Source organism: Toxotes jaculatrix, chromosome 21 (assembly GCF_017976425.1).
Source record: "Toxotes jaculatrix isolate fToxJac2 chromosome 21, fToxJac2.pri, whole genome shotgun sequence".
Lineage (NCBI taxonomy): Eukaryota > Metazoa > Chordata > Actinopteri > Toxotidae > Toxotes > Toxotes jaculatrix.
The window spans coordinates 6832311-6961325 of NC_054414.1; the positions used below are offsets into that span (position 1 = coordinate 6832311).

At 35.0% G+C, this 129015-nt stretch overlaps 7 protein-coding genes and 1 non-coding gene across 10 annotated transcripts; 7 read left to right on the top strand and 1 right to left on the bottom strand.

Moving 5' to 3' along the window:
- The first annotated feature begins 594 nt into the window (after window positions 1-594).
- Window positions 595-8672, top strand: csnk1e (casein kinase 1, epsilon). Its single transcript, XM_041066951.1, has 11 exons — window positions 595-739; window positions 2148-2245; window positions 2376-2486; window positions 3434-3582; window positions 5105-5333; window positions 5540-5710; window positions 5815-5963; window positions 6057-6255; window positions 6345-6490; window positions 7701-7766; window positions 8397-8672. The coding sequence occupies exons 2-10, from the start codon at window positions 2170-2172 to the stop codon at window positions 7731-7733; spliced, it is 1263 nt and encodes a 420-aa protein (XP_040922885.1). The 5' UTR covers window positions 595-739; window positions 2148-2169; the 3' UTR covers window positions 7734-7766; window positions 8397-8672.
- A 2170-nt stretch (window positions 8673-10842) lies between these two features.
- Window positions 10843-23994, top strand: tmem184ba (transmembrane protein 184ba). 2 transcript variants are annotated; one of them, XM_041029351.1, is made up of 10 exons: window positions 10843-11167; window positions 11262-11312; window positions 13441-13674; window positions 14591-14756; window positions 18323-18413; window positions 18655-18822; window positions 19184-19353; window positions 19447-19641; window positions 20048-20074; window positions 20804-23994. In XM_041029351.1, the coding sequence occupies exons 3-10, from the start codon at window positions 13441-13443 to the stop codon at window positions 21031-21033; spliced, it is 1281 nt and encodes a 426-aa protein (XP_040885285.1). In that variant the 5' UTR covers window positions 10843-11167; window positions 11262-11312; the 3' UTR covers window positions 21034-23994. The 2 variants fall into 2 exon arrangements, with proteins under 2 accessions (XP_040885285.1, XP_040885286.1); XM_041029352.1 differs by lacking the exon at window positions 20048-20074.
- A 947-nt stretch (window positions 23995-24941) lies between these two features.
- On the bottom strand, window positions 24942-32021 carry maff (v-maf avian musculoaponeurotic fibrosarcoma oncogene homolog F). Its single transcript, XM_041067243.1, is given in 4 exon segments — window positions 24942-28407; window positions 28617-28655; window positions 28657-28708; window positions 31811-32021. Coding segments are annotated over 4 exon segments (624 nt in total). The 5' UTR covers window positions 31900-32021; the 3' UTR covers window positions 24942-27963.
- A 1196-nt stretch (window positions 32022-33217) lies between these two features.
- On the top strand, window positions 33218-35104 carry tomm22 (translocase of outer mitochondrial membrane 22 homolog (yeast)). The gene is made up of 4 exons (XM_041029341.1): window positions 33218-33500; window positions 33983-34101; window positions 34342-34459; window positions 34687-35104. Exons 1-4 carry the CDS (start codon window positions 33411-33413, stop codon window positions 34759-34761), a joined length of 402 nt encoding a protein of 133 aa, XP_040885275.1. The 5' UTR covers window positions 33218-33410; the 3' UTR covers window positions 34762-35104.
- A 1402-nt stretch (window positions 35105-36506) lies between these two features.
- Window positions 36507-40912, top strand: dmc1 (DNA meiotic recombinase 1). Its single transcript, XM_041029340.1, has 13 exons — window positions 36507-36864; window positions 37232-37276; window positions 37370-37516; window positions 37659-37741; window positions 38458-38510; window positions 38602-38643; window positions 38742-38814; window positions 39070-39161; window positions 39311-39384; window positions 39590-39704; window positions 39903-39963; window positions 40089-40205; window positions 40685-40912. The coding sequence occupies exons 1-13, from the start codon at window positions 36808-36810 to the stop codon at window positions 40752-40754; spliced, it is 1029 nt and encodes a 342-aa protein (XP_040885274.1). The 5' UTR covers window positions 36507-36807; the 3' UTR covers window positions 40755-40912.
- A 152-nt stretch (window positions 40913-41064) lies between these two features.
- On the top strand, window positions 41065-50907 carry gspt1 (G1 to S phase transition 1). The gene is made up of 14 exons (XM_041067335.1): window positions 41065-41465; window positions 41767-41811; window positions 43593-43859; window positions 43960-43993; window positions 44408-44485; window positions 44923-45103; window positions 45355-45509; window positions 45675-45815; window positions 46710-46803; window positions 48464-48544; window positions 48746-48919; window positions 49580-49669; window positions 49797-49965; window positions 50183-50907. The coding sequence occupies exons 1-14, from the start codon at window positions 41270-41272 to the stop codon at window positions 50233-50235; spliced, it is 1758 nt and encodes a 585-aa protein (XP_040923269.1). The 5' UTR covers window positions 41065-41269; the 3' UTR covers window positions 50236-50907.
- Window positions 50908-51324: 417 nt separating this feature from the next.
- rsl1d1 (ribosomal L1 domain containing 1) lies at window positions 51325-54560 on the top strand. Of its 2 annotated transcripts, none has more exons than XM_041029622.1 (9): window positions 51325-51407; window positions 51666-51805; window positions 51906-52044; window positions 52285-52433; window positions 52890-52991; window positions 53413-53506; window positions 53806-53931; window positions 54024-54182; window positions 54270-54560. In XM_041029622.1, the coding sequence occupies exons 1-9, from the start codon at window positions 51369-51371 to the stop codon at window positions 54408-54410; spliced, it is 1089 nt and encodes a 362-aa protein (XP_040885556.1). In that variant the 5' UTR covers window positions 51325-51368; the 3' UTR covers window positions 54411-54560. The 2 variants fall into 2 exon arrangements, with proteins under 2 accessions (XP_040885556.1, XP_040885557.1); XM_041029623.1 differs by having other exon boundaries at window positions 54273-54560.
- On the top strand, window positions 53160-53290 carry LOC121175807. The gene has a single exon (XR_005892792.1). It is a non-coding gene; the product is annotated as a small nucleolar RNA SNORA55 (small nucleolar RNA).
- Window positions 54561-129015: the final 74455 nt, after the last annotated feature.

Here is a 129015-nt window from a genome sequence, read left to right on the forward strand (position 1 = left end):
CCTGTCCATGCTATATATATATATATATATATATATATATATATGTGTGTGTGTGTCTGTCTGTCTGTCTGTCTGTCTGTCTGTCTGTCTGTCTGTCTGTGTGTGTGTGTGTGTGTGTGTGTTTATATATATATGTATATTTTTTTCCTGCACTGTGTTGGTGCACCACATGTGTTGGTGTGAACATATGCAGCAGCTTTGAGTTCGGGGTGAGCTTCATTCATGCCTGTACGACAACCAGCAGCGCGCAGCGCGGCGGCTTTAAGACAATCCGGGCATCTCTGCAAGTCTGTGGATGACATCATTGATATTGTCAATGGTGTAAACTGAGAGAGGGCTGGGTGGGAGGGGGTGAGGGGGGAGAGAGAGAGAGAGAGAGAGAGAGAGAGAGAGAGAGAGAGAGAGAGAGAGAGAGAGAGAGAGAGGGAGAGAGAGGAGGGCAGCAAGAGAAGAGAGAGAGAGAGAAAAGAACCTCCGTGTCTGCTTTCGGCGTTTTTCCTCCAAAAAAAAAAAAAAGAAAGAAATCGTGACAGTGAGAATCTTCCAGAGTCGCAGGACTACTCGGGTCCTCTCGGATCTGCTGAATTCCTTTCCTTTTCTTTTTTTTTAAATTTCCGGCAGTGGGAGTCCAGGTCACAGATCTCTGAGGTTATGAGCCGTCCGAAACCGCGTTGGTGCGTCGCTGTCCAGGGTCCTGAGTGAGACAGAGCCCGGCGACCACGGAGCCCGACACAAACCGGTGAGGAGGAGGTGGGGTGGGGAGTGTGTGTTGCCTAGTCAAGGTGTCTGGATTCTTGTGTGTGTGTGTGTGTGTGTGTGTGTGTGTGTGTGTGTGTGTGTGTGTGTGTGTGTGTGTGTGTGTGTGAGAGGCGGCTTGGGTTTAGACAAATAGAGTCCAAATAGAGTCGTGTTGGGGCGGAGGGGGGTGCGCTTGTTCAAAGGTCCTATAAGGAGGGTGCGGTTATGGGGATTTTTACCACATTTGTTGGTCAGTGAGGGATGAACCGTGTGTTTTTGCATTCAGCACCTTCCCCCCTTCTCCTCTCTTGTGGTATCTGGGGCAACTGCATGAAGTATTCTCTCTGAAAATGTCGCGTCTTGCCTGGTTTTGCAGTCCTTTGCAGCAAGAGTGGGTCTCAGTTTTGTAACAGTGACAGTGAAGCAGCTTTGGAGGCTGAGAGAGGAAATGAGCTGGAGAAACCTGAGGTAAAGGGTTTGGTAAAGGGTTATTTTCCCTGCACCACATATGTGGATGGGGTGTATGTAGGTCTACAATGCAGCCAAGACTAAAAAAAAAAAAAAAAAAAAAAAAGAACTTAGTCAGCATTTAGTGCAATGTCAAACTGGCGTGTAAAGCGTCACCCCTGTCGAAAAGCCTTCAGTCATTTCCCACTTTTAAGTCCTTACTTCATGGCTGCTCAGACAGATGGGGGCTCGGACGAGGAAAACATGACTCATTCGAATTTTGTCAGGGGACTCCGGTTAGAAATTGGGAGTTTATGCAAATGGGCTGTATACAGAACCAGACTCCTTTGAAGTGCTTTGGGAAGAGTGTGTGAGATGCTGATCCAGCTCTCCCCCCCTGCAGCTCTGAATAAATCATGTTATACAATTACACGCTCTGTTCTTCTATGCTCTCACCTTTTTCCCCATGCACTTTATAAACACTTCAGTGGCCTACATTGTTGTCCTCTGAGATACCAGAATTTATTATCACGCCCTCTGAAGGTGTAAGGACTCCAGCTCAACAAAACACGGCTGATAGGAGCAAGGTTGTTGCGTTAGATCTTGTGTACTGAAAAATGTTTTGCTTCCAATGTGGGTTCAGTCACATCAAGTCACTTTATGGCAGGGAATGAGCAACATTTTCCTTCCCAGTTCCAGTGATTCAACTCAGGCTGCACTACGTCACTGTTTTGGCTCAGCGATTTGCACTTTTCATTCTTTCTCATCTCTCCGGTTGATTTTTCCCAAAGCTTCCTGTTTCATTTTCTTTCATGATACAGCAGCCCCCAGGGCTCATAGCTTTGAGTCTAAAGTCTGCAGCTTTGCACCACAGTGTCCTTTTACTCTATTGATCACCAGTGATTGATGACAGCTCTGTGTGTGTTTGTATCTGCGTGTGTGTGTGTGTTTCACTCCTTCAGTGAGTTGAAAAGCTCAGGAGCCATGGAGTTGAGGGTGGGAAACAAGTACCGCCTTGGGAGGAAGATAGGGAGTGGATCCTTTGGAGATATTTACCTCGGTGAGAGTTTTTTTTTTTCTTTTCTGTGATTACCGGATCTCATTCTTAAATTTCACCAGTGGAGACCCTGCTTGGTGTGTCAGAACCTGCTGGTATGTTGTAACTGCATCTCTGCTGTTTCTCCCATCAGGTTCTAACATTGCTACAGGAGAGGAAGTAGCTATCAAACTGGAATGTGTGAAGACCAAACATCCACAGCTCCATATCGAGAGCAAGTTCTACAAGATGATGCAGGGAGGAGGTGAGACACACCACAGAGCTTTACAAGGGTGCACTGAGAGACAGTGCAGAGTCCAAGGCTAGTATTCAGGGCCAGTGATGGGTGCATACAGTTGTTGCGGGGTATTAACAAAGATTACAGTTGTTTAGGAGGCATCATGTGTTTCCTTGAAAAGCATTTCAGCACATTTAAGGGCATATGAGGTGCATGCAGGGTCATTTCAGGACACGGAGAGACATCTTTAGCTGGGCATTAAAGCATTGAATGGTCATTCAGTAGCACTGAGGTACGGTCATGGCTGTTGAGAGGTGTTGAGGGGTGTTCAAGTGTTGCATGTTAATGATGGAATTAACAGATATTATATAAGGCAAGACAAGATCAGACTTTATTGTTCTCCAGAGGGAAATTCACAAGTTACATCACAGAGACTAAGAGGTAATAAAACAGAAAAAGTCTCTCTGAATGAAATAAAAGAAAATAATGAATTTTTAGGAAATTGAGATAGATATTAAGAATGGAGATTATATTAAAAATCTATGTACAATACATACATTACAGCATCTTAGAGTAATTGAAATCCAGAAATCTGGTATTGGAAGTCTAGCAGCCATGATGTGTACCATGTATTATATAAATTTAGGTAAAGGATCAATAATAAACACAATAAATATAATAATATATGAAATATATAGTGTTATGTATAATATATGTGCAGTGTATGTAACCTACACACTGTACAGAGTGGAAAGGCACAACTATGCAATATTTTTGTAATAGAAATGGAAATTAAACCTATGATGTAAATATATCTTAATTTAATTTAATGTAATCCTCAAATAAAGCAGAAATTTGCATGTTGGTTAAAACTGGTGAATTATAACCTGAGTCCACTCCTCCCTGTGTTATGATGCACTAATCTGTTTCCTAACTCTCTGCCCCCCCCCCCTCCTTTCCCGTCCTTCCAACAGTGGGAATTCCCTCTATTAAGTGGTGCGGAGCAGAAGGCGACTACAACGTTATGGTAATGGAGCTGCTGGGTCCCAGTCTGGAGGACCTGTTCAACTTCTGCTCCCGCAAGTTCAGCCTGAAAACAGTCCTGCTGCTGGCTGACCAGATGGTGAGACAGACAGACTGACCGCAGTCCACGCTATAAAACATAACCGTTCATCAGGGTTTTTTTCTGAGATCCTGGGCCAATAATCGCAGCTCAGTTCCTCAGTAGTAACTAATTACTTAAAGAGCTTTATAAAGGGGCCTCCCAAGACCCCAAGCCTGGGAAAAAATGGATAAATAGAATTATAGATGATTGAAAGGCATAAATTAAATTTTGCAATTCAAAGCATATTTAAAAGCATATTTAAAAGCATATTGTTTACGCACAGTGCCCTGAGATCCACCTCAGACTGTGAAGTCATACAGATTTCAATAAAAGCATGTCCCTATTTTTAGACTACAACTGAATGGATCATTTGAAATCGGAGAATAATTCTCATTCTCAAAACCTCTGAATCTTGTTTCCTGGCTCAAGACAAAGCTTATACCCTCACTATCTCAACCATTCAGCTCCTCTGTAAAAAGTAAATTCCAATCTAGGACGTGGAGGCTCTGCAACGGCCTAATCCTTGTCACGTAGGTCAGCCTGCAGTGTCTTTTGTGAGCCTTTTTAATCCGTCATATGTCATACTTTAGTCCACAACTGGCACATTTGTTCTTTTCGTCCTATTTTCTCTTGGCCACTTTGGCCTCTTTTCCCAATCTTTGTCTGCTGCTGTTGCAGCACCTCTCCTTGTCCTCTCCTCTCCTCTGCTCTCCTAAAGGGACAATAACTAAGATTTTAAATGTCCCATAACATAAAATGACCCTTATGTACATCTGCAGACAGGCAGAAAGCCTTATTGATCAATACCAGCGACTCTACTATTATTTCACTGAAGTAGTAGTAGAGTCACTTTCAATTTTAGATCAAACAGTCTGTAACTGTGGGAATGTAAAGACTCCCGGGGTCATAACCCCACCAGTCAAGACCAGTAAAGCTAACTATCGTAATTATACATTCTTAGATGCATCATTAATCTGAAAACCTGAAGAAAGATCCTGATTTTTATACTGTCAAACAACAGATCAGTTTTTTTTTCAAGTTGATAACACAATGGGTGTTTTTTTTCAAATGTATTTAAAGGACCATAACCTACAACTGCATAGGCTTTAATTTTAATAATTCATTGAATGTAGTTTGGCGGGAATTGTGGGAATTATAGGATCCAAGGTTTTAGGAGATGAACCCATGCTCAGGTCGAGATATCATGCCCTCTGCTGCTTTGATTCTGATTTCTTTTCTTTTTTTAAATCTATCTATTGTGAGTCCACCATTCTTAGAAACGTACAGCGTTAAATTGCTGGATTACCCCTTTAAGGCAAAGAAAATTACATAATGACTAATTTCATGGCTGAGGCCTGGTTCAAGTCTCTGTAAATCGACTTTCACAGCATACTGACATGAAATGACCCAGGGGCGGCCTGGAAGGACTAAACCTAAAAGGTAGCATGCTCTTATGAACTGTGTTTTCTGTTAATGGGGGGCAACATGCAAGACCACCAACAGTCCCAACTAAAACCTCTCCCCTGTCTCACTGCTGCAGATCAGTAGGATTGAATACATCCACTCCAAGAACTTCATCCACAGAGACGTAAAGCCAGATAACTTTCTGATGGGGCTCGGCAAGAAGGGCAACCTGGTCTACATCATCGACTTTGGACTGGCCAAGAAATACCGTGACGCCCGAACGCACCAGCACATCCCCTACCGTGAGAATAAGAACCTCACCGGCACCGCCCGCTACGCCTCCATCAACACCCATCTGGGCATCGGTAAGACGGCACACACAGAGGCTGGCCTAGATATCTATGTAGGTGTGAATGTGTGGTAGTGTTCACGCTCTTTTTAACCTCTACCTCTTTTTTTTGTCTCCTTCTCTTGCTTTTCTTCTTCTCCCTTTGCAAACTTTTTTTTTGCCATTTCACTCTCTCCTCTCTCTCTCTCTCTCTCTCTCTCTGTCCTTTCCTTTCCTCCACAGAGCAGTCGAGGCGAGACGATCTGGAGTCTCTAGGCTACGTTCTCATGTACTTCAACCTGGGCTCTCTGCCGTGGCAGGGCCTCAAGGCCGCCACCAAGAGGCAGAAGTATGAACGCATCAGCGAGAAAAAAATGTCCACCCCCATTGAGGTGCTCTGCAAGGGATACCCCTGTGAGTAAAGATGGGATTTTTACAGCAGCAGTGTGAGAACAGATAAAATGCAATATTTCTGTCACAGTATTTTCACATTTTATCTCTCTCTTGTCTTTCTCCAGCTGAGTTCTCCACTTACCTGAACTTGTGTCGCTCCCTGCGGTTCGATGACAAGCCAGACTACTCTTATCTGAGGCAGCTCTTCAGGAACCTTTTCCACAGACAGGGCTTCTCCTATGACTACGTCTTTGACTGGAACATGCTGAAGTTTGTGAGTGTCACGCTTTTTGCAAACTAATTCTAGCTCGGAGGTTAAAATCTTTTTGACTATCTTTCACATCTCTGCTGGTCCTCTGTGTTTCAGGGGGCCAGCAGGACAACAGAGGATGGAGAGAGGGAGAGGAGGGAGGGAAAAGACGGGGAGGAGCGAGCAGGAGGAGGCCAAAGAGGAGCTGGAGGTCGAGCTTTGCCGCCCGGTCCAAACCCTTCAGCCGCCAACAGAGTCAGGAATGAGGCGGACGCTGCTCCCTCCAATCCGGCCACACGTGGCGTCCAGCAGTCAGGTCAGTGTGTTGTATGAACGCAACTGTGAGATACAACTGTCACAGCACTAAAGCTTTTATTTTAAGTGTGTCTCTTTGTGTGTGTCCAGGTAACCGCTCTCCTCAGGCAGGGAGAGCAGAGCGAGCCGAGCGTGAGAGAAAGGTGGCCATGAGGCTTCATCGCGGGGCCCCCGCCAACGTCTCCTCCTCTGACCTCACTGCACGCCTCGACCAATCCCGCATCACTGCATCGCAGGTAGGAAGATTGTGACTGGTTCTGCGAGACTTTGTTGTAAAGGGGAGTTGGCACAAATGTTACGTTCGTCACTTGTTTCACATCAAGAAATGTATTCAGGTATTCAGATTTAATGCTGCATATACCTACAGAAGCATTAAGAGATTTGTATGTGTGAGTTTCAACAAATGTCAGATGGACTTTTCATCGAGTGCCCTCATCACCTCAAAATTTAATTTGATTTGACCAACACTTAGGTGAAAAACTTGATGCCATTCCCATCAGCCTCAGCTGTACTTTGTGTTCAGTTCTTCTAAAATTAACACACTAACATACTCAACTAAGATGGTGAACTTGCACTCACACTGCAGCAGAGCTTGCCCTCTTTTATCACATAGCATTAATTGCTTTTTTGAGACTAAAATGGATCAGAAGGATTTTCATTACCTTGGACTACTGACACTGTTTGCCAAATTGCAAATACTGGATCTGGGAAAATATATATCAAACATAATCTGTTCTTCAGTTCAGAGCTGAATTTTGAGGAAGCCTCTTGGATGAGAGGTGAAACATCTTCAACTATCCACAACCACCAAGTCCAGCTGCCCTCGATTCGACTCTTCTTGGACCTGGATCACTGAGAATCTTTACAGACATTATCTACTCACAATTACCACCTGGATATTGCTGTGAAGAGTCTTTGTTACAGTGCATTTTAAGTCTGATATGATATGAAGACAGAATAGACTAATCTGCCAAGGCAGGATCCTTGTGTCCCACAGCCTCTTTATAATTTGTAATTGGACTCTCTCCAGTGCTTCTTCATTTATTCATTTTATTCATGTCTGCATCCTGCAGCGGTGACAGCAGCCGTTGTGAAAGTCCAGACAGACTGTGGTGAGACTTCAGCTCTGTTCAGCAGCCTGACTGCTCCGGTGAATGAGCCTGATCTTCCCGGTCCAAAGCCTTTTTTGTGTGCTTCTGTTTCGTTGTGACTCTTCCTGTCATCTGATTTTTTGCTAGCAGCAACCTTTGTGAGAGGAAAACCTCTGTGAAACTGCAAACCGATCACAAATAACCACATTCAGTCCAAACAGCACAAAGAGCTAAAGTCAGGTTATAAATCAAGGAATCAAGGACTGAGGAAGCTCTGAAATATAGTGTGTTCTTCAGGTTTCTGTCCTCTCCCTTTGTCCTGCTTCAAGCTTCTCATCTTTCCCTCCACGCTCAGGTCAGTGTGCCGTTTGAACATCTGGCAAAGTGAGTTCATCCTGGCTGGCCTGCAGGTCAGTGGCAGGTATGGACATGCATGACACACACACACACACACACACACACACACACACACACACACACACACACACACACACACACACACACACAAAACATGCTTTAACAGCTATCTAAGTCTTTTGTCTTTGATGACCCCTGACCCCTAAACTATCTCACCAGAACTTAATTTAGATCCTCTTTCCTCTGGTAACTGCAGGTAGGGGAACCTCATAATATTCCTGTTCCCTAGGGACAGTTCCTGCGGTGCTGTAATTTATTTTGAGTCGATCCTACATAGACCATCCTGCTGCTGTAAACATTCACCAGTGCATCAAATGTGCTGATGGAATTAGTCCCCAACAAATACACTATTTACTCCTGTTTGGGCAACATTTGCTAAAAACTCCCATACTTTTTAGGACTTTTTAGGAAATGAAAGTTTGTATTCATGAACCATTTTTAAAAAATATTTATTTCTTCACTTGGAACAAATGACAAGGTAGGGAGCTCAGAAAGTACTGAAAGACAGACTAATACATTTCTGGTTTTGTGGGATTTGTTGACAGTGACAAAAATATAAAATATCTCCAGTCTCATCCTTCAATTAACCACAAAACTAATATTTCTTTTCCTTGTTTTGTCTCTTGTGGTTCAGCAGCTGCAGGGTATCAGATACCCCTTATTTTTCAAACGGATGAATGAAAACATGAATGAGTGGAGGAGGAGAAGACGAGCGGGAGGAGGAGGCGTTGCGGGGCCATTAAAAGCGGGGACGAGGGCATCCATGTGTCTGTCAGTGCTGTGTGAGCATGCTCGGTGTTAAAGAAACGCTGAGGTGAAGGAAAACCAGTGAGATGAACAGACTCTTGGCTGTAACTGGTTGGTACAGCTTGTTGGGGGCGCGACTGGAGGAGGACGGGGGTGAAACAACACACAGGTCCCGCCCCTTCTTCACTCATATTCACCTGCCCATCGACTCAGAGGCTCAACTTGCAAAAAAAAAAAAAAAAAACCAAAACATCAAAGTGCACAAAAATGGACTAAATTTCAATTATTCTGTGGTTTACACCTGTGTTTAAATTAAAAAAAAAAATCTGCAAGTCAACTATCAACCTGCTAATGTTTGAGAGCTACATCTGCTGCTTATGGTGTTCTTGATTATAAATGAATATGTAAACAACTATGGAGATGAACACAAAACAAAAGTGTATTTAGGCCTATAATAGATGAGACAGGAGAATGATTAAAAACGGACCAAGGAGGAGATCAGAGGGAGTGGGGGTGACTGAGAGAGTGTGCAGTGAATTTGTGGATAGCGAGGCTGCTTTTTGTCAGTAAACGTCAGTGTCTGTCTGTGTGTTATTGTCTTAAGTATTCGTTTTGCCTTCAGCTTTGCTTTAGAGAGTCTGAGGAAAGGTGGGACACAGAAGAGAAATGTGACTGTTCATATATTATCCACAAATTATAACAGGAGATCTGTCCCTGATGTGATGACCTTTCAATCAAAAGTTTGTCTTACCTTAGGTGAGATTGACAAGGAAAACATCTCTTGCTCATTGGATCTGAAAAGAGAGGGAAGAGGAATAAGACAGCTTTGAGTTGAAGGAAGGATGAAGGGAGAGCCGCCAGGATTGTACGATATGATAAAGCCTTAGTCCAGCTTGTAACTTCCAGGTATGAGAAGACTTGAGAAAGTTTTAAGATCTTGGTGGTGAACAAGTCTGGTGTTACATTTGTATTTTTGTTCTTTGCGTTTGCTTTTTATTTTTGTTTTATAATACATAATGTAAAATGTGTAGATACCTTTTGGCAGAATGTGACAGATTGTTTAAAAGATGTGGCTGGAGAGAAGAGTACTGCTTACCTCCTGAGGGCTCTGGGGCAAATAGTGAACCAGTAACCTTTAGAGTCTGCCAGAGGTGTGAGTTTTATTTTCCACTGTGGCAGGCAATGACAGAAAGGTTCTTGCTGATGATTTGAGGAGTGTTTTGACCCAGACCTGTCAGGATGGACAGATGAAACCAGTGGGAAGGAGCTGACTGATGTCCTGTACATTTCTTTACCATGCTTCAACTTTATTACTATGATATTTGTGTATATTTTCTCAATCAATAAAAATATACACAGCTTACATAGACTTCTGATTGTATGTTTCACTTGATCTGTCCTTTAACCCTGAGCAAAGGTCATGAAATGCAGTTGACTTTGGTCACTTTTAAACAGTTAATTATGTTTTTATTCATTTAACTCTGTGTAACCTAATATTTCTTCTTTTTTTTCCTCCTTTCTTTTTCAGGTAACAATTAATAACTATATTCAATACTGGCCACATTGCATTTAGCTTTACCAGCCCCAAGGCTCTGATGACAAAGAACTGTGGGGCTTTTAAAATGTAAAAACAAAGAGCTCAACACAACACAGTTTATGAAACATGATGCATTCTTACAGAATTAACAACTTAACATTGTATAAAGTATTTTAAACTAGTTCCAACTCAAGCAGATAAAACATTAAAATGATCCTTACATGTTTATGGACCCGTGGCAATAATTCCATAAAATAACACATGATAATAACTTTTTTTTTCTTCCACCACAGCTCCAGTGATTTTCCTGCTATGACAGGTCAAAATGTCTGTTGTGGAAAAAATTGTACAGAGAGGCCTGGAAAGTCCTTGGGGGGAAAAAAGAAAAGAAAAACAAAAGTCAGACAAAACAAAGCTTTGCAAGAAGTTACTTCTTGTACTTAATTAATTAATTAAAAGGAACAATACAACATAAAAGTACCACTTTTTATTATGCAGAATATTCGTTGCCCACGCTCTCTGACTATGCAGCTTGGACAGGAAGTCGAAAATAAGTAATTAATCACTGAGTGTGTAGGAGCGGTGTTCACCTTCCTCTGAACATCTCCCACATTTCCACTGCTGTTGGACCAAGAATAGACTCACGCATGCTCAACGCTGATCGCACAAACCCCGCCCCCTTCGTGTGGTAGTTAGCGTGTGATTGGCTGATCCTTCTCGTCCTCGCGGAATGGGCGGGGTTAGTCTGATCTGCAGTTAATCCGACAGGGATTGGTTTGAAGTCAGCGGAGTGGAGAAATAAGAGCGGAGAGGAATGACGGAGTTTACTGTTTTAACTCCAGAAACACCGACTTTAGACAGCGTTAACGGACAGACAGGACTAATAAATGAGAGTATAGAAGTTGTTTAACATGGGAAACAAACTTTAGGGGTGAGCATTTTTTTTTTCTTACCGGAGACGCAGAGGTTGACGAGGCAGTCCGCCGAAGGCTCAACATGGATGTCCGGGGAGCAACGGTGCGGCTCTGAAGAGGAATTAGGGCCGTTTCTGAGTTATTTCTGGTCGTGAGTTTGTCTGACGGAGCTGAGGAGGATTTTTAAAGCAGTAGCCTATTTACCAGGTGAGTGTAGTCTCTAAAACAGGTGAGAAATACTTTGCCTTTAAACAAACATTCATTGATCAAACTAATTGAAGTGTTCCTTTCTCAATAACAGGCGGACACATCTAGTTCATCAGTGAATTGTTGCAGCTGACTGTTAGCAAAGGTGAGTCTTTTCAAGCTAGTGCTGTTTGTGGTTCACTTGTTTGTGTTTCAGCGTCATTTACAGATTATTCAAACTCGTTAAGTCAGATTTACCCCCAGCCTTAATTCATAGCAGGGCAATAAAATCACTGTTATGGAGGAGATGTAGTAAAGACACAATGTTTTTGTGGCTTTCTGCTGAATCAGTTCCAGCGTTGCTTTTGTTGTTGTTGCTTTAGCTAGTATGTTAATCCAGTCTGGCTGTCACCCATAGCTTTACTTTTTTTTTTTTTTTTTATAAATTATAAACACACCCTGTCTGCCCCCCCCACTTCCCCTTCCCATCTGTTGCTTTGCTTTATTACTGACCCCCTGCCTCTCTGATATATTATTCGCATGTGTGTGTGTGTGTGACCTTTTTTTGACTTTCAAATGAAACACACAGATGTCCCTTTGCTCCAACACAGCATCATTTCACTGTCACCGGTATTGTGTGTGTGTGTGTGTGTGTGTGTGTGTGTGTGTGTGTGTGTGTGTGTGTGTGTGTGTGTGTGTGTGTGGGGCTGCTGATGCCTTCAGTTCTTCTTGTTGATATGTGGATCTGCTGATCCCTGGCAAACCAATACAAATGACCTGCTGTCTCTCACACACACACACACACACACACACACACACACACACTAACACACACGCTCAAACAGAAGAACCATAACTCCTCTCAGCCTCATATATAAATGCATGAAAGCAGCCTTAGTCATTTTATCGAACCACCAAATTCAATCTCTTGACTTTAACGTAATTGGTGTTGTAAAGAACCTAAATAATGGCTTGTGTGCGTGGGAGAGCACTATGTCAGCCTGTCATTGTCTGCGCTGTTTGTTCTCTGTCCTATTTGACTTTCAGTTCCCGTGCCACGCTGTCCGACAAGACATAATAGGTGTCACTGGCTTTCTCAACCAGGAGCCATTTTTAGAGCTAATGCCCACTCTTTTATCATTGAAATCTCTGCTTGTGTCTTGCATTGTGTGTGTGTGCGTGTCTGCATGGGCCCCCAGCTCCTTCCTTCTCAATCACATCAAGCTCTCCATCTCCCCCCAAGCTCAGTCTAACATGACAACTGTCTGTGAGCATGCAAGGACATATGCACCCTGAGAACATGAGTGTGTGATTGTGGAGACACTGACAAGCTGCTGCTTATGTAACGTGTCTTCTGGCCACTTTAAGTCCAGTCATCTTCACGGGCGTTGGATAGTGGATACAGCAGCATATGTGATGCATTTTGTTCATCTCCACCCAAATTTTGTCAGGCTGTAGGCTCTTGTTTCTTGTTTGACTCACTGGTCAGGTATGGAAAGATCTCTGAATATCAGCGGTGGGAGAATACACCCTAAAGCGTGATTTTGACGCAATTGAAAAACAGTTTAGTCTGTTGTTTGATTCTGTTTTTTTCCCCAAGGACAGCTGGTGAATTAGACAATACGACATCATATCCATGTTTTTATTGCACAAAGGGAGTTTGATAGCAGAAAGATCTCAGTGATTGTTGTTAGTCCTGGGAATCAAAGAGTATTTTTTTAAATAGATCTCACCATTTCACCCCAAGGTTTAAGGAGGAATCACTGAAAACTCAAAATACCAGAATGCCTTGCAGCTTACTGACATGTTGCTTTTTCTTAACTTGAAAAACGCAGTATGATATCAAGCTCATGCGTTCCACCTAAGACAGCAGCCGAATAGTAGATGTTGGGGCATGTTAGCTAGCAGTGGTGAAATGGCATCCTGGGAGATGTAGGAACAAGAAAATGTATTTTCTTTTTTCTAGTTTTAGTGCAGCACTAATACTATTGTATAATTGTCGCACATACATTCCTGACTCACAGTGAAATGTTGACCTGCCCTGTGTCTGTTTATCCTCTGTCTTCTTATCTCAGATTACACATTGCACTGATAACATAGAGTGTGTCATCTATACTCCAGGTTGATGATTACTAGTGGAAATGTATGTTCATATTTAATGGATTGTTTCACAGCATTGTCACTGTTTGAACAGAGTTGGGGGGCCCAAAGAGCACTTATGTGTAACCACTGAAACTGACTTTGCTGCTGTGTCAAGAGACAAAAAGGTTTGAGACCCTTTGTGTCTCTTCCAGATGTTGAGGATGTGGAGGCGAGACGTGCCCCTCTCAGAGAGGCTGGGGGAAGACTCTCCTCTGGCCGTGGTGCCCGGCCCTCCGCCCACGGCAGCCCCAACGGGCCCCAACATTTCATGGCTCCCTGAAGCCCCACGGCTGAGCCCAGAACAGCCCATCTTCCTCATGACTCCTGCGGCTCAGGCTGTGTCTGGCTTCTTCGTCTGGACCGCACTCATCCTCACCTGTCACCAGGTAACGACTTTCAAACAGCATGGGCAGAGGGAGGGGTACATCCGGTTTTTAATTTCTACTTAAACTCAGCGATGCTGTTTTATTTACTCGACTGGAGATACAAATGATGAGGTTTGATTGAGCAGATTTTGTTATCTGAGGTGTTCGTAAACTGGATGTGGCAGGCAGGTGTGTGTGCTGTTTAAGGCACAGGTGATGTGATCCTGAAAACACACACATCTGCGCAGGCCGGGAGAAAGGCAGGGGTTGCTTGGCAACATCCCTCAGCAGGTGTTTGTGATACTGAGCATGAATACGCACAAACACACACATATATAAAGCTGAAACTTGATCCAGGTGGATGAAAAGACTGTATGAAATGTGGCTGGAAAAAAACAGAAAAACAAAAAGTTTTTCTCCTCACACATTTCAGTGAGGTTATGTCATGTGATGTATTAATTGCTAGGATCAGAGACAGTGACAGCAAAGAGACATAAATGATGTAGAAATGTTGAAACAAATGGAGATACAAAAGTATGTGCATCTGCATAAAGTTTCATTTTAGCTTCCAAGCTTCCGTTTCATTTTTAAACAACATTGGAACAACAGTTTTAAAAGTCTGTTCCACCTTTACGTATAGACTCTCTGCTGTCTTATCTTCGTACACAAGAGTTTATTCCTTTGATACAGACTAACTGCTTGTCAACCACAGAAAGAACAGGGAAGCTGCTTTTCTTTCCTATTCTTCAAAGCTGTGGAATATTACTTTTAAGCCACCCTGCACCATACACTTTATTTCATTCTAACATAGTGTTGATGTTTTCCACACTTTTTGGTTTCACACTTTTAAATATACTATATACTGTTCTGCTTAAAGAAGCTTTGTTTTCAGTATTTAATCTGCCAGTGTTTAAACTGTCTCTTCTGTCTGTTCCAGATCTACATGCATCTACGTTTTTACAGCTCACCCAGGGAGCAGCGGCACATCGTGAGGATCCTCTTCATCGTTCCTATCTATGCCTTCGACTCCTGGCTCAGCCTCCTCTTCTTCACCAACGACCAGTACTACGTGTACTTCGACACCGTCAGGGACTGCTACGAGGGTAAGGACATGCTTTTGTGACATGCTTCAATGATGATGCAGACAACTAGGGTGGGGGCAAAAAAAAAAATTGAGAAACTGCTTTGACTTTACAGTACACAAGAACAGCTCTTGCCTAAAGCTTGTTGGTTGTGAAGACATCTTGTAAAAATGGCTGTAACACTTCCAGGTTTAGCAGTTTTTATACCCACCCAGGGTCCATCTAGGCTAAAAGTCTTATGTCTCATTAAACACTAGGATGTCTTGAATAAACACACATTTAATGGCGTTCGTTCTGATAGAAGTTGCTGATTAAAATCCACCTCAATTTGGGCAATTTTTCCAGTTGAGTTGCCGAAAAACACTGTGATCAGATGGGATTTTAGATGCAATGCCTGTCCATCCACCCTTAATAAATGATTCCACCCACACGGCGAATGTTTATTTTGCAGAGTGCCCTCTCACCTTGATTAGGTTCCTGCCTTTTCTGTCGTAACCTGTATTATCTGAATTGTCTTGTAGCAGAGAGGAGGAAACACACATTCACACACACATATTTTTTGGCTACATCAAAGTTAATGATCATTTTGTCTCTCTGTCACATGGCAGAATAAAAGTCCATACTTTATATCTTTTATGAGTCATTTTTATAGAGACTGCAGCTCTCTACTCTTTGACTTATAGGCCAAAAGTGAGCCTGGCTGTAACCTTGGAAGCTGTTTTTGATCAGTGGAAGCGAGAATTTAATTTTTAATTGTGAAGTCTTATTATGTAATTCCTCATATTAATTCTTAACCTTTTACTTTACATTTTAAACATCCCAGACAAATTGATTGTTGTACTGCTTATTCAGGGTTTTATGAATGTGTAAACTGATTTCAAAGTGTCCATATGGATCAGTGGTGATTAACTGCTCGCTGCAGCTCAGCTGATTCTGAATATGGACTTTGTTTTAATTGCGTAGGCTCAGAAAAGTTTAGGGAGACGGTGATCTGGCGGCTTTGCTGAGCGGACGGATGACGCAAAAGCAACAAATTCTGTGTGATGCTTTGAATGTCTGACTGTTCCTGAAATCCTGACTGAGCAGAAGGTGGTGAAAGGCAGCTGACTGCCTCCGCTCCTCATTCTCCACGGTCACTTGTGACGCTCGGGATAGAAATAGTCAGCTCAATGTGACACGTAGCTCGGCCGTCACTTCCTGTGTTGGCGAACCGATGATGTCACATGCATTCGGATGTGGAGTGGGTGCGCGCTATGTATGGTTCTGCTTTTGGCAGGAAGCGTTGTCAGCATTCGTGGTTGTCATATCACTCCTTCAGACAGATGGCTCTCCTCTCCCTTCTTTTTCTTCTCCTCCTCTTTTGGCATCATCTTCCCTCCCACCACTCCCTTTTTTTCACACTTCTACATCTTTTTCACTTCTTGTCCTCTTCCTTCTCCTCTTCCCCTCCTTCTGTTTGCCCTCCCCTTTCCCACAATGCCGCCCAGCCCTGCCTAAATCTTTTCCTCAGCAAGGATGACCGACCTGTTGCATGGCAACTGCGCTCGCAAATCTTCCTCATCAACTAGAATGGCTGCATCCGATAATGAGTTTCTCTCAACCGAACTTGCTGCAAAGTTCCCATTCTCATTGTATGTAGGCCTACTGTATCACCGTGGCAACGAACAGTGCTGACGGGTATCCTTGGGGAGAAGTGAAGGAGCATAATGGTAAACAGCTGAGACACAGAGAGCTCTGCTCAGAGCAGATCAACCAGTTCTCATCACTCAGCCTCTGTACGCCAGCTTTTGTGTTTGTCAGACATTGAACTGGCATGTATGGCATCTTATTACCTAAGTATTGTCTGACAGGTGTCTGATGTCAGACAGGAGACCAGTGACGAAGTTCTTGTGTGTGTGTGTGTGTGGGTGTGGGTGGAGTAGAGATAGAGTCACAGGAAGAAACAGAAAATATAATAACTCGGTTGCAAACAGCTGACATAACAAGAATCACTGCCATTAGTAAAGCTGGGATCTGCTTTGAGATGTGTGTGGTGACACAACACTGCAACACACTGAACCACCCGCCCACACACATGCACATACACACACACTCTGTGGCACACGCCCAAGAAATATCACATTTTCTCACTTTCACAGTTAACTGATACACACCCGCCACGCTCATGACACTTTACCTCAGGTGCACAGTCATACGATCACATCCTCCTTGTGAGAGTGTTTGTGTGTGTGTGTGTGTGTGTGTGTGAGAGAGAGAACATGCACGCACAAACACATATAGAAGCATAGGAAGTTCCTTGGGGGCTTAACTGGATTAGCCCGGTTGTGTTTTTTATGAGCTTCTTGGTCGTCATTGGCCTCTCAGTGAAGCAGCACAGAGGGGAGATAATCCACCGGTCACAAGAGACCGTCAGGTGAAAATCAGTCACACGGGGAAAGGTGTGTGTCTGTGTGTGCGGAGGTTTGGCTCTTCTGTCCTTGTGAGAGTCAGTTTTGAGCCAGAAAGTAAAGACTCTATCCAAAGAAGTAAAACTCAAGTTTTAACAGACTTCATGCCTGTATATATAGCTACATCAACAAAACTAAAAGCTGCCCTTTGCAGGGGAAGGCCTCCACCTTGTGACACCTCCCATTCAGTGTGTCTGCCAGTTGCCTTCTTTACATTATTTTCAGAAGGCTTGCATTGAATATGTCTTTTTGTATCTGTCTTTATATTTGTCTTTTTATCTTTTTATAGAGTCTGCAGCTGCAGATTCAGGCGATAGTTCTCTGTAGGTTCATTAGATTTTCTGTGCAGGAAGTGTTTGTTTAGTTGGCCAACCTTTGGAAGATGAGAAACGAAGATCATTTTTGACTCTGATCATCCTAATAATTTAAATTATCTTGAGTAAATAAATGTAAAATGATTCAAGTGTTAGTGTGTAAACTATTTTTAGACTTTGGGGTCATGCATAGGTTCACTTCAGAAACTGTTTGACCTTTTACAGTGAAATACTTAAGAAATGTTGTCATGCCTTACTGTCCTGCTGATGTAGTATAAATCTAACATCTTACGTCTGTATCAGGTGCTGTCAGCTGCTGTTTTTGTCAGCACAGTCTGCGAGAACAGAACACATAAATAACACATGATTCTGCAATATGTTTACTTGCAGATGTCAAAACAAGTGTAACAGGAAGTTATGTGTTTGTGTGACTGCTGAGGGGGGCGGGGGTCTGTGGGTGCTTCTCTCTGCTGTATTTTTAAGTTTGTGGTATTGCAGTTTAAACTGCAGTCTCAGTGTCCTAGTAAAGAACAATGAAAATAACAAATTAAAAAAAAAAAAAGAAAAGATCACAGATCAAACTGCTGGGAAAAAAACAACACTGATTTAAACTTGTGTTATAAATACTTTCCCATGCACACTCCTTTGCTCATTCCATTCCATTACATTAAGTGGGAAGCATTTACAGTAGTATTTACTGTCAGACAAGCCAAATAGTGCCCCATTATATGTCTTGGCTGTCTGTGCAGGGCTACCATGGTCTTTAGAAAGAATGTCTGCTTAGAGATAATAACAACCAACCCTTTTTCTCCTTGTTTATCCCCAGCGTTTGTAATTTACAACTTCCTGAGTCTGTGCTATGAATACCTTGGTGGAGAGAGTGCCATCATGGCTGAGATCCGAGGGAAACCCATCGAGTAAGTCTCACATTTCTCCTGCAGAAGGACTCTATCGTTAAAAACACTGTGGAATTGGTAGCTCAGTATTGGTAGCCAATCATGAAACAAGAGTGATTAGCAGATTTCTTTTTTTGTTGTTGAATACAGTTATTGTGCAGTATTGCTACTACAACACTGTTAATTCTCCTGAGATATCAGAAATGACTTGACGTTGTTTTCATCGCTTCAGTGAGAATAAACCTGAGCTCTGTCCCATCAGGTCCAGCTGTATGTACGGTACCTGCTGTCTGAGGGGGAAGGCCTACTCCATCGGCTTCCTGCGGTTCTGTAAGCAAGCCACTCTGCAGTTCTGTGTGGTCAAACCGCTCATGGCGGTCATCACTGTGATCCTGCAGGCCTACGGCAAATACAAGGATGGAGACTTCAAGTAAGTGCTGCAACCGGTGAGGCAGGAAGGAGGTCTGAACCTGGATTGAGTGTTTTAGATTTGACTGGTGGAATCGGCCCTGAGAACAGACGAGCAGGTACCTACTTGCCACCAAGTTTAGAACAAACCAAAACAAAACGGTGGGCTTGTGGATTTACTCCTTTTAATTTTTAGATTAATTGAATGTCCCAGACTGATCATCACCTCCTCCCTTAATCGTTTCAGTTTAAGACTTTAATCTCTAATGGGAAATTTAGGCTTTTAGTATGACCTATAACAGTAGATGATCAGAACAGAACCACAGTCAAATGACACACAACACCTCTAACATCACTCTGTATGACTTCTTCTCTTTCCACAGTGTTGCCAGCGGTTACTTGTACGTAACCATCATCTACAACATCTCAGTCAGCTTGTCTCTGTATGCCCTTTTCCTCTTCTACTTTGCCACGAGGGAGCTGCTCAGCCCTTACAGCCCCATGCTCAAGTTCTTCATGGTGAAGTCGGTCATCTTCCTCTCCTTCTGGCAGGGTAAGGGAACTGGCATTAACATGAAAATATGTCACGTAGTGCTGGAAGGACAGTTTTCTCTTCATGATGCAGCATCTTGTCGTTTGCGGTCAGGCATGTTGCTGGCCATCCTGGAGAAGTGCGGGGCCATCCCTCAGATTAACTCACTGGAGGTGTCTGTCGGAGAGGGCACGGTCGCTGCTGGTTACCAGAACTTTATCATTTGCATCGAGATGTTTTTTGCGGCGCTGGCTCTGCGACACGCTTTCACCTACAGAGTCTACATGGACAAAAGTCTCGATTCACAAGGTGAGAAGAGGGAGGGGAAAAAAAATACAGTGTTTGGAATTATGACCTGTAACACGCTGCTGGTTTATTGCATGTAGACTCAAATATATGTTGTTTTACAAAAGCATAAATCTGAAATTAAAACATTCTAAAATGGCTGTTCACACACTGTTTTTTTCCCTATTTTGTTTCCAGTGTGAATTTTCTGCTTCATTTCCCTCTTTAAAAAAAAAAAACCCAAAAAAATAATTTCACCCACTCCTTCAGTTACCTTCTCTCTTTTTTTTTTTCTCCTTTGTTTTTCACACCTTACTTTTTGCACCCTCCTCCACACCACTCACATTTTCTTGACACCAAATGGGTCCTTTCCTGTTTATACACATCAATCTTCATTTCTCTCTTTTCTCTTTCTGCTGCACCATTAAAGGGCCTGTTCCTACATACGGAGAGTTTGGTAGGTTAAATACTGATGATGTTTTACTCCTCAGTCTCTTTTGTTCTTATTTTATCAAAGGTTTTGAATGGGATTTGATTTTGTTTACCTGTAACTGTTGGTGTCTTTTCATTTTGTCTCTTTTCTTTTTGCTCCATCAAAACCATTTACTGTTCCTTTCCATCATTCCCACCTGTTTTAGCTCTTTTTTTATTCTGTTCCTTCCTGTCCTTCATCAATCTACATCACTGTGAATCCCTTTCCCTTTTCTTTTCCCTCTTTTTAAATCACAATTCCTCCTTTTCCCCTCATTTCTCTTTCACCCATTCCCTCCCTTTGTCTTGCCGTTGAACACCCTCTAAATCACTGATGCCCCATTCCTCTCTCTCCTTTTCTCTCTCCACTAAATCACTCCTCTTTCCACTCTTCTCTTCTTCTATTCTCTCTTCTCTCCTCATCCTCCCTTCCTCATCCCCCTTCTTTTTTTCTTTCACACATCCCCTCCTTCCTCCCTCCACACCCTTCCTTCCATCTTCATTTTATTCCATCATAAATCCACCCTCCCTTTTTTCTTTTAACCCTCTACTTCCCCCCTTTTCTTTCTTCCAAATCATTCTTATCCTTCTACACTCTTCATTCTCCTCTCCCAGCTACCCTTCTCTACCCTTTCCCTCTCCTTTTAGCCCTATTCACACTTTTTTCTTTTTCTTTCATCTCCTTCGCTGACCTCATGTTGTCTGCCTCCCACAGGCCGCTGTGCCCCTATGAAGAGCATCTCCAGCAGCCTGAAGGAGACCATGAACCCTGGTGACATGGTCCAAGACGCCATCCACAACTTCTCCCCGGCCTACCAGCAGTACACCCAGCAGTCGACGTTGGAGCAGGGCGCACCGCCGCCCGTCTCCCGCACCCACAGTACTGTCAGCGCCCGCGGCGACACAGAGAAAACCCTCCTGCTCAGCTCTGATGACGAATTCTAAAGCAGAAAATGGCACAAACAGGCTCCCGCTGTACCACAGCTGAAGCTTATTCAGACCGATGTTTTAAAAGCGGATGGTACTTAATCCTCCTGTGCAGCTGGTCCTCTTTAATGTGTGATTGATTATAGAGTTGTGTGTTTGTTTTTCCTGTTTTTGAGGCTGCTCATGAATGTGCGTTAAAAAAAAAAAAAAAAAACATTTCTACACCCACACTTCCCCCAAGCGTCCTGTTTTGGTGAGGAAAGCTCTAAGCTGATTTTGTGTTAAAACCACTGGCCAGAAAATAAACAGGGTTGTGTCAGTTTTTGGAAAGTTTGTGAGTCACACCCGTAGATACTGAATCATACCTGACATAAGAACGAAAGTTTTCTGGCTTGGAAAGAAGCTTAATTTCACATTTTAGCTCAGTCATCTTTCCTTTGCTCAAATGTGTTTCTCAGTAGCAACAGACTCATCCTGATGGATGTTAGGCTGTTGTTTTCACATGGCCACTGACTTTCATCACGGTTTCCCCAGTCATATAAATTCTTACAATAGTGATTTTTCTTTTGTCCATGACTGGAAAAGAAAAATGTAATTTAAGTTTTATAAAAGTTTTGAACTTTAAATTTAGTGAACTAATGGAAGTAATTAATTTTGTCTATAAACGGAAGCTATTTTCAGTCTTTTGGTACCAATGTGTTGCAAAGTTGCAGAAAATCTATTTCTAGGTTAACTAAGTGAACCTTGGTGTGTTTGTGGGAGTTTAAGGGACGTCCTTCACTGCAGTGAGGGGATGGATTTAGAGGGAAAACCCAGTCAGAAACATGAGCTGTATGGATCGATGTTGTTATTGATATTGGTGGAACAGATAAGAGCGAGGCAGAGCAGATTATAGATTATACAGTACATCTGCTCCAGCGGGCAGCAACAGAGAAGGGCAGTGGCAGCAGCAGAGCGGGTCAGGATTACACTGGTGTAATTGGGGCGTTATTTGAACGGCTGGGATTAAAGCTCGAGTCGGTTCACTCAGACAGCAGACCTCTGCAGGCCACAATGTAGGTGAACAGGATTGAGGGAAAAACATAAGCAATATAGGTTAAAGCTAACTATAGATGGCTCCTCTCTGTAGAAGAGCTCTGTCTCTTTCCTCTGTTAATTTAGATACATGATTGCAAATGTTAAAGGCAGGCATTATTGACATTTAAAGTCAAACACAAGTCAAAACAACTAGTGATGTATATAACTGATTTCTTAGCAAAAAAAAAATGTATTCTACTTTCAGCTTAACTTTAAATTGGTTTAATTTGAAGGTGGGGTTTTAAAGATCCACCCATCTCACAGCCTGATTGGCTCCAAGGACTCAAGTCTTCATCTTAATTGTATTTTGCACGTTAAACAGTTCTTATCCTGAGACAGGGTATATTTAAAATCTAAAAAACTAAAATCACAAACTGGGCATAAGTGCTGTAATGTGGGAAAATACATTCTGTGCACCATATTTGCATCTTATGCATTTCCAGTCTGTCAGACAGTCCATATTCACTCTGTTAAAAATAGCACGAGTGCGTAAACTTGGCATTGTTTTGTTTCTTTGACTTGGATGCTTTTCTGTTCCAGTCAGTGTGTTTTTCTTTGATTTAATTTCACCGCAGTCCGAGCGGGTTATTTTTTACTCCTAATTGGAGTTCTTGAGTCATCTGGATGAGTCATACCAAGTCTGCCAACGTGTTTACTGTAACTACTTTCACTGCGCCGCTGTAGCTCTGCATGAACACCAGGGGGCCGTGTGGAGGGGACGTGAACACAGTCACACTCTTATCTGCAAGCAGACAGGCGGTTATCACACACCTTAAGCTTGGTTCACATGTAACGGAAAAAATGCTTTGTCTGTGGCCAAACTCTTAGTTTTTCTTTTTTTCTTTTTTTGTCTGATCATCATTGTGTGTGTTTGTGTGCTTTCAGCAGAAAATAGAAGCGAGCCAAGGCCTCAGACGGTCGTCATGGGTCTTTTGTATTTCTACTTCTGCTTGACATAATATTAGTTTTAAATAGGAGGGATGCCACGTCTGTGCGCAGAAGCCGCAGCCTACTTTTAGACACTGCTGACTGCTGTCTGGGTAATTATGTTGGTACATTTTGACATGGACACAAACTGGACTTCTTTGTTTTGTTTTGTTTGGGTTTTTTTTTAACCATGACTGAGCTTCATCTGAATGAAGCAAATGACTTCTGATTCTTTCATAAAAACCCAAGTCACTTCAGCATTATTGTATCACTTACAGTTTTCTGTCTTTAACACTGCACTTTCATGTTGGAATTCATGAATGAACACCTTAGCTTACCTTACCTTAATCAGTGCCGATATTTTGGGGTGGGGGCGTTGAACGTAACAGATACAGATCTCTTGTTTAAATTTGAAATGCCATTTTCCTCTGCACTTTCTTATCAGGGTGGAAATGATAATGAAACCCAAACTGCTGAAAGTTTTTATTTTCCCTGAGGCATTGCAGCTCCTAAAGGCAGGTTTCCTTGCCTGATACTACATTAATTCACTATTTAAAAGCGAAGTAGACAGTATGACACTCTTACCGCACTTTGAATGTTGTAACTCACTTTTCAGCTAAGACACTATCATGCACTCGTCTGTCTCTTTGTCTGCATCTTTGTCTTTTGGTCACGTGAGACGTTCTTATCACGTGTATATGAATATTGCTGAGAAAATGCTGTTGTACATAAAGTTTTAAGTGCTGTCTACAGGAGGAATAGTGGTGATGTAATTTGAAATAGTCCCATATGCTGTAAAGCACAGGAGAAACAAAGACCTAGTTTTGTATTTTTACTTCATGACTGTCTTTTTTTAATTTCAGCGACTGTTTTGGTTACCAGTTCTTTGTATATTTTAAAGCTGCTCATGATGTTACTATTTCATGTTTAATGGATAAATATTGGAAGAAATAATAAATGATATTTAGTCTGGTATTTAAGTTAATCCCTTGTGTTTTTTTTATTTTTTATAATATATATTTTGTGCGTTTCACGTCATGTAAACACACTGACAGGACAATTTTACACATGAAAACTTGTTAAAGCATTTGTATGTTATCCATTGTGTTTCTGCAAGTAAGACTTAAAATGTTAATGAAATGTGAGATAAAGAAATTATTCAGATGCATTGTGGGAAATGTAGGATTCTGTGTTTTTATCTCTTGTAACTGGAGGCTAATTGTCTGGATATTTTTGCCTTTGCTGCATTGTTTTTAACCACTGGTTTCTGATGTTTCTATTGCAGGTTGCCCAACTTTCTGACAGAGGAACACTAAATCACTGGAGAGCTAATTCAAAGTTTTCCACGATGTTTGCCTGAAGCCACAGTGAGTAAACAGTTTGATGTATCCTCAGTTGTCTGCTCTATTTCAAAGGCACCTATTATACAACTCTTTATTTGTTTAAGTTTACATTTAGAGATCCTTCTATATTTACACTGGAGAATTAACCTCTGTTCATAGCAGATGTATTACCAGGACTTGTACCGTACTCAAAATTAAGACCACATTTCCCATAACCCACTTGCTTCCTTTCAGGTGGCAGGATGGCTTCAATACTTTCTTCATCTGCCATTACAAAAGGGTGTAGTGGAGAAACAGTGCTGCATTTAGTGCCATAAACCAATATATTGATACCTTAGTGCTGTAACAGTAAATAATGGCTCTCGACAAAATAAGATGAACACGTTGAAATGTTGCTGAAAGGTTTTTAGAGACCACAAATGTTGTTAATGGTATGCTGCTGTCAAACTGGAAGTAACAGATTAAAACTGTTGCATTGAATTAAACACAGTATTTTATGCATGTATGCTGTGCAAGCACTGAACCATTGCAAAATTAAAAAAAAAAAAGTAAAGAACAAAACAAAAAAAAAAAACATTGCAAAACAAGCACCAGGCCACAGCTGAATCACCCCCGACACCCACAGGAGAACATCAGGGATTTAGCAGAGAAGCTGAAGTAAACATGAGCACTGTGCTCGTCTACCGGAGTCAGCAAATTAGGTAGCAGCCCGTGTATATCAAGACAATAACCTGATAATTTATTTGTCAAAGGAATTGGAGAAATTTGGCCTTTCTCATCATTATTTTCAACATGTTATCAGCTCACTTGTTAAGTCGCCATAACACTTGGCCAAAAACAGCAGCTCACCATTTATACTTTAACCTTGAGTTTATCTTCTGATCTGGAGTCATAACTTGTGCAACACATCCTGTAGATCCACTTCCTTTCTGTACCACATGTGTGCATCTGCTCTTACAATCTAGCTGATAATCACAAAGGCACCATTTTATGTACAATATGTACAACATTTATTATAATTAATATTTAAAATAGACAATGTACTTAAATTTTCACAATAGAAAAAATACAAGTAATAAATACAAAGACCATTTTTGTTTTGCAAGTATTACAAAACATCCAGCACAATTTGACAGATGTGAGACGTTAAAATATTGAGAATAAATGCTTTGCCACACTGATATTTATATAGCTAAATATATGCCTCATATCTTAAGGAGTTATTTGTGAACACAGTCTAATGTGTTACAATGCCTGCTTATAAATGATATTGCTAGCACTATTCAGTGGCCTAGGCTCCATGAAATCCAGGCCTGTTTGAGCTTGTCTTGACTCAAACAGGCCTACGACTGATGGAGGATTTCAAGTGAATAAAACACCACCTCTCTCCCTCTCTCTTTCTCTCCACCTTCTTTCCTAAGTCCGCCTTGCCTACTTTCTGTCTCCATCATCCAACGACTCCCTCAGCCTTCTTGTCTCCTCCTCATCTCCATCTTTCTCTCCACGTTTCCACTCATCTGTTTTCCTTTACCATCTAGGGGTTCTTCCCAGCCCGCCAATTAGAAGTGACCTTAATATTTTTTTTCACACAAATAACAAACAAACCATCGTAGAAAAATAATATCCCTCCAAGAATCCACTATGACAAGCCAGTACAAACATGGCAAAAACACACAAAAATCATCATACAGCAATATGGCCATTGGCTTTGAGCATATTTCTACATAGCTAATAATTAACATTTTGTAAAGTAATCATCGTCGCCACACAACACAATAATTAGACATGAGAATAACCCCAGACTAGTCATAAGTAAGTACTTCTGAAAACAGACAGAACATCACAGCACTCGTTAGCTTGTCTTTTCATAATATCTACCTTTAAATACAAATAAAATATAGAATATATCTCTGATAAATGTCACTCAACATTTTCGTCTCTCAACGACACATACAAACGTTACAAATAGGAACACAAAATGGGAATGTATGCAGAGGATTTGCATCGATTTGAGCGTAATTCCTACCAGACGCGACTCCGCTTTGACACGTTTTTAGCAAGATGACCAACATCTGTTGTTGGAAGTCTACCAGATATGGGGGGAAAAAAAAGGAAGCCACAGCAGACTGTAGCAAAGTTACTGCACAGTAGGGATTGTGAAATGAGTAATGTGGGATTACAGTTCAGAAACTAGGAAAATCAAAAGGAATCATACAGAAAGAAGGAAATATGTGATCATGAACGGGCAAGAAGGAGCGATTACAGTCTGTTTTTAACCTTTTCCCTCTTAGGTTTGCACTCTTCTAACTCCTACATACACTGAAGGCACTGCATTAATGTGGGAAGTGTGTACACACGCAGTATAAAACCACTTTCTCCTCACACAGAGGGGTAGAACAGACGGGGAGCAGTGATTGGCTGAATCCCAAACTTAGGAGAATTTTTCACTGAATGAACAAGGAATTTATGATTTGCGAATGCAGTGTTTCTCCACCTTTTTCTGGACTGTGTGACAATTTTTTTGCTTCCTAAATCCTCAAAGCCCAAGCAGTTAGAGAGCTGTCAAGTGAATCTGAGTATGGCGTACTGCTCTATTTCATTTTCAGGAGAATTAAGGAAGCACCAGATTGATTATATAGAAAGGATCCTTTTCAAACTATTAAACAAAGATCCCCAAAAGATGTCAATATATTAGTCTCAGAAATCTCCTGTGTCCCCTGCCTGGATATCAAGTAACAACAAGGCTGAGAAACTCTGCATTAATGACTAAGTGATTCATACTTTGGGACACTTTCTTGAATGGTAGCCAAAACACATGACCGTGGGCTGGTATGAAAAATGGCTAATAACTTCACACCACAACTGTACCAAGAATGCAGACTTTGTAGAGCAGGAGGAAGCAGCACATACTCCACCCTGGCATTTTGCTGTTGGTCAGGCGCCATAAACTGAAGCGTGGAGAAGCCCTGGTCTTTCTGTAGCACGATCAGAGAGCGCCAGCGTCACGGCTGGATTTGCTGAGCAGTGGAGATGTACAGTAACTCTGGTTGGGTTGGTCTGGCTTCTGTCAAGAGTCCACTTAGTCAATGTCTTCACCCCCCGTGTGGATCGGGGAATGAGTGTGAGGATTTTGTGCATGTGTGTGTGCGTCAGTGCTCGACGTCTCGTTCACATTACACCTGCTGCATTGTCCTGAACATAATTCTGAACTTTGAGAGTTTCTGAACAAACGTACTTTAGTAAATTTCAGTCAACTAAGCTGCAGTGTTACAAAAACAGCATCGAGTAGAGGACACCTCCACCAGTCCTAGATGATTTTTCAGCTGTTCCTGGCAATTCTTGAAGGATAGCTGTTACCTGTTTGGTAACATTACACACACCCTTCTGTCAGTGTGTGCCACACACGATCAAATGACTCTTTCATATCATAATGTGAACGAGGCGTGATGCAAACAAGCACTTTAGTATTTTCCTACTAATATCGTCTTCCTGTTCTCCGGCATGTGTGTATATAGTATGTGTATGTCTGCAGGTGTGTGACTGTGTGTTTGCATTGCAGGTTGTGCGTCCCTCCCCCCGAGTCTGGTTGCAGCAGCTCCTTCTAGGATGGCTCCTGTTCTCTCTGTGGCTGAGGCTGTGGTGGGCTCTTGACGATGGTGATGACTGAGGCGGTGTTGAGGCGTGGGGCTGTAGCCAGCAGGTTGCCCCCTCCTGCTTCCAGACCCCTGGCGAATCTCTGGAGAGCGGCCAGGCGTGCGCCGAGCCCCTCCAGCTCTTTCCTCATGCCGGCGTTCTCGGCCCCGAGCCTCTCCACCTCCCTCTGAAGCTCCATTTTCTGCTTCTCCAGGGCCTCACGCTGGGAGACCCGTTTGACCCGGCAGCTGGCGGCATAGCCCCGGTTCTTCAAGGTGCGACGGCGCTGCTTCAACTTCTGGATCTCCTCGCGGGACATGCCGCGCAGGTGGAGGTTCAACTCCCGGACCGAGAGGGACATGAGCTCACTGTCCGACAGGAAGGGTACGTTCTCGCCACATTCCTGCTTCACCTAAAGGGAAGCGAGAAGGAGATGCAGTTGGATGAATTGGTAAGAAGTAAAAGACATCAACAAATGACATTAAAGAACAGCTGAACTGAGAGGAGAGTAAAACCTCTTTTTAACATTGTCGTTTTCTCGTAAAGATAGCCCAAGGCTGTAAACATGACTCATTCTTCTTGAAATAATAAAACTGAGTTTTATTTCTGGCTGTGTTTTACCTTCAAGGCTTTGCTGTTTCTTTCTGTCGTCATGATCCAAAATGTCTTCAGTGTTTCCCCCCCAAGCACCAGTCAACACAGATACAGGCACTCTGGAAGAAAAGAAACAGGACACGCACAAAAAAGGTATGTTAACACATGTGACTCAGGACATCATGCTGTTTTGGTCCATTTCTGGCCTGACATTTACCATCTGCTCACAAGACAGCCAGTCATGCACGATAAAGAAAAGGAGAACCCACTGATCGTTCATGCTTCTCCAAATGTGCTCTCTCATTAAACTCTGCGGCTTGATATGAAAGGAAGAGGAGGTTTTGAAAGCGACATGCCTTTTTCTGTTAGCTGGAAAAGTGAGGAGGAAGTTATCATGTGTCTGCCCTTTGGTTGCTCAAAGCAGGTGTCCTAACCAATTCCCTCAACACTTCCTCCTGTCAACACAATACCAACGGTTCAAAGCTTTCATTGTGAAAAAGTCTAACTAAGGGCTGGGCAACTATTTTTGTGTGATACCTCAATGTCTCTGTTTAGCTATTAAAGTGGCTGTATAAACGATGTATAAAACAAATGTTAAAATTAACATTATTGAAAAAGTGAAACTAAATCAGACATTTTTAAATGTACCTGGAATATACTAAGAAGAGGATTTAAGCTACACATGAATTGCTGCTACTCTGACTTTATATTAAAAGTTGGGAACAAAACTTAAACATGCTTAACATCCTTAAAATGCTTCTTCCAGTAACAAGCTGTAATGGGAGCAGTAAGAGTGTTTGTTTAAGTCTGCACTGCCTTAACACTACTGTATTTGGAAATTTTCTCCCATTCTTCTCACTCTCTTCTCTTCTTCAACAGTTCAAACAAAATACATGGGGACTTCCTGCACTGCTCTTTAGGTCAGCTCACAAATGTTGTGTGGGCTTAAAGTCCAACCTCTATGTGGGCCAAACTTGAACTGTTTTTTTTCCCCCTTGTCACTTCTTGGTTGATTTGGCCGTGGGCTTCAGATCACTGTTGATAAAATGACTCCGCACTCTAACCTAAGGCTGAGTTTGCTTCATTCATTTCATCTCTCTCCTCAACAGAGTGCACGGCGTGGGCAAAGCCCCCAACACTACGCTGATGCGAAGCTATGTTGTGTTGGCTGCATAGCTAAAATATCTTCTGACATTAATCTTTAATTAAAACCACGAAGTTTAACCTTGACATGATCGAACCACAGGGTGTTTTCCCACAAAGCTTTTGGAGAGTGAATGCGTTTGCTTTCATGTCTGTTGCAACACTGGATTTTCTTTTTAGAGTGAGCGGGCTTTCATTTTGTCACATTATAGCCCTGAATAGTAAAAACGTAAAAAAGAAAATTTAATTAAAAATTAAATGTTAACAAGCAAAACTGAGTGATACCAATACACTTGTGCACGGAGTCACAACATACAGCTCTGTAGCTGCTATTGAGCTTTTGGCAACTTCTCTGGTGAGCTAACTCTTCACACTATCTTTTTTTCTTTGAGAAGCAGACAGATCTAGACATGGTCATGCTGCTTCTAAATTTCACCACTTCTTGATTACAGTCTTTGCTATATTTCCAGGGTATATTTATGATCTCTGCCATCTTTTTTGGCCTCTTATCTCCTGTTAATCTTTCAACAGTAAAATTGAGAAGATGGGGGCATGCTGTTTGTTTTCAAAGGAGTATGTGAGACAAACGTGGGGAAATCCGTTGTTGTTGTCATTTCATGCCTTAAGAAATAAGGTAAGCTGGATTTCTGATTACTTTTGAATGTGGTATTGTAACACATTTATGACCCCTGAATATAAACGGTTATTACACTTCTATAAATAAGTTATTTTCATTTTTGATTTGAAACTCTTTTCTTTTTACCTGAGTTGGCCTACTAGAATCAAAGTCTACTTTAATTACCTTTTGTTTGTGACTTCAGAGGTGTAAAATCTCAAAGATATGACAGCATGTGTAGTCACAGTAACCTACATTACCAGCTGATGGAAAGACAAGATTTGATTTCTTCTGCTGACTCCAGCATTATTTCAGTTAACCATGCAGACAGGAGGAGGAACCACAGGCCCACATGCAAAAGGGAGTCATTTAAGTAACAAAGTCACATTTCCTCTGAAAATGTGTTTTGGTGGGCTCTCAAGTTCAGCTCCAAAAACAAACCCCTATTAAACGGAACTCCATAAGAGTAAAATCAGCCATAACTGTATATTAGACGTGATCCTCATGAGGCAGATATAAAACATTTGTTATAATGGTCTGTAGTTTGCTAACAATATACTCAATTTCCCGAAATGCGTGGGAAGTGGCAGCAACGTTGGTTGTCCAACCAGCCGGCGGACTCCGGCTGTAAACCGATGAGACCGCCGTTTCGTAAAGTCAGGGTGATTCAGCAATAAACCGTTTGCTCAGCTCCGCTAAGACTGCAAGTCAGTCCCAAACCCTGGAAAACCAGATGTGACCACGTCTGTCTGTCCAAACAGCACAGCACATCCACGTTTGTACTTTACTATAAATATCGCTTTAGAGGACATAGTACTTATAAAGTAAAGCTACCAAAGTGGAACGCAACAAGTGAACGCGGCACTGCCAAGCGCAAGCTACAACAGCTTTTATGAAGTTAAACAGTCTCATATCTATTCTATATAATAATATATGACTAAATAACAAATATCTAACACAGCACTCCTGGAAACTGTATTTATTCATCTAACTACCTCCAAAATCCACCCTTGCCCTTATAGGGAGAGGAGCTGCCCAGCTTGGGGTAAAGGCGCCGCTGCTATAGTAAACAGCCATCACGAGTGCACTCGACATCCATTTTAGTAGGACTTTAAATAATCCATTTAAATTGTTTCAAAGCACTCGATTACATAAGAAAGTGAAACCCCCCCCTGACTGTCAAATGCTACGGGTATAGAGGCTTAAATATGAAGAGCGAGGCCAAATTATCCGCATCATCTCAAACATGCTAGTAATGTTAACTGTTAGCACCTAGCATCAACGGCTCCTGGCGAGCTAAAGGAGATTAAAGCAAACAGCTGCCTGCTCACTTGTCCTTGGTTGGTTGGCAAGTCCCCGGCGGATACCAGTCCTCTAGTCTTTGGCTGTTACAAATGAACTCCTGCTTAATATTTCAATGTAAATATAAATATATTTATACATTTAAAAAAGGATAATTTACCTACTGGGTCGAAGCAACTCTGGCGACAAAATGTCAGTCCGCCTTTTCCCGGAATTACTCCGCTGCTCTCTGAGGTTGGATTCTTTCATTCATAAAAAACACAAGCGACAATGACGTCAGGCCTAAAAAATGAGGGCGGAGCCAACCCCGCCCCCGCGGCGTACTCCGGGAGGATGTAAACAAGGATTCCCTACATCCCAGAACTTTTCCATGACCAGCCCCCCTTCACTGTTCCCAGCAACAACAACTTCTCTGGAAAAAGATAAAGCACTGCCAGAGGCTTTAGAGTCACCGTCGACTGACGCTGCTTAGCATTTGGGGCCACGTGATGGTGAAGTTGGAAGATCCGGCAGAATTCAGCAATAATAACAAATAACTAAAGCTGTGAATCTAAAACCCTCACACCACACCCCATACAAACACATACAGAGACACACTCATAGTTTACAGTAGTGTCATGTGTGCTAAAAAGTAAAATTTCACTACCTTACCAGAGACACCAATGAAGAGACTGTCCGTTGTCTGTCTCGTTTTCACAGAAAATAAGAAATTATGTTGAGTTGTAGGAGTTATATATACTGTATAAAGCAGCATAAAGATAAAAGCACAAAAGCAAATGAAAATCCACAGGGGGAAGCGTGTGTCACGAAATTGCAAAGCTTTCACTTTGAACAATACTGTACATATTTTAGGGGAATGCCTGTCATTGGTTTAAGTGACTTTCGCGACATTTAAATGGACTTCACATTGAGCACAAAGGGGGAAATGTTTTTGGGTTGGTAATATTTTTATAGTGTTATATGTCTTGGGTATTACCCAGCTCCATTTGGTGACAAAACACTGGCAAATTTTGTCAAGTACTCCAAAATCGAAAATATAACAAAATATGCCAAAGGCTGTGTTGTTAGGCTGTCATTTTCACTTTTTTTGTGCTTCATTACTTTTATAACATGAAATAGTGTTCCAGTGCTTTATTGCTATATTAGCAATGTTTCCATAAGTGTTGTAACTAGGTATTAGTGACCTAACAATGCTAATTTAGTGTTGTAAGAATACACAGGTCTTTTACCGACGGTTAATTAGTACCAATGACGATGTATGTTCGCACACTGTTGTGGTTAATTTGTGCTCTTTATAAGTCACAGTTTTGAAAGCAGTGTCTCTGGGCTTTACATAAAATCTATGTAAAGATTTTACGGTTCAAATCTACGGTCAGCAAAATGTTAAATTTGTCTTTTATTGAGGACATGGACTCGCTACTTGGTAAAACGTACGTACATTATATTAGTATTTTTAACCAGTTGACAACATACATTTTTTTGACACCACGGTCTGCTATTATACAGTCCAGTAGACAGGGGGCGCTGTTTATTTTTTGGTGAAGTACAAACTGACCCCTGCCCTGACAAGCCTCACGTTTTCTCAGTGTGACCTCAGTCTGTCGTTGTATCGATGCATGCCTCTTAGCATTAGCTTTATTGAAAGCCGGCGGAAAGTAATTAGAAATACACCAAACTGACTGTCGCCCTTTTTCTAGCGACTTGTTCGCCGCTTGCGCAGCTGATTCAAACCGGCAGAGAGGAACGGGCTAGCAGGACACATGGCCGCAATCGAGGAGCTTTCCCCCGCTGCGGGCCCGGTGTCTACCCGGCCCCCCGAGGACGAGATTGATGATGATGAAGATGAGGATGTAAGTATCTAGTCATTCATGAGTACTTGACTAATGCGAATGAGTAACAAAAATAAGCACGTCGAATTGTCTTGTGTCAAGTTTGTCTTTTTTTTAAATGGCTAAACACGGCTAGCTAACACGGGTGCACCAAGGCTCACTAACTAGCTACCTGAGGTGTCTGTTCTGGCTTTGGCAAATCCTGTTTGAGGACGTGGTTTGTTGCAAGCATTCAAAATTGTTAAGCTACTGTAAGAAGTACTTCATACAACTAGCTCTGCCACCATGCATGTTACTGTCTTGAATGTTGTGGCAGTTTCACGAGAATTTTCCACAGTGATAGCACCAGCCAAATCAACCTGTAACAAACCAGGATAGACGCACTTTATTTACCAAGTTGATAAATTAATGTGGATTTATTTGTTCTTATTCACAAGAAACGTTGCTTGATTTCTTACTTATAGTCTTTTTGTAGTTTCATAGTATGTATTTGTCATCCTCAGCTGGATGAGACATTAATGGAGAGGTTGTGGGGCCTGACAGAGATGTTTCCTGACACAGTGCGCTCAGCTGCTGAGGTGTCTGCACAGTGCTCCGTCTCACTGGTTAAGAAGTTTTACAGGTATGTCTTTTAAGCGTTTTTCTCCTTTCTGATCAGTGCAGGAATTTGTGTCGCTTTGGGTAACTCAGGTGATCAAGAGCTTAACTGACAGCACTCAGATTTGATCTCATTAACAGCCATTGGTCTCATCTTTGCATTCTTAAGTCTTGGTCACTAAATGGTTACTCATTGCTATTTACTTCAGATAGTAGTATCCTGTTTTAGAAGTGGAATTTATTGGTGATTGCTGACTTGTTTCAGTTTTTCCCGCTCTGCACTCTGGGTGGGTACTACCTCCTTCATGATCCTGGTGCTGCCTGTGGTGTTTGAGACAGAAAGGCTACAGCTGGAGCAGCAGCAGTTACAGCAGCAGAGACAGGTGAGTGTTTACATACATGTGTGTAAAGCAACAACTGAGAGAAACTTGGGAGGAATTCCAGGTGAACTCCGATGTACTTCATTAGTTGTTTGCACCCTGAGGAAGCAAGTATTGACATGGGCTGAGGAGTGAATGATGTGTGAACAGAAACTGTGAATTATAATGGACAAAGAGTTGTAGATGACAGGTTAATAAACAACCTGAATGGGCAACTCTTTCCCTTCTAGATCCTTTTGGGGCCCAACACTGGAATGTCTGGTGGTATGCCGGGCATGATGCCTCCCGCGCCTGGCAAGATGTGAGGGACAGGAAGGGCCAACATGAGTCTGAGATCTGCTGCTAGCGATACAGCTTGGTCGCTCACAAGGAGAGACAGAGAGACCATGGAGGAGGGCAAAGAACTATAGTAATTTAATAAAACAAAACAAAAACAAAAAAAGTGTACGAACGATGTAACATCAGGCTCTCTCCATGCATTGGGTTGGCTAATGGAATCAGAGGAGGACGATGTGAAGCTTGTCTAACACTTCTCTCTCACTGTCTCTCCTTACTACAACATCATGCAGAGACTGATTTCCAGGAGCACTGCTTCTATTTTCTCCTTCTTTTTAAAAAAAAAATAAACACTTATATCAGCATAAAAAATATGTTGTGTAGAGGAAAGCAGGTTATGGGTGGATAAGCTGAAAGAAAAAATCTGCAGGTTACCCATATTATGTCTCGGTGTTTGCAGTCTGAAGAACATTAATATACTTTTATTGGCAGTTCTGTCCTTGCTGGTTCCACCTGCATGTGGAGAATTATTTTTCTGACAGACAGGTCTGATGAAGGGTGACGAGTGGAGCATACTGTAGACAGCATTAATTGATACGAATGTGGTCTGCAGAATGGGCCTTTTGAAGTTCTACATGCTCTTTTCTATCTGGTGCATTTCTAACTGTACATTTGTCACGATCCACCATTGTACAGTGCGTGTATGTCAAAGAGCAATGCCTCTCACTTCAGACTTGTCACAGTTATTGGTTTTATTATATTTCTCTTGTTTTCAACTATGGATTGTACAATGCAACAAAACCAGATTTCATGCTGTTCAATGATTCAAAGATTGTTGTGTCCTTTTCCATCTGTATTATGTGAAATACAAAATTATTTTTGGTTGCTTAATGACAGGTGACCTGTCATTAGTCTTTGGACACATGTTGTTGTGGTGGTAGATAATGGTTTAATGCAAAATGTCTCATTATTACCCTGAGAGAGAATGTTATGTTTTTTTCTTTGTTGCCATCCATGTGACAGTTTTCAATCTGTTAAACAAACCCATTTCTCTGTTTTGTGTTCAACATAACTCTGGTAATTAAAACACCAAATCAAATGGAAAGCCCTGTGTTTTCAGCATGTTGGTTGAGTATTTGCTCAAATATGAAGTTGTCCAGCTGCTCATAAAGCATTAAGAATTTTTGAACAAAAGAACAGACTGAACAGACAGAAAGTGTTTGTATTTGGAAAAACTTTAAGAAAGAAACTTCAAGAAATCACATTTTAAAATGACTTCTTATATTAAAATGATTGCAGGGGAGTGTAAAATTACAAGTTTTTACAAATAGAAATTAATTTTATGTTGTCTTAAAATAACTGTTAAGCTCATCTGCCATGTACATCCTTTTCACATCAGAAATTTATATAGATCACTGACCCGCAAACGAATATAAATCATTTTCATTTTTAAGTCCGTAAAATAAGGAATATCTCTTGATATATTTTCATGAAAAATGTATTGTCCAATGTTGCCTTCACTGCCCTTTTTCACCTCGTGGTTCTGAGATTTGTAATCGAAACATGTTGCCTTTGGCTCTAAGCAGTGCTAATTGGTATTTTTGAAAATCACTCTATGGAGTTGTTCGTGGTCTTTAAGGGAAGCAAGTGCGACGTGGCTGTTGAAAGCAACAGTTATTAAGGACTGGGTCAGACTTGTTTATATTCGTTTAACTTATAAATGTGTAATTTTCGGCTGTACTTGAACGTGTTTAGCGTCAGAAATTCCCGCCAGTGGCCGATAGGAAGTTGCTTCAAGAACCAAACAACAGCTATCATTTTAATTTAAAACGGTAGGTTTTTCTGCCAGTTACATATATTATTATCATATTTTGCTAGTTCACTTGAAGCTAAGCTAACAAGATAATTTGTAATTTCTAACAGTTATACTTACAGTCTTATTCTTTGTTAGCTGTTCAAATACGAATGCATCAGCGTGCTAGCAACTAATTTAGCTAACTCTAAGCTAATGTCCTTGCTGCTGAGAGAACCAAAACCATTTTTATCTTCAGCCTTTAAGCCATACTACACTGAAAATGAAAGCTACAGAGGATCAGGTTGTTGAAGATGATACTGGTTTCCAGGATGAGGAGGTGAGATATAGCAAGCTAATCTTTTCATTTAACTGAGATTTGCTAACAGTGGTCTTCCATAAGTAGGAAATTCCCCATAGCTATGTAAAGTTTTAATGAGCTGCTGTCTGAGTTGATTATTCGCCTGCCTAAAAACAGTGGAAATCCAATTATTAATTTACACAAAACATACATCAGGGTGTACTATTTCTATTCAAAGCAACAATTTTGGTTCAGACCTTGTATAGGCATTGTGTGACCGCCAAATGTTTTTTACAAATAAGTTAAGCTACAACTGTCTGTTGAGTAAAAGCTGTATTCTGCTCTTCATTAAACATGTTTACTCCTCAGCAGCTTCCTCACGTAGATTTTGTTTTTCTCTGCACAGGAGTCCTTCTTCCAAGACATTGACCTGCTGCTGAAACATGGGATTGTGAGTCAACAGCAGGGCTGAAGCATATTCATCAGACCAAAAGTGTGTTTTCTATATGAGCTTGTCTCTGTCCTTCCCCAACTGTGACTACAGAATATGGCAGACATCAAAAAGCTGAAGTCAGTGGGGATCTGCACTGTGAAAGGGATCCAGATGACTACGCGCAGGGCTCTGTGTAACGTCAAGGGCCTGTCGGAGGCAAAAGTGGAAAAAATCAAGGAAGCTGCAGGGAAAATGCTGGTAAAATGGGATATTCTACTGTGAATTCTTCAGCCTGTACTACTTACTTCTTGTGTACTAGGAGTGAATGAGTTGAAAAATAAGATTAAGAAAGTAATGTACAGAACATTTTCTATGTTACATAATTCTCTCGACACCATAGAATGTTGGTTTCCAGACCGCCTTTGAGTACGGTGTGAAGAGGAAGCAGGTGTTCCACATCACGACCGGGAGCCAAGAGTTCGAGTTAAGATTTTCTCTTAATGTTGAGAACATGTAGACTGTAGGATCTGAACATAGTACAACAGTTCACAGTTACATATGCCATATGTAGCAGATGTGGGATACAGTGATTTTATGCAGGCTCAAGGGTCCGTTCTTGCCCCCCTTCTGTTTTCTACAGGCTGCTTCTTATTCAAAGTCATATAATTTTTATGCTCACTTTTATGACACTCTGGGTGTCCACAGATTCGGTCCCTCGAATTTCATCAGCTCTGTTGGTGCTATCCTTGGCTGTCTGTCAAATAATTTTGAACTGATTTATAAAATTCTAGTGCTAACTTTTTAGGCCTTAAACCATCTCACTCCTAAATACTGCTCTGATTTATTGACCTGTTGTGTGCCCTCCCTGCCTCTTAAGATCTGCAGATGGACTGAACTCAGACACACTACGTCTCTAGCTTCTTTTAAATCTCCTTTTAAAACTACGTTTTTATTTATACTGTACTGTAAACTCTTTGATTGATCGTACCCTTATAATTGTTTGTACTTCCTCTGTGGTCATGTTCTTTGGTCTTATTTTCCTTTGCCTTGTCTGGTTTTGTTTCTTTTTGTAGAGCGCTTTGTAACATTGTTAAGAAAAGTAATGTATAAATAAATTTTTTTATTATCATTATTACTTTAAAATGTTCTTTGGAAGTCACCTGCACACCTGTTATAATATATATGTTTTATCTTTGCAGTAAACTTTTGGGTGGAGGTATAGAGAGCATGGCTATCACAGAAGCATTTGGAGGTGAGTTATGTGTATTGTGCATGTTTAGACTGATTAAATATCTTTCACTTCGCAGCATTTGACTCAGATCTCCCTACATTATCTCATACAGAGTTCCGCACGGGGAAAACCCAGCTGTCTCACACACTTTGCGGTGAGTAATTCGCTTTTTAAAATGTCTGCTCCAAATAAAACAACAATGTCCAAATTAAGTAAACTGCGTAAAACAAACTCTGTGGTGTCTTTGTCCAGTCACTGCTCAGCTGCCAGGTGAGGATGGCTACTCAGGAGGGAAAGTCATCTTCATTGACACAGAGAACACCTTGTATCCTCAGAACAACGGGAAAAATCGTGCCACATTTGACCTACATTGTGGACGATGCTTTAATTGCAAATTTACTTAATCACAGACAAACCATATTGTTATTTGTGACTATTTTTTAAAGTTCTATTGAGAACTAATTAAAAAAAAATAAAATCAGGGTGCAACTGTACTATCACTAATCATATATACAGGAGTGTGTTTTCTACCCGTTACTCTATTTGTCATTAACCTTAACTTGCACCTGTCTGGTTTCAGTCGTCCAGACAGACTGAGAGACATCGCTGACAGGTTTAACGTGGACCATGATGCTGTGCTGGACAACGTGCTTTACGCCCGGGCCTATACCAGTGCGAACATACAGCAGACTTCATTTAGACTACAAAACACTGATCGTGTGCCTTTTTAAATTTCTGGTGTGCAAAACCAGAGCGGTTTGTATTGAAACATATTTTGCTGTATTAAACTTTTGTCAGCTAAGTTTCTGCTCTCGATTCAGGTGAACACCAGATGGAGCTGTTGGACTTTGTTGCAGCCAAATTCCACGAGGAAGGAGGAGTGTTCAAACTGTTGGTGAGCAAAAGAAAAAATCTCCAAAAACATGTTATCACACACTCATCATTTCTTTGGTTTTACTTCCCCCTCCACTTTAGTCATTCTCTAAGTGCAGTGGTTGGAGATTTTTTTGTTTCATTTTCAAGGGAATGTAAAGTAGGATTCTTTCCCAGCTTTCAGCCTTAGAGTCTCCTTCATGTTTCCTCCTCCTCCCTGTTGACAGATCATCGACTCCATCATGGCTTTGTTCAGAGTAGACTTTTCTGGGCGAGGAGAGCTGGCTGAGCGGCAGCAGAAACTAGCCCAGATGCTTTCCAGGCTGCAAAAAATCTCTGAAGGTCTGAACCATGAGAGTCCTGTATATATGTAAAAACCACAAACATCAGCCACATATCTATATATCTATATATAGGTGTATGCATGGTGGCCTCAAATACGAATACAGTATAAAAATAAAGTTCCTTATAAAGACGATTATGTTAGGATTCTGCCCATGTGGTGTATCTTAATGGCTTTTTCTTTTATGTTCACCTTAGAGTACAATGTAGCTGTGTTCGTCACCAACCAAATGACAGCTGATCCTGGAGCAGGAATGACGTAAGACATGGCAAATTCTCTCATTCTGTATAAATAGGACGTTTTTTGCACTAGAATACGCTATCACATTTGAGCAACGTTGTTTGAAGCTTTGATGAAAGCATTTTAATTCTTCCTTGTTTTAGATTTCAAGCTGATCCCAAGAAGCCAATTGGTGGCCACATCCTGGCCCATGCCTCCACCACACGGATCAGCTTGAGGAAAGGACGTGGAGAGATGAGGATTGCCAAGATATTTGACAGGTTTTTACCAGATTCAGTGTAATTTTATGTTAAAATGTTTTATTATCGTTTTGCCTAACTTCAAGGAAGGTTGGGTTGGCATTTATCATACTTTTTGATAGCTGTAATCATAATCATACTATTATCTAATTTAATGACAAATCAGTTTGTGAGCATCAGCTGTAAAAGACAGCTGCAGTTTTATTTCCTGTTACCACATAGTCACTGACATGTGATTTTCACTGGATGTTGTGATATCAGAGCACAGTCTTCTGCCTGTCACGTCATTTTCATTTTATCAAATCGCCCCGTTCATGACCTGAAAGGCTGTTAACATTGTTTTTTGTTTGTCCCAAAGTAATATTCCACACTGCATAACAAACAAGAGACATGACCTCAGACCTGAGTGACCGAGACTTGGACTTTTGAACAATGAAAAAACATTTGGGACTCAAGTTTTGGACACATTTCCTCTGTTTTATCTCTGTGATTTCTTGTAGTCCCGACATGCCAGAGAATGAGGCCACTTTTGCCATCTCCACTGGAGGAGTTACTGATGCCAAAGAGTGACAGAGGAAAGGAAGAGACTCAGCTGTTATCACAGTTCCCTGTTCCAATCAGTTTAAAGTTATTTAATGTATTTATTCATTGAGTTTTAAAACTTGATAGAACTTCTGATAGGCGATTTGTACTATGGTGCTATGGTATTTATTCTATTTATGAGTGTTTGTGTGTCTGTGTTTCAGTGATGGTAACATAAACAAAATAAGACAACGGTTTGTCACGTATTTTTTAGTAAGATGTAAAGTTAGTGGTGAGCAGGTTTGTAACGTTACAGTAAGCAGCGGTCCGGTGCTGGCCTCTAGCGGTGTGTGCAGGACGTGCAGCGGCTGTACACTACTTCTCGTCGGCTACGGGATCCATATGCTTGCCAAAGCAAGGTTTTAACAAAGCAATGGGGACTTCAGCAAACGTGCTGCTAAGAGTCTAAAACACACCAGCAACTAAACGCGTTTCTACTGAACCACAAAAATCAGCTGCCTTTGCCGGTAGTGGAAAGCTTGTCAACTCCGGAGAAAGGAGCGATGGACCCGAGAGACACAGCCCCGGATTCGTGGGAGCTGGAGGAGGATGCCGAGGCCCCGGCTGCAGCGGCGGGGCTCCCGACCGCCTTCGCCGCCCTCAACGTCAACGCCAAGCCGTTTGTCCCCAACATTAACGCCCCGGTGTTTGTGCCGAGCTTCCTTCAAACCAGCGCCGTGGACATGCCGGCTTCAGACGGTAGGTGAATTCCAGACAGCTGGCTGGAAGTTAGCTTAACTTGCTAGCTTGCCTGCTAATCAAGGCTAAGTTAGCCTTCCTGTCTGCAACTAGCTGTGCTCAGTTCAGCCACTGCCACAGTTATTGGATTTCCACTAACTAATCAACAAGTCGGCTTGAGTGTTAGTCATGTGTTATAATAGCGGAACAGCTGATTTATAACGCAGTGGCTGTCACAGCAAAAAGTGAAACATGACCACCCTTGTGTAATAAATGTTTATGAAAGTTTTGACATGCTTTGTTTTCTCTTCTGTTCTCAAAGGTGCCCCTGATCCAGTTGCCAGCATGGAGGTGGCAGAACCAGCCGGTATGAATACACAGTATATCCCAGGCACTGCATGTTCAGGTTATTAAATTACAAATCTGGCTGTCAGGCAGGTTTTTACCACATGACAGTGTGGTTAATAATAAAGGCTCAGGTGTAAATGTAACTGTGGCCAGATTTGAAATCTTAGACTGCACCTCGTGCAAACTAGGAAAGCCTGGACTCTTACTTTTGATTCTCTGCTGCTGGTGTAACTTACTGAACCATATTTAGATTGCTGACATTGGTGAACCCATGTGCATAGGCCTACGTATAATATGATGCAACCTCACTTGTCCATGCTCGAAATAGACATCCCATTGGCACACACTGTGATATGTGTCAAGTGCTGCATGTCCAAGGCCCTGGTCTGCTGTGTGTGAGAGCAGTTTCTGTGTTTGGTTACTCGTCTGGTTACTAGCCATTCAGTGCTGACTAGTTTCAGTCAGGTTCATTCACATTTTTTTGGCCTGCCCTGTGCTGCTGTGTGCTTCTGCAGATAACTGGTGGTCTTTTTGTTTTGAAATAGAGAGGCTGATCACTGGAGCTGTATTACAGTGGGTGACAGAGTGCAACAAAACAAAGTGATCAGATATAGTGTATACAAGAGGCAGACACCGAGTGTGGTCTGGTGAGATCTTTCCTTTTCACGTTTCCTGTAGACATATTCATAGTGGTGTTTGTTGTGTTACTCGCCCTTTCAAATTTCTCTGAACATGTCTGAAAGACAAATTATAATTACAGCATGATGAGGCTGTCGACAAAGTCGGGGCACAAATGGCTTTCTGAGTTGCCAGTAGCAATTTCTCACAGGCTGATTGTGAATGACAAGGCATGAGAAGAAAATAGGCATTGTACATGGCTGCTGGGCTGCATAATTTCTTAGTTACGGAAATGGGAGGCTTATTTGTGTGTTGCCATGGGAAAAAAGCTTCTTCTGCAGGGCTCGGCAGATTTCAGTGTTTTGTTTTGTTTTTTGTTTTTTTGTTTTTTAATTAGTTTGCTCAGCAGAACATTGTGGACAGGTGTACAAGACTAGGAGACAACAGATTTAATCCTTGTAACTCTATCTAGATTTTTTGTTTGGTTAAATTAATTTACCTTTGCTATTATATGACGCACATTACATTTGCAGATTCAAGGCACAGCTGCAGTAGTAGTTTAGCTGGTGCACCTGGAAATCAAATACCACTGACATTATTTTTGCAGCCATGCTGGATCACAATCAACAGTTGACCTTAGGGTTGGGAAGCAAAGAGGGAAGTTACAGTTTATTTCATTTAAACGGTAAAAAATTATGTCATCATGTTATTTCTTCAGCCTAACTTTGCACATGGCAGATTTACAATCATATTAAAAAGTTACCAGTAATAAAACACAAAAACATAATTTCTCAAATGAAGCATGTTAGTGATAATGGTACAGGAAATACAGATGAAAGAGGCGACTTGACTCAGTGCAGTTCTCTGTTTTAAGTTTCTGTAAGTCTCTGTATGTGTTAGAAGTATGTATGAAGGGATCTCATTCCAAATTTTTGTGCAAATGTGGTAAAGCGATTTAAGTGTGGTAAAAAGGAGAAAGAAAACTGGCAGAAATATCACAGCTTGAATGAAGACCAGGACTTAGAATCAGTCAACATTCACTCATGGTCTGTCTGCAAGTTTTCATTCCAGCCAAAAAGTATGTTATGTTCCTCCTCCTTCCAAGCTGTGAGTTGCCTATGGCATCCAGACTTTGCAGAGAAACAACAGGTCTGTAGGTGTGGTAAATATGTCTGGTTCCAGCTCCGGTGGAGAATGGAGGCACGGAGGCAGACATGACCACAGAGGAGGAGACGTGGGAGCAGAAGGAGGAGCCTGGGGGAGGTGGAGGAGGTGGAGGGCAGGAGGACCTGGGGGCAGGAGGAGAATGTGAGGAAGGCGCCGCGAGGAAGGAGGATGAGGAGATGATGGAGGAGGAAGATGAGGAGATGAACATACCCAAAGTGGCCCCGGGACCGCCAGATGCCCCCAAGAAAGAACATGTTAACGTGGTCTTCATCGGTCACGTGGGTGCGTCTCATGTGTATGTGCTTGTATATTATTTTATCTGAGGAAGATTACACAAAGTTTTATTCACCTTAAACGATTTCTTCTCGTGTTTATGTGTCAGATGCCGGCAAATCAACTATTGGAGGACAGATCATGTGAGTAATCCATTCTTTATGTTTGGCTGGCTGATCACAGCGTTTAGAGACTCCTAACGGCCATATGAAGTGCTAAAATTTCTTTTAAGTGTAGTATTATGTTGCATGAAATGCGTTCCCTGAGTAGAAAACTGAAACTACATTCAGACCGAGGAAATTAAAAACAAATATTCAGTGTTTATTTTTGTCAGAAAACCATATTGTATGTATGAGCACGGTGTTGTGTAATCTTATGGTATTCAGAAGAGTAACGCCACTGTGGCTGTCAGCTACAGTACAACAGGTTACCTCTTGCACAACAGTGTTTTTCAGTTTCAGTTTTGCTAATAATGCCCCAGACAAAATAAATATGATGTCACTTGCATGGCTGCCTGTTTTGCCAAGTTTCCCTTTATTGTTTCTTCTCTTTGTTAGGTACTTAACTGGAATGGTGGACAAGCGAACCCTGGAAAAATATGAAAGAGAAGCGAAAGAAAAGAACAGGGAGACATGGTGAGAAAGACTTGGATTGTCTCTGAGATTCAGACGTGTATAACAGCAAAGGAATTGTTCTCCATAACAACTGGTGGCTTGTGTGTTTTCTTTCATGGAGCTGGGTTTCATGATGGCTTTGCTTTCTTTAGTCTAAAACAACATGCCTTTAATTTTTTACATTTTTTACATTTTCTTCCTCCTCATGTTTATCTTTAATACATGTGAATGAATTACAGCACTCTGCTTTATATATGTTGATGAAGCTACCTATTGCATTTTATTATTTTACATTCTTTTTCCAAGTCGTTGAGAAGCTAATCACTGTGAAATTAGATAAAAATCATTTCAAGCAAATATGGAAAAGGCTAGTTGGGATCACCATAGGTTTGTTTGCCACAGTGACTTTAAATCCTCATCTTATAGTTTAATAAAACATAATGTTTTGTTTGCTGCAGGTACCTGTCGTGGGCTCTGGACACAAACCAGGAGGAGAGAGACAAGGGGAAGACAGTGGAGGTTGGGAGAGCTTACTTTGAGACTGAGAAAAAACATTTCACCATCCTTGATGCCCCCGGACACAAGAGCTTTGTCCCCAACATGATTGGCGGAGCGTCACAAGCTGACCTGGCAGTCTTGGTGAGACAGATATAGAGCCAACCACAACGCTAACTAGCCCAAACCTCAGATACACACACATTAAATCCTGTTCTGACACATGAAGTCAAACATTTTTTTTATGTACATTGTGGACGTTTATTTGTAAATGAAAAAATGTATAAACAAACCCAATAAGCTGACAGGATTTATTTAAAGAAGACAGCGCTTCCTCCAGATGTTTGTCACTAAACAGTGGAACTATTTCTGTCTGCCTCTTTGGTTTGTATCAGGTGATTTCTGCCAGAAAGGGGGAGTTTGAGACCGGCTTTGAGAAGGGTGGACAGACACGGGAACACGCCATGCTGGCTAAAACAGCAGGAGTCAAGCATCTCATTGTCCTGATTAACAAGATGGATGACCCCACCGTCAACTGGAGCCTAGAAAGGTGAACAGATTTGTGTTCATGTCGGCCTTAACACTGTGTCAGTGGCAGCTCTGACCAATACCAGTATTAGAATATTGGTATTGGTCAAATCTCACCTGTTGCTTTTAAATGACTTATGTTTTCTGCAACAAATCAGTGATGTTAATGCCATCTAACTTCACACAGGTATGAGGAGTGCAAGGAGAAACTGGTGCCATTTCTGAAGAAGGTGGGCTTCAACCCCAAAAAGGACATCCACTTTATGCCTTGCTCCGGACTCACAGGTGCCAACCTCAAGGACCCTGTACCTGAATGCCCCTGGTACACGTAAGTCAGCTGTGTGAATGCTCTTCAGTGCTAGTACATTAAAGATACAGATTTAGATGCTGTACAGGTATTTACCACTTACTGATTTTTTTTATTTGCCAGATTGCTTAAGCCACTAAGAGTGAAACACATTCCATTTATCTGGGCAGTGATACTTTGTTCAATGTTAACAATGTGTGTAACTGCTGTGTTTGCAGGAGTGTTTTTATGTAGTTTATGTAACATATTTCAACCCAGGACATGATGGACTTCATGTCATAGAGTATGAAGAGGATTTGTTTTCCCAAAAATGAAAAGCATTTGCTCAGAGAACAGAAAAACTACCGCATCTTTTACATAAATATTCATGAAAGACATTTTAGTGATGTTTTTTTTTTACCAATTGTAATTAGGGAGTCGGGGATAAAGCTTGTTGACATGTGCACATTATGGTAAATTCGACTGTCTTTATGTTGTACACATTTAAAACTTTGCTGGTGAACGCAGGTCTGTGGTCTGACGGAAAAGGATTTAAGAGATTTGTTCTCTCTGTCTTCTCTGGTTATATTTTTAAATTATTTATGAGTTGGTTTTTTTTTTGTCTGAGTTGATGCATTTGTTTGTGTGGAGTCGGGAATTTTCCTAATGCTGGCTGCATGCTGCATGCTGGCTGCTATTTTGTGCTCCTTCAGACTTTATCCTCAGACCAGAAATTTAATTAAAACAAAATCTGCCCGAGTACGCTTGAAATAAAAGTCATGCTGTCACAAATCCCCCGTGGTAGACCAGAAGACACAGTTAGGTGCACACATGAAGACATTTTTGACAACAGAAAGGAAATATGAACAAGTGGAATTTTTAAAACTCTGGCGATGGACAGTCTTAATTTATTTTTTATTTTTTTGTCTTTACCAGGGGTTTGCCATTTATTGCCCACCTGGACAGTTTGCCAAATTTCACCAGATCCAGCGATGGACCGGTCAGACTACCTATCGTAGACAAGTACAAGGTGAGCAGCTGCAGGGCTTTGATTCTCAATGTCAAGAGAGGAAAAACAACAATCTGTCAGAACTTGTCTCCTCCGCTGCGCTGTCCTCGACAGATTAGTGGGTGTTAAATTTCTTCTGGTTTTTGTTTGCTTTGCCAAAATCTTCTTTGTTCCCTCTCCAGTTTGTCATTTTCCTTCCTCTTTGGTGATTTTCCATGAGCACACAAACATGCTTAGACACACACAAACGCACATTGCAGTCTCTACACAGTCATTCCTCTTGAAGATAATTCAACTTCTTGGCATTCGTCTCTGTTTAGATGTGGGAAGCAGTTCGACGTGTACTGTAAGTGTTGGTGGAATCGAGTTATTTTGGACATCTCTCAGTTGTCCCTACATTAATCACTGGCTCCTTCCTTTCTTCATATGTCATCTTTACTCTTCATCATCTTGTCTTTGTGTTGTTTAAATACTTGTCTCTCGCTGTGATTGCATAAGAGCCTTATGAAGCTGTTATATGACTAAGTAGTCCCAACTGGTGTTGTCCTGATGTAAGGGGATTATGGTGCAGTTAAATGGGTGCTGCATAATAATGGCTGCCTTGCCAAGACTTCCATATTGTACAGCAAGCTCTCAGCACGGCCACAGAGAATAAAATAATTACCCTGATTATTTTGTTGGAGACTGAAAATCGTGACTGTCAGGCTCATTGAGTTATATTTACACTGCCAGCGGAAGCAAATCATGTTTTGCAATGCATTAGTAGAGACTAATATAATATAGTATGATATAATGTGATATAACAACTCTAAGGCATTTTGAATTAACATAGTTAAAAAGAGAATGATAAGGTGGTAATAACTGAAAATAAAATTAAAATCTTTAATTGAATGATTTCAGAATTAACAGCCAGTGTACATGACTGTGTTGCAAAAGGAAGTGCTGGCTCGCTCCCTCCCTGAGAGTTTGATTAGAAGACTGATACAACTCTAATGTCTGTACACTAAATGTGAAGCCAGCATCTGGTTAGCTTAGCACAAAGAGCAGCTGTCCACAGGTACCAAAATCCACCGACCAGCACCTCTAAAGCTAAATCTAAACCAACACGCTAAATCTCATCTGTTTAATCTTTACAAAAAAAAAAAAAAAAAAAAAAAAAACCAACAACAACACGGTGCAAAAAGAAAAGCTTTGTGTTTTTAAGAGGGTTTATGTGCTGGATGATTTCCTCTAGCCTCTCCTGGTTGCCTGGCAATCTTACAGTTATGACAAAAGCTTACTGTTGTATTGATTTTCTCAGCTAACTGTGAGCTAGAAAGAGAAAAAGGCCACTTCTCAAAATGTTTATTTTTTTTCAGGAGAGGATTGTAGTGGATTCTCTTCCAAGTTTCTGTGTTCTTGCAATTATGTGAGGGAGTTTTCTGAGCCAGGATGTATTCACAGACTTTCAATGATTTTCGGGAGTGCCAAGTGCTAATTTACTCAGTGTCTTTTTTTAACCAATCGAATAGCTGTTGCTGGGTAAATGTAACACAGATCAGTTTAAAAGTCAGAAGACACAAATACACTGAGCAATAGTCTGATGCAGCAACAATGAAAAATTACATTCACGAGTTTATCAGTATACTGGAGGTTACTGGAAATCTAGATGATTTTTGCCAACACGTGTGTGTGTTTGCAGGATATGGGCACAGTTATCCTTGGGAAGCTGGAGTCTGGTTCCATCAGTAAAGCCCAGCAGCTGGTCATGATGCCAAACAGGGTGAGATCTCCTCTGTATGACTTTGCTCTGTATCACATGGGACCTATAGAAATAACTTCGAGGCCTCATTCTTACATTAAATGTGCTGAAACCAAAAGGATTCGGTTTCACTTCCAACATCAGCCATGTATCCTGTTACAGTGCAGCAGTTATGGGTTTATTTAAAACATTTACACATAGCTTTGTGTGTGTGTGTTGCAGCACACAGTGGAGGTCCTGAGCCTGCTGAGTGATGATGTGGAAACAGACGATGCAGGTCCAGGGGAGAATCTCAAGTTGAGGCTGAAGGGCATCGAGGAGGAAGAAATCCTGCCTGGTTTTATCCTCTGTAGCCCTGACAACCTCTGCCACTCCGGGCGCACCTTTGACGCACAGGTAAAAAGCAGATGACCGAAGTCGCTGCGTGCTGGTGTTTTGTTATTCACTGTTGAGTCATAACCAAGCTACAGGCTTAACGAGCTCTCGTTTATTCCATTCGATGCCAACAGATAAACTCAACTAAAAAAAATTCTCCTGTGTTTAATCTTCTACCACCGCTCTGTCTGCCGCTCTCCAAAAATGGTTGCATCTTTTTTTGCAGGTTGGCATAGCAACGGCTACAAATGGTAGGGGTCAGGGTCTGTCCAAGCAGGGTCTCTGTGGGCAGGATGGCTGTGCAGACCGTTCCATTTTAAGGCCAGATGCTTATACACAGCCTCTTCAGTCAGCAGCCTGTTTGATGCAGAGCATTGTTGTGATTTGATTTATTGTCTCGTGTTTAGAGCAAGTGAACAGAAGCCAGCTGGAACAAAGATCGAGAATCAGGCACCTGGCACTTACTAATTGATTTATCAGACAAATTTCACCAGCATGTGGTCATAGGAAAGTTTTAATGTGGGAGCTTGATTTTGAATAGAGAGAATATGCAAATACAGAGTGATTATTAAATTTAGTTCACAAAATATCCTGCACTGTTAGAACACTGTATTTAGAAGTATGTCAAATAAACTGATCGTGACTTCGTCACACGTTTCTCGATTGTTCCTTTCATTTCAGATTGTCATCATTGAGCACAAATCAATCATTTGTCCTGGTTACAATGCAGTGCTTCACATCCACACCTGCATTGAAGAAGTGCAAATCACAGTAAGTGAACTTCTTTACTTTCCAAGCTGTCGCTGAAACATTCTATTTGTTGTTTGAAGTGTAGCCAGAAGTTCTTGAACGCCTCCTGGACTGGACTGTAGTTAAACTCTTTAAATCCTGACCACAGGCCTTAATCTGTCTGGTGGACAAGAAAACGGGAGAGAAAAGCAAAACACGACCACGCTTTGTGAAGCAGGACCAGGTGTGTATCGCCAGGCTCCGGGCAGCAGGAATCATCTGCTTAGAGACCTTCAAAGACTTCCCTCAGATGGGACGATTCACACTGCGAGATGAAGGTAAGGACATCGTGGGTGTGCTTGTGAGACAGTTCGAGTGCGTTTCTCTGAAGTATTTTTGAAGGACCCCCTCAAAGAATTTTCACAGCTGGTTTATAAGGAGACAAAGGACATAAATGTCACTGCAGAGATACTGGAATACATGTGTCTTTCTTAAGGAATAAAGAAATTCACAGACGTCTCATCCCTCTGTTCTCTTCATACGCTACTCCTCCAGGCAAAACTATCGCCATTGGCAAAGTGCTGAAGCTGGTGCCAGAAAAAGACTAAATGCAACAGTGGCAGCATGCATGGAGTTCTTCCACTCGTTACCAGAGGAGAAACGCTGCTAGAGCCGACCCAAACAGCTACTCTCTCTTTACACACAACTATGCTGAAGAGATGAACAACGACAACAAGGAGTGAAGAAGGAGAACAAAATTTCGTCAAATGAAGAAAACAAGACTGAATCAGTTTTTGTGATGAACAATACGAAACGAGAGACCAAGCCCAAGTGTGTCAGCTTTCTCATATTGAGAGCTCAGCTATGCCACTAATGTAGCTACATGTCCCCCTTCTGTGCTCCCACGGCTAACTGCACTGTCAGCTGGCCACGCCATTTGTTTTTAGAATGGAGATGGATGCAGTGTAACTGAGTTTGGGGAAGAGAAACAGAAACTACAGAATGATTTCATATCCTGGAAAAGAGCAGAGTTAGCCTGTAATTATAATTTGCATAGTACATCTCCCTTTTTAAGAGTGGGATTAAAAATCCAATGGACATTTTATTTGGTTTTAAGGATTGCTGTACCAAAATTTTTTAGTTTGGTCTCTCTCCACATGAGATGGTTTAATTGGATTGAGCTCACATACTACTCTGATGAACCAAGGATAAACACAAACACACAGACACACACACCGCTGTTACATAATCTAAACTGAAAATAAATGATCAAGCTGCAATGGAAAGGTGTATTTGTTTTCTTTTCAATAAGTATCAATAAGTATATTACACTCATTAATAAAATTATAGAATCTTTCATTTAGGACCAAAAGTAACTCAAAGTATACCAATAAGTTTTAGTAGTATGTGCCTTAAAGATTCTGGTACATTGCAAATATTACATTTGCTCTCAACATTAAACGTTTGAAATAAGATGAAATAAGAAATATAGATTTGTTGGATATAAGTTGTGTAAAATTTTAAAGTGTTCTTCTTTAATCTCACTTGCAAAACTGAATTCGTTTGGTAACAGCCACTCTCTGTGCTCTGTTGCAGCAACCGGTAGCTCAAATCACTGACCGCTATCTTTTCCTTCTCTGGCAGTGTCCAGATGTTCAGTACAAATAAAGTTTGTTTTGTATTGTGACGTAGCACACCCACAGCGCATGCGTGGCTGTGGTTCACACGTGAAGCAGACAGCATGGCTGACAACACAGAAGTTGTGTTGGACCGGACTCAGGTAAAAAAAAAAAAAAAAAACGTTTTTGTTGCCGTGTAGTTAAACTTTTTATTTTGAAAAAGCACAGCGCTTAATAGACGTTTAAATGACTGTGATAAATTATATCGCTGTGAAGCGACAACAGCCATAAGCTAGTTAGCATTAGCATTAGCCTCGTTTGCTTGGTGACTTGTTTAGCCACAAAGCTAATTCACAGTGACCCAATAAGAATAGACTGACCCGTCTTTTATAACGGTGGAAAATGTTTGTCTCTGTCAGGTGAAAAAGGCTGTCCAGGCTCTGCAGGCTTTCCTAAAAACCAAGTCCACTCGTGACTCTCTGTTACTGGACGACACTCAGCAGATCTGCCTGCTGTTCACCCTGTGGAAGATCCCCAAAGAGGCACAGACCATCCGCATGTGAGTCGCACACTCAGGAGCACCCCTGACATGTTATTACTGTGCAGCCATTATTTTCTCACATCAGCAGTGATCCTGATGGTTTGTTTTCCGCCCTCAGTCCTTTGCCCCATGGCCAGCGGCCCGACACAGACGAGGTCTGCCTCTTCACCAGAGATGAGCCCAACATGACTTCAGAGCAGACCCAGAGGTTTTACAAGAGGCTACTGGAGGAAAAGGGTGTCAAAAACATATCTGAGGTACAGCCAGAGTCCTCTGATTGATTTGATCATTCTTCCATGAATAGCAATAGAGAAACGAACATATATACTGTACATAAATGGATAATGGAGTACAGTCAGTCATATAGTCATCATAGCAAAGTTTGTCAAGTCTTACAAACCACTTCTAGTGTTTTACCAGCTAACAAGCCTTTTGGTTTACATTAAAACCTGTTAACTTCGAACATAATTATGATGTGTGTCTGTATCTTTTGGCAGATCATCCCCTACAAAGTCCTGAAGACAGAGTACAAACCGTATGAAGCCAAGCGCCGTCTGCTCGGGAACTTTGACTTCTTCCTCTCCGACGACCGCGTCCGCCGCCTGCTGCCCTCACACCTCGGAAAACATTTCTACCAGAGGAAAAAGTAAGAACTGTTCTTTGTTTTCATAATACCTGAGTATTGCTGGAGCTGAGCACATACAGAAAATAAGTTACAATTAAACTCTGCTCTGCAACTTAACTCTGCAGTTAATGACTGATAAATAGTGAAAAGGTGATTATAATCACCCCTCAGTTTAAGTAAGATAAGTCGAGCAATAAAAGTCATTTTAAAGCGTGAATTCCTGCTTACCATGCTGCTAGGTTCTATGAAAATTTCTTAAAATCTGTTTTTATATGTCTACTTAAATTGATTATAAATAAATGAAAATAAAAATAAAATAGAAAGTTGAATGAAAGTAAAAATACTTCAATACCCCACCCTCCCCCCCTTTAACAAATTAAACTGTTGTGCAGCGTGGAAGGATGAGTCTGTTAGTGTGTTTGTATTGGGTTGTTTTTGTTGTTGCTTATGTTTTTATCCTGTTTATGTTGGTACCAGAGAGCCGCTGTCTGTGAACCTGCAGAGCAAACACCTGGCCCGAGACATCCAGAGAGTCGTCCAGGGCACCAGCCTGAAGGTTACCAACAAGGGCTGCTGCTGGTGAGACTTTGTCTTTGTGTTCCCAACAAACTAAAACAGTTTTATTCATCTCACTGTGAAACCATGTAGGTGAACATTTAATCTCACTGTTGCTTTGACAAGGAGGCAAACAAGTGTTTGGGTTTTGAAAAATGTTTAATTATAAGTTGTATTGCAGTAGAATCAATAGCACCTCACAACAACCCTGTCGATTCTGTTCAGTGTTTGATACGGGTCACGCTGGTGCCATAGAGACTCAACGTAAATCCAGATGGACCTCCTCTTCCCATGGAGCCCGTCTCTACAACTTTGATACACAATATTTAATGTCAAGCTCATGTCACATATGAATATGATCTAAGTACAAGTTCTGTGCACAGTGTCATTTTAAAACTTCACAATTTAACTCTGTATTATCTTGCGTTGTGGTCCTGTGTTGTAGTATGGCTCGTGTCGCCCACTCCAACATGACTGCGGATGAGGTGACAGACAACATCGAGGCTGCCGTCCAAACAGTGGTGGCCAAATTACGAATGGTGAGTCTGTTCACCCGGAGAGTTGTCTTGTGTTTTCATTAGGGCAGGTTCAGCCAGCTGGACAAATTCAATTCAGGATCAGTAATGAACTGAGCCCTATAGAAATGAAATTCCCTGCACAGCTTCCCCAAATGTCCTTTTATACTTCACTGCATCCTAGAATTGATGTTTCACAGAGTTCCTTAAGAGATGCTGGTTCATTGCATCCAGTCAGGGATCGGCTCTGTCAGATTGTTAAATAGATAATGCTGCATCATATGATCCCCCACAAATGTTTATTCTGTTGTTGCTGTTTGCAGAAAGGACCAGTGATGAAGCTCATCCATTTAAAAAGTCAAACATCAGTGGCCCTGCCCATCTACACCTCAGACCTCAGCAACCTCAGCGTGATGGAGGAGGCAGATGAGCAGACTCCCAAGAAAAAGGTGACAAGTTTGTCCTCAGATCTTCGTCTTGTGTTAGAGCCAGTTTTATTGGAATGAGTAAAATAACCTGCAAGTGTGTTTGTGAATTTCAGGGAGGAGCAGCCACAAAGAAGGGAAAGAAAAAACAGAGTGAGGATGCAAAACAAACAGATACCACTGCAGAGGGGAAGGGAGAGGAGGTGGGGGAAGAGGAGGAAGAAATCCCACAGCTGGTTCCCATGGAAACACCAAACAAAAAGCCCAAACTGGAGGTCAGTACTGCTCACGGCTGCTAGATTTAAAAACCCTGGTTTTTAATGAGGTATACTGCAGACACTCATTTCCTCTGTTTCTCACAGAAGCCGCTGAAAAAGAAGCAGCTGGAGAAAGCACCCAAACCTGCAGCAGTGAAGAAAGGAACAAAATCTCAGAGCAAATTGACAAAGAAAGCTGGAAAGACTGAGTCCAAAGTAAAAAGAAAGGTGCCTAAAGTGAAATGAGTCTCAGCAGTGCAGCTTTTGCACATTACCCTCTCAAACATGGACATTTGACACAGTAACAGGACCAGATTGCTCAGAGAACACTCAATATATTCAGTCTGTTTGTTCTTTTGCCTGGATGATGCAGATTATAAATGTTACCTGAAATTATCTTTGACTGTTGTGTTTTCTAAATGTTTTGTAACAATAGACATTTCTAATATTGCTAATGATGGCTCTGAGGAGCAGAGAGCCATCATTAGCAATGACCTTGTCCTGAAACCAAACAAGTGAAATGGAACGCAGCCCTTTCCTGTGATGTCATATTAAAGGCCTATAAAAGGTCTATATGGTGCTTACCTAATAGTCTTTATGACTCCTATTGTTTTAGTCAGACTTTCCTCAGGAAGAGACATCTTAGTGAGACTAGAAGAAACTTCAAACCTCCAAGCAATGCTCCAGCTCCTCTCAGACGCTCCATGATGGGAGTGATCCACTGTGGAGACACATGATTAATACATTTATTACATGTTAACGACAATGATAATTGAATAATTGTGTAAATCATTTATCACATAGAACTGCAGCTGTTAGTCAAACAGCAGATTAGTTTACAACTATTTTCACAATCGAGTAACTTGAATTTTTCAAGCAAAAATGCAAAAAAAATTCTGTAGTTGTAGATGTCAGCTTTGGTTCAGGGACACTAAGGAGCATTTTTTTTTAAAACTTTTCCCTACTTTTCTGATGTTTCAAATAATCAGCTGAGAAAATAATCTGCAGATAAACTGATAAAAGCTACCAGATAATGTGTTCATGTTTAGCGTTAGTGAAACTTTCCTTTAAATCTGTTTTCCTAACACTAGAATAAGGTCTTTTTCCACCTTTGCTTTAGCTACAGTTATGCTGTATATTTGTGTGTGTTCGTGTTGTGTGGAGTGAACCTACCTCTCAGATGTTTCAGCAGCACAAACGGTGCCTCAGAGGTGAGAAAGTAAACTGAGAAGACCTCAGGCAGGAAGGCAAGACGATTGTATGGGTGGCAAATGTGTTCTAAGGAGACAGAAAAAATATTAGGAAAGGAAAAGTAAAATGAGTGACACAGAACACCTCACTTCATTATGTTCATTATTCTAGCTGGGTGAACAACTGTATGTAGAGGAAGCCAGAGGTAAGCCAGTTGACATTTGTATTAAAATGTTTAACATGAAAAGATTAAGTATCTCAAAAATATTCAAATATACACGTGTAACTTTACTTTCTCATTAACTTAGTTAAGGTGGAATTGAATTACGGTCGAATTACATCCTTGCCTTAAGGTGCAAGGAAAATGTAATGAAGTGACCACAGATACTGGGACATTGAGGAGGATTTTTAAACTTTTTTCTGATGTTTCAAATAATCAGCTAATTGAGAGAATAATCTGCAGATAAACGTTTAACGGTGTTACCTTTAGCTGTCAAAACTTGTAATGAGCCATTTTGATAAATCAATGAAAAATAAATGACTGATAACACTGACACTGAAAACAATTGTAATTCTGCCTTATTTCACCTTGTTTTACAAATACTAAAGATGAACCCTTCATTCACCTTTTGTGTTTGCTCATGGTAGATGCAGCTGTCAGACAGAGACACCTGAATGTTCCCTGCTCTGGACATTCAGTGGCCAGCCAATCAGTGGTGATGAGATTGTTGTCAACAGGTGGGCTGGGTCCGTCTATTCATCCAAACCCTCCCTCTGCTGTGTGGGTGTGGTGGGCCATCTGGAATTACAGTGGGTTCACGGGTTGCTGGGCAGGAGAATAAGAGATGCATCATCCAGACACGCTGGTTGATCATACAGATGATATAGCTCCTTCATGTGACTGTGGGGAGGCGGCTGCATTCAAAAGTGATTTCAGCAGCAAATGGGACACCTCAAGACCGAAGTAAGGGAGGAAGCTGGGGAGCTGTAGATGTTCAGTGACGGGTGTTTCTATTATTAATGTGTTAAAGGTTCTAGGGGGAGAAACAAAGCAGTAACACGAAGTGTTCTGTGAAGGAACCATGGAAGAAAATGGAGAAACTTAATTTTCGAATGACTCTGGGAGTCAAAGCCTGTGTCCTCACTCAGGCCCTGCTGTGGCCCTGAGTTGGGCCTACCTCCACAAGCCCATCATAGTGATGGTGATGGGATCTCTGATGTCTGCTGCATGTGCTCTCCTCTTCCTGCTCCAGTCATCGGGGATGACTGAAGTGTCCTGCTCTGAAGCCTCAAGCTGCCTATCCACAGGGCTGATGTTTATAATAATGGGGCTGCTGTAGATTCCTATTTTGAAGGAGAAGCTGAGACAGAAACGGCTGACATTTTTTCTAACATTTTGAGGCCAAAAAAATTTTTGACTTTTTTTGGCCGATTTTGATGCCTTACTATACTATGAGGTTTTTTATGACATTTTGAGGTCATATTAAAGTATGATTTTTTTTGGCCGATTTTGATGCCTTAGTATACTATGACGTTTTTTATGACATTTTGAGGTCATACTAAAGTATGACTTTTTCTGGCCGATTTTGATGCCTTACTATACTATGACGTTTTTTATGACATTTTGAGGCCCAAAAAAATTTTGACTCTTTTTGGCCGATTTTGATGCCTTACTATACTATGGCGTTTTTTATGACATTTTGAGGTCATACTAAAGTATGACTTTTTTTGGCCGATTTTGATGCCTTACTATACTATGATGTTTTTTATGACATTTTGAGGTCATACTAAAGTATGACTTTTTCTGGCCGATTTTGATGCCTTACTATACTATGACGTTTTTTATGACATTTTGAGGCCCAAAAAAATTTTGACTTTTCTTGGCCGATTTTGATGCCTTACTATACTATGACGTTTTTTTATGACATTTTGAGGTCATACTAAAGTATGACTTTTTTTCGCCGATTTTGATGCCTTACTATACTATGACGTTTTTTATGACATTTTGAGGTCATACTAAAGTATGACCTTTTTTGGCCGATTTTGATGCCTTACTATACTATACTATGACGTTTTTTATGACATTTTGAGGCCAAAAAAAATTTTGACTTCTTTTGGCCGATTTTGATGCCTTACTATACTATGACGTTTTTTATGACATTTTGAGGTCATACTAAAGTATGACTTTTTTTGGCCGAAAAAAACGCCTTACTATACTATGACGTTTTTTATGACATTTTGAGGTCATACTAAAGTATGACTTTTTTTGGCCGATTTTGATGCCTAACTATACTATGACGTTTTTTATGACATTTTGAGGTCATACTAAAGTATGACTTTTTCTGGCCGATTTTGATGCCTTACTGTACTATGACGTTTTTTATGACATTTTGAGGTCATACTAGAGTATGACTTTTTTGGGCCGATTTTGATGCCTTAATATACTATGACGTTTTTTATGACATTTTGAGGCAAAAAAAAATTTTGACTCTTTTTGGCCGATTTTGATGTCTTACTATACTATGATGTTTTTTATGACATTTTGAGGTCATACTAAATTATGACTTCTTTTGGACGATTTTGATGCCTTACTATACTATGACGTTTTTTATGACATTTTGAGGTCAAAAAAAATTTTGACTTCGTTTGGCCGATTTTGATGCCTTACTATACTATGACGTTTTTTATGACATTTTGAGGTCATACTAGAGTATGACTTTTTTTGGCCGATTTTGATGCCTTACTATACTATGACATTTTTTATGACATTTTGAGGTCATACTAAAGTATGACTTTTTGGACGATTTTGATGCCTTACTATACTATGACGTTTTTTATGACATTTTGAGGTCAAAAAATTTTTTGACTTTTTTTGGCCGATTTTGATGCCTTACTATACTATGACGTTTTTTATGACATTTTGAGGCCAAAAACAAATTTGACTTTTTCTGGCCGATTTTGATGCCTTACTGTACTATGACGATTTTTATGACATTTTGAGGTCATACTAGAGTATGACTTTTTTTGGCCGATTTTGATGCCTTACTATACTATGACGTTTTTTATGACATTTTGAGGCCAAAAAAATTTTTGACTCTTTTTGGCCGATTTTGATGCCTTACTATACTATGACGTTTTTTATGACATTTTGAGGCCAAAAAATTTTTTGACTTTTTTTGGCCGATTTTGATGCCTTACTATACTATGACGTTTTTTATGACATTTTGAGGCCAAAAACAAATTTGACTTTTTTTGGCCGATTTTGATGCCTTACTATACTATGACGTTTTTTATGACATTTTGAGGCCAAAAAAATTTTTGACTCTTTTTGGCCGATTTTGATGCCTTACTATACAATGACGTTTTGTATGACATTTTGAGGCCAAAAAAATTTTTGACTTTTTTTGGCCGAAAAAAACGCCTTACTATACTATGACGTTTTTTATGACATTTTGAGGTCAAAAAAATTTTTGACTTTTTTTGGCCGAAAAAAAGGCCTTATTATACTACGACGTTTTTTATGACATTTTGAGGTCATACTAAAGTATGACTTTTTTTGGCCGAAAAAAACGCCTTACTATACTATGACGTTTTTTATGACATTTTGAGGTCAAAAAAAATTTTGACTTTTTTTGGCCGAAAAAAAGGCCTTACTATACTATGACGTTTTTTATGACATTTTGAGGTCATACTAAAGTATGACTTTTTTTGGCCGAAAAAAACGCCTTACTATACTATGACGTTTTTTATGACATTTTGAGGTCATACTAAAGTATGACTTTTTTTGGCCGAAAAAAACGCCTTACTATACTATGACGTTTTTTATGACATTTTGAGGTCATACTAAAGTATGACTTTTTTTGGCCGAAAAAAACGCCTTACTATACTATGATGTTTTTTATGACATTTTGAGGTCAAAAAAAAATTTGACTTTTTTTGGCCGAAAAAAACGCCTTACTATACTATGATGTTTTTTATGACATTTTGAGGTCATACTAAAGTATGACTTTTTTTGGCTGAAAAAAACGCCTTACTATACTATGACGTTTTTTATGACATTTTGAGGTCATACTAAAGTATGACTTTTTTGGCCGAAAAAAACGCCTTACTATACTATGACGTTTTTTATGACATTTTGAGGTCAAAAAAAATTTTGACTTTTTTTGGCCGGAAAAAACGCCTTACTATACTATGACGTTTTTTATGACATTTTGAGGTCATACTAAAGTATGACTTTTTTTGGTCGAAAAAAACGCCTTACTATACTATGACGTTTTTTATGACATTTTGAGGTCATACTAAAGTATGACTTTTTTTGGCCGAAAAAAACGCCTTACTATACTATGACGTTTTTTATGACATTTTGAAGTCAAAAAAAATTTTGACTTTTTTTGGCCGAAAAAAACGCCTTACTATACTATGACGTTTTTTATGACATTTTGAGGTCAAAAAATTTTTTGACTTTTTTTGGCCGAAAAAAACGCCTTACTATACTATGACGTTTTTTATGACATTTTGAGGTCATACTAAAGTATGACTTTTTTTGGCCAAAAAAAACGCCTTACTATACTATGACGTTTTTTATGACATTTTGAGGTCAAAAAAAATTTTGACTTTTTTTGGCCGAAAAAAACGCCTTACTATACTATGACGTTTTTTATGACATTTTGAGGTCAAAAAAAATTTTGACTTTTTTTGCCCGAAAAAAAGGCCTTACTATACTATGATGTTTTTTCTGACATTTTGAGGTCATACTAAAGTATGACTTTTTTTGGCCGAAAAAAACGCCTTACTATACTATGACATTTTTTATGACATTTTGAGGTCATACTAAAGTATGACTTTTTTTGGCCGAAAAAAACGCCTTACTATACTATGACGTTTTTTATGACATTTTGAGGTCATACTAAAGTATGACTTTTTTTGGTCGAAAAAAACGCCTTACTATACTATGACGTTTTTTATGACATTTTGAGGTCATACTAAAGTATGACTTTTTTTGGCCGAAAAAAACGCCTTACTATACTATGACGTTTTTTATGACATTTTGAGGTCATACTAAAGTATGACTTTTTTTGGTCGAAAAAAACGCCTTACTATACTATGACGTTTTTATGACATTTTGAGGTCAAAAAAAAATTTGACTTTTTTTGGTCGAAAAAAAGGCCTTACTATACTATGACGTTTTTTATGACATTTTGAGGTCATACTAAAGTATGACTTTTTTTGGACGAAAAAAACGCCTTACTATACTATGACGTTTTTTATGACATTTTGAGGTCATACTAAAGTATGACTTCTTTTGGCCGATTTTGATGCCTTACTATACTATGACGTTTTTTATGACATTTTGAGGCCAAAAAAATTTTTGACTTTTTTTGGCCGATTTTGATGCCTTACTATACTATGACGTTTTTTATGACATTTTGAGGCCAAAAACAAATTTGACTTTTTTTGGCCGATTTTGATGCCTTACTATACTATGACGTTTTTTATGACATTTTGAGGCCAAAAAATTTTTTGACTCTTTTTGGCCGATTTTGATGCCTTACTATACTATGACGATTTTTATGACATTTTGAGGCCAAAAAAATTTTTGACTTTTTTTTGCCGATTTTGATGCTTTACTATACTATGACGTTTTTTATGACATTTTGAGGCCAAAAAAATTTTTGACTTTTTTTTGCCGATTTTGATGCCTTACTATACTATGACGTTTTTTATGACATTTTGAGGTCAAAAAAAATTTTGACTTTTTTTGGCCGAAAAAAAGGCCTTACTATACTATGACGTTTTTTATGACATTTTGAGGTCAAAAAAAATTTTGACTTTTCTTGGCCGAAAAACAGGCCTTACTATACTATGACGTTTTTTATGACATTTTGAGGTCAAAAAAATTTTTGACTTTTTTTGGCCGAAAAAAACGCCTTACTATACTATGACGTTTTTTATGACATTTTGAGGTCAAAAAAAATTTTGACTTTTTTTGGCCGAAAAAAACGCCTTACTATACTATGATGTTTTTGATTACATTTTGAGGTCATACTAAAGTATGACTTTTTTTGGCTGAAAAAAACACCTTACTATACTATGACGTTTTTTATGACATTTTGAGGTCATACTAAAGTATGACTTTTTTTGGCCGAAAAAAACGCCTTACTATACTATGACGTTTTTTATGACATTTTGAGGTCAAAAAAAATTTTGACTTTTTTTGGCCGGAAAAAACGCCTTACTATACTATGACGTTTTTTATGACATTTTGAGGTCAAAAAATTTTTTGACTTTTTTTGGCCGAAAAAAACGCCTTACTATACTATGACGTTTTTTATGACATTTTGAGGTCAAAAAAAAATTTGACTTTTTTTGGCCGAAAAAAACGCCTTACTATACTATGATGTTTTTTATGACATTTTGAGGTCATACTAAAGTATGACTTTTTTTGGCTGAAAAAAACGCCTTACTATACTATGACGTTTTTTATGACATTTTGAGGTCATACTAAAGTATGACTTTTTTGGCCGAAAAAAACGCCTTACTATAGTATGACGTTTTTTATGACATTTTGAGGTCAAAAAAAATTTTGACTTTTTTTGGCCGGAAAAAACGCCTTACTATACTATGACGTTTTTTATGACATTTTGAGGTCATACTAAAGTATGACTTTTTTTGGTCGAAAAAAACGCCTTACTATACTATGACGTTTTTTATGACATTTTGAGGTCATACTAAAGTATGACTTTTTTTGGCCGAAAAAAACGCCTTACTATACTATGACGTTTTTTATGACATTTTGAAGTCAAAAAAAATTTTGACTTTTTTTGGCCGAAAAAAACGCCTTACTATACTATGACGTTTTTTATGACATTTTGAGGTCAAAAAATTTTTTGACTTTTTTTGGCCGAAAAAAACGCCTTACTATACTATGACGTTTTTTATGACATTTTGAGGTCATACTAAAGTATGACTTTTTTTGGCCAAAAAAAACGCCTTACTATACTATGACGTTTTTTATGACATTTTGAGGTCAAAAAAAATTTTGACTTTTTTTGGCCGAAAAAAACGCCTTACTATACTATGACGTTTTTTATGACATTTTGAGGTCAAAAAAAATTTTGACTTTTTTTGCCCGAAAAAAAGGCCTTACTATACTATGATGTTTTTTCTGACATTTTGAGGTCATACTAAAGTATGACTTTTTTTGGCCGAAAAAAACGCCTTACTATACTATGACATTTTTTATGACATTTTGAAGTCATACTAAAGTATGACTTTTTTTGGCCGAAAAAAACGCCTTACTATACTATGACGTTTTTTATGACATTTTGAGGTCATACTAAAGTATGACTTTTTTTGGTCGAAAAAAACGCCTTACTATACTATGACGTTTTTTATGACATTTTGAGGTCATACTAAAGTATGACTTTTTTTGGCCGAAAAAACGCCTTACTATACTATGACGTTTTTTATGACATTTTGAGGTCATACTAAAGTATGACTTTTTTTGGTCGAAAAAAACGCCTTACTATACTATGACGTTTTTTATGACATTTTGAGGTCATACTAAAGTATGACTTTTTTTGGCCGAAAAAAACGCCTTACTATACTATGACGTTTTTTATGACATTTTGAGGTCAAAAAAAATTTTGGCTTTTTTTGGCTGAAAAAAACGCCTTACTATACTATGACGTTTTTTATGACATTTTGAGGTCAAAAAAAATTTTGACTTTTTTTGGCCGGAAAAAACGCCTTACTATACTATGACGTTTTTTATGACATTTTGAGGTCATACTAAAGTATGACATTTTTTGGCCGAAAAAAACGCCTTACTATACTATGACGTTTTTTATGACATTTTGAGGTCATACTAAAGTATGACTTTTTTTGGCCGATTTTGATGCCTTACGTTACTATGACGTTTTTTATGACATTTTGAGGTCAAAAAAAATTTTGACTTTTTTTGGCCGAAAAAAACGCCTTCCTATACTATGACGTTTTTTATGACATTTTGAGGTCATACTAAAGTAGGACTTTTTTTGGCCAAAAAAAATGCCTTACTATACTATGACGTTTTTTATGACATTTTGAGGTCAAAAAAAATTTTGACTTTTTTTGGCCGAAAAAAACGCCTTACTATACTATGACGTTTTTTATGACATTTTGAGGTCAAAAAAAATTTTGACTTTTTTTGCCCGAAAAAAACGCCTTACTATACTATGACGTTTTTCATGACATTTTGAGGTCAAAAAAAAATTTGACTTTTTTTGCCCGAAAAAAAGGCCTTACTATACTATGATGTTTTTTATGACATTTTGAGGTCATACTAAAGTATGACTTTTTTTGGCCGAAAAAAACGCCTTACTATACTATGACGTTTTTTATGACATTTTGAGGTCATACTAAAGTATGACTTTTTTTGGCCGAAAAAAACGCCTTACTATACTATGACGTTTTTTATGACATTTTGAGGTCATACTAAAGTATGACTTTTTTTGGTCGAAAAAAACGCCTTACTATACTATGACGTTTTTTATGACATTTTGAGGTCATACTAAAGTATGACTTTTTTTGGCCGAAAAAAACGCCTTACTATACTATGACGTTTTTTATGACATTTTGAGGTCATACTAAAGTATGACTTTTTTTGGTCGAAAAAAACGCCTTACTATACTATGACGTTTTTTATGACATTTTGAGGTCATACTAAAGTATGACTTTTTTTGGCCGAAAAAAACGCCTTACTATACTATGACGTTTTTTATGACATTTTGAGGTCAAAAAAAATTTTGGCTTTTTTTGGCTGAAAAAAACGCCTTACTATACTATGACGTTTTTTATGACATTTTGAGGTCAAAAAAAATTTTGACTTTTTTTGGCCGGAAAAAACGCCTTACTATACTATGACGTTTTTTATGACATTTTGAGGTCATACTAAAGTATGACTTTTTTTGGTCGAAAAAAACGCCTTACTATACTATGACGTTTTTTATGACATTTTGAGGTCATACTAAAGTATGACTTTTTTTTGGCCGAAAAAAACGCCTTACTATACTATGACATTTTTTATGACATTTTGAGGTCAAAAAAAATTTTGACTTTTTTTGGCCGAAAAAAACGCCTTGCTATACTATGACCTTTTTTATGACATTTTGAGGTCAAAAAAAATTTTGACTTTTTTTGCCCGAAAAAAACGCCTTACTATACTATGACGTTTTTTATGACATTTTGAGGTAAAAAAATTTTTTGACTTTTTTTGGCCGAAAAAAACGCCTTACTATACTATGACGTTTTTTATGACATTTTGAGGTCATACTAAAGTATGACTTTTTTTGGTCGAAAAAAACGCCTTACTATACTATGACGTTTTTTATGACATTTTGAGGTCATACTAAAGTATGACTTTTTTTGGCCGAAAAAAACGCCTTACTATACTATGACGTTTTTTATGACATTTTGAGGTCATACTAAAGTATGACTTTTTTTGGCCGAAAAAAATGCCTTACTATACTATGACATTTTTTATGACATTTTGAGATCAAAAAAAATTTTGACATTTTTTGGCCGAAAAAAACGCCTTACTATACTATGACGTTTTTTATGACATTTTGAGGTCATACTAAAGTATGACTTTTTTTGGCCGATTTTGATGCCTTACGTTACTATGACGTTTTTTATGACATTTTGAGGTCATACTAAAGTATGACTTTTTTTGGTCGAAAAAAACGCCTTACTATACTATGACGTTTTTTATGACATTTTGAGGTCAAAAAATTTTTTGACTTTTTTCGGCCGAAAAAAACGCCTTACTATACTATGACGTTTTTTATGACATTTTGAGGTCATACTAAAGTATGACTTTTTTTGGCCGAAAAAAACGCCTTACTATACTATGACGTTTTTTATGACATTTTGAGGTCATACTAAAGTATGACTTTTTTTGGCCGAAAAAAACGCCTTACTATACTATGACGTTTTTTATGACATTTTGAGGTCAAAAAAATGTTTGACTTTTTTTGGCCGAAAAAAACGCCTTACTATACTATGACGTTTTTTATGACATTTTGAGGTCATACTAAAGTATGACTTTTTTTGGCCGAAAAAAACGCCTTACTATACTATGACGTTTTTTATGACATTTTGAGGTCATACTAAAGTATGACTTTTTTTGGCCGAAAAAAATGCCTTACTTTACTATGACGTTTTTTATGACATTTTGAGGTCAAAAAAAATTTTGACTTTTTTTGGCCGAAAAAAACGCCTTACTATACTATGACGTTTTTTATGACATTTTGAGGTCAAAAAAATTTTTGACTTTTTTTGGCCGAAAAAAACGCCTTACTATACTATGACGTTTTTTATGACATTTTGAGGTCAAAAAAATTTTTGACTTTTTTTGGCCGAAAAAAAGGCCTTACTATACTATGACGTTTTTTATGACATTTTGAGGTCAAAAAAAATTTTGACTTTTTTTGGCCGAAAAAAAGGCCTTACTATACTATGACGTTTTTTATGACATTTTGAGGTCAAAAAAAAATTTGACTTTTTTTGGCCGAAAAAAACGCCTTACTATACTATGACGTTTTTTATGACATTTTGAGGTCATACTAAAGTATGACTTTTTTTGGCCGAAAAAAACGCCTTACTATACTATGACGTTTTTTATGACATTTTGAGGTCAAAAAAAAATGTGACTTTTTTTGGCCGAAAAAAAGGCCTTACTATACTATGACGTTTTTTATGACATTTTGAGGTCAAAAAAAATTTTGACTTTTTTTGGCCGAAAAAAACGCCTTACTATACTATGATGTTTTTGATTACATTTTGAGGTCATACTAAAGTATGACTTTTTTTGGCTGAAAAAAACACCTTACTATACTATGACGTTTTTTATGACATTTTGAGGTCATACTAAAGTATGACTTTTTTTGGCCGAAAAAAACGCCTTACTATACTATGACGTTTTTTATGACATTTTGAGGTCAAAAAAAATTTTGACTTTTTTTGGCCGGAAAAAACGCCTTACTATACTATGACGTTTTTTATGACATTTTGAGGTCAAAAATTTTTTTGACTTTTTTCGGCCGAAAAAAACGCCTTACTATACTATGACGTTTTTTATTACATTTTGAGGTCATACTAAAGTATGACTTTTTTTGGCCGAAAAAAACGCCTTACTATACTATGACGTTTTTTATGACATTTTGAGGTCATACTAAAGTATGACTTTTTTTGGCCGAAAAAAACGCCTTACTATACTATGACGTTTTTTATGACATTTTGAGGTCAAAAAAATGTTTGACTTTTTTTGGCCGAAAAAAACGCCTTACTATACTATGACGTTTTTTATGACATTTTGAGGTCATACTAAAGTATGACTTTTTTTGGCCGAAAAAAACGCCTTACTATACTATGACGTTTTTTATGACATTTTGAGGTCATACTAAAGTATGACTTTTTTTGGCCGAAAAAAATGCCTTACTTTACTATGACGTTTTTTATGACATTTTGAGGTCAAAAAAAATTTTGACTTTTTTTGGCCGAAAAAAACGCCTTACTATACTATGACGTTTTTTATGACATTTTGAGGTCAAAAAAAATTTTGACTTTTTTTGGCCGAAAAAAACGCCTTACTATACTATGACGTTTTTTATGACATTTTGAGGTCAAAAAAAATTTTGACTTTTTTTGGCCGAAAAAAAGGCCTTACTATACTATGACGTTTTTTATGACATTTTGAGGTCAAAAAAAATTTTGACTTTTCTTGGCCGAAAAAAAGGCCTTACTATACTATGACGTTTTTTATGACATTTTGAGGTCAAAAAAAATTTTGACTTTTTTTGGCCGAAAAAAACGCCTTACTATACTATGACGTTTTTTATGACATTTTGAGGTCAAAAAAAATTTTGACTTTTTTTGGCCGAAAAAAACGCCTTACTATACTATGATGTTTTTGATTACATTTTGAGGTCATACTAAAGTATGACTTTTTTTGGCTGAAAAAAACACCTTACTATACTATGACGTTTTTTATGACATTTTGAGGTCATACTAAAGTATGACTTTTTTTGGCCGAAAAAAACGCCTTACTATACTATGACGTTTTTTATGACATTTTGAGGTCAAAAAAAATTTTGACTTTTTTTGGCCGGAAAAAACGCCTTACTATACTATGACGTTTTTTATGACATTTTGAGGTCAAAAAATTTTTTGACTTTTTTCGGCCGAAAAAAACGCCTTACTATACTATGACGTTTTTTATGACATTTTGAGGTCATACTAAAGTATGACTTTTTTTGGCCGAAAAAAACGCCTTACTATACTATGACGTTTTTTATGACATTTTGAGGTCAAAAAAATGTTTGACTTTTTTTGGCCGAAAAAAACGCCTTACTATACTATGACGTTTTTTATGACATTTTGAGGTCAAAAAAAATTTTGACTTTTTTTGGCCGAAAAAAAGGCCTTACTATACTATGACGTTTTTTATGACATTTTGAGGTCAAAAAAAAATTTGACTTTTTTTGGCCGAAAAAAACGCCTTACTATACTATGACGTTTTTTATGACATTTTGAGGTCATACTAAAGTATGACTTTTTTTGGCCGAAAAAAACGCCTTACTATACTATGACGTTTTTTATGACATTTTGAGGTCAAAAAAAAATGTGACTTTTTTTGGCCGAAAAAAAGGCCTTACTATACTATGACGTTTTTTATGACATTTTGAGGTCAAAAAAAAATTTGACTTTTTTTGGCCGAAAAAAACGCCTTACTATACTATGACGTTTTTTATGACATTTTGAGGTCATACTAAAGTATGACTTTTTTTGGCTGAAAAAAACGCCTTACTATACTATGACGTTTTTTATGACATTTTGAGGTCATACTAAAGTATGACTTTTTTTGGCCGAAAAAAACGCCTTACTATACTATGACGTTTTTTATGACATTTTGAGGTCATACTAAAGTATGACTTTTTTTGGCTGAAAAAAACACCTTACTATACTATGACGTTTTTTATGACATTTTGAGGTCATACTAAAGTATGACTTTTTTTGGCCGAAAAAAACGCCTTACTATACTATGACGTTTTTTATGACATTTTGAGGTCAAAAAAAATTTTGACTTTTTTTGGCCGGAAAAAACGCCTTACTATACTATGACGTTTTTTATGACATTTTGAGGTCAAAAATTTTTTTGACTTTTTTCGGCCGAAAAAAACGCCTTACTATACTATGACGTTTTTTATTACATTTTGAGGTCATACTAAAGTATGACTTTTTTTGGCCGAAAAAAACGCCTTACTATACTATGACGTTTTTTATGACATTTTGAGGTCATACTAAAGTATGACTTTTTTTGGCCGAAAAAAACGCCTTACTATACTATGACGTTTTTTATGACATTTTGAGGTCAAAAAAATGTTTGACTTTTTTTGGCCGAAAAAAACGCCTTACTATACTATGACGTTTTTTATGACATTTTGAGGTCATACTAAAGTATGACTTTTTTTGGCCGAAAAAAACGCCTTACTATACTATGACGTTTTTTATGACATTTTGAGGTCATACTAAAGTATGACTTTTTTTGGCCGAAAAAAATGCCTTACTTTACTATGACGTTTTTTATGACATTTTGAGGTCAAAAAAAATTTTGACTTTTTTTGGCCGAAAAAAACGCCTTACTATACTATGACGTTTTTTATGACATTTTGAGGTCAAAAAAAATTTTGACTTTTTTTGGCCGAAAAAAACGCCTTACTATACTATGACGTTTTTTATGACATTTTGAGGTCAAAAAAAATTTTGACTTTTTTTGGCCGAAAAAAAGGCCTTACTATACTATGACGTTTTTTATGACATTTTGAGGTCAAAAAAAATTTTGACTTTTCTTGGCCGAAAAAAAGGCCTTACTATACTATGACGTTTTTTATGACATTTTGAGGTCAAAAAAAATTTTGACTTTTTTTGGCCGAAAAAAAACGCCTTACTATACTATGACGTTTTTTATGACATTTTGAGGTCAAAAAAAATTTTGACTTTTTTTGGCCGAAAAAAACGCCTTACTATACTATGATGTTTTTGATTACATTTTGAGGTCATACTAAAGTATGACTTTTTTTGGCTGAAAAAAACACCTTACTATACTATGACGTTTTTTATGACATTTTGAGGTCATACTAAAGTATGACTTTTTTTGGCCGAAAAAAACGCCTTACTATACTATGACGTTTTTTATGACATTTTGAGGTCAAAAAAAATTTTGACTTTTTTTGGCCGGAAAAAACGCCTTACTATACTATGACGTTTTTTATGACATTTTGAGGTCAAAAAATTTTTTGACTTTTTTCGGCCGAAAAAAACGCCTTACTATACTATGACGTTTTTTATGACATTTTGAGGTCATACTAAAGTATGACTTTTTTTGGCCGAAAAAAACGCCTTACTATACTATGACGTTTTTTATGACATTTTGAGGTCAAAAAAATGTTTGACTTTTTTTGGCCGAAAAAAAACGCCTTACTATACTATGACGTTTTTTATGACATTTTGAGGTCATACTAAAGTATGACTTTTTTTGGCCGAAAAAAACGCCTTACTATACTATGACGTTTTTTATGACATTTTGAGGTCATACTAAAGTATGACTTTTTTTGGCCGAAAAAAATGCCTTACTTTACTATGACGTTTTTTATGACATTTTGAGGTCAAAAAAATTTTTGACTTTTTTTGGCCGAAAAAAACGCCTTACTATACTATGACGTTTTTTATGACATTTTGAGGTCAAAAAAAATTTTGACTTTTTTTGGCCGAAAAAAACGCCTTACTATACTATGACGTTTTTTATGACATTTTGAGGTCAAAAAAAATTTTGACTTTTTTTGGCCGAAAAAAAGGCCTTACTATACTATGACGTTTTTTATGACATTTTGAGGTCAAAAAAATTTTTGACTTTTTTTGGCCGAAAAAAAGGCCTTACTATACTATGACGTTTTTTATGACATTTTGAGGTCAAAAAAAAATTTGACTTTTTTTGGCCGAAAAAAACGCCTTACTATACTATGACGTTTTTTATGACATTTTGAGGTCATACTAAAGTATGACTTTTTTTGGCCGAAAAAAACGCCTTACTATACTATGACGTTTTTTATGACATTTTGAGGTCAAAAAAAAATGTGACTTTTTTTGGCCGAAAAAAAGGCCTTACTATACTATGACGTTTTTTATGACATTTTGAGGTCAAAAAAAAATTTGACTTTTTTTGGCCGAAAAAAACGCCTTACTATACTATGACGTTTTTTATGACATTTTGAGGTCATACTAAAGTATGACTTTTTTTGGCTGAAAAAAACGCCTTACTATACTATGACGTTTTTTATGACATTTTGAGGTCATACTAAAGTATGACTTTTTTTGGCCGAAAAAAACGCCTTACTATACTATGACGTTTTTTATGACATTTTGAGGTCATACTAAAGTATGACTTTTTTTGGTCGAAAAAAACGCCTTACTATACTATGACGTTTTTTATGACATTTTGAGGTCATACTAAAGTATGACTTTTTTTGGCCGAAAAAAACGCCTTACTATACTATGACGTTTTTTATGACATTTTGAGGTCAAAAAAAATTTTGGCTTTTTTTGGCTGAAAAAAACGCCTTACTATACTATGACGTTTTTTATGACATTTTGAGGTCAAAAAAAATTTTGACTTTTTTTGGCCGGAAAAAACGCCTTACTATACTATGACGTTTTTTATGACATTTTGAGGTCATACTAAAGTATGACTTTTTTTGGTCGAAAAAAACGCCTTACTATACTATGACGTTTTTTATGACATTTTGAGGTCATACTAAAGTATGACTTTTTTTGGCCGAAAAAAACGCCTTACTATACTATGACCTTTTTTATGACATTTTGAGGTCAAAAAAAATTTTGACTTTTTTTGCCCGAAAAAAACGCCTTACTATACTATGACGTTTTTTATGACATTTTGAGGTAAAAAAAATTTTTGACTTTTTTTGGCCGAAAAAAACGCCTTACTATACTATGACGTTTTTTATGACATTTTGAGGTCATACTAAAGTATGACTTTTTTTGGTCGAAAAAAACGCCTTACTATACTATGACGTTTTTTATGACATTTTGAGGTCATACTAAAGTATGACTTTTTTTGGCCGAAAAAAACGCCTTACTATACTATGACGTTTTTTATGACATTTTGAGGTCATACTAAAGTATGACTTTTTTTGGTCGAAAAAAACGCCTTACTATACTATGACGTTTTTTAAGACATTTTGAGGTCAAAAAAAATTTTGGCTTTTTTTGGCTGAAAAAAACGCCTTACGATACTATGACGTTTTTTATGACATTTTGAGGTCATACTAAAGTATGACTTTTTTTGGCCGAAAAAAACGCCTTACTATACTATGATGTTTTTTATGACATTTTGAGGTCAAAAAAATTTTTGACTTTTTTTGGCCGGAAAAAACGCCTTACTATACTATGACGTTTTTTATGACATTTTGAGGTCAAAAAAATTTTTGACTTTTTTTGGCCGAAAAAAACGCCATACTATACTATGACGTTTTTTATGACATTTTGAGGTCAAAAAAAATTTTGACTTTTTTTGGCCGAAAAAAACGCCTTACTATACTATGACGTTTATTATGACATTTTGAGGTCATACTAAAGTATGACTTTTTTTGGCCGAAAAAAACGCCATACTATACTATGACGTTTTTTATGACATTTTGAGGTCAAAAAAAATTTTGACTTTTTTTGGCCGAAAAAAACGCCTTACTATACTATGACGTTTATTATGACATTTTGAGGTCAAAAAAAATTTTGACTTTTTTTGGCCGAAAAAAAGGCCTTACTATACTATGACGTTTTTTATGACATTTTGAGGTCAAAAAAAAATTTGACTTTTTTTGGCCGAAAAAAACGCCTTACTATACTATGACGTTTTTTATGACATTTTGAGGTCATACTAAAGTATGACTTTTTTTGGCCGAAAAAAACGCCTTACTATACTATGACGTTTTTTATGACATTTTGAGGTCAAAAAAAAATGTGACTTTTTTTGGCCGAAAAAAAGGCCTTACTATACTATGACGTTTTTTATGACATTTTGAGGTCAAAAAAAAATTTGACTTTTTTTGGCCGAAAAAAACGCCTTACTATACTATGACGTTTTTTATGACATTTTGAGGTCATACTAAAGTATGACTTTTTTTGGCTGAAAAAAACGCCTTACTATACTATGACGTTTTTTATGACATTTTGAGGTCATACTAAAGTATGACTTTTTTTGGCCGAAAAAAACGCCTTACTATACTATGACGTTTTTTATGACATTTTGAGGTCATACTAAAGTATGACTTTTTTTGGTCGAAAAAAACGCCTTACTATACTATGACGTTTTTTATGACATTTTGAGGTCATACTAAAGTATGACTTTTTTTGGCCGAAAAAAACGCCTTACTATACTATGATGTTTTTTATGACATTTTGAGGTCAAAAAAAATTTTGACTTTTTTTGGCCGGAAAAAACGCCTTACTATACTATGACGTTTTTTATGACATTTTGAGGTCAAAAAAATTTTTGACTTTTTTTGGCCGAAAAAAACGCCTTACTATACTATGACGTTTTTTATGACATTTTGAGGTCAAAAAAAATTTTGACTTTTTTTGGCCGAAAAAAACGCCTTACTATACTATGACGTTTTTTATGACATTTTGAGGTCATACTAAAGTATGACTTTTTTTGGCTGAAAAAAACGCCTTACTATACTATGACGTTTATTATGACATTTTGAGGTCATACTAAAGTATGACTTTTTTTGGCCGAAAAAAACGCCTTACTATACTATGACGTTTTTTATGACATTTTGAGGTAAAAAAAAATTGTGACTTTTTTTGGCCGGAAAAAACGCCTTACTATACTATGACGTTTTTTATGACATTTTGAGGTCATACTAAAGTATGACTTTTTTTGGTCGAAAAAAACGCCTTACTATACTATGACGTTTTTTATGACATTTTGAGGTCATACTAAAGTATGACTTTTTTTGGCCGAAAAAAACGCCTTACTATACTATGACGTTTTTTATGACATTTTGAGGTCAAAAAAAATTTTTGACTTTTTTTGGCCGAAAAAAACGCCTTACTATACTATGACGTTTTTTATGACATTTTGAGGTCAAAAAAAATTTTGACTTTTTTTGCCCGAAAAAAATGCCTTACTATACTATGACGTTTTTTATGACATTTTGAGGTCAAAAAAATTTTTGACTTTTTTTGGCCGAAAAAAACGCCTTACTATACTATGACGTTTTTTATGACATTTTGAGGTCAAAAAAAATTTTGACTTTTTTTGCCCGAAAAAAAGGCCTTACTATACTATGACGTTTTTTATGACATTTTGAGGTCATACTAAAGTATGACTTTTTTTGGTCGAAAAAAACGCCTTACTATACTATGACGTTTTTTATGACATTTTGAGGTCATACTAAAGTATGACTTTTTTTGGCCGAAAAAAACGCCTTACTATACTATGACGTTTTTTATGACATTTTGAGGTCAAAAAAAATTTTGACTTTTTTTGGCCGGAAAAAACGCCTTACTATACTATGACATTTTTTATGACATTTTGAGGTCATACTAAAGTATGACTTTTTTTGGCCGAAAAAAACGCCTTACTATACTATGACATTTTTTATGACATTTTGAGGTCAAAAAAAATTTTTGACTTTTTTTGGCCGAAAAAAAACGCCTTACTATACTATGACGTTTTTTATGACATTTTGAGGTCAAAAAAAATTTTGACTTTTTTTGGCCGAAAAAAATGCCTTACTATACTATGACGTTTTTTATGACATTTTGAGGTCAAAAAAATTTTTGACTTTTTTTGGCCGAAAAAAACGCCTTACTATACTATGACGTTTTTTATGACATTTTGAGGTCAAAAAAAATTTTGACTTTTTTTGGCCGAAAAAAATGCCTTACTATACTATGACGTTTTTTATGACATTTTGAGGTCAAAAAAATTTTTGACTTTTTTTGGCCGAAAAAAAACGCCTTACTATACTATGACGTTTTTTATGACATTTTGAGGTCATACTAAAGTATGACTTTTTTTGGTCGAAAAAAACGCCTTACTATACTATGACGTTTTTTATGACATTTTGAGGTCAAAAAAAATTTTGGCTTTTTTTGGCTGAAAAAAACGCCTTACTATACTATGACGTTTTTTATGACATTTTGAGGTCATACTAAAGTATGACTTTTTTTGGCCGAAAAAAACGCCTTACTATACTATGACGTTTTTTATGACATTTTGAGGTCAAAAAAAATTTTGACTTTTTTTGGCCGGAAAAAACGCCTTACTATACTATGACGTTTTTTATGACATTTTGAGGTCAAAAAAAATTTTGACTTTTTTTGGCCGAAAAAAAGGCCTTACTATACTATGACGTTTTTTATGACATTTTGAGGTCAAAAAAAATTTTGACTTTTTTTGGCCGAAAAAAAGGCCTTACTATACTATGACGTTTTTTATGACATTTTGAGGTCATACTAAAGTATGACTTTTTTTGGCTGAAAAAAACGCCTTACTATACTATGACGTTTTTTATGACATTTTGAGGTCATACTAAAGTATGACTTTTTTTGGCCGAAAAAAACGCCTTACTATACTATGACGTTTTTTATGACATTTTGAGGTCAAAAAAAATTGTGACTTTTTTTGGCCGGAAAAAACGCCTTACTATACTATGACGTTTTTTATGACATTTTGAGGTCAAAAAAAATTTTGACTTTTTTTGGCCGGAAAAAACGCCTTACTATACTATGACGTTTTTTATGACATTTTGAGGTCATACTAAAGTATGACTTTTTTTGGTCGAAAAAAAAACGCCTTACTATACTATGACGTTTTTTATGACATTTTGAGGTCATACTAAAGTATGACTTTTTTTGGCCGAAAAAAACGCCTTACTATACTATGACGTTTTTTATGACATTTTGAGGTCAAAAAAAAATGTGACTTTTTTTGGCCGAAAAAAAGGCCTTACTATACTATGACGTTTTTTATGACATTTTGAGGTCAAAAAAAAATTTGACTTTTTTTGGCCGAAAAAAACGCCTTACTATACTATGACGTTTTTTATGACATTTTGAGGTCATACTAAAGTATGACTTTTTTTGGCTGAAAAAAACGCCTTACTATACTATGACGTTTTTTATGACATTTTGAGGTCATACTAAAGTATGACTTTTTTTGGCCGAAAAAAACGCCTTACTATACTATGACGTTTTTTATGACATTTTGAGGTCATACTAAAGTATGACTTTTTTTGGTCGAAAAAAACGCCTTACTATACTATGACGTTTTTTATGACATTTTGAGGTCATACTAAAGTATGACTTTTTTTGGCCGAAAAAAACGCCTTACTATACTATGACGTTTTTTATGACATTTTGAGGTCAAAAAAAATTTTGGCTTTTTTTGGCTGAAAAAAACGCCTTACTATACTATGACGTTTTTTATGACATTTTGAGGTCAAAAAAAATTTTGACTTTTTTTGGCCGGAAAAAACGCCTTACTATACTATGACGTTTTTTATGACATTTTGAGGTCATACTAAAGTATGACTTTTTTTGGTCGAAAAAAACGCCTTACTATACTATGACGTTTTTTATGACATTTTGAGGTCATACTAAAGTATGACTTTTTTTGGCCGAAAAAAACGCCTTACTATACTATGACCTTTTTTATGACATTTTGAGGTCAAAAAAAATTTTGACTTTTTTTGCCCGAAAAAAACGCCTTACTATACTATGACGTTTTTTATGACATTTTGAGGTAAAAAAAATTTTTGACTTTTTTTGGCCGAAAAAAACGCCTTACTATACTATGACGTTTTTTATGACATTTTGAGGTCATACTAAAGTATGACTTTTTTTGGTCGAAAAAAACGCCTTACTATACTATGACGTTTTTTATGACATTTTGAGGTCATACTAAAGTATGACTTTTTTTGGCCGAAAAAAACGCCTTACTATACTATGACGTTTTTTATGACATTTTGAGGTCATACTAAAGTATGACTTTTTTTGGTCGAAAAAAACGCCTTACTATACTATGACGTTTTTTAAGACATTTTGAGGTCAAAAAAAATTTTGGCTTTTTTTGGCTGAAAAAAACGCCTTACGATACTATGACGTTTTTTATGACATTTTGAGGTCATACTAAAGTATGACTTTTTTTGGCCGAAAAAAACGCCTTACTATACTATGATGTTTTTTATGACATTTTGAGGTCAAAAAAATTTTTGACTTTTTTTGGCCGGAAAAAACGCCTTACTATACTATGACGTTTTTTATGACATTTTGAGGTCAAAAAAATTTTTGACTTTTTTTGGCCGAAAAAAAACGCCATACTATACTATGACGTTTTTTATGACATTTTGAGGTCAAAAAAAATTTTGACTTTTTTTGGCCGAAAAAAACGCCTTACTATACTATGACGTTTATTATGACATTTTGAGGTCATACTAAAGTATGACTTTTTTTGGCCGAAAAAAACGCCATACTATACTATGACGTTTTTTATGACATTTTGAGGTCAAAAAAAATTTTGACTTTTTTTGGCCGAAAAAAACGCCTTACTATACTATGACGTTTATTATGACATTTTGAGGTCAAAAAAAATTTTGACTTTTTTTGGCCGAAAAAAAGGCCTTACTATACTATGACGTTTTTTATGACATTTTGAGGTCAAAAAAAAATTTGACTTTTTTTGGCCGAAAAAAACGCCTTACTATACTATGACGTTTTTTATGACATTTTGAGGTCATACTAAAGTATGACTTTTTTTGGCCGAAAAAAACGCCTTACTATACTATGACGTTTTTTATGACATTTTGAGGTCAAAAAAAAATGTGACTTTTTTTGGCCGAAAAAAAGGCCTTACTATACTATGACGTTTTTTATGACATTTTGAGGTCAAAAAAAAATTTGACTTTTTTTGGCCGAAAAAAACGCCTTACTATACTATGACGTTTTTTATGACATTTTGAGGTCATACTAAAGTATGACTTTTTTTGGCTGAAAAAAACGCCTTACTATACTATGACGTTTTTTATGACATTTTGAGGTCATACTAAAGTATGACTTTTTTTGGCCGAAAAAAACGCCTTACTATACTATGACGTTTTTTATGACATTTTGAGGTCATACTAAAGTATGACTTTTTTTGGTCGAAAAAAACGCCTTACTATACTATGACGTTTTTTATGACATTTTGAGGTCATACTAAAGTATGACTTTTTTTGGCCGAAAAAAACGCCTTACTATACTATGATGTTTTTTATGACATTTTGAGGTCAAAAAAAATTTTGACTTTTTTTGGCCGGAAAAAAACGCCTTACTATACTATGACGTTTTTTATGACATTTTGAGGTCAAAAAAATTTTTGACTTTTTTTGGCCGAAAAAAACGCCTTACTATACTATGACGTTTTTTATGACATTTTGAGGTCAAAAAAAATTTTGACTTTTTTTGGCCGAAAAAAACGCCTTACTATACTATGACGTTTTTTATGACATTTTGAGGTCATACTAAAGTATGACTTTTTTTGGCTGAAAAAAACGCCTTACTATACTATGACGTTTATTATGACATTTTGAGGTCATACTAAAGTATGACTTTTTTTGGCCGAAAAAAACGCCTTACTATACTATGACGTTTTTTATGACATTTTGAGGTAAAAAAAAATTGTGACTTTTTTTGGCCGGAAAAAACGCCTTACTATACTATGACGTTTTTTATGACATTTTGAGGTCATACTAAAGTATGACTTTTTTTGGTCGAAAAAAACGCCTTACTATACTATGACGTTTTTTATGACATTTTGAGGTCATACTAAAGTATGACTTTTTTTGGCCGAAAAAAACGCCTTACTATACTATGACGTTTTTTATGACATTTTGAGGTCAAAAAAAATTTTTGACTTTTTTTGGCCGAAAAAAACGCCTTACTATACTATGACGTTTTTTATGACATTTTGAGGTCAAAAAAAATTTTGACTTTTTTTGCCCGAAAAAAATGCCTTACTATACTATGACGTTTTTTATGACATTTTGAGGTCAAAAAAATTTTTGACTTTTTTTGGCCGAAAAAAACGCCTTACTATACTATGACGTTTTTTATGACATTTTGAGGTCAAAAAAAATTTTGACTTTTTTTGCCCGAAAAAAAGGCCTTACTATACTATGACGTTTTTTATGACATTTTGAGGTCATACTAAAGTATGACTTTTTTTGGTCGAAAAAAACGCCTTACTATACTATGACGTTTTTTATGACATTTTGAGGTCATACTAAAGTATGACTTTTTTTGGCCGAAAAAAACGCCTTACTATACTATGACGTTTTTTATGACATTTTGAGGTCAAAAAAAATTTTGACTTTTTTTGGCCGGAAAAAACGCCTTACTATACTATGACATTTTTTATGACATTTTGAGGTCATACTAAAGTATGACTTTTTTTGGCCGAAAAAAACGCCTTACTATACTATGACATTTTTTATGACATTTTGAGGTCAAAAAAAATTTTTGACTTTTTTTGGCCGAAAAAAACGCCTTACTATACTATGACGTTTTTTATGACATTTTGAGGTCAAAAAAAATTTTGACTTTTTTTGGCCGAAAAAAATGCCTTACTATACTATGACGTTTTTTATGACATTTTGAGGTCAAAAAAATTTTTGACTTTTTTTGGCCGAAAAAAACGCCTTACTATACTATGACGTTTTTTATGACATTTTGAGGTCAAAAAAAATTTTGACTTTTTTTGGCCGAAAAAAATGCCTTACTATACTATGACGTTTTTTATGACATTTTGAGGTCAAAAAAATTTTTGACTTTTTTTGGCCGAAAAAAACGCCTTACTATACTATGACGTTTTTTATGACATTTTGAGGTCATACTAAAGTATGACTTTTTTTGGTCGAAAAAAACGCCTTACTATACTATGACGTTTTTTATGACATTTTGAGGTCAAAAAAAATTTTGGCTTTTTTTGGCTGAAAAAAACGCCTTACTATACTATGACGTTTTTTATGACATTTTGAGGTCATACTAAAGTATGACTTTTTTTGGCCGAAAAAAACGCCTTACTATACTATGACGTTTTTTATGACATTTTGAGGTCAAAAAAAATTTTGACTTTTTTTGGCCGGAAAAAACGCCTTACTATACTATGACGTTTTTTATGACATTTTGAGGTCAAAAAAAATTTTGACTTTTTTTGGCCGAAAAAAAGGCCTTACTATACTATGACGTTTTTTATGACATTTTGAGGTCAAAAAAAATTTTGACTTTTTTTGGCCGAAAAAAAGGCCTTACTATACTATGACGTTTTTTATGACATTTTGAGGTCATACTAAAGTATGACTTTTTTTGGCTGAAAAAAACGCCTTACTATACTATGACGTTTTTTATGACATTTTGAGGTCATACTAAAGTATGACTTTTTTTGGCCGAAAAAAACGCCTTACTATACTATGACGTTTTTTATGACATTTTGAGGTCAAAAAAAATTGTGACTTTTTTTGGCCGGAAAAAACGCCTTACTATACTATGACGTTTTTTATGACATTTTGAGGTCAAAAAAAATTTTGACTTTTTTTGGCCGGAAAAAACGCCTTACTATACTATGACGTTTTTTATGACATTTTGAGGTCATACTAAAGTATGACTTTTTTTGGTCGAAAAAAAAAACGCCTTACTATACTATGACGTTTTTTATGACATTTTGAGGTCATACTAAAGTATGACTTTTTTTGGCCGAAAAAAACGCCTTACTATACTATGACGTTTTTTATGACATTTTGAGGTCAAAAAAAATTTTGACTTTTTTTGGCCGAAAAAAACGCCTTACTATACTATGACGTTTTTTATGACATTTTGAGGTCAAAAAAAATTTTGACTTTTTTTGGCCGGAAAAAACGCCTTACTATACTATGACGTTTTTTATGACATTTTGAGGTCAAAAAAATTTTTGACTTTTTTTGGCCGAAAAAAACGCCTTACTATACTATGACGTTTTTTATGACATTTTGAGGTCAAAAAAAATTTTGACTTTTTTTGGCCGAAAAAAACGCCTTACTATACTATGACGTTTTTTATGACATTTTGAGGTCATACTAAAGTATGACTTTTTTTGGCTGAAAAAAACGCCTTACTATACTATGACGTTTTTTATGACATTTTGAGGTCATACTAAAGTATGACTTTTTTTGGCCGAAAAAAACGCCTTACTATACTATGACGTTTTTTATGACATTTTGAGGTCAAAAAAAATTGTGACTTTTTTTGGCCGGAAAAAACGCCTTACTATACTATGACGTTTTTTATGACATTTTGAGATCAAAAAAAATTTTGACTTTTTTTGGCCGGAAAAAACGCCTTACTATACTATGACGTTTTTTATGACATTTTGAGGTCATACTAAAGTATGACTTTTTTTGGTCGAAAAAAACGCCTTACTATACTATGACGTTTTTAATGACATTTTGAGGTCATACTAAAGTATGACTTTTTTTGGCCGAAAAAAATGCCTTACTATACTATGACGTTTTTTATGACATTTTGAGGTCAAAAAAAATTTTGACTTTTTTTGGCCGAAAAAAACGCCTTACTATACTATGACGTTTTTTTATGACATTTTGAGGTCAAAAAAAATTTTGACTTTTTTTGGCCGGAAAAAAACGCCTTACTATACTATGACGTTTTTTATGACATTTTGAGGTCAAAAAAATTTTTGACTTTTTTTGGCCGAAAAAAAACGCCTTACTATACTATGACGTTTTTTATGACATTTTGAGGTCATACTAAAGTATGACTTTTTTTGGCCGAAAAAAACGCCTTACTATACTATGATGTTTTTTATGACATTTTGAGGTCATACTAAAGTATGACTTTTTTTGGCTGAAAAAAACGCCTTACTATACTATGACGTTTTTTATGACATTTTGAGGTCATACTAAAGTATGACTTTTTTTGGCCGAAAAAAACGCCTTACTATACTATGACGTTTTTTATGACATTTTGAGGTCATACTAAAGTATGACTTTTTTTGGCCAAAAAAAACGCCTTACTATACTATGACGTTTTTTATGACATTTTGAGGTCAAAAAAAATTTTGACTTTTTTTGGCCGAAAAAAACGCCTTACTATACTATGACGTTTTTTATGACATTTTGAGGTCAAAAAAAATTTTGACTTTTTTTGCCCGAAAAAAACGCCTTACTATACTATGATGTTTTTTATGACATTTTGAGGTCATACTAAAGTATGACTTTTTTTGGCCGAAAAAAACGCCTTACTATACTATGACGTTTTTTATGACATTTTGAGGTCAAAAAATTTTTTGACTTTTTTTGGCCGAAAAAAACGCCTTACTATACTATGACGTTTTTTATGACATTTTGAGGTCAAAAAAATTTTTGACTTTTTTTGGCCGGAAAAAACGCCTTACTATACTATGACGTTTTTTATGACATTTTGAGGTCATACTAAAGTATGACTTTTTTTGGCCGAAAAAAACGCCTTACTATACTATGACGTTTTTTATGACATTTTGAGGTCATACTAAAGTATGACTTTTTTTGGCCGAAAAAAACGCCTTACTATACTATGACGTTTTTTATGACATTTTGAGGTCATACTAAAGTATGACTTTTTTTGGCCGAAAAAAACGCCTTACTATACTATGACGTTTTTTATGACATTTTGAGGTCAAAAAAAATTTTGACTTTTTTTGCCCGAAAAAAAGGCCTTACTATACTATGATGTTTTTTATGACATTTTGAGGTCATACTAAAGTATGACTTTTTTTGGCCGAAAAAAACGCCTTACTATACTATGATGTTTTTTATGACATTTTGAGGTCAAAAAAAATTTTGACTTTTTTTGGCCGGAAAAAACGCCTTACTATACTATGACGTTTTTTATGACATTTTGAGGTCATACTAAAGTATGACTTTTTTTGGTCGAAAAAAACGCCTTACTATACTATGACGTTTTTTATGACATTTTGAGGTCATACTAAAGTATGACTTTTTTTGGCCGAAAAAAACGCCTTACTATACTATGACATTTTTTATGACATTTTGAGGTCAAAAAAAATTTTGACTTTTTTTGGCCGAAAAAAACGCCTTACTATACTATGACCTTTTTTATGACATTTTGAGGTCAAAAAAAATTTTGACTTTTTTTGCCCGAAAAAAACGCCTTACTATACTATGACGTTTTTTATGACATTTTGAGGTAAAAAAATTTTTTGACTTTTTTTGGCCGAAAAAAACGCCTTACTATACTATGACGTTTTTTATGACATTTTGAGGTCATACTAAAGTATGACTTTTTTTGGTCGAAAAAAACGCCTTACTATACTATGACGTTTTTTATGACATTTTGAGGTCATACTAAAGTATGACTTTTTTTGGCCGAAAAAAACGCCTTACTATACTATGACGTTTTTTATGACATTTTGAGGTCATACTAAAGTATGACTTTTTTTGGTCGAAAAAAACGCCTTACTATACTATGACGTTTTTTAAGACATTTTGAGGTCAAAAAAAATTTTGGCTTTTTTTGGCTGAAAAAAACGCCTTACGATACTATGACGTTTTTTATGACATTTTGAGGTCATACTAAAGTATGACTTTTTTTGGCCGAAAAAAACGCCTTACTATACTATGATGTTTTTTATGACATTTTGAGGTCAAAAAAAATTTTGACTTTTTTTGGCCGGAAAAAACGCCTTACTATACTATGACGTTTTTTATGACATTTTGAGGTCAAAAAAATTTTTGACTTTTTTTGGCCGAAAAAAACGCCTTACTATACTATGACGTTTTTTATGACATTTTGAGGTCAAAAAAAATTTTGACTTTTTTTGGCCGAAAAAAACGCCTTACTATACTATGACGTTTTTTATGACATTTTGAGGTCATACTAAAGTATGACTTTTTTTGGCCGAAAAAAACGCCTTACTATACTATGACGTTTATTATGACATTTTGAGGTCATACTAAAGTATGACTTTTTTTGGCCGAAAAAAACGCCTTACTATACTATGACGTTTTTTATGACATTTTGAGGTCAAAAAAAATTGTGACTTTTTTTGGCCGGAAAAAACGCCTTACTATACTATGACGTTTTTTATGACATTTTGAGGTCATACTAAAGTATGACTTTTTTTGGTCGAAAAAAACGCCTTACTATACTATGACGTTTTTTATGACATTTTGAGGTCATACTAAAGTATGACTTTTTTTGGCCGAAAAAAACGCCTTACTATACTATGACGTTTTTTATGACATTTTGAGGTCATACTAAAGTATGACTTTTTTTGGCCGAAAAAAACGCCTTACTATACTATGACGTTTTTTATGACATTTTGAGGTCAAAAAAATGTTTGACTTTTTTTGGCCGAAAAAAACGCCTTACTATACTATGACGTTTTTTATGACATTTTGAGGTCATACTAAAGTATGACTTTTTTTGGCCGAAAAAAACGCCTTACTATACTATGACGTTTTTTATGACATTTTGAGGTCATACTAAAGTATGACTTTTTTTGGCCGAAAAAAATGCCTTACTATACTATGACGTTTTTTATGACATTTTGAGGTCAAAAAAAATTTTGACTTTTTTTGGCCGAAAAAAACGCCTTACTATACTATGACGTTTTTTATGACATTTTGAGGTCAAAAAAAATTTTGACTTTTTTTGGCCGAAAAAAACGCCTTACTATACTATGACGTTTTTTATGACATTTTGAGGTCATACTAAAGTATGACTTTTTTTGGCCGAAAAAAACGCCTTACTATACTATGACGTTTTTTATGACATTTTGAGGTCAAAAAAAAATGTGATTTTTTTTGGCCGAAAAAAAGGCCTTACTATACTATGACGTTTTTTATGACATTTTGAGGTCAAAAAAAAATTTGACTTTTTTTGGCCGAAAAAAACGCCTTACTATACTATGACGTTTTTTATGACATTTTGAGGTCATACTAAAGTATGACTTTTTTTGGCTGAAAAAAACGCCTTACTATACTATGACGTTTTTTATGACATTTTGAGGTCAAAAAAATTTTTGACTTTTTTTGCCCGAAAAAAAGGCCTTACTATACTATGACGTTTTTTATGACATTTTGAGGTCAAAAAAAATTTTGACTTTTTTTGGCCGAAAAAAACGCCTTACTATACTATGACGTTTTTTATGACATTTTGAGGTCAAAAAAAATTTTGACTTTTTTTGCCCGAAAAAAATGCCTTACTATACTATGACGTTTTTTATGACATTTTGAGGTCAAAAAAATTTTTGACTTTTTTTGGCCGAAAAAAACGCCTTACTATACTATGACGTTTTTTATGACATTTTGAGGTCAAAAAAAATTTTGACTTTTTTTGCCCGAAAAAAAGGCCTTACTATACTATGACGTTTTTTATGACATTTTGAGGTCATACTAAAGTATGACTTTTTTTGGTCGAAAAAAACGCCTTACTATACTATGACGTTTTTTATGACATTTTGAGGTCATACTAAAGTATGACTTTTTTTGGCCGAAAAAAACGCCTTACTATACTATGACGTTTTTTATGAGATTTTGAGGTCAAAAAAAATTTTGGCTTTTTTTGGCTGAAAAAAACGCCTTACTATACTATGACGTTTTTTATGACATTTTGAGGTCAAAAAAAATTTTGACTTTTTTTGGCCGGAAAAAACGCCTTACTATACTATGACATTTTTTATGACATTTTGAGGTCATACTAAAGTATGACTTTTTTTGGTCGAAAAAAACGCCTTACTATACTATGACGTTTTTTATGACATTTTGAGGTCATACTAAAGTATGACTTTTTTTGGCCGAAAAAAACGCCTTACTATACTATGACATTTTTTATGACATTTTGAGGTCAAAAAAAATTTTTGACTTTTTTTGGCCGAAAAAAACGCCTTACTATACTATGACGTTTTTTATGACATTTTGAGGTCAAAAAAAATTTTGACTTTTTTTGCCCGAAAAAAATGCCTTACTATACTATGACGTTTTTTATGACATTTTGAGGTCAAAAAAATTTTTGACTTTTTTTGGCCGAAAAAAACGCCTTACTATACTATGACGTTTTTTATGACATTTTGAGGTCAAAAAAAATTTTGACTTTTTTTGGCCGAAAAAAACGCCTTACTATACTATGACGTTTTTTATGACATTTTGAGGTCAAAAAAATTTTTGACTTTTTTTGGCCGAAAAAAACGCCTTACTATACTATGACGTTTTTTATGACATTTTGAGGTCATACTAAAGTATGACTTTTTTTGGCCGAAAAAAACGCCTTACTATACTATGACGTTTTTTATGACATTTTGAGGTCATACTAAAGTATGACTTTTTTTGGCCAAAAAAAACGCCTTACTATACTATGACGTTTTTTATGACATTTTGAGGTCAAAAAAAATTTTGACTTTTTTTGGCCGAAAAAAACGCCTTACTATACTATGACGTTTTTTATGACATTTTGAGGTCAAAAAAAATTTTGACTTTTTTTGCCCGAAAAAAACGCCTTACTATACTATGATGTTTTTTATGACATTTTGAGGTCATACTAAAGTATGACTTTTTTTGGCCGAAAAAAACGCCTTACTATACTATGACGTTTTTTATGACATTTTGAGGTCAAAAAATTTTTTGACTTTTTTTGGCCGAAAAAAACGCCTTACTATACTATGACGTTTTTTATGACATTTTGAGGTCAAAAAAATTTTTGACTTTTTTTGGCCGGAAAAAACGCCTTACTATACTATGACGTTTTTTATGACATTTTGAGGTCATACTAAAGTATGACTTTTTTTGGCCGAAAAAAACGCCTTACTATACTATGACGTTTTTTATGACATTTTGAGGTCATACTAAAGTATGACTTTTTTTGGCCGAAAAAAACGCCTTACTATACTATGACGTTTTTTATGACATTTTGAGGTCATACTAAAGTATGACTTTTTTTGGCCGAAAAAAACGCCTTACTATACTATGACGTTTTTTATGACATTTTGAGGTCAAAAAAAATTTTGACTTTTTTTGCCCGAAAAAAAGGCCTTACTATACTATGATGTTTTTTATGACATTTTGAGGTCATACTAAAGTATGACTTTTTTTGGCCGAAAAAAACGCCTTACTATACTATGATGTTTTTTATGACATTTTGAGGTCAAAAAAAATTTTGACTTTTTTTGGCCGGAAAAAACGCCTTACTATACTATGACGTTTTTTATGACATTTTGAGGTCATACTAAAGTATGACTTTTTTTGGTCGAAAAAAACGCCTTACTATACTATGACGTTTTTTATGACATTTTGAGGTCATACTAAAGTATGACTTTTTTTGGCCGAAAAAAACGCCTTACTATACTATGACATTTTTTATGACATTTTGAGGTCAAAAAAAATTTTGACTTTTTTTGGCCGAAAAAAACGCCTTACTATACTATGACCTTTTTTATGACATTTTGAGGTCAAAAAAAATTTTGACTTTTTTTGCCCGAAAAAAACGCCTTACTATACTATGACGTTTTTTATGACATTTTGAGGTAAAAAAATTTTTTGACTTTTTTTGGCCGAAAAAAACGCCTTACTATACTATGACGTTTTTTATGACATTTTGAGGTCATACTAAAGTATGACTTTTTTTGGTCGAAAAAAACGCCTTACTATACTATGACGTTTTTTATGACATTTTGAGGTCATACTAAAGTATGACTTTTTTTGGCCGAAAAAAACGCCTTACTATACTATGACGTTTTTTATGACATTTTGAGGTCATACTAAAGTATGACTTTTTTTGGTCGAAAAAAACGCCTTACTATACTATGACGTTTTTTAAGACATTTTGAGGTCAAAAAAAATTTTGGCTTTTTTTGGCTGAAAAAAACGCCTTACGATACTATGACGTTTTTTATGACATTTTGAGGTCATACTAAAGTATGACTTTTTTTGGCCGAAAAAAACGCCTTACTATACTATGATGTTTTTTATGACATTTTGAGGTCAAAAAAAATTTTGACTTTTTTTGGCCGGAAAAAACGCCTTACTATACTATGACGTTTTTTATGACATTTTGAGGTCAAAAAAATTTTTGACTTTTTTTGGCCGAAAAAAACGCCTTACTATACTATGACGTTTTTTATGACATTTTGAGGTCAAAAAAAATTTTGACTTTTTTTGGCCGAAAAAAACGCCTTACTATACTATGACGTTTTTTATGACATTTTGAGGTCATACTAAAGTATGACTTTTTTTGGCCGAAAAAAACGCCTTACTATACTATGACGTTTATTATGACATTTTGAGGTCATACTAAAGTATGACTTTTTTTGGCCGAAAAAAACGCCTTACTATACTATGACGTTTTTTATGACATTTTGAGGTCAAAAAAAATTGTGACTTTTTTTGGCCGGAAAAAACGCCTTACTATACTATGACGTTTTTTATGACATTTTGAGGTCATACTAAAGTATGACTTTTTTTGGTCGAAAAAAACGCCTTACTATACTATGACGTTTTTTATGACATTTTGAGGTCATACTAAAGTATGACTTTTTTTGGCCGAAAAAAACGCCTTACTATACTATGACGTTTTTTATGACATTTTGAGGTCATACTAAAGTATGACTTTTTTTGGCCGAAAAAAACGCCTTACTATACTATGACGTTTTTTATGACATTTTGAGGTCAAAAAAATGTTTGACTTTTTTTGGCCGAAAAAAACGCCTTACTATACTATGACGTTTTTTATGACATTTTGAGGTCATACTAAAGTATGACTTTTTTTGGCCGAAAAAAACGCCTTACTATACTATGACGTTTTTTATGACATTTTGAGGTCATACTAAAGTATGACTTTTTTTGGCCGAAAAAAATGCCTTACTATACTATGACGTTTTTTATGACATTTTGAGGTCAAAAAAAATTTTGACTTTTTTTGGCCGAAAAAAACGCCTTACTATACTATGACGTTTTTTATGACATTTTGAGGTCAAAAAAAATTTTGACTTTTTTTGGCCGAAAAAAACGCCTTACTATACTATGACGTTTTTTATGACATTTTGAGGTCATACTAAAGTATGACTTTTTTTGGCCGAAAAAAACGCCTTACTATACTATGACGTTTTTTATGACATTTTGAGGTCAAAAAAAAATGTGATTTTTTTTGGCCGAAAAAAAGGCCTTACTATACTATGACGTTTTTTATGACATTTTGAGGTCAAAAAAAAATTTGACTTTTTTTGGCCGAAAAAAACGCCTTACTATACTATGACGTTTTTTATGACATTTTGAGGTCATACTAAAGTATGACTTTTTTTGGCTGAAAAAAACGCCTTACTATACTATGACGTTTTTTATGACATTTTGAGGTCAAAAAAATTTTTGACTTTTTTTGCCCGAAAAAAAGGCCTTACTATACTATGACGTTTTTTATGACATTTTGAGGTCAAAAAAAATTTTGACTTTTTTTGGCCGAAAAAAACGCCTTACTATACTATGACGTTTTTTATGACATTTTGAGGTCAAAAAAAATTTTGACTTTTTTTGCCCGAAAAAAATGCCTTACTATACTATGACGTTTTTTATGACATTTTGAGGTCAAAAAAATTTTTGACTTTTTTTGGCCGAAAAAAACGCCTTACTATACTATGACGTTTTTTATGACATTTTGAGGTCAAAAAAAATTTTGACTTTTTTTGCCCGAAAAAAAGGCCTTACTATACTATGACGTTTTTTATGACATTTTGAGGTCATACTAAAGTATGACTTTTTTTGGTCGAAAAAAACGCCTTACTATACTATGACGTTTTTTATGACATTTTGAGGTCATACTAAAGTATGACTTTTTTTGGCCGAAAAAAACGCCTTACTATACTATGACGTTTTTTATGAGATTTTGAGGTCAAAAAAAATTTTGGCTTTTTTTGGCTGAAAAAAACGCCTTACTATACTATGACGTTTTTTATGACATTTTGAGGTCAAAAAAAATTTTGACTTTTTTTGGCCGGAAAAAACGCCTTACTATACTATGACATTTTTTATGACATTTTGAGGTCATACTAAAGTATGACTTTTTTTGGTCGAAAAAAACGCCTTACTATACTATGACGTTTTTTATGACATTTTGAGGTCATACTAAAGTATGACTTTTTTTGGCCGAAAAAAACGCCTTACTATACTATGACATTTTTTATGACATTTTGAGGTCAAAAAAAATTTTTGACTTTTTTTGGCCGAAAAAAAACGCCTTACTATACTATGACGTTTTTTATGACATTTTGAGGTCAAAAAAAATTTTGACTTTTTTTGCCCGAAAAAAATGCCTTACTATACTATGACGTTTTTTATGACATTTTGAGGTCAAAAAAATTTTTGACTTTTTTTGGCCGAAAAAAACGCCTTACTATACTATGACGTTTTTTATGACATTTTGAGGTCAAAAAAAATTTTGACTTTTTTTGGCCGAAAAAAACGCCTTACTATACTATGACGTTTTTTATGACATTTTGAGGTCAAAAAAATTTTTGACTTTTTTTGGCCGAAAAAAACGCCTTACTATACTATGACGTTTTTTATGACATTTTGAGGTCATACTAAAGTATGACTTTTTTTGGCCGAAAAAAACGCCTTACTATACTATGACGTTTTTTATGACATTTTGAGGTCATACTAAAGTATGACTTTTTTTGGCCAAAAAAAACGCCTTACTATACTATGACGTTTTTTATGACATTTTGAGGTCAAAAAAAATTTTGACTTTTTTTGGCCGAAAAAAACGCCTTACTATACTATGACGTTTTTTATGACATTTTGAGGTCAAAAAAAATTTTGACTTTTTTTGCCCGAAAAAAACGCCTTACTATACTATGATGTTTTTTATGACATTTTGAGGTCATACTAAAGTATGACTTTTTTTGGCCGAAAAAAACGCCTTACTATACTATGACGTTTTTTATGACATTTTGAGGTCAAAAAATTTTTTGACTTTTTTTGGCCGAAAAAAACGCCTTACTATACTATGACGTTTTTTATGACATTTTGAGGTCAAAAAAATTTTTGACTTTTTTTGGCCGGAAAAAACGCCTTACTATACTATGACGTTTTTTATGACATTTTGAGGTCATACTAAAGTATGACTTTTTTTGGCCGAAAAAAACGCCTTACTATACTATGACGTTTTTTATGACATTTTGAGGTCATACTAAAGTATGACTTTTTTTGGCCGAAAAAAACGCCTTACTATACTATGACGTTTTTTATGACATTTTGAGGTCATACTAAAGTATGACTTTTTTTGGCCGAAAAAAAACGCCTTACTATACTATGACGTTTTTTATGACATTTTGAGGTCAAAAAAAATTTTGACTTTTTTTGCCCGAAAAAAAGGCCTTACTATACTATGATGTTTTTTATGACATTTTGAGGTCATACTAAAGTATGACTTTTTTTGGCCGAAAAAAACGCCTTACTATACTATGATGTTTTTTATGACATTTTGAGGTCAAAAAAATTTTTGACTTTTTTTGGCCGGAAAAAACGCCTTACTATACTATGACGTTTTTTATGACATTTTGAGGTCATACTAAAGTATGACTTTTTTTGGTCGAAAAAAACGCCTTACTATACTATGACGTTTTTTATGACATTTTGAGGTCATACTAAAGTATGACTTTTTTTGGCCGAAAAAAACGCCTTACTATACTATGACATTTTTTATGACATTTTGAGGTCAAAAAAAATTTTGACTTTTTTTGGCCGAAAAAAACGCCTTACTATACTATGACCTTTTTTATGACATTTTGAGGTCAAAAAAAATTTTGACTTTTTTTGCCCGAAAAAAACGCCTTACTATACTATGACGTTTTTTATGACATTTTGAGGTAAAAAAATTTTTTGACTTTTTTTGGCCGAAAAAAACGCCTTACTATACTATGACGTTTTTTATGACATTTTGAGGTCATACTAAAGTATGACTTTTTTTGGTCGAAAAAAACGCCTTACTATACTATGACGTTTTTTATGACATTTTGAGGTCATACTAAAGTATGACTTTTTTTGGCCGAAAAAAACGCCTTACTATACTATGACGTTTTTTATGACATTTTGAGGTCATACTAAAGTATGACTTTTTTTGGTCGAAAAAAACGCCTTACTATACTATGACGTTTTTTAAGACATTTTGAGGTCAAAAAAAATTTTGGCTTTTTTTGGCTGAAAAAAACGCCTTACGATACTATGACGTTTTTTATGACATTTTGAGGTCATACTAAAGTATGACTTTTTTTGGCCGAAAAAAACGCCTTACTATACTATGATGTTTTTTATGACATTTTGAGGTCAAAAAAAATTTTGACTTTTTTTGGCCGGAAAAAACGCCTTACTATACTATGACGTTTTTTATGACATTTTGAGGTCAAAAAAATTTTTGACTTTTTTTGGCCGAAAAAAACGCCTTACTATACTATGACGTTTTTTATGACATTTTGAGGTCAAAAAAAATTTTGACTTTTTTTGGCCGAAAAAAACGCCTTACTATACTATGACGTTTTTTATGACATTTTGAGGTCATACTAAAGTATGACTTTTTTTGGCTGAAAAAAACGCCTTACTATACTATGACGTTTATTATGACATTTTGAGGTCATACTAAAGTATGACTTTTTTTGGCCGAAAAAAACGCCTTACTATACTATGACGTTTTTTATGACATTTTGAGGTCAAAAAAAATTGTGACTTTTTTTGGCCGGAAAAAACGCCTTACTATACTATGACGTTTTTTATGACATTTTGAGGTCATACTAAAGTATGACTTTTTTTGGTCGAAAAAAACGCCTTACTATACTATGACGTTTTTTATGACATTTTGAGGTCATACTAAAGTATGACTTTTTTTGGCCGAAAAAAACGCCTTACTATACTATGACGTTTTTTATGACATTTTGAGGTCATACTAAAGTATGACTTTTTTTGGCCGAAAAAAACGCCTTACTATACTATGACGTTTTTTATGACATTTTGAGGTCAAAAAAATGTTTGACTTTTTTTGGCCGAAAAAAACGCCTTACTATACTATGACGTTTTTTATGACATTTTGAGGTCATACTAAAGTATGACTTTTTTTGGCCGAAAAAAACGCCTTACTATACTATGACGTTTTTTATGACATTTTGAGGTCATACTAAAGTATGACTTTTTTTGGCCGAAAAAAATGCCTTACTATACTATGACGTTTTTTATGACATTTTGAGGTCAAAAAAAATTTTGACTTTTTTTGGCCGAAAAAAAACGCCTTACTATACTATGACGTTTTTTATGACATTTTGAGGTCAAAAAAAATTTTGACTTTTTTTGGCCGAAAAAAACGCCTTACTATACTATGACGTTTTTTATGACATTTTGAGGTCATACTAAAGTATGACTTTTTTTGGCCGAAAAAAACGCCTTACTATACTATGACGTTTTTTATGACATTTTGAGGTCAAAAAAAAATGTGATTTTTTTTGGCCGAAAAAAAGGCCTTACTATACTATGACGTTTTTTATGACATTTTGAGGTCAAAAAAAAATTTGACTTTTTTTGGCCGAAAAAAACGCCTTACTATACTATGACGTTTTTTATGACATTTTGAGGTCATACTAAAGTATGACTTTTTTTGGCTGAAAAAAACGCCTTACTATACTATGACGTTTTTTATGACATTTTGAGGTCAAAAAAATTTTTGACTTTTTTTGCCCGAAAAAAACGCCTTACTATACTATGACGTTTTTTATGACATTTTGAGGTCAAAAAAAATTTTGACTTTTTTTGGCCGAAAAAAACGCCTTACTATACTATGACGTTTTTTATGACATTTTGAGGTCAAAAAAAATTTTGACTTTTTTTGCCCGAAAAAAATGCCTTACTATACTATGACGTTTTTTATGACATTTTGAGGTCAAAAAAATTTTTGACTTTTTTTGGCCGAAAAAAACGCCTTACTATACTATGACGTTTTTTATGACATTTTGAGGTCAAAAAAAATTTTGACTTTTTTTGCCCGAAAAAAAGGCCTTACTATACTATGACGTTTTTTATGACATTTTGAGGTCATACTAAAGTATGACTTTTTTTGGTCGAAAAAAACGCCTTACTATACTATGACGTTTTTTATGACATTTTGAGGTCATACTAAAGTATGACTTTTTTTGGCCGAAAAAAACGCCTTACTATACTATGACGTTTTTTATGACATTTTGAGGTCAAAAAAAATTTTGACTTTTTTTGGCCGGAAAAAACGCCTTACTATACTATGACATTTTTTATGACATTTTGAGGTCATACTAAAGTATGACTTTTTTTGGTCGAAAAAAACGCCTTACTATACTATGACGTTTTTTATGACATTTTGAGGTCAAAAAAAATTTTGACTTTTTTTGCCCGAAAAAAATGCCTTACTATACTATGACGTTTTTTATGACATTTTGAGGTCAAAAAAATTTTTGACTTTTTTTGGCCGAAAAAAACGCCTTACTATACTATGACGTTTTTTATGACATTTTGAGGTCAAAAAAAATTTTGACTTTTTTTGGCCGAAAAAAATGCCTTACTATACTATGACGTTTTTTATGACATTTTGAGGTCAAAAAAATTTTTGACTTTTTTTGGCCGAAAAAAACGCCTTACTATACTATGACGTTTTTTATGACATTTTGAGGTCATACTAAAGTATGACTTTTTTTGGCCAAAAAAAATGCCTTACTATACTATGACGTTTTTTATGACATTTTGAGGTCAAAAAAAATTTTGACTTTTTTTGGCCGAAAAAAACGCCTTACTATACTATGACGTTTTTTATGACATTTTGAGGTCATACTAAAGTATGACTTTTTTTGGCTGAAAAAAACGCCTTACTATACTATGACGTTTATTATGACATTTTGAGGTCATACTAAAGTATGACTTTTTTTGGCCGAAAAAAACGCCTTACTATACTATGACGTTTTTTATGACATTTTGAGGTCAAAAAAAATTGTGACTTTTTTTGGCCGGAAAAAACGCCTTACTATACTATGACGTTTTTTATGACATTTTGAGGTCATACTAAAGTATGACTTTTTTTGGCCGAAAAAAACGCCTTACTATACTATGACGTTTTTTATGACATTTTGAGGTCAAAAAAATGTTTGACTTTTTTTGCCCGAAAAAAACGCCTTACTATACTATGACGTTTTTTATGACATTTTGAGGTCAAAAAAAATTTTGACTTTTTTTGGCCGAAAAAAACGCCTTACTATACTATGATGTTTTTTATGACATTTTGAGGTCAAAAAAAATTTTGACTTTTTTTGGCCGGAAAAAACGCCTTACTATACTATGACGTTTTTTATGACATTTTGAGGTCAAAAAATTTTTTGACTTTTTTTGGCCGAAAAAAACGCCTTACTATACTATGACGTTTTTTATGACATTTTGAGGTCAAAAAAAATTTTGACTTTTTTTACCCGAAAAAAACGCCTTACTATACTATGACGTTTTTTATGACATTTTGAGGTCAAAAAAAATTTTGACTTTTTTTGCCCGAAAAAAACGCCTTACTATACTATGACGTTTTTCATGATATTTTGAGGTCAAAAAAAATTTTGACTTTTTTTGCCCGAAAAAAAGGCCTTACTATACTATGATGTTTTTTATGACATTTTGAGGTCATACTGAAGTATGACTTTTTTTGGCCGAAAAAAACGCCTTACTATACTATGACGTTTTTTATGACATTTTGAGGTCATACTAAAGTATGACTTTTTTTGGTCGAAAAAAACGCCTTACTATACTATGACGTTTTTTATGACATTTTGAGGTCATACTAAAGTATGACTTTTTTTGGCCGAAAAAAACGCCTTACTATACTATGACGTTTTTTATGACATTTTGAGGTCATACTAAAGTATGACTTTTTTTGGCCGAAAAAAACGCCTTACTATACTATGACGTTTTTTATGACATTTTGAGGTCAAAAAAAATTTTGGCTTTTTTTGGCTGAAAAAAACGCCTTACTATACTATGACGTTTTTTATGACATTTTGAGGTCAAAAAAAATTTTGACTTTTTTTGGCCGGAAAAAACGCCTTACTATACTATGACGTTTTTTATGACATTTTGAGGTCATACTAAAGTATGACTTTTTTTGGTCGAAAAAAACGCCTTACTATACTATGACGTTTTTTATGACATTTTGAGGTCATACTAAAGTATGACTTTTTTTGGCCGAAAAAAACGCCTTACTATACTATGACATTTTTTATGACATTTTGAGGTCAAAAAAAATTTTTGACTTTTTTTGGCCGAAAAAAACGCCTTACTATACTATGACGTTTTTTATGACATTTTGAGGTCAAAAAAAATTTTGACTTTTTTTGCCCGAAAAAAATGCCTTACTATACTATGACGTTTTTTATGACATTTTGAGGTCAAAAAAATTTTTGACTTTTTTTGGCCGAAAAAAACGCCTTACTATACTATGACGTTTTTTATGACATTTTGAGGTCAAAAAAAATTTTGACTTTTTTTGCCCGAAAAAAAGGCCTTACTATACTATGACGTTTTTTATGACATTTTGAGGTCATACTAAAGTATGACTTTTTTTGGTCGAAAAAAACGCCTTACTATACTATGACGTTTTTTATGACATTTTGAGGTCATACTAAAGTATGACTTTTTTTGGCTGAAAAAAACGCCTTACTATACTATGACGTTTTTTATGACATTTTGAGGTCAAAAAAAATTTTGGCTTTTTTTGGCTGAAAAAAACGCCTTACTATACTATGACGTTTTTTATGACATTTTGAGGTCATACTAAAGTATGACTTTTTTTGGCCGAAAAAAACGCCTTACTATACTATGACGTTTTTTATGACATTTTGAGGTCATACTAAAGTATGACTTTTTTTGGCCGATTTTGATGCCTTACGTTACTATGACGTTTTTTATGACATTTTGAGGTCAAAAAAAATTTGGACTTTTTTTGGTCGAAAAAAATGCCTTACTATACTATGACGTTTTTTATGACATTTTGAGGTCAAAAAAAATTTTGACTTTTTTTGCCCGAAAAAAAACGCCTTACTATACTATGATGTTTTTTATGACATTTTGAGGTCATACTAAAGTATGACTTTTTTTGGCCGAAAAAAACGCCTTACTATACTATGACGTTTTTTATGACATTTTGAGGTCATACTAAAGTATGACTTTTTTTGGCCGAAAAAAATGCCTTACTATACTATGACGTTTTTTTATGACATTTTGAGGTCAAAAAAAATTTTGACTTTTTTTGGCCGAAAAAAACGCCTTACTATACTATGACGTTTTTTATGACATTTTGAGGTCAAAAAAAATTTTGACTTTTTTTGGCCGAAAAAAAGGCCTAACTATACTATGACGTTTTTTATGACATTTTGAGGTCAAAAAAATTTTTGACTTTTTTTGGCCGAAAAAAACGCCTTACTATACTATGACGTTTTTTATGACATTTTGAGGTCAAAAAAAATTTTGACTTTTTTTGCCCGAAAAAAAACGCCTTACTATACTATGACGTTTTTTATGACATTTTGAGGTCATACTAAAGTATGACTTTTTTTGGCCGAAAAAAACGCCTTACTATACTATGACGTTTTTTATGACATTTTGAGGTCATACTAAAGTATGACTTTTTTTGGTCGAAAAAAACGCCTTACTATACTATGACGTTTTTTATGACATTTTGAGGTCAAAAAAAATTTTGGCTTTTTTTGGCTGAAAAAAACGCCTTACTATACTATGACGTTTTTTATGACATTTTGAGGTCATACTAAAGTATGACTTTTTTTGGCCGAAAAAAACGCCTTACTATACTATGACGTTTTTTATGACATTTTGAGGTCAAAAAAAATTTTGACTTTTTTTGGCCGGAAAAAACGCCTTACTATACTATGACGTTTTTTATGACATTTTGAGGTCAAAAAAAATTTTGACTTTTTTTGGCCGAAAAAAAGGCCTTACTATACTATGACGTTTTTTATGACATTTTGAGGTCAAAAAAAATTTTGACTTTTTTTGGCCGAAAAAAACGCCTTACTATACTATGACGTTTTTTATGACATTTTGAGGTCATACTAAAGTATGACTTTTTTTGGCTGAAAAAAACGCCTTACTATACTATGACGTTTTTTATGACATTTTGAGGTCATACTAAAGTATGACTTTTTTTGGCCGAAAAAAACGCCTTACTATACTATGACGTTTTTTATGACATTTTGAGGTCAAAAAAAATTGTGACTTTTTTTGGCCGGAAAAAACGCCTTACTATACTATGACGTTTTTTATGACATTTTGAGGTCAAAAAAAATTTTGACTTTTTTTGGCCGGAAAAAACGCCTTACTATACTATGACGTTTTTTATGACATTTTGAGGTCATACTAAAGTATGACTTTTTTTGGTCGAAAAAAAAACGCCTTACTATACTATGACGTTTTTTATGACATTTTGAGGTCATACTAAAGTATGACTTTTTTTGGCCGAAAAAAACGCCTTACTATACTATGACGTTTTTTATGACATTTTGAGGTCAAAAAAAATTTTGACTTTTTTTGGCCGAAAAAACGCCTTACTATACTATGACGTTTTTTATGACATTTTGAGGTCAAAAAAAATTTTGACTTTTTTTGGCCGGAAAAAACGCCTTACTATACTATGACGTTTTTTATGACATTTTGAGGTCAAAAAAATTTTTGACTTTTTTTGGCCGAAAAAAAACGCCTTACTATACTATGACGTTTTTTATGACATTTTGAGGTCAAAAAAAATTTTGACTTTTTTTGGCCGAAAAAAACGCCTTACTATACTATGACGTTTTTTATGACATTTTGAGGTCATACTAAAGTATGACTTTTTTTGGCTGAAAAAAACGCCTTACTATACTATGACGTTTTTTATGACATTTTGAGGTCATACTAAAGTATGACTTTTTTTGGCCGAAAAAAACGCCTTACTATACTATGACGTTTTTTATGACATTTTGAGGTCAAAAAAAATTGTGACTTTTTTTGGCCGGAAAAAACGCCTTACTATACTATGACGTTTTTTATGACATTTTGAGGTCAAAAAAAATTTTGACTTTTTTTGGCCGGAAAAAACGCCTTACTATACTATGACGTTTTTTATGACATTTTGAGGTCATACTAAAGTATGACTTTTTTTGGTCGAAAAAAACGCCTTACTATACTATGACGTTTTTAATGACATTTTGAGGTCATACTAAAGTATGACTTTTTTTGGCCGAAAAAAATGCCTTACTATACTATGACGTTTTTTATGACATTTTGAGGTCAAAAAAAATTTTGACTTTTTTTGGCCGAAAAAAACGCCTTACTATACTATGACGTTTTTTATGACATTTTGAGGTCAAAAAAAATTTTGACTTTTTTTGGCCGAAAAAAATGCCTTACTATACTATGACGTTTTTTATGACATTTTGAGGTCAAAAAAATTTTTGACTTTTTTTGGCCGAAAAAAACGCCTTACTATACTATGACGTTTTTTATGACATTTTGAGGTCATACTAAAGTATGACTTTTTTTGGCCGAAAAAAACGCCTTACTATACTATGATGTTTTTTATGACATTTTGAGGTCATACTAAAGTATGACTTTTTTTGGCTGAAAAAAACGCCTTACTATACTATGACGTTTTTTATGACATTTTGAGGTCATACTAAAGTATGACTTTTTTTGGCCGAAAAAAACGCCTTACTATACTATGACGTTTTTTATGACATTTTGAGGTCATACTAAAGTATGACTTTTTTTGGCCAAAAAAAATGCCTTACTATACTATGACGTTTTTTATGACATTTTGAGGTCAAAAAAAATTTTGACTTTTTTTGGCCGAAAAAAACGCCTTACTATACTATGACGTTTTTTATGACATTTTGAGGTCAAAAAAAATTTTGACTTTTTTTGCCCGAAAAAAACGCCTTACTATACTATGATGTTTTTTATGACATTTTGAGGTCATACTAAAGTATGACTTTTTTTGGCTGAAAAAAACGCCTTACTATACTATGATGTTTTTTATGACATTTTGAGGTCATACTAAAGTATGACTTTTTTTGGCCGAAAAAAACGCCTTACTATACTATGACGTTTTTTATGACATTTTGAGGTCAAAAAATTTTTTGACTTTTTTTGGCCGAAAAAAACGCCTTACTATACTATGACGTTTTTTATGACATTTTGAGGTCAAAAAAATTTTTGACTTTTTTTGGCCGGAAAAAACGCCTTACTATACTATGACGTTTTTTATGACATTTTGAGGTCATACTAAAGTATGACTTTTTTTGGTCGAAAAAAACGCCTTACTATATTATGACGTTTTTTATGACATTTTGAGGTCATACTAAAGTATGACTTTTTTTGGCCGAAAAAAACGCCTTACTATACTATGACGTTTTTTATGACATTTTGAGGTCATACTAAAGTATGACTTTTTTTGGCCGAAAAAAACGCCTTACTATACTATGACGTTTTTTATGACATTTTGAGGTCAAAAAAATGTTTGACTTTTTTTGGCCGAAAAAAACGCCTTACTATACTATGACGTTTTTTATGACATTTTGAGGTCATACTAAAGTATGACTTTTTTTGGCCGAAAAAAAACGCCTTACTATACTATGACGTTTTTTTATGACATCTTGAGGTCAAAAAAAATTTTGACTTTTTTTGGCCGAAAAAAACGCCTTACTATACTATGACGTTTTTTATGACATTTTGAGGTCAAAAAAAATTTTGACTTTTTTTGGCCGAAAAAAATGCCTTACTATACTATGACGTTTTTTATGACATTTTGAGGTCAAAAAATTTTTTGACTTTTTTTGGCCGAAAAAAACGCCTTACTATACTATGACGTTTTTTATGACATTTTGAGGTCATACTAAAGTATGACTTTTTTTGGCCGAAAAAAACGCCTTACTATACTATGATGTTTTTTATGACATTTTGAGGTCATACTAAAGTATGACTTTTTTTGGCTGAAAAAAACGCCTTACTATACTATGACGTTTTTTATGACATTTTGAGGTCATACTAAAGTATGACTTTTTTTGGCCGAAAAAAACGCCTTACTATACTATGACGTTTTTTATGACATTTTGAGGTCATACTAAAGTATGACTTTTTTTGGCCAAAAAAAATGCCTTACTATACTATGACGTTTTTTATGACATTTTGAGGTCAAAAAAAATTTTGACTTTTTTTGGCCGAAAAAAACGCCTTACTATACTATGACGTTTTTTATGACATTTTGAGGTCAAAAAAAATTTTGACTTTTTTTGCCCGAAAAAAACGCCTTACTATACTATGATGTTTTTTATGACATTTTGAGGTCATACTAAAGTATGACTTTTTTTGGCTGAAAAAAACGCCTTACTATACTATGACGTTTTTTATGACATTTTGAGGTCATACTAAAGTATGACTTTTTTTGGCCGAAAAAAACGCCTTACTATACTATGACGTTTTTTATGACATTTTGAGGTCATACTAAAGTATGACTTTTTTTGGTCGAAAAAAACGCCTTACTATACTATGACGTTTTTTATGACATTTTGAGGTCATACTAAAGTATGACTTTTTTTGGCCGATTTTGATGCCTTACGTTACTATGACGTTTTTTATGACATTTTGAGGTCAAAAAAAATTTGGACTTTTTTTGGTCGAAAAAAATACCTTACTATACTATGACGTTTTTTATGACATTTTGAGGTCAAAAAAAATTTTGACTTTTTTTGCCCGAAAAAAAGGCCTTACTATACTATGACGTTTTTTATGACATTTTGAGGTCATACTAAAGTATGACTTTTTTTGGTCGAAAAAAACGCCTTACTATACTATGACGTTTTTTATGACATTTTGAGGTCATACTAAAGTATGACTTTTTTTGGCTGAAAAAAACGCCTTACTATACTATGACGTTTTTTATGACATTTTGAGGTCAAAAAAAATTTTGGCTTTTTTTGGCTGAAAAAAACGCCTTACTATACTATGACGTTTTTTATGACATTTTGAGGTCATACTAAAGTATGACTTTTTTTGGCCGAAAAAAACGCCTTACTATACTATGACGTTTTTTATGACATTTTGAGGTCAAAAAAAATTTTGGCTTTTTTTGGCTGAAAAAAACGCCTTACTATACTATGACGTTTTTTATGACATTTTGAGGTCAAAAAAAATTTTGACTTTTTTTGGCCGGAAAAAACGCCTTACTATACTATGACATTTTTTATGACATTTTGAGGTCATACTAAAGTATGACTTTTTTTGGTCGAAAAAAACGCCTTACTATACTATGATGTTTTTTATGACATTTTGAGGTCATACTAAAGTATGACTTTTTTTGGCCGAAAAAAACGCCTTACTATACTATGACATTTTTTATGACATTTTGAGGTCAAAAAAAATTTTTGACTTTTTTTGGCCGAAAAAAACGCCTTACTATACTATGACGTTTTTTATGACATTTTGAGGTCAAAAAAAATTTTGACTTTTTTTGCCCGAAAAAAACGCCTTACTATACTATGACGTTTTTTATGACATTTTGAGGTCAAAAAAATTTTTGACTTTTTTTGGCCGAAAAAAACGCCTTACTATACTATGACGTTTTTTATGACATTTTGAGGTCAAAAAAAATTTTGACTTTTTTTGGCCGAAAAAAATGCCTTACTATACTATGACGTTTTTTATGACATTTTGAGGTCAAAAAAATTTTTGACTTTTTTTGGCCGAAAAAAACGCCTTACTATACTATGACGTTTTTTATGACATTTTGAGGTCATACTAAAGTATGACTTTTTTTGGCCAAAAAAAATGCCTTACTATACTATGACGTTTTTTATGACATTTTGAGGTCAAAAAAAATTTTGACTTTTTTTGGCCGAAAAAAACGCCTTACTATACTATGACGTTTTTTATGACATTTTGAGGTCAAAAAAAATTTTGACTTTTTTTGCCCGAAAAAAACGCCTTACTATACTATGATGTTTTTTATGACATTTTGAGGTCATACTAAAGTATGACTTTTTTTGGCTGAAAAAAACGCCTTACTATACTATGATGTTTTTTATGACATTTTGAGGTCATACTAAAGTATGACTTTTTTTGGCCGAAAAAAACGCCTTACTATACTATGACGTTTTTTATGACATTTTGAGGTCAAAAATTTTTTTGACTTTTTTTGGCCGAAAAAAACGCCTTACTATACTATGACGTTTTTTATGACATTTTGAGGTCAAAAAATTTTTTGACTTTTTTTGGCCGGAAAAAACGCCTTACTATACTATGACGTTTTTTATGACATTTTGAGGTCATACTAAAGTATGACTTTTTTTGGCCGAAAAAAACGCCTTACTATACTATGACGTTTTTTATGACATTTTGAGGTCATACTAAAGTATGACTTTTTTTGGCCGAAAAAAACGCCTTACTATACTATGACGTTTTTTATGACATTTTGAGGTCATACTAAAGTATGACTTTTTTTGGTCGAAAAAAACGCCTTACTATACTATGACGTTTTTTATGACATTTTGAGGTCATACTAAAGTATGACTTTTTTTGGCCGATTTTGATGCCTTACGTTACTATGACGTTTTTTATGACATTTTGAGGTCAAAAAAAATTTGGACTTTTTTTGGTCGAAAAAAATGCCTTACTATACTATGACGTTTTTTATGACATTTTGAGGTCAAAAAAAATTTTGACTTTTTTTGCCGGAAAAAAAACGCCTTACTATACTATGATGTTTTTTATGACATTTTGAGGTCATACTAAAGTATGACTTTTTTTGGCCGAAAAAAACGCCTTACTATACTATGACGTTTTTTATGACATTTTGAGGTCATACTAAAGTATGACTTTTTTTGGCCGAAAAAAATGCCTTACTATACTATGACGTTTTTTTATGACATTTTGAGGTCAAAAAAAATTTTGACTTTTTTTGGCCGAAAAAAACGCCTTACTATACTATGACGTTTTTTATGACATTTTGAGGTCAAAAAAAATTTTGACTTTTTTTGGCCGAAAAAAAGGCCTAACTATACTATGACGTTTTTTATGACATTTTGAGGTCAAAAAAATTTTTGACTTTTTTTGGCCGAAAAAAACGCCTTACTATACTATGACGTTTTTTATGACATTTTGAGGTCAAAAAAAATTTTGACTTTTTTTGCCCGAAAAAAAACGCCTTACTATACTATGACGTTTTTTATGACATTTTGAGGTCATACTAAAGTATGACTTTTTTTGGCCGAAAAAAACGCCTTACTATACTATGACGTTTTTTATGACATTTTGAGGTCATACTAAAGTATGACTTTTTTTGGTCGAAAAAAACGCCTTACTATACTATGACGTTTTTTATGACATTTTGAGGTCAAAAAAAATTTTGGCTTTTTTTGGCTGAAAAAAACGCCTTACTATACTATGACGTTTTTTATGACATTTTGAGGTCATACTAAAGTATGACTTTTTTTGGCCGAAAAAAACGCCTTACTATACTATGACGTTTTTTATGACATTTTGAGGTCAAAAAAAATTTTGACTTTTTTTGGCCGGAAAAAACGCCTTACTATACTATGACGTTTTTTATGACATTTTGAGGTCAAAAAAAATTTTGACTTTTTTTGGCCGAAAAAAAGGCCTTACTATACTATGACGTTTTTTATGACATTTTGAGGTCAAAAAAAATTTTGACTTTTTTTGGCCGAAAAAAACGCCTTACTATACTATGACGTTTTTTATGACATTTTGAGGTCATACTAAAGTATGACTTTTTTTGGCTGAAAAAAACGCCTTACTATACTATGACGTTTTTTATGACATTTTGAGGTCATACTAAAGTATGACTTTTTTTGGCCGAAAAAAACGCCTTACTATACTATGACGTTTTTTATGACATTTTGAGGTCAAAAAAAATTGTGACTTTTTTTGGCCGGAAAAAACGCCTTACTATACTATGACGTTTTTTATGACATTTTGAGGTCAAAAAAAATTTTGACTTTTTTTGGCCGGAAAAAACGCCTTACTATACTATGACGTTTTTTATGACATTTTGAGGTCATACTAAAGTATGACTTTTTTTGGTCGAAAAAAAAAACGCCTTACTATACTATGACGTTTTTTATGACATTTTGAGGTCATACTAAAGTATGACTTTTTTTGGCCGAAAAAAACGCCTTACTATACTATGACGTTTTTTATGACATTTTGAGGTCAAAAAAAATTTTGACTTTTTTTGGCCGAAAAAACGCCTTACTATACTATGACGTTTTTTATGACATTTTGAGGTCAAAAAAAATTTTGACTTTTTTTGGCCGGAAAAAACGCCTTACTATACTATGACGTTTTTTATGACATTTTGAGGTCAAAAAAATTTTTGACTTTTTTTGGCCGAAAAAAAACGCCTTACTATACTATGACGTTTTTTATGACATTTTGAGGTCAAAAAAAATTTTGACTTTTTTTGGCCGAAAAAAACGCCTTACTATACTATGACGTTTTTTATGACATTTTGAGGTCATACTAAAGTATGACTTTTTTTGGCTGAAAAAAACGCCTTACTATACTATGACGTTTTTTATGACATTTTGAGGTCATACTAAAGTATGACTTTTTTTGGCCGAAAAAAACGCCTTACTATACTATGACGTTTTTTATGACATTTTGAGGTCAAAAAAAATTGTGACTTTTTTTGGCCGGAAAAAACGCCTTACTATACTATGACGTTTTTTATGACATTTTGAGGTCAAAAAAAATTTTGACTTTTTTTGGCCGGAAAAAACGCCTTACTATACTATGACGTTTTTTATGACATTTTGAGGTCATACTAAAGTATGACTTTTTTTGGTCGAAAAAAACGCCTTACTATACTATGACGTTTTTAATGACATTTTGAGGTCATACTAAAGTATGACTTTTTTTGGCCGAAAAAAATGCCTTACTATACTATGACGTTTTTTATGACATTTTGAGGTCAAAAAAAATTTTGACTTTTTTTGGCCGAAAAAAACGCCTTACTATACTATGACGTTTTTTATGACATTTTGAGGTCAAAAAAAATTTTGACTTTTTTTGGCCGAAAAAAATGCCTTACTATACTATGACGTTTTTTATGACATTTTGAGGTCAAAAAAATTTTTGACTTTTTTTGGCCGAAAAAAACGCCTTACTATACTATGACGTTTTTTATGACATTTTGAGGTCATACTAAAGTATGACTTTTTTTGGCCGAAAAAAACGCCTTACTATACTATGATGTTTTTTATGACATTTTGAGGTCATACTAAAGTATGACTTTTTTTGGCTGAAAAAAACGCCTTACTATACTATGACGTTTTTTATGACATTTTGAGGTCATACTAAAGTATGACTTTTTTTGGCCGAAAAAAACGCCTTACTATACTATGACGTTTTTTATGACATTTTGAGGTCATACTAAAGTATGACTTTTTTTGGCCAAAAAAAATGCCTTACTATACTATGACGTTTTTTATGACATTTTGAGGTCAAAAAAAATTTTGACTTTTTTTGGCCGAAAAAAACGCCTTACTATACTATGACGTTTTTTATGACATTTTGAGGTCAAAAAAAATTTTGACTTTTTTTGCCCGAAAAAAACGCCTTACTATACTATGATGTTTTTTATGACATTTTGAGGTCATACTAAAGTATGACTTTTTTTGGCTGAAAAAAACGCCTTACTATACTATGATGTTTTTTATGACATTTTGAGGTCATACTAAAGTATGACTTTTTTTGGCCGAAAAAAACGCCTTACTATACTATGACGTTTTTTATGACATTTTGAGGTCAAAAAATTTTTTGACTTTTTTTGGCCGAAAAAAACGCCTTACTATACTATGACGTTTTTTATGACATTTTGAGGTCAAAAAATTTTTTGACTTTTTTTGGCCGGAAAAAACGCCTTACTATACTATGACGTTTTTTATGACATTTTGAGGTCATACTAAAGTATGACTTTTTTTGGTCGAAAAAAACGCCTTACTATATTATGACGTTTTTTATGACATTTTGAGGTCATACTAAAGTATGACTTTTTTTGGCCGAAAAAAACGCCTTACTATACTATGATGTTTTTTATGACATTTTGAGGTCATACTAAAGTATGACTTTTTTTGGCTGAAAAAAACGCCTTACTATACTATGACGTTTTTTATGACATTTTGAGGTCATACTAAAGTATGACTTTTTTTGGCCGAAAAAAACGCCTTACTATACTATGACGTTTTTTATGACATTTTGAGGTCATACTAAAGTATGACTTTTTTTGGTCGAAAAAAACGCCTTACTATACTATGACGTTTTTTATGACATTTTGAGGTCATACTAAAGTATGACTTTTTTTGGCCGATTTTGATGCCTTACGTTACTATGACGTTTTTTATGACATTTTGAGGTCAAAAAAAATTTGGACTTTTTTTGGTCGAAAAAAATGCCTTACTATACTATGACGTTTTTTATGACATTTTGAGGTCAAAAAAAATTTTGACTTTTTTTGCCCGAAAAAAAACGCCTTACTATACTATGATGTTTTTTATGACATTTTGAGGTCATACTAAAGTATGACTTTTTTTGGCCGAAAAAAACGCCTTACTATACTATGACGTTTTTTATGACATTTTGAGGTCATACTAAAGTATGACTTTTTTTGGCCGAAAAAAATGCCTTACTATACTATGACGTTTTTTTATGACATTTTGAGGTCAAAAAAAATTTTGACTTTTTTTGGCCGAAAAAAACGCCTTACTATACTATGACGTTTTTTATGACATTTTGAGGTCAAAAAAAATTTTGACTTTTTTTGGCCGAAAAAAAGGCCTTACTATACTATGACGTTTTTTATGACATTTTGAGGTCAAAAAAATTTTTGACTTTTTTTGGCCGAAAAAAACGCCTTACTATACTATGACGTTTTTTATGACATTTTGAGGTCAAAAAAAATTTTGACTTTTTTTGCCCGAAAAAAAACGCCTTACTATACTATGACGTTTTTTATGACATTTTGAGGTCATACTAAAGTATGACTTTTTTTGGCCGAAAAAAACGCCTTACTATACTATGACGTTTTTTATGACATTTTGAGGTCATACTAAAGTATGACTTTTTTTGGTCGAAAAAAACGCCTTACTATACTATGACGTTTTTTATGACATTTTGAGGTCAAAAAAAATTTTGGCTTTTTTTGGCTGAAAAAAACGCCTTACTATACTATGACGTTTTTTATGACATTTTGAGGTCATACTAAAGTATGACTTTTTTTGGCCGAAAAAAACGCCTTACTATACTATGACGTTTTTTATGACATTTTGAGGTCAAAAAAAATTTTGACTTTTTTTGGCCGGAAAAAACGCCTTACTATACTATGACGTTTTTTATGACATTTTGAGGTCAAAAAAAATTTTGACTTTTTTTGGCCGAAAAAAAGGCCTTACTATACTATGACGTTTTTTATGACATTTTGAGGTCAAAAAAAATTTTGACTTTTTTTGGCCGAAAAAAACGCCTTACTATACTATGACGTTTTTTATGACATTTTGAGGTCATACTAAAGTATGACTTTTTTTGGCTGAAAAAAACGCCTTACTATACTATGACGTTTTTTATGACATTTTGAGGTCATACTAAAGTATGACTTTTTTTGGCCGAAAAAAACGCCTTACTATACTATGACGTTTTTTATGACATTTTGAGGTCAAAAAAAATTGTGACTTTTTTTGGCCGGAAAAAACGCCTTACTATACTATGACGTTTTTTATGACATTTTGAGGTCAAAAAAAATTTTGACTTTTTTTGGCCGGAAAAAACGCCTTACTATACTATGACGTTTTTTATGACATTTTGAGGTCATACTAAAGTATGACTTTTTTTGGTCGAAAAAAAAACGCCTTACTATACTATGACGTTTTTTATGACATTTTGAGGTCATACTAAAGTATGACTTTTTTTGGCCGAAAAAAACGCCTTACTATACTATGACGTTTTTTATGACATTTTGAGGTCAAAAAAAATTTTGACTTTTTTTGGCCGAAAAAACGCCTTACTATACTATGACGTTTTTTATGACATTTTGAGGTCAAAAAAAATTTTGACTTTTTTTGGCCGGAAAAAACGCCTTACTATACTATGACGTTTTTTATGACATTTTGAGGTCAAAAAAATTTTTGACTTTTTTTGGCCGAAAAAAACGCCTTACTATACTATGACGTTTTTTATGACATTTTGAGGTCAAAAAAAATTTTGACTTTTTTTGGCCGAAAAAAACGCCTTACTATACTATGACGTTTTTTATGACATTTTGAGGTCATACTAAAGTATGACTTTTTTTGGCTGAAAAAAACGCCTTACTATACTATGACGTTTTTTATGACATTTTGAGGTCATACTAAAGTATGACTTTTTTTGGCCGAAAAAAACGCCTTACTATACTATGACGTTTTTTATGACATTTTGAGGTAAAAAAAAATTGTGACTTTTTTTGGCCGGAAAAAACGCCTTACTATACTATGACGTTTTTTATGACATTTTGAGGTCAAAAAAAATTTTGACTTTTTTTGGCCGGAAAAAACGCCTTACTATACTATGACGTTTTTTATGACATTTTGAGGTCATACTAAAGTATGACTTTTTTTGGTCGAAAAAAACGCCTTACTATACTATGACGTTTTTAATGACATTTTGAGGTCATACTAAAGTATGACTTTTTTTGGCCGAAAAAAATGCCTTACTATACTATGACGTTTTTTATGACATTTTGAGGTCAAAAAAAATTTTGACTTTTTTTGGCCGAAAAAAACGCCTTACTATACTATGACGTTTTTTATGACATTTTGAGGTCAAAAAAAATTTTGACTTTTTTTGGCCGAAAAAAACGCCTTACTATACTATGACGTTTTTTATGACATTTTGAGGTCAAAAAAATTTTTGACTTTTTTTGGCCGAAAAAAACGCCTTACTATACTATGACGTTTTTTATGACATTTTGAGGTCATACTAAAGTATGACTTTTTTTGGCCGAAAAAAACGCCTTACTATACTATGATGTTTTTTATGACATTTTGAGGTCATACTAAAGTATGACTTTTTTTGGCTGAAAAAAACGCCTTACTATACTATGACGTTTTTTATGACATTTTGAGGTCATACTAAAGTATGACTTTTTTTGGCCGAAAAAAACGCCTTACTATACTATGACGTTTTTTATGACATTTTGAGGTCATACTAAAGTATGACTTTTTTTGGCCAAAAAAAATGCCTTACTATACTATGACGTTTTTTATGACATTTTGAGGTCAAAAAAAATTTTGACTTTTTTTGGCCGAAAAAAACGCCTTACTATACTATGACGTTTTTTATGACATTTTGAGGTCAAAAAAAATTTTGACTTTTTTTGCCCGAAAAAAACGCCTTACTATACTATGATGTTTTTTATGACATTTTGAGGTCATACTAAAGTATGACTTTTTTTGGCTGAAAAAAACGCCTTACTATACTATGATGTTTTTTATGACATTTTGAGGTCATACTAAAGTATGACTTTTTTTGGCCGAAAAAAACGCCTTACTATACTATGACGTTTTTTATGACATTTTGAGGTCAAAAAATTTTTTGACTTTTTTTGGCCGAAAAAAACGCCTTACTATACTATGACGTTTTTTATGACATTTTGAGGTCAAAAAAATTTTTGACTTTTTTTGGCCGGAAAAAACGCCTTACTATACTATGACGTTTTTTATGACATTTTGAGGTCATACTAAAGTATGACTTTTTTTGGTCGAAAAAAACGCCTTACTATATTATGACGTTTTTTATGACATTTTGAGGTCATACTAAAGTATGACTTTTTTTGGCCGAAAAAAACGCCTTACTATACTATGACGTTTTTTATGACATTTTGAGGTCATACTAAAGTATGACTTTTTTTGGCCGAAAAAAACGCCTTACTATACTATGACGTTTTTTATGACATTTTGAGGTCAAAAAAATGTTTGACTTTTTTTGGCCGAAAAAAACGCCTTACTATACTATGACGTTTTTTATGACATTTTGAGGTCATACTAAAGTATGACTTTTTTTGGCCGAAAAAAACGCCTTACTATACTATGACGTTTTTTTATGACATCTTGAGGTCAAAAAAAATTTTGACTTTTTTTGGCCGAAAAAAACGCCTTACTATACTATGACGTTTTTTATGACATTTTGAGGTCAAAAAAAATTTTGACTTTTTTTGGCCGAAAAAAAGGCCTTACTATACTATGACGTTTTTTATGACATTTTGAGGTCAAAAAAAATTTTGACTTTTTTTGGCCGAAAAAAACGCCTTACTATACTATGACGTTTTTTATGACATTTTGAGGTCAAAAAAAATTTTGACTTTTTTTGCCCGAAAAAAAACGCCTTACTATACTATGACGTTTTTTATGACATTTTGAGGTCATACTAAAGTATGACTTTTTTTGGCCGAAAAAAACGCCTTACTATACTATGACGTTTTTTATGACATTTTGAGGTCATACTAAAGTATGACTTTTTTTGGTCGAAAAAAACGCCTTACTATACTATGACGTTTTTTATGACATTTTGAGGTCAAAAAAAATTTTGGCTTTTTTTGGCTGAAAAAAACGCCTTACTATACTATGACGTTTTTTATGACATTTTGAGGTCATACTAAAGTATGACTTTTTTTGGCCGAAAAAAACGCCTTACTATACTATGACGTTTTTTATGACATTTTGAGGTCAAAAAAAATTTTGACTTTTTTTGGCCGGAAAAAACGCCTTACTATACTATGACGTTTTTTATGACATTTTGAGGTCAAAAAAAATTTTGACTTTTTTTGGCCGAAAAAAATGCCTTACTATACTATGACGTTTTTTATGACATTTTGAGGTCAAAAAATTTTTTGACTTTTTTTGGCCGAAAAAAACGCCTTACTATACTATGACGTTTTTTATGACATTTTGAGGTCATACTAAAGTATGACTTTTTTTGGCCGAAAAAAACGCCTTACTATACTATGATGTTTTTTATGACATTTTGAGGTCATACTAAAGTATGACTTTTTTTGGCTGAAAAAAACGCCTTACTATACTATGACGTTTTTTATGACATTTTGAGGTCATACTAAAGTATGACTTTTTTTGGCCGAAAAAAACGCCTTACTATACTATGACGTTTTTTATGACATTTTGAGGTCATACTAAAGTATGACTTTTTTTGGCCAAAAAAAATGCCTTACTATACTATGACGTTTTTTATGACATTTTGAGGTCAAAAAAAATTTTGACTTTTTTTGGCCGAAAAAACGCCTTACTATACTATGACGTTTTTTATGACATTTTGAGGTCAAAAAAAATTTTGACTTTTTTTGCCCGAAAAAAACGCCTTACTATACTATGATGTTTTTTATGACATTTTGAGGTCATACTAAAGTATGACTTTTTTTGGCTGAAAAAAACGCCTTACTATACTATGACGTTTTTTATGACATTTTGAGGTCATACTAAAGTATGACTTTTTTTGGCCGAAAAAAACGCCTTACTATACTATGACGTTTTTTATGACATTTTGAGGTCAAAAAAAATTGTGACTTTTTTTGGCCGGAAAAAACGCCTTACTATACTATGACGTTTTTTATGACATTTTGAGGTCAAAAAAAATTTTGACTTTTTTTGGCCGGAAAAAACGCCTTACTATACTATGACGTTTTTTATGACATTTTGAGGTCATACTAAAGTATGACTTTTTTTGGTCGAAAAAAAAAACGCCTTACTATACTATGACGTTTTTTATGACATTTTGAGGTCATACTAAAGTATGACTTTTTTTGGCCGAAAAAAACGCCTTACTATACTATGACGTTTTTTATGACATTTTGAGGTCAAAAAAAATTTTGACTTTTTTTGGCCGAAAAAACGCCTTACTATACTATGACGTTTTTTATGACATTTTGAGGTCAAAAAAAATTTTGACTTTTTTTGGCCGGAAAAAACGCCTTACTATACTATGACGTTTTTTATGACATTTTGAGGTCAAAAAAATTTTTGACTTTTTTTGGCCGAAAAAAACGCCTTACTATACTATGACGTTTTTTATGACATTTTGAGGTCAAAAAAAATTTTGACTTTTTTTGGCCGAAAAAAACGCCTTACTATACTATGACGTTTTTTATGACATTTTGAGGTCATACTAAAGTATGACTTTTTTTGGCTGAAAAAAACGCCTTACTATACTATGACGTTTTTTATGACATTTTGAGGTCATACTAAAGTATGACTTTTTTTGGCCGAAAAAAACGCCTTACTATACTATGACGTTTTTTATGACATTTTGAGGTAAAAAAAAATTGTGACTTTTTTTGGCCGGAAAAAACGCCTTACTATACTATGACGTTTTTTATGACATTTTGAGGTCAAAAAAAATTTTGACTTTTTTTGGCCGGAAAAAACGCCTTACTATACTATGACGTTTTTTATGACATTTTGAGGTCATACTAAAGTATGACTTTTTTTGGTCGAAAAAAACGCCTTACTATACTATGACGTTTTTAATGACATTTTGAGGTCATACTAAAGTATGACTTTTTTTGGCCGAAAAAAATGCCTTACTATACTATGACGTTTTTTATGACATTTTGAGGTCAAAAAAAATTTTGACTTTTTTTGGCCGAAAAAAACGCCTTACTATACTATGACGTTTTTTATGACATTTTGAGGTCAAAAAAAATTTTGACTTTTTTTGGCCGAAAAAAACGCCTTACTATACTATGACGTTTTTTATGACATTTTGAGGTCAAAAAAATTTTTGACTTTTTTTGGCCGAAAAAAACGCCTTACTATACTATGACGTTTTTTATGACATTTTGAGGTCATACTAAAGTATGACTTTTTTTGGCCGAAAAAAACGCCTTACTATACTATGATGTTTTTTATGACATTTTGAGGTCATACTAAAGTATGACTTTTTTTGGCTGAAAAAAACGCCTTACTATACTATGACGTTTTTTATGACATTTTGAGGTCATACTAAAGTATGACTTTTTTTGGCCGAAAAAAACGCCTTACTATACTATGACGTTTTTTATGACATTTTGAGGTCATACTAAAGTATGACTTTTTTTGGCCAAAAAAAATGCCTTACTATACTATGACGTTTTTTATGACATTTTGAGGTCAAAAAAAATTTTGACTTTTTTTGGCCGAAAAAAACGCCTTACTATACTATGACGTTTTTTATGACATTTTGAGGTCAAAAAAAATTTTGACTTTTTTTGCCCGAAAAAAACGCCTTACTATACTATGATGTTTTTTATGACATTTTGAGGTCATACTAAAGTATGACTTTTTTTGGCTGAAAAAAACGCCTTACTATACTATGATGTTTTTTATGACATTTTGAGGTCATACTAAAGTATGACTTTTTTTGGCCGAAAAAAACGCCTTACTATACTATGACGTTTTTTATGACATTTTGAGGTCAAAAAATTTTTTGACTTTTTTTGGCCGAAAAAAACGCCTTACTATACTATGACGTTTTTTATGACATTTTGAGGTCAAAAAAATTTTTGACTTTTTTTGGCCGGAAAAAACGCCTTACTATACTATGACGTTTTTTATGACATTTTGAGGTCATACTAAAGTATGACTTTTTTTGGTCGAAAAAAACGCCTTACTATATTATGACGTTTTTTATGACATTTTGAGGTCATACTAAAGTATGACTTTTTTTGGCCGAAAAAAACGCCTTACTATACTATGACGTTTTTTATGACATTTTGAGGTCATACTAAAGTATGACTTTTTTTGGCCGAAAAAAACGCCTTACTATACTATGACGTTTTTTATGACATTTTGAGGTCAAAAAAATGTTTGACTTTTTTTGGCCGAAAAAAACGCCTTACTATACTATGACGTTTTTTATGACATTTTGAGGTCATACTAAAGTATGACTTTTTTTGGCCGAAAAAAAACGCCTTACTATACTATGACGTTTTTTTATGACATCTTGAGGTCAAAAAAAATTTTGACTTTTTTTGGCCGAAAAAAACGCCTTACTATACTATGACGTTTTTTATGACATTTTGAGGTCAAAAAAAATTTTGACTTTTTTTGGCCGAAAAAAAGGCCTTACTATACTATGACGTTTTTTATGACATTTTGAGGTCAAAAAAAATTTTGACTTTTTTTGGCCGAAAAAAACGCCTTACTATACTATGACGTTTTTTATGACATTTTGAGGTCAAAAAAAATTTTGACTTTTTTTGCCCGAAAAAAAACGCCTTACTATACTATGACGTTTTTTATGACATTTTGAGGTCATACTAAAGTATGACTTTTTTTGGCCGAAAAAAACGCCTTACTATACTATGACGTTTTTTATGACATTTTGAGGTCATACTAAAGTATGACTTTTTTTGGTCGAAAAAAACGCCTTACTATACTATGACGTTTTTTATGACATTTTGAGGTCAAAAAAAATTTTGGCTTTTTTTGGCTGAAAAAAACGCCTTACTATACTATGACGTTTTTTATGACATTTTGAGGTCATACTAAAGTATGACTTTTTTTGGCCGAAAAAAACGCCTTACTATACTATGACGTTTTTTATGACATTTTGAGGTCAAAAAAAATTTTGACTTTTTTTGGCCGGAAAAAACGCCTTACTATACTATGACGTTTTTTATGACATTTTGAGGTCAAAAAAAATTTTGACTTTTTTTGGCCGAAAAAAATGCCTTACTATACTATGACGTTTTTTATGACATTTTGAGGTCAAAAAATTTTTTGACTTTTTTTGGCCGAAAAAAACGCCTTACTATACTATGACGTTTTTTATGACATTTTGAGGTCATACTAAAGTATGACTTTTTTTGGCCGAAAAAAACGCCTTACTATACTATGATGTTTTTTATGACATTTTGAGGTCATACTAAAGTATGACTTTTTTTGGCTGAAAAAAACGCCTTACTATACTATGACGTTTTTTATGACATTTTGAGGTCATACTAAAGTATGACTTTTTTTGGCCGAAAAAAACGCCTTACTATACTATGACGTTTTTTATGACATTTTGAGGTCATACTAAAGTATGACTTTTTTTGGCCAAAAAAAATGCCTTACTATACTATGACGTTTTTTATGACATTTTGAGGTCAAAAAAAATTTTGACTTTTTTTGGCCGAAAAAAACGCCTTACTATACTATGACGTTTTTTATGACATTTTGAGGTCAAAAAAAATTTTGACTTTTTTTGCCCGAAAAAAACGCCTTACTATACTATGATGTTTTTTATGACATTTTGAGGTCATACTAAAGTATGACTTTTTTTGGCTGAAAAAAACGCCTTACTATACTATGACGTTTTTTATGACATTTTGAGGTCATACTAAAGTATGACTTTTTTTGGCCGAAAAAAACGCCTTACTATACTATGACGTTTTTTATGACATTTTGAGGTCAAAAAATTTTTTGACTTTTTTTGGCCGAAAAAAAACGCCTTACTATACTATGACGTTTTTTATGACATTTTGAGGTCAAAAAAATTTTTGACTTTTTTTGGCCGGAAAAAACGCCTTACTATACTATGACGTTTTTTATGACATTTTGAGGTCATACTAAAGTATGACTTTTTTTGGCCGAAAAAAACGCCTTACTATACTATGACGTTTTTTATGACATTTTGAGGTCATACTAAAGTATGACTTTTTTTGGCCGAAAAAAACGCCTTACTATACTATGACGTTTTTTATGACATTTTGAGGTCAAAAAAATGTTTGACTTTTTTTGGCCGAAAAAAACGCCTTACTATACTATGACGTTTTTTATGACATTTTGAGGTCATACTAAAGTATGACTTTTTTTGGCCGAAAAAAATGCCTTACTATACTATGACGTTTTTTATGACATTTTGAGGTCAAAAAAAATTTTGACTTTTTTTGGCAGAAAAAAACGCCTTACTATACTATGACGTTTTTTATGACATTTTGAGGTCAAAAAAAATTTTGACTTTTTTTGGCCGAAAAAAAGGCCTTACTATACTATGACGTTTTTTATGACATTTTGAGGTCAAAAAAAATTTTGACTTTTTTTGGCCGAAAAAAACGCCTTACTATACTATGACGTTTTTTATGACATTTTGAGGTCAAAAAAAATTTTGACTTTTTTTGCCCGAAAAAAAACGCCTTACTATACTATGACGTTTTTTATGACATTTTGAGGTCAAAAAATTTTTTGACTTTTTTTGGCCGGAAAAAACGCCTTACTATACTATGACGTTTTTTATGACATTTTGAGGTCAAAAAAATGTTTGACTTTTTTTGGCCGAAAAAAACGCCTTACTATAATATGACGTTTTTTATGACATTTTGAGGTCAAAAAAAATTTTGACTTTTTTTGGCCGAAAAAAAGGCCTTACTATACTATGACGTTTTTTATGACATTTTGAGGTCAAAAAAAAATTTGACTTTTTTTGGCCGAAAAAAACGCCTTACTATACTATGACGTTTTTTATGACATTTTGAGGTCATACTAAAGTATGACTTTTTTTGGCCAAAAAAAACGCCTTACTATACTATGACGTTTTTTATGACATTTTGAGGTCAAAAAAAATTTTGACTTTTTTTGGCCGGAAAAAACGCCTTACTATACTATGATGTTTTTTATGACATTTTGAGGTCATACTAAAGTATGACTTTTTTTGGCTGAAAAAAACGCCTTACTATACTATGACGTTTTTTATGACATTTTGAGGTCATACTAAAGTATGACTTTTTTTGGCCGAAAAAAACGCCTTACTATACTATGACGTTTTTTATGACATTTTGAGGTCATACTAAAGTATGACTTTTTTTGGCCGAAAAAAACGCCTTACTATACTATGACGTTTTTTATGACATTTTGAGGTCAAAAAAAATTTTGGCTTTTTTTGGCCGAAAAAAACGCCTTACTATACTATGACGTTTTTTATGACATTTTGAGGTCATACTAAAGTATGACTTTTTTTGGCCAAAAAAAACGCCTTACTATACTATGACGTTTTTTATGACATTTTGAGGTCATACTAAAGTATGACTTTTTTTGGCCGAAAAAAACGCCTTACTATACTATGACGTTTTTTATGACATTTTGAGGTCATACTAAAGTATGACTTTTTTTGGTCGAAAAAAACGCCTTACTATACTATGACGTTTTTTATGACATTTTGAGGTCAAAAAAAATTTTGGCTTTTTTTGGCTGAAAAAAACGCCTTACTATACTATGACGTTTTTTATGACATTTTGAGGTCATACTAAAGTATGACTTTTTTTGGCGGAAAAAAACGCCTTACTATACTATGACGTTTTTTATGACATTTTGAGGTCAAAAAAAATTTTGACTTTTTTTGGCCGGAAAAAAACGCCTTACTATACTATGACGTTTTTTATGACATTTTGAGGTCAAAAAAAATTTTGACTTTTTTTGGCCGAAAAAAAGGCCTTACTATACTATGACGTTTTTTATGACATTTTGAGGTCATACTAAAGTATGACTTTTTTTGGCTGAAAAAAACGCCTTACTATACTATGACGTTTTTTATGACATTTTGAGGTCATACTAAAGTATGACTTTTTTTGGCCGAAAAAAACGCCTTACTATACTATGACGTTTTTTATGACATTTTGAGGTAAAAAAAAATTGTGACTTTTTTTGGCCGGAAAAAACGCCTTACTATACTATGACGTTTTTTATGACATTTTGAGGTCAAAAAAAATTTTGACTTTTTTTGGCCGGAAAAAAACGCCTTAATATACTATGACGTTTTTTATGACATTTTGAGGTCATACTAAAGTATGACTTTTTTTGGCCGAAAAAAATGCCTTACTATACTATGACGTTTTTTATGACATTTTGAGGTTAAAAAAAATTTTGACTTTTTTTGGCCGAAAAAAACGCCTTACTATACTATGACGTTTTTTATGACATTTTGAGGTCAAAAAAAATTTTGACTTTTTTTGGCCGAAAAAAACGCCTTACTATACTATGACGTTTTTTATGACATTTTGAGGTAAAAAAATTTTTTGACTTTTTTTGGCCGAAAAAAACGCCTTACTATACTATGACGTTTTTTATGACATTTTGAGGTAAAAAAAAATTTTGACTTTTTTTGGCCGAAAAAAAGGCCTTACTATACTATGACGTTTTTTATGACATTTTGAGGTCATACTAAAGTATGACTTTTTTTGGCCGAAAAAAACGCCTTACTATACTATGACGTTTTTTATGACATTTTGAGGTCATACTAAAGTATGACTTTTTTTGGCCGAAAAAAACGCCTTACTATACTATGACGTTTTTTATGACATTTTGAGGTCAAAAAAAATTTTGACTTTTTTTGGCCGAAAAAAAGGCCTTACTATACAATGACGTTTTTTATGACATTTTGAGGTCAAAAAAATTTTGACTTTTTTTGGCCGGAAAAAACGCCTTACTATACTATGACGTTTTTTATGACATTTTGAGGTCATACTAAAGTATGAATTTTTTTGGCCGATTTTGATGCCTTACGTTACTATGACGTTTTTTTATGACATTTTGAGGTCAAAAAAAATTTGGACTTTTTTTGGTCGAAAAAAATGCCTTACTATACTATGACGTTTTTTATGACATTTTGAGGTCAAAAAAAATTTTGACTTTTTTTGCCCGAAAAAAAAACGCCTTACTATACTATGATGTTTTTTATGACATTTTGAGGTCATACTAAAGTATGACTTTTTTTGGCCGAAAAAAACGCCTTACTATACTATGACGTTTTTTATGACATTTTGAGGTCATACTAAAGTATGACTTTTTTTGGCCGAAAAAAACGCCTTACTATACTATGACGTTTTTTATGACATTTTGAGGTAAAAAAAAATTTTGACTTTTTTTGGCCGAAAAAAAGGCCTTACTATACTATGACGTTTTTTATGACATTTTGAGGTCATACTAAAGTATGACTTTTTTTGGCCGAAAAAAAGGCCTTACTATACTATGACGTTTTTTATGACATTTTGAGGTCAAAAAAAATTTTGACTTTTTTTGCCCGAAAAAAAAACGCCTTACTATACTATGACGTTTTTTATGACATTTTGAGGTCATACTAAAGTATGACTTTTTTTGGCCGAAAAAAACGCCTTACTATACTATGAAGTTTTTTATGACATTTTGAGGTCATACTAAAGTATGACTTTTTTTGGTCGAAAAAAACGCCTTACTATACTATGACGTTTTTTATGACATTTTGAGGTCATACTAAAGTATGACTTTTTTTGGCCGAAAAAAACGCCTTACTATACTATGATGTTTTTTATGACATTTTGAGGTCATACTAAAGTATGACTTTTTTTGGCTGAAAAAAACGCCTTACTATACTATGACGTTTTTTATGACATTTTGAGGTCATACTAAAGTATGACTTTTTTTGGCCGAAAAAAACGCCTTACTATACTATGACGTTTTTTATGACATTTTGAGGTCATACTAAAGTATGACTTTTTTTGGCCAAAAAAAATGCCTTACTATACTATGACGTTTTTTATGACATTTTGAGGTCAAAAAAAATTTTGACTTTTTTTGGCCGAAAAAAACGCCTTACTATACTATGACGTTTTTTATGACATTTTGAGGTCAAAAAAAATTTTGACTTTTTTTGCCCGAAAAAAAAACGCCTTACTATACTATGATGTTTTTTATGACATTTTGAGGTCATACTAAAGTATGACTTTTTTTGGCCGAAAAAAACGCCTTACTATACTATGACGTTTTTTATGACATTTTGAGGTCATACTAAAGTATGACTTTTTTTGGCCGAAAAAAACGCCTTACTATACTATGACGTTTTTTATGACATTTTGAGGTAAAAAAAAATTTTGACTTTTTTTGGCCGAAAAAAAGGCCTTACTATACTATGACGTTTTTTATGACATTTTGAGGTCATACTAAAGTATGACTTTTTTTGGCCGAAAAAAACGCCTTACTATACTATGACGTTTTTTATGACATTTTGAGGTCAAAAAAAATTTTGACTTTTTTTGCCCGAAAAAAAACGCCTTACTATACTATGACGTTTTTTATGACATTTTGAGGTCATACTAAAGTATGACTTTTTTTGGCCGAAAAAAACGCCTTACTATACTATGACGTTTTTTATGACATTTTGAGGTCATACTAAAGTATGACTTTTTTTGGTCGAAAAAAACGCCTTACTATACTATGACGTTTTTTATGACATTTTGAGGTCATACTAAAGTATGACTTTTTTTGGCCGAAAAAAACGCCTTACTATACTATGATGTTTTTTATGACATTTTGAGGTCATACTAAAGTATGACTTTTTTTGGCTGAAAAAAACGCCTTACTATACTATGACGTTTTTTATGACATTTTGAGGTCATACTAAAGTATGACTTTTTTTGGCCGAAAAAAACGCCTTACTATACTATGACGTTTTTTATGACATTTTGAGGTCATACTAAAGTATGACTTTTTTTGGCCAAAAAAAATGCCTTACTATACTATGACGTTTTTTATGACATTTTGAGGTCAAAAAAAATTTTGACTTTTTTTGGCCGAAAAAAACGCCTTACTATACTATGACGTTTTTTATGACATTTTGAGGTCAAAAAAAATTTTGACTTTTTTTGCCCGAAAAAAACGCCTTACTATACTATGATGTTTTTTATGACATTTTGAGGTCATACTAAAGTATGACTTTTTTTGGCTGAAAAAAACGCCTTACTATACTATGACGTTTTTTATGACATTTTGAGGTCATACTAAAGTATGACTTTTTTTGGCCGAAAAAAACGCCTTACTATACTATGACGTTTTTTATGACATTTTGAGGTCAAAAAATTTTTTGACTTTTTTTGGCCGAAAAAAACGCCTTACTATACTATGACGTTTTTTATGACATTTTGAGGTCAAAAAAATTTTTGACTTTTTTTGGCCGGAAAAAACGCCTTACTATACTATGACGTTTTTTATGACATTTTGAGGTCATACTAAAGTATGACTTTTTTTGGCCGAAAAAAACGCCTTACTATACTATGACGTTTTTTATGACATTTTGAGGTCATACTAAAGTATGACTTTTTTTGGCCGAAAAAAACGCCTTACTATACTATGACGTTTTTTATGACATTTTGAGGTCAAAAAAATGTTTGACTTTTTTTGGCCGAAAAAAACGCCTTACTATACTATGACGTTTTTTATGACATTTTGAGGTCATACTAAAGTATGACTTTTTTTGGCCGAAAAAAATGCCTTACTATACTATGACGTTTTTTATGACATTTTGAGGTCAAAAAAAATTTTGACTTTTTTTGGCAGAAAAAAACGCCTTACTATACTATGACGTTTTTTATGACATTTTGAGGTCAAAAAAAATTTTGACTTTTTTTGGCCGAAAAAAAGGCCTTACTATACTATGACGTTTTTTATGACATTTTGAGGTCAAAAAAAATTTTGACTTTTTTTGGCCGAAAAAAAGGCCTTACTATACTATGACGTTTTTTATGACATTTTGAGGTCAAAAAAAATTTTGACTTTTTTTGCCCGAAAAAAAACGCCTTACTATACTATGACGTTTTTTATGACATTTTGAGGTCAAAAAATTTTTTGACTTTTTTTGGCCGGAAAAAACGCCTTACTATACTATGACGTTTTTTATGACATTTTGAGGTCAAAAAAATGTTTGACTTTTTTTGGCCGAAAAAAACGCCTTACTATACTATGACGTTTTTTATGACATTTTGAGGTCAAAAAAAATTTTGACTTTTTTTGGCCGAAAAAAAGGCCTTACTATACTATGACGTTTTTTATGACATTTTGAGGTCAAAAAAAAATTTGACTTTTTTTGGCCGAAAAAAACGCCTTACTATACTATGACGTTTTTTATGACATTTTGAGGTCATACTAAAGTATGACTTTTTTTGGCCAAAAAAAACGCCTTACTATACTATGACGTTTTTTATGACATTTTGAGGTCAAAAAAAATTTTGACTTTTTTTGGCTGAAAAAAAACGCCTTACTATACTATGACGTTTTTTATGACATTTTGAGGTCATACTAAAGTATGACTTTTTTTGGCCGAAAAAAACGCCTTACTATACTATGACGTTTTTTATGACATTTTGAGGTCATACTAAAGTATGACTTTTTTTGGCCGAAAAAAACGCCTTACTATACTATGACGTTTTTTATGACATTTTGAGGTCATACTAAAGTATGACTTTTTTTGGCCGAAAAAAATGCCTTACTATACTATGACGTTTTTTATGACATTTTGAGGTCAAAAAAAATTTTGACTTTTTTTGGCCGAAAAAAACGCCTTACTATACTATGACGTTTTTTATGACATTTTGAGGTCAAAAAAATTTTTGACTTTTTTTGGCCGAAAAAAAGGCCTTACTATACTATGACGTTTTTTATGACATTTTGAGGTCAAAAAATGTTTTGACTTTTTTGCCCGAAAAAACGCCTTACTATACTATGACGATTTTTATGACATTTTGAGGTCATACTAAAGTATGACTTTTTTTGGCCGAAAAAAACGCCTTACTATACTATGACGTTTTTTATGACATTTTGAGGTAAAAAAATTTTTTGACTTTTTTTGGCCGAAAAAAACGCCTTACTATACTATGACGTTTTTTATGACATTTTGAGGTAAAAAAAAATTTTGACTTTTTTTGGCCGAAAAAAAGGCCTTACTATACTATGACGTTTTTTATGACATTTTGAGGTCATACTAAAGTATGACTTTTTTTGGCCGAAAAAAACGCCTTACTATACTATGACGTTTTTTATGACATTTTGAGGTCATACTAAAGTATGACTTTTTTTGGCCGAAAAAAACGCCTTACTATACTATGACGTTTTTTATGACATTTTGAGGTCAAAAAAAATTTTGACTTTTTTTGGCCGAAAAAAAGGCCTTACTATACAATGACGTTTTTTATGACATTTTGAGGTCATACTAAAGTATGACTTTTTTTGGCCGAAAAAAACGCCTTACTATACTATGACGTTTTTTATGACATTTTGAGGTCATACTAAAGTATGACTTTTTTTGGCCGAAAAAAACGCCTTACTATACTATGACGTTTTTTATGACATTTTGAGGTCAAAAAAATTTTTGGCTTTTTTTGGCTGAAAAAAACGCCTTACTATACTATGACGTTTTTTATGACATTTTGAGGTCATACTAAAGTATGACTTTTTTTGGCCAAAAAAAACGCCTTACTATACTATGACGTTTTTTATGACATTTTGAGGTCATACTAAAGTATGACTTTTTTTGGCCGAAAAAAACGCCTTACTATACTATGACGTTTTTTATGACATTTTGAGGTCAAAAAAAATTGTGACTTTTTTTGGCCGGAAAAAACGCCTTACTATACTATGACGTTTTTTATGACATTTTGAGGTCAAAAAAAATTTTGACTTTTTTTGGCCGGAAAAAACGCCTTACTATACTATGACGTTTTTTATGACATTTTGAGGTCATACTAAAGTATGACTTTTTTTGGCCGAAAAAAATGCCTTACTATACTATGACGTTTTTTATGACATTTTGAGGTCAAAAAAAATTTTGACTTTTTTTGGCCGAAAAAAACGCCTTACTATACTATGACGTTTTTTATGACATTTTGAGGTCAAAAAAAATTTTGACTTTTTTTGGCCGAAAAAAAGGCCTTACTATACTATGACGTTTTTTATGACATTTTGAGGTCAAAAAATGTTTTGACTTTTTTGCCCGAAAAAACGCCTTACTATACTATGACGTTTTTTATGACATTTTGAGGTCATACTAAAGTATGACTTTTTTTGGCCGAAAAAAACGCCTTACTATACTATGACGTTTTTTATGACATTTTGAGGTAAAAAAATTTTTTGACTTTTTTTGGCCGAAAAAAACGCCTTACTATACTATGACGTTTTTTATGACATTTTGAGGTAAAAAAAAATTTTGACTTTTTTTGGCCGAAAAAAAGGCCTTACTATACTATGACGTTTTTTATGACATTTTGAGGTCATACTAAAGTATGACTTTTTTTGGCCGAAAAAAACGCCTTACTATACTATGACGTTTTTTATGACATTTTGAGGTCATACTAAAGTATGACTTTTTTTGGCCGAAAAAAACGCCTTACTATACTATGACGTTTTTTATGACATTTTGAGGTCAAAAAAAATTTTGACTTTTTTTGGCCGAAAAAAAGGCCTTACTATACAATGACGTTTTTTATGACATTTTGAGGTCAAAAAAATTTTGACTTTTTTTGGCCGGAAAAAACGCCTTACTATACTATGACGTTTTTTATGACATTTTGAGGTCATACTAAAGTATGACTTTTTTTGGCCGATTTTGATGCCTTACGTTACTATGACGTTTTTTATGACATTTTGAGGTCAAAAAAAATTTGGACTTTTTTTGGTCGAAAAAAATGCCTTACTATACTATGACGTTTTTTATGACATTTTGAGGTCAAAAAAAATTTTGACTTTTTTTGCCCGAAAAAAAACGCCTTACTATACTATGATGTTTTTTATGACATTTTGAGGTCATACTAAAGTATGACTTTTTTTGGCCGAAAAAAACGCCTTACTATACTATGACGTTTTTTATGACATTTTGAGGTCATACTAAAGTATGACTTTTTTTGGCCGAAAAAAACGCCTTACTATACTATGACGTTTTTTATGACATTTTGAGGTCAAAAAAATTTTTGACTTTTTTTGGCCGAAAAAAAGGCCTTACTATACTATGACATTTTTTATGACATTTTGAGGTCATACTAAAGAATGACTTTTTTTGGCCGAAAAAAAGGCCTTACTATACTATGACGTTTTTTATGACATTTTGAGGTCAAAAAAAATTTTGACTTTTTTTGGCTGAAAAAAACGCCTTACTATACTATGACGTTTTTTATGACATTTTGAGGTCATACTAAAGTATGACTTTTTTTGGCCAAAAAAAATGCCTTACTATACTATGACGTTTTTTATGACATTTTGAGGTCAAAAAAAATTTTGACTTTTTTTGGCCGAAAAAAAGGCCTTACTATACTATGACGTTTTTTATGACATTTTGAGGTCAAAAAAAATTTTGACTTTTTTTGGCCGAAAAAAACGCCTTACTATACTATGATGTTTTTTATGACATTTTGAGGTCATACTAAAGTATGACATTTATTGGCTGAAAAAAACGCCTTACTATACTATGACGTTTTTTTATGACATTTTGAGGTCATACTAAAGTATGACTTTTTTTGGCCGAAAAAAACGCCTTACTATACTATGATGTTTTTTATGACATTTTGAGGTCAAAAAATGTTTTGACTTTTTTTGCCCGAAAAAACGCCTTACTATACTATGACGTTTTTTATGACATTTTGAGGTCATACTAAAGTATGACTTTTTTTGGCCGAAAAAAAGGCCTTACTATACTATGACGTTTTTTATGACATTTTGAGGTCAAAAAAAATTTTGACTTTTTTTGGCCGGAAAAAACGCCTTACTATACTATGACGTTTTTTATGACATTTTGAGGTCATACTAAAGTATGACTTTTTTTGGCCGAAAAAAATGCCTTACTATACTATGACGTTTTTTATGACATTTTGAGGTCAAAAAAAATTTTGACTTTTTTTGGCCGAAAAAAACGCCTTACTATACTATGACGTTTTTTATGACATTTTGAGGTCAAAAAAAATTTTGACTTTTTTTGGCCGAAAAAAAGGCCTTACTATACTATGACGTTTTTTATGACATTTTGAGGTCAAAAAAAATTTTGACTTTTTTTGCCCGAAAAAAAACGCCTTACTATACTATGATGTTTTTTATGACATTTTGAGGTCATACTAAAGTATGACTTTTTTTGGCCGAAAAAAACGGCTTACTATACTATGACGTTTTTTATGACATTTTGAGGTCAAAAAAAATTTTGACTTTTTTTGGCCGAAAAAAAGGCCTTACTATACTATGACGTTTTTTATGACATTTTGAGGTCATACTAAAGTAGGACTTTTTTTGGCCAAAAAAAATGCCTTACTATACTATGACGTTTTTTATGACATTTTGAGGTCAAAAAAAATTTTGACTTTTTTTGGCCGAAAAAAACGCCTTACTATACTATGACGTTTTTTATGACATTTTGAGGTCAAAAAAAATTTTGACTTTTTTTGGTCGAAAAAAAAAGCCTTACTATACTATGACGTTTTTTATGACATTTTGAGGTCAAAAAAAATTTTGACTTTTTTTGCCCGAAAAAAACGCCTTACTATACTATGACGTTTTTCATGACATTTTGAGGTCAAAAAAAATTGTGACTTTTTTTGGCCGAAAAAAAGGCCTTACTATACTATGATGTTTTTTATGACATTTTGAGGTCATACTAAAGTATGACTTTTTTTGGCCGAAAAAAACGCCTTACTATACTATGACGTTTTATATGACATTTTGAGGTCAAAAAGAATTTTTTGACTTTTTTTGGCCGATTTTGACGCCTTACTATACTACGACGTTTTTTATGACATTTTGAGGGCATACTAAAGTATGATGTTTGGCCGATTTTTAAGCCTTATTATACTATGATGTTTTTTATGACATTTTGAGGTCAAAAAAATTTTTTACTTTTTTTGCCCGAAAAAAACGCCTTACTATACTATGACGTTTTTTATGACATTTTGAGGTCAAAAAAAATTTTGACTTTTTTTGGTCGAAAAAAACGCCTTACTATACTATGACGTTTTTTATGACATTTTGAGGTCAAAAAAAATTTTGACTTTTTTTGGCCGAAAAAAACGCCTTACTATACTATGACGTTTTTTATGACATTTTGAGGTCAAAAAAAATTTTGACTTTTTTTGACCGAAAAAAAGGCCTTACTATACTATGACGTTTTTTATGACATTTTGAGGTCAAAAAATTTTTTGACTTTTTTTGGCCGAAAAAAAGGCCTTTCTATACTATGATGTTTTTTATGACATTTTGAGGTCAAAAAAATTTTTTACTTTTTTTGCCCGAAAAAAACGCCTTACTATACTATGACGTTTTTTATGACATTTTGAGGTCAAAAAAAATTTTGACTTTTTTTGGTCGAAAAAAACGCCTTACTATACTATGACGTTTTTTATGACATTTTGAGGTCAAAAAAAATTTTGACTTTTTTTGGCCGAAAAAAACGCCTTACTATACTATGACGTTTTTTATGACATTTTGAGGTCAAAAAAAATTTTGACTTTTTTTGACCGAAAAAAAGGCCTTACTATACTATGACGTTTTTTATGACATTTTGAGGTCAAAAAATTTTTTGACTTTTTTTGCCCGAAAAAAACGCCTTACTATACTATGACGTTTTTTATGACATTTTGAGGTAAAAAAAAATTTGGACTTTTTTTGGTCGAAAAAAACGCCTTACTATACTATGACGTTTTTTTATGACATTTTGAGGTAAAAAAAAATTTGGACTTTTTTTGCCCGAAAAAAACGCCTTACTATACTATGACGTTTTTTATGACATTTTGAGGTCAAAAAATTTTTTGACTTTTTTTGCCCGAAAAAAAACGCCTTACTATACTATGATGTTTTTTATGACATTTTGAGGTCATACTAAAGAATGACTTTTTTTGGCCGAAAAAAAGGCCTTACTATACTATGACGTTTTTTATGACATTTTGAGGTCATACTAAAGTATGACTTCTTTTGGCCAAAACAAATGCCTTACTATACTATGACGTTTTTTATGACATTTTGAGGTAAAAAAAATGTTTGACTTTTTTTGGCCGAAAAAAACGCCTTACTATACTATGACGTTTTTTATGACATTTTGAGGTCAAAAAAATTTTTGACTTTTTTTGGCCGAAAAAAACGCCTTACTATACTATGACGTTTTTTATGACATTTTGAGGTCAAAAAAAATTTTGACTTTTTTTGGCCGAAAAAAACGCCTTACTATACTATGACGTTTTTTATGACATTTTGAGGTCAAAAAAATTTTTGACTTTTTTTGGCCGAAAAAAACGCCTTACTATACTATGACGTTTTTTATGACATTTTGAGGTCAAAAAAAATTTTGACTTTTTTTGGCCGAAAAAAAGGACTTACTATACTATGACGTTTTTTATGACATTTTGAGGTCAAAAAAAATTTTGACTTTTTTTGCCCGAAACAAACGCCTTACTATACTATGACGTTTTTTATGACATTTTGAGGTCAAAAAAAATTTTGACTTTTTTTGGCCGAAAAAAACGCCTTACTATACTATGACGTTTTTTATGACATTTTGAGGTCATACTAAAGTATGACTTTTTTTGGCCGATTTTGATGCCTTACGTTACTATGACGTTTTTTATGACATTTTGAGGTCATACTAAAGTATGACTTTTTTTGGCCGAAAAAAACGCCTTACTATACTATGATGTTTTTTATGACATTTTG

Excerpts from the sequence above, each read along its gene's own strand:
- gspt1 (XM_041067335.1), top strand. The coding sequence starts at position 41,270 with ATGGACCCGAGAGACACAGCCCCGGATTCGTGGGAGCTGGAGGAGGAT. Across the intron at positions 43,994-44,407 it reads ACTATTGGAGGACAGATCAT|GTACTTAACTGGAATGGTGG; the intron begins GTGAGTAATCCA and ends TCTCTTTGTTAG. Across the intron at positions 45,816-46,709 it reads CCTGAATGCCCCTGGTACAC|GGGTTTGCCATTTATTGCCC; the intron begins GTAAGTCAGCTG and ends TGTCTTTACCAG.
- rsl1d1 (XM_041029622.1), top strand. The coding sequence starts at position 51,369 with ATGGCTGACAACACAGAAGTTGTGTTGGACCGGACTCAG. Across the intron at positions 53,507-53,805 it reads TGGTGGCCAAATTACGAATG|AAAGGACCAGTGATGAAGCT; the intron begins GTGAGTCTGTTC and ends TGCTGTTTGCAG. Across the intron at positions 54,183-54,269 it reads ACAAAAAGCCCAAACTGGAG|AAGCCGCTGAAAAAGAAGCA; the intron begins GTCAGTACTGCT and ends TGTTTCTCACAG.
- csnk1e (XM_041066951.1), top strand. The coding sequence starts at position 2,170 with ATGGAGTTGAGGGTGGGAAACAAGTACCGCCTTGGGAGGAAGATAGGG. Across the intron at positions 2,246-2,375 it reads CTTTGGAGATATTTACCTCG|GTTCTAACATTGCTACAGGA; the intron begins GTGAGAGTTTTT and ends TTCTCCCATCAG. Across the intron at positions 5,711-5,814 it reads GCTCTGCAAGGGATACCCCT|CTGAGTTCTCCACTTACCTG; the intron begins GTGAGTAAAGAT and ends GTCTTTCTCCAG.
- tmem184ba (XM_041029351.1), top strand. The coding sequence starts at position 13,441 with ATGTTGAGGATGTGGAGGCGAGACGTGCCCCTCTCAGAGAGGCTGGGG. Across the intron at positions 18,823-19,183 it reads TACAAGGATGGAGACTTCAA|TGTTGCCAGCGGTTACTTGT; the intron begins GTAAGTGCTGCA and ends CTCTTTCCACAG. Across the intron at positions 20,075-20,803 it reads TCCTACATACGGAGAGTTTG|GCCGCTGTGCCCCTATGAAG; the intron begins GTAGGTTAAATA and ends TGCCTCCCACAG.
- tomm22 (XM_041029341.1), top strand. The coding sequence starts at position 33,411 with ATGGCCGCAATCGAGGAGCTTTCCCCCGCTGCGGGCCCGGTGTCTACC. Across the intron at positions 34,102-34,341 it reads CTGGTTAAGAAGTTTTACAG|TTTTTCCCGCTCTGCACTCT; the intron begins GTATGTCTTTTA and ends GACTTGTTTCAG. Across the intron at positions 34,460-34,686 it reads AGTTACAGCAGCAGAGACAG|ATCCTTTTGGGGCCCAACAC; the intron begins GTGAGTGTTTAC and ends TTTCCCTTCTAG.
- dmc1 (XM_041029340.1), top strand. The coding sequence starts at position 36,808 with ATGAAAGCTACAGAGGATCAGGTTGTTGAAGATGATACTGGTTTCCAG. Across the intron at positions 38,511-38,601 it reads TATCACAGAAGCATTTGGAG|AGTTCCGCACGGGGAAAACC; the intron begins GTGAGTTATGTG and ends TATCTCATACAG. Across the intron at positions 38,644-38,741 it reads GCTGTCTCACACACTTTGCG|TCACTGCTCAGCTGCCAGGT; the intron begins GTGAGTAATTCG and ends GTCTTTGTCCAG.